The sequence below is a fragment of the Lissotriton vulgaris genome, chromosome 2_1 (assembly GCF_964263255.1).
Source record: "Lissotriton vulgaris chromosome 2_1, aLisVul1.2, whole genome shotgun sequence".
Classification (NCBI taxonomy): Eukaryota; Metazoa; Chordata; class Amphibia; order Caudata; family Salamandridae; genus Lissotriton; species Lissotriton vulgaris.
The window spans coordinates 165833368-165977546 of record NC_141687.1 but is presented as its reverse complement, the minus strand read 5'-3'; the positions used below and the strand labels follow the sequence as shown (position 1 = coordinate 165977546).

Here is a 144179-nt window from a genome sequence, read left to right as displayed (position 1 = left end):
CACCCCCGTTATCCTCCAAAGTTGAAAAGCTGCATTAGAAAGAAAAGGAAAAACATAAATCAGTGACTGATTGCACTTGCAGGTCCCTCCACCGAAAGAAGTCCAAAGAAACATTGTTCATTCCTGAAGGTCAGGACCACCTGACGCCCCTTCCGACTGATCCTCAGGGGCAGTCTGACGTTGAGGCAGGGTGTCCAGCCAGTCCCCAGCTGCCTCCGGCAAGTCAAAAAACACCGCTTGAGCGCCATGTTCTATACGAAGCTTCGCTGGGAAGAGCATAGAGTACTTCAACCCCATCTCCCTCAGCCTACGCTTGACACCCATAAAGCTTTGCCGGCGTTTCTGTACCGCTTGAGTGAAATCGGGGAAGAAGTTCACTTCTGCATTCTGGAATTTCAACGGACCACCTCTCCTCGATGCCTGCTTGATCGCATCCCGGTCCCTGTAGTTGAAAAGTCTGGCAATGATGGGGCGCGGAGACGCTCCCAGTTTCGGTTGGCCGCCGGGCAGTCTGTGCGCTCGCTCCACCGAAAAGAACTTGCTTAGTCCGCCGGGAGCCAGGTGCTTCACCACCAAGTCCTCAACAAAGAGATCGGCAGCGTCCTCCTCAGTGCCCTCCGGCACACCCATAATGCGGACGTTCTGGCGCCGTGCCCGTCCTTCAAAATCATCGAGCCTGCGGGCAAGCAGCGAGTTGGCGGCTTTCAGGTCCCGAACCTCCGATTGCACGTCGGACATGCCGGTGGTCAGGCTCGACGTCTTAATGTCGAGCGACTTGACTCCGTTGTTCGTCTTTCCGAGGTCGGCCCTGATAAGTTTGACTTCAATCGTCAACGTGTCGACCTTGTGCGACAACACTTCGTGCTGCTTGTGCATTACGGCCTTGATACCCGCAATGGCTCCCATGACATCCCGGAGGGTGGGTTCAACATCGTCCGGAGACACATCTCGCTGCAGATCTTTAGTGCGGCCTGAAGCACCAGGCGATCCCTTAGGAATGGAGAAACGTTCAGAGATGGTGGTCTGCGGGAGGGAAGGTTTCCTGCTGACTCTCGGGGGCTTCCCCTTGTCCGGGTTTCCTCTGCCCGCCATGATGGGCGACGGGGATAGCACGACCCAAAGCGAGGTCGAACCGGCACTACCACTCCCAGACAGCCGAAGTCAATAATCACCGCAACCGTCCAAGCAGAGCGTCAGGCCTCTGGACAATCCGATCTGGCCACCAGCACAGAGCGGGGCAGCTCCAACCCTCTCGGACTGCCACTGTGTGGAAACGCCACCGTCCCCCTCGTAGTGCCAGACTATTATGGCGTCATCGTCACCAATCTTCACGACGGTGTAACTCAGCTCAGGAAAGCCGGATCTTCGATCGGAGAACGGGCCCCGCCTCAGCAACAGCACCGCAACAGATTCCCACTATTGTGGGACAGGATGGGTAGCAGGATCAATACGGAGGATCGGAGGGTCTTCGGAGCTCCGAGCTCACGCGGCCATCTTGGTTGCCCGCGAAGCTCCTCCTTGCCACTGCCCCTTCTTAAAGCGCTACAGTTATGACAGGGTCTGGCACTCAGGCTTTACACGCGGATCCCATGGGGTTGCAATCCTGATCCAGCGCTCCCTTCCTTTCGTGACCACACAAGTCATTCAAGACGACCAGGGCATCTTCCTGGCCCTGTCTGGCACCCTGAATGGCTTACCCCTTAATTTGGTGTCATTATACTCCCCTCCATCGTGGCTGGCTGTGACCCTTGCCGCTTCCATTGGGCTCCTGGCCTCCTTGCCCCCGGGGTCCACCTTCCTGGGGGGGTGACTTCAATGTGGTCCCTTCCCAGGATCAGGACAGGACTGGGATCCCTTCCCATGGCAGACTGGCGCATGCAAAACACCTAACGAGCTGGGCCGCATCCATAGGTCTTTGTGATGCATGGCATACGTGGCACACCACACTCACGCGGGTATAGACATTGTCTACATTCCCTCGACCAACTGCCTTAGGCTTCAGGACGTTGTTATTCTCCCGCAGGGTATATCCGAACACTCTCCAGAGATGCTCACTGTAGGTGCGCCTCCTGCCTCACTGCGGCAGACTTGGAGATTGAATGCTTGGTTCCTCCCAGACAAAGAATTCCGGAAAGTGGTAAGGCGGGAACTCCAACATTATTTTCAGACCAATGAAGGGTTGGTGTCGTCGCTGGGTGTCCTGTGGGAGGCTGGCAAAGCCACAATCCGTGGAGTCGCCAAGGGGCAACTCAAAATTCAGCAGCAAATGCAGCTTGAGCAGCTCACCTCCCACGAGGCACAGGCCCTACGCATTGAGTGGTCCACCACCCTGAACCCTGACACCTCAGAAGTGAGACTCCTTGCTCACATACGCGAAGAGATCAGACAATTGTTGATGGGCGCAGCTAAACTCCTCTGGTGTTCCTCTATCGCTATGGTATACGATTGGGGAGACAAGAACGGTTCTCTCCTCCATCGACTAGCTACCTAACCCAGAGTGAACTGTATAATCCCCGAGATCATAGATTGGAATGCTTCGGTATGTAATTCCTCAGCCGACATGGCCCAGGCCTTTGCTTGGTATTATCTCCAGCAATATGCGGCCCAGGCTACCTCCCTGTCTCACACAGACATGTTGCGAGCGGGAGACAGTCAACTTCCTCATTTAGATTCGGCCGTTCAGGAGGACCTGGACCGCCCCATCACCCGTGAAGAGATTGGGGAAGCGATTGCTCTTGTTTCGTCCGGCAAGATGCCGGGTCCGGGTGGCCTCCCCCAGGAATGTTATGCCCTGTTCCACAAGACGTTGACCCCACACCTTGCCCAGCTATTCAACGAGGCAGTGGAGAAGGGTTTCTTTCCGTCAGAGACTGATGTGGCGACTATTGTGGCCCTCCCTAAATCCCAGCTGCCTTCGCCTCGGTGTGCTGACTTTCGTCCCATCTCACTTATGAACACAGAGCTACAACTGTATGCCACAATCCTCACTCAGCGCCTCAAACCCCATTTACACACGTTGGTCCATCCAGATCAATGCGGGTTCATGCCATCGCGTAGTACCCGACATTCCTTGCAGAGGCTTCACTCTGCCCTTGCCAATTGCAACGTAATTACCCCCTACCTCTCACTCCTTCTGGTAGATTTTGAGAAAGCCTTTGATTCGGTGTATTGGATGATGTCCTGGCGAAGTTGGGTTGTGGACCCCGCTTTAGGGGTTTCGTCTGCATGCTGTACGCTCGTCCAAACAGGAAAGGGTGTTGGGCAAGCTTCAGCGTGTGACAATCGGGCTAGTGTAAAGGATTCAGGCTGCCAGGAAACGGTTGACCGTACTGTGGTCCTCTGAAAACGAGAGTAATCCAGCGGAGGAGATCGAGGCTTACACGATACAGTTATTCTGTCGGGAAGCGGTCAAACAGTACAGTGATCTGCTGGAAACGGGAAATAAATCCACTGGAAAAGTCCAGGATGTTGGCTCACACGCTGAAGCTTGCCCAACACCCTTTCCCGTCCTGATGAAGACCCGTTTGTAAGGGACTACTCACCCTCCTCCGTTCTTGGTCGAAACATAGACTACTACCCCATACCAGCTTCTACCCCAGCACGAAAAATACTGCTGATTCCAGAAGTTTGATTGCTCACAAATTTCACGAACATTTAATGTACTAATGTCTGGCTCCCGTTTGAAGCCAGTTGAATAATTTTGTTTCCTTTTGCCTATAAATAAATATGTTTGACATACACCACGTTCCCTACCTTGTACTACTTCCTACCACTTCACTTTTTCCCTCCCGCCCCTTTCCTTGTCATTGGGCTCTATTATTTGTCAATTGATATACTCATGTATTGTACACAAAGATGTGTTTGAATACTCTGTGAATAAACAACACTGTACTCTAAATCTAACAAAATGTTCCAGATTTTTTGTGTTCTATCTGTCCTCCCGTTCTGGGACCCCTCTTTCTATATCTCTACACCCAGGTCCCAGCGACTTCTTTTTGGGTTGACCCTATTTATTGTAACATCTTTTCATTGGCGACAAGGTGGTCCAACGCCTCCAGCTTCCCTCCTGTGGTGCTCCTGCTGTACGCCTGGTTGTTTCCTGCTTCCCGAAGTCTGGTCATTGCTCACCATACTTCGCACTGTGTTCCTACCCTGATCTGGCGCCGCCTTCCTGGAGCACCGTCCCTCTGTTGTTTTGGCTACCTGGAGGTAGTCGTGAATTTCCGGCTGTGATTGAGGGAGACCAAAGAACCGAGGCGGAGCCTATGTCATCACAACTAAAAGTCAGTTGCTTGACGTACGCGCTCCCATCCGGCTCACACATTTTCCATGCGCGTTGGTATTGCCTAGTAACGGATTCCCTTAGCAACAGCTTGTGTTCCCCGCTGAATGACCACGCTAAGTGGAGTGGTGTGGCTCACTGGTTAGAGGCGGCAGTCCCGAGAGCAGAGAACGGCCTGGGACCAGGGTTCGATTCCCGACGCGGCAGGGTCTTGGACCAGCATCAGCGGACTTGATAATTCTCGCCTCGGTGCCTACTCTAATCAGGGATCACACTCGGCAACTCTGGGCATTAAGCTTGCCTCATCTCCACAATGACCCCTCACAAACGCCGGGGATGCCTGGTTTCACCTTGGAGACTCCCAGGAGGGACTATCTCACAGGGAAAGCCAGGACGGGTTCCCCAGCATCTATAGCGCTACGAGGCCTGCGGTGCGGGTAGCAGTGCGCTTTACAAGACACACACAATTACAATTACAATTACTCCGCAACATCAACGTAGCGGCCATCTTGAATCCTCATCACTCGCTTTCAGTTTCCATGGCAATGCGCATTTTCGACTCAGTGATGCGTGCACCTTTGATTTAATTGCAATTTCGTCAGTGCTTGCCAAACGGTGACACGCACACCCTTTGATGATTATTGCAATTTCATTTTTGCTTGTCAAAAGGTGACATGGACACCCTTCATTCTAACTACAAGGTGATGCACACATCTTTGTTTTGGTTGCAGCTTTGTCGTTCCTGTCAAACGGTGACACGCACGCCCTTTAAATAGTGTTGCTAATTCATCTCTGCTTGTCAAAAGGTGACACGCACACCATTTAATAGTATTGCAATTTCATACCTGCTTATCAAACGGTGACACTCACACCCTACATTATTTCATGTTACTTCTTTAGCGCATTTAGTGTATTTATTTTTCATTGTGTTCTTCTTAGGGCTTTGTTTTAAAGTATTATGTGACATAACACGTATCAGTGTGGGGTAGCAATCACCCATGTTGAGATATGGCTCGTGTTTCGCCACCTCTGCCCTTCTTATAGTCAGCAAGCACGCCACCTGTCCAATAGGAGCAGTGGAAAGACTCTTTTGATGCATATTTAGAAGCCATCGATGGGGAGATATATACTTCTGAAAAAAAGAAAGCCCTCTTCATTTATAATCTTGGTTTTGAAGGTAGGAATATTTTGAAAACTTTAACGCTTGAAGTAGTAAGTACTTTAGTCAGTGGTGGTGTGTGACGGGGCGGGCAGCACACCGGAGGGTTCCGAAGCACTTTAGGACTGTGGTCCGCCGTGCCCCTCTCACCCATTTGTGTCCGCTTACAGCAGCAGCCTGTACCTCATCAAAGCCCCGAATGGGAGCAGGACGATCAACACGCATGGAGCTGGGAAGAAGAAAAGGACACCGGCGCCTTTAACTGGGAACACCGACCGGACGAGACTCCTCCCCCTGTGAATGATGATCCGTCAAGAGAGGACGGAACCCGGGAAACGACGAACGGCATTTCCGAGGAGGCGAGGAGCGAGCGAGGAGAGAGGAGAGCATTGCGAGATACATCGAAGGACGAAGGAGACGAGGAGATGAGTGACCGGCTGTTCCGTGGCAGTTCCAGCAAGCCCGGAGGCCAACGACCCAACGAGTCGCCCCGCCACGTTCCCACGGGAGGAGCGTGGCTCCAACAGGTACGGGGCAAGTTAGCAGGCTGGGTGGGACAACGTACCACTTCCCCCCCTAGAACCAACACCACCAGTGTATGCTCGGCATACCGTGTATATTTTGTAAATATCCGACAGTCTCTGCACGTTCGCTCCCTTGCACGAGCACTCTCTGCACTGCCTCTGTACAGGAAGTATACTTGAACACCCGGTTTCCTTCACTGCCAGTCCCTTTGCGAGTCGAGCAAACAGGACGGCTGTCCCAACCCTTGTGTTCTGTTTCTTTTGTTTTGGGGTCTGCTCCGACACGAGATACCATACGGGAAGCGTGTTCCCCACCACTCTGCTGAGTTACGCTTGGGATTTAAAGGACCTGACAGGCTAGATGCTGGATACCCTAAAGAATCCCAGAACCGATCCAGCAGCCTTCGCCAGAGAGAGAATCACCAGCCGCCAGAGAAGAGTGTTCATAAAAATAAAGCCAACTTAAAAAGCACACATAAGGGCTCCTAGTCAGTTCCTCTTGTTCCACCTAGCATCCCACGCCCCTCGCAACATGGTGACAACGGTGATTCATTATTGGTAGACGAATATGCTTCTCTTGTAAAAAGTTTAGATAAAAGATTCAGTCCTAGGAGAAACGTCGTACTGGAACGTCATAAATTCCTTCAATGTGCTCAAACTCTGGGAGAGTCTATTGATGATTTTGTTGCTGATCTTAGGATCTGGCTGTCACCTGCAACTACAGGGAGTTTAGGGATGAGCTCATACGTTATCAATTAATCGAGAGAACTTGCAATAAATAAATTCAAGAAAAATTACTGTCCTCTGATGATCCTGATTAAGAGACTGCACTCACGTTAGCTAGAAGCATAGAGCATTCTTAATTTTGTGTGAAAGAAATGAGTGGTACTTCTTCTCCTGGTGAAGTACAACTGTTGAACTCTAAACCGGTTCTCAAACCAAAAGTACCTGATGCTATTGTTTCCCGTCCTTCTACATCTTTCTCCTCCAAAACTAGACCTGAACAAAATGATCTCATGTGTTTTCGCTGTGGGAGCAAGTCACATCTGGGCAATGCCAAATTCTGTTTCACTCTCAATCAAACTTGTTACAAGTGTTGAAAGAAGGGTCACTATATAGAATGTGCAAAGCTGAAATCCTACTCCGGCAGTCAAGGCCATTGCTGAGGATTCTGATGAGGAGAGTTATGAACTAGTAATGCTGTCTCCTTCATCGTCTCATGCTGATGGAGTAGTTGAATTATCTTCTTTGGGAGGACTCCACAAGAGAACGTCTCCTTCATGTTGCATATCTGTCAATGGTGTAAATCTCAAATTTCTTGCTGATTCAGGTTCACCTTTTACCCTTGTCAACGCTGTGGATTTTGATAAAATTTCAGCACATATTCAGAATAGTCTAACATCAACATTTTTGCTTATGGGGTAAAAGAGTGGAAGTGCTGGGTACCTTCACAGCAAATTTAGTTTTTAATACTGATCAGGCCTCAAGGATGCTGGTATAAAACATATCCTTATGTCCCTTTATCACCCCTGCAGCAACGGTTTGGTTGAGCGCTTCAGCCGTGTTATTAAGGAGCATTTACAGTTGGCATTAATAGATGGGTTGCATTGGCGGTAGGCTGTCAGTGACATATTGTGGGTAGTAAGGACCACTTTTCATGTCTCCACTGGAGTGGCTCCATTTACTTTGTTGAGGGGAAGGGTTGCCGGTTCTAAACTGAATAAGGAATGGTTGTCCAGGCGAGTTGTGGATGCCAAGAACTAGTCTGTTGTGACTGAAGTCAGGGCTGTGGTCCAAGCCAAGTATGACACTAGGCCCCCCTTTCATTGTTCGCTCAAGGTCAAGGTGGGAGATTGGGTGATGATCAAGAAACCTGGAATTCTTCGCAATAGCGAGTCTAGATTCTCATCTCCCAAGAGAGTGTCTGCCTTGAGAGATCATGCTGTAGTGTTGGAAGACGGGAGGGTTTGGAATAAGAGTACCGTTTCCATTGTGCCCAAGCCTATGCTTGATTGTGTCAACAATAACTTTGGTATTCAATCACCTCCAGTTGTTGTACCCGCCAATGCTCATGGGTTGGGGTTGTTCACAGTGACCGTGCTCCTCTGAGGCGGGCTTCTTCCAGATTGAAGTTTGTTCCTGTCAAATTTCATGATTATAAAATGTGGTAATCTCCCTGATTGAAGTTGTTCCTGTCAAGTTTCATGATTACATAATGTGGTAATTTGTTTTCCTTTATCTTGTTGCCTGGGTTGTTTTTTTTTGTTTTTCTCTTCTTGTTTTTGTCTATCTTTCTCTTTCCTTTTACCTCTGTTTCCTTGTTTTTTATTATGAAGGAAGGGGGGGTGTGTTGGTATCTGCCTTTGGCTCGTGCACATGCTCGTGCTGGTTGTGGGATTCTTCTGTGGATTCCTGTTTGGAATGTGGATTCTTGGGTGGCGGGACCTGGAAGACATTGGACACAATAAACACAACTCCTACCTTTCAGCGCTGTGTGATCTTTTCACTAACCCACGGAATCTTCCCAACTGTGAATGAGACAAAGTATCTGCAATGTCATTGTCCACATCTGGAAATGTGGCGCACTCTGAAAGTTATGTCATCGAGTAAGCAGCACAGCACGAATACCAGCAACAACTTCAGCACCTGCATGTCCCTGGTCGACTGTCGTTTCACCACCTGTTCCACCACCAAGTTGTCCACAAAAAATAATACCAGTATGTGTGCTAACTCTGCGCCCCGAATAGTCACTGCTACTACCAAAGATAGGAGTTCCAGGTAGGCGGTGCTTCTCCGTGAGCCCAAGCCTCCGGCCACTGGGTGCCAAAGAGGAAAGAGATGAGGTATGTGATATGCAGATTGAGTGTTTCGAAGGATATGAGGAGAAAAAGGGCATAAAGACCTAAGAGACTGTACAATTAGTGTGAAGAGGAGACCAGAGTGACGCTTCAAAGACCTGTCCTCTTACCAGTCCACAGTAATTTACAGCCTTCTTAAAGAGTTTAAATGAATGTGTATGTAATAAAAAAAAATAAAAGTTTGAGTTATATATAGTAATGAGATCTTACTTTTCATTTTCAAAAACTAAATTTGCTGGGGAAAAAACAAAGATTTAAGTGTATTATTTATTGGAATGGATATGTATTTGTGTGGAAGCAAAGAACTGTAGAATAATATTAGTGGATAAAAGGTCAAGTGACAGTTGCACTGTCAAGCCAGACCGAAACATCCATGTAGGTTAATGACTTCCCTCCTCCCATCTGTGCAGCCACCAGAGAAAAATACTATATATCTAAGACACTTTAATAGCACTACAATGTCATGTGTGTGCCCCGGAAGGTTCAAGCTCAGGCAACTCGATAAATAAACAAAATGATCACAGCTGTGTGGAAGGCAAGGACTTTTGTGGAAGCACACATTTTCTGCTCAATCAAAACATGTACTCCAGGCTCCCAACATGAGGGCAGATCAAACACCCCTATCTGTTGATGCTCACATAATTGTCTGGTGACAGCTGAGCTGTCAAGCCTGATCATAAAAAGCACGGTTTACGAGTAAAGTTCTAACTTTCTGCCAAATATGATGTATTTCTATTCCGCCACTTTTTTCCTGTACCGCTTCCTAAAATGTCCAATGGGGTAACATGGTAAAATTATGTTTTTAGGTTTCGACTTTTGGCGAGGGGCGAAGCCCCTCCCAGTCGAAATCTTTTGTTTTTAGTAGTGAGGTTAGGACAGCCTCTGTTTCCAATTGGCTAGCTCCATAAATGGAGGCTAGCCATTGGGAGACAGAGGCTGTCAATCGCGCTTTCTCTCGAAAACGTGATTCGGGGGCGTTTCTGGTGCTTTTTTTAAGCCCCGCCCCTTTGTCCCGGGCCGCGCTGCGATTGGCTGCCGGCCCGGGACACCCCCGTGACGTCATTCCCGGGCCGCGCTGTGATTGGCTGCCGGCCCGGGACACCCCCGTGACGTCAGCCAATCACAGCGAGGCCCGGGACCTGACTTGTTTACCTATTTGGCTTCAAGTAACATAGTAATACGGCCACCTGGTTGTTGGATATGGTCCTACTCAGATTACCGACTCTCTAGAACATAGAAGTTACCGTATATCGATGTTAGTATAATACGGTATTAGTCACTGCGATTGCATGATGATTACGAGAGTTACATTGGTACCTGTTCAGGACAGGCCAGGGGTGCTTCAGAGTTACGTAGTTACCCGGACGCTTGCTGCTAAGGATTTTTTTGTAGGTTAACAGCTATCTGCAATTAGATAATTATCTATGAGAAACTTTATCCCACCTCGCCCTTGCCACCTGTATACGAATACCGGTCCATCATGCTATACACCTTTAAGAAACCAAGTAACCCCTTTAACCAATGACCAAAGAGGTTAAATAAACCAACGAAATTGACCGTTTGTAATTCTTTCGCTGAGTTCCCAGACGCCAGAACGTGTTTATCCGGTACGCCGTTCCTCCGCCTGTTCTAGGTAAGATAACAAATAGAAACCGGCGCAAATTAGAACCAGTTAATATAGCGTAAGAGTAATACCAATACACGGCTATTTTTAACTCTAGATAAGCCACAAGTCCGTGACCGCAAATCGCCATCAGTTGACAAACACCGTAATTCCGTTACGGCGCTTGGTGGCCACTCCTAGGTAAGAAACGGATAACATATTCGCAGAGTTCAGCTAATGTGCAATTAATGTTTCCAATTTGAATCGCCTATACTACTATTCTTGATTTATAGACAAGCGTTATTTTATCGACTTCGTCTAGCTCGAACCATTATGTCACCGCACTTATCAACAACCGCTAATCGACTTAGACTTAATTCGGGTAAGAAGCAATAATTTCATGTCTTCTTCTCGACAGTAATGAGATAAAGTTTCTCATAGATAATTATCCGTGAGCCCGTCCCCCCTCCCGCTGTCCGTGTGCCCGTCCCCCCTGCCGCATACATCACTCTTTATTTTTATGAGGGTTGCCATAAGTGACATGGCGGTTCACACACGTGAGTCCAATTTATAAGGGGCTTCACACCCTGCTGTGGTGTGTTGAAGCACATTTTCGGATGGGTAGTGCACTACCCCATGGGGAATGTATGGATAGCAGAGTATTTGATATATTATGATCCTATATGGGAAGTTTTTGGGTATTGTGCGTGACCAAGATGTATTCCTATATTGTTTTGGGGCGCATCACCTAGCGGCGTGATTGGTGTAAACTATAAATGCAATAGGCTGGTATTTAAAATATTTTCTCTGAAGGTCCTCTGCGTCATTGGTTTTATTGCGCTACAGATAGGGTGCAATGGCTCAAGGAGCTATTCTGGAAGCAGAAAACATTTGTACAACTCTGATGTTGCAGGACTATAGTGTTCATAGCGCTTCTGAAGGCCCGAGTGGTGCGCCTGTATAGCGCCTGCAGACACTCTCCATGCACGCAGCGAGTGCACTGCTACTGAGGGGTGGTACCACCGCCACTGAGAAGTAATTACACACCCAATCCATGGCAGTGCTTTAGCGGATGTAAATTATCGGCTGCCTTGTTGACTGTGGATTGGTAAAGGATTATATATGAATGGTGCACGCGCCGCCTCCCTCTCGTTTCTCGATGCAGCAGAGATTATAAACAGAGCTGCCATCCTGTATTCGTCCATTTGCCAGGCGGGTGTCTCTGCCGTGACAAAGGTCACCTCGAAAACCAAAGAATCTAATAATGTGCACGTCTCACTTCCACTGACAGGCAGCGGCCATATGCTTTGGGCAATAAAGAGCTATAGATACACACACACACACATTGAATGCTGTTTAATCCCCACTCCGGATCGAAAAAGGGGGTTATTCGCGCTGTAAAGAGTTCCTTCTTTCTGTCAATAGCAAAATGCGCGTGCAATACTGAGAGCCTGCACCTATTGGGGAAACAACGCCCTGCTTCGCATCGCTCAAACTGTGCCTATAGTGAGGCTAGGCAAGCTGAACTGTAAACACAGTTCCAAAGGGTACATGTGCGATATTCACCTGCTGACCTTGCATAAGGCGAGGCGGGCCAGACAATGCACCAAAGAAAATGTGTGAATGAATGGACACATGAGGCCAGCGTACAATAACTGGGGTGAAATGAGTAGTTCTGTAAAGTGGGTAGTGTATAAAGAGAGAGCAAGAGCGTTGAAAAAGTGCTCCAGCAGAGATGGGTGAGGGCAGAGGAGGCAACTGTCCCCAGAGACAGACAGACACCCGGCAAGAGCCTAGCTCAGCTCCCCGACCCCCACCATCTCCCAGCCTGGTTCCCTCCATCCGCCAGAGTACATCAGCAAACTTCACCGGTGGCCCCCAGCATCACAGGTGCCGCCATTTGTGAGCACATGGGCAAGAATGAAACCCTGGCCCTGAGGAAGAAGCACATCGGGTCAGTAGCATATGGCCGCTATGGCACCACGGTCGTCCACTGAGAAAAAATGTGCAGTCAATTCAAATGCAGAGCTGGTTTGGGTTACGCGTTATGTGTCTTATTACCAGATCCATAACTCGACCCCATTATTTAAGTTCATATTTCTGACAAGACTGACACTTTGTTCCAAATTTATTACGTTTCACTGTGAAAGTTGAGGTAGCACACAATAATTACGAAAACAAACAGGACAAGATGCTTGGCAGTCAGGTTAATTTTGTTGTGGAAATTGTCACCAGGTGACTTGTGCAAGACAACAGACAATTTTAGGGCACAGTTTTTAAAAAAGTTTGGAAAATGGCATAGTACCCAGTGTGTTGTGGGCCCTAGTGCAAGGAAGGAATGGACCCTGCTGGCAGCAGTTTCAACGGTGAAAGATAGGGTTAATCAGGGTTGAATGCACCCTCTCACCCACCCCACCCCCCAGTCCAGGTGCCACTGCACCTGGTACACAATTGGAAGCTACGTCCTTGGCTTTGGATAAAAGCCACCTTTTTTCCCACCGTGTCTGGAGACAAACTTTCCGTGGCCGCAGGATCTGGCACCGTCCAATGCATCGCAAAATATTTGCACTTATAAGAACATTGGGTGCTGCTCGCTGTCAGCTGGAGAGTCACACAAACAAGACGCCAGGGGTTCATCTTTTATTTCGCTGCACACTAAACTCACTAAGCATCTGTGCTTGCTCTCCTGCCCCCTGGCTGTGCTTGCTTCCCTGCCCCCTGGCTGTGTTTGCTTCCCTGCCCCCATGCTGTGCTTGCTTCCCTGCCCCCTTGCTGTGCTTGCTCTCCTGAGTGTGTGTGTGGCTTTGGGTGGTTGGGTGTGACTCTGGGTGGGTGTGTGTGGCTCTGGGTGGATGTGTGTGGCTCTGGGTGTGTGTGTGTGGCTCTGGGTGTGTGTGTGTGGCTCTGTGTGTGTGTGTGTGGCTCAGGGTGTGGCTCTGTGTGTGGCTCTCTCTCTGTGTGTGGGTCTGTGTGTGTGGGTCTGTGTGTGTGGGTCTGTGTGTGTGGGTTTGTGTGTGTGTGGCTCTGTGTGTGTGGCTGTGTGTGTGTGGCTCTGTGATTAAACTATTGGCATTGTAAATCACAATGCCATTTATTTATCTGTTTTCAAAACCAACACATAAATACTAATTTTATCATTTACAATGCCAATAGCTCAAACTTTTCAAAAGGCGAAACCATTGCATTGTAAATGCTTGTTTTCTCAGCGCTCGCTTGTCGGATCACCTTGAAATTTACTTTTTTTGGGATGTTCCAGGAAGATGAGATAGATGTATCTTTTTTTGGAAGGTTTTGTGAAGATTTTCAAATAGTACCACGGTTGTTAGCAAAACAAAAAAATGCTATTCCTATGGAAACTCTGACCTAGCCACTGTGTAACTGGAGGCCCAGTCGGTTTTATAAGTGCCACCCTGTTTGCCCGCCCTCCCCTAAAATTCATGTCTAGAAATAATGGATGTAGTTCCCCTCCTTTCAGACACCAAAATTCGGCCCAGAGGAAGCCAGAGGTGTTGGTAAAGCTAATAATCTATGTTGACTGTGCAGTCTAATCTGTGCATTGTACCTGTTGAGCCTTTATTAATCTGCAAAAATAACACCAGGCACAAGGGGGTTTTATATGACGTGAGGCAATAAGGACACACAATCCAAGTTTCTCTCTCAAATACCGACTCCTTCGTTAACTTAGTTGCCGGTAGTAAAGCTGAACTCACCAATAAAATTGTTTAAGCAAAAGTGTGTTTTGTCCAATTGATATCGTGACAAGTGACTGGCACTCATCTGCAAATGTACCTCTAACTAAACTGTCCCAACCTATTCCTTCTGTGCAGACTGAGGAGCGAATCTTCTTAGCATATCAAGAACTTAAGTATCTTAACCCTACAAGTAGCATTAATGGCAAATAATCTATATATTTTTCACATTTGAATCGAGTTTTCCATTGTGAACGGGGTCGCAGCTACACAAAGGATTTCTCAGAACATTCCTCGATAGCACTAGCAAGAAGTGAGCTACAGATGTCCTCCAAGTTCAAAGTCCTACTGCCATGTTAGGGGCAAAAAAACGCCAGGTGTCCGAGATAACCAAAAAATACTGCACTAGATTTGATTGTGAATTATTTTTAGATGCGATTAGGAGACGTATATAAACTAAGTACAGAACAACGGGGCAGGAAAGAGCTATTCACTAGTGCCACTCGGATGTGTTGTGCAATAGTCGAAGGCCTGTATTCAAAATCGCACAGTCCAGCAATGCAGACTGACTTTAAAAACTAAGCAATGGTGCGAAGAAGAAAGACCTAAACAGAAACACTTGCCCGCCACGTCCTAATGCTAACAAAACAGGCTGCAGCAGAGAGCTTTTGTTTCCACTTCAGTTCTTCAGAAGAGAAGCCTTTAAATATTCAAAGATCTGCATGCAGAGTCCTTTAGAGAAGAGCAACGTAGCACCAATTAGATTGGTAAAATCTTAATCTTGGTTTTTGTTTCTGCATAACCTTGAAAAATGTGTCAAACAAAAAGTCAGCAAGGACAGCCGTGAGACAAAATACCACAACCCCAAAACGAATATCTGCCATGAACTGTGAGACCACGGGCAATGGCTGACAAGACTACCAAAGGTTTGCTTGGACAAACACGCTAGCTCATTAGCAATAGACCCCTTAGAAGCATTCCCCTTCATGTTATTGGAACAGATTGGATATTAAGATGACGTTTTAACACAATGCCAATACTTTAAAAGCACTAGCTTTAATGTCTGCATCCTTTGCTCTTCTACCCAAGTCCCAAAGAAATGCACATTTTAGGATTTCATTTATTGTCTAAATCCACAGTGAGCACCTTTTGAGCTCTGTTCCTTACAATTTTAACTCGATAGCTTGGAAAGCGGCCATGCCATTTTTGCCAGAGGCCGAGATTAATTCAATCATTTTACTAATCACTTTTGTTTTCTTCAGTGCACAGCTGGCATCATGCATCTATAATCTGTATTTTTAACCTCAATACTATATCTCTGTAGCCAATAATGTCTTAACATGTGTTTGTGTAAAAGTTTCATGGCTTTGTATTTATGTTCCCCGGGTTAATATACCAAAATGTGTTTGTGTAAAAGTTTCATGGCTTTGTATTTATGTTCCCCGGGTTAATTTACCAAAAGCGATGCAGTGCTTTGCAAATTACAGGTATTTACAGTTGAGACCGATCAGCAAAAGAAAATATTTTCAACCATAAAATTCTATTTTCGGGAAAACACATTAATTCAGAATAAATAGAAACTGTTAATTCTCCCCCTTCCGCCCCCCAAAACTGTGTATTTAGCGCACTGACAAGTACGGCAGTTTTTCACAACCAAAGGATGCAGGGGGACATAGATTAAAGCGAGTTTGATGAGAGATCTTCAAATGTGCACCAAAGAAAACAATTATCAGTAACAACTAAACTGGGAAATTTCCAAAGCAAAAGTTTCTTCGCGAAAAATGTATATTTTGCTTTCAGTGACTTCTGCTTAAGCTATTAAAGCACAACTATTTCATGCAACAGCGTTGTTCTGAAAATGTATACATTCATTTTAACTTTGCTACCACAATCTACATTAAACACAACTAAAATTCTGTTACCCGACTTTAAATGACTTTACCTATCGCGAAACGTAACCAGCACACACGAGTGCCTCGCGCGGCAGCAGGGGGAGGGGGGCCTGCGCGATTCCCTTGCGGTAGCGTGCAGCAAGACGCGATGATTGCGACTAAATGGCACCACCATATGGCGCCGCGCGCTCCCGCAAGGGATTCGCCAGACATGCACGTGTTGCCATTGCAAGCAATGCAACACGTGCACGTATTTGCCCCCAAAGCTGTGCCGTTGGCTAAAGGTCTCTCTCAATGCCGCACATATGCGCTGTGTAGACGAGACCTAAAAAGTAAAAATCTCATGGGGCAGACCAAGGGCATGACAACCCCCCAGCCTACTAGGGAAGTATGGGTTTGTTGGTTAGCTCGCTTAAAGCCTTTTGGCATGTACTTAAAGTGGGTGCTGTGTTTTTTCTGCCTCTCCCCTGCTTCTAGAGCACCATGGTGTGCCAAATGGGTTTCAAATATTTTTATAATTACGGGGATTTTTGATTGGCTCTAATTGCACTTGCGTTTTACTGACAATGTTACACTTAATGGAATGTCACACATAAGCAAACTCGACGCTTGGTAATGTCTTACATTAACAATCTGAAAATGTGGCAACCATGTAAAATATGATAAGGGTCGCATCTGCCTCTCATTTCACTTTAATGCCGAACGTTTCACTTCGGGGTTCTGAACTGTAATAATGACTCCGCTCCCACGACGGCGCTGCAGGGAACAGTGAGAGAATCTACGTACACAACACGCATTTGCAGTGCAATAGGTCTCGCATTAGGAAAGTTTGAGCTATTGGTATTGTAAATTACAAATTTTTTATTTATGTTTTGTTTTTGAAAATAGTGAAATTAATAGCTTTGTCATTTACAATGCCAATAGTTATGACTTTCGCAAATGTGACACCTGTAGCATTTGTAATGCAATATGTGTTGTATTTACGTGACTTACATGTATTGATATTACAAAAAACAATGGCTTTTAATTTTTTTAATAATTAAATAAAAGTTATTGTAATTTATAATGGCAATAGCTTAAACTTTTGTAAATAACTTTTGTGAAGATTATGTTCAGTGTATTTTATTGTGATGAAAATCCAAGAACAGAAGTGAAATATTAACATATTTTTGTTACATTTGTAATAAAGCTTGAAACATTGAGAGAACATATTTGAACCAGGTGCTGTTGAATGGTTGCACAGATTGATGCTGTGGTGGCGCAGAGTGATGTTGTGGTGCCCCTGAGTGATGCTGTGGTGGTGCTGAGTGATGCTGTATGCTATGCTTTGTTTTGTTATGCTATGCTATGCTATGTTTTGTTGTGTTTTATTATGCTATGGTTTGTTTTGCTATGCTTTGTTATGCTATGCTATGCTATGTTTTGTTGTGTTTGGTATGCTATGTTTTGCTATGCTATTATATGTTTTGTTTTGCTATGCTATGTTTTGTTGTGTTTTGTTAAGCTATGCTATGTTTTGTTGTGTTTTGCTATGTTTTGTTATGCTATGTGTTGTGTTTTGTTATGCTATGTTTTGTTATGCTTTGTTTTGTTATGCTATGATATGTTTAGTTTTGCTATCCTATGCTTTGTTTTGTTATGCTATGCTATGTTTTGTTATGCTATGTTTTGCTGTGTTTTGCTATGCTATGCTTTGTTATGCTATGCTATGTTTTGTTGCGTTTTATTATGCTATGCTTTGTTTTGCTATGCTATGCTATGCTAAGCTTTGTTTTGTTATGCTATGCTATTTTGTGTTGTGTTATGCTATGCTATGTTTTGTTGTGTTTTTTATGCTATGCTATGTTTTGCTATGCTTTGCTATGCTATGTTTTGTTATGTATGCTATGTTTTGTTGTGTTTTGTTATGCTATGCTATGTTTGTTGTGTTTTGTTATGCTATGCTATGTTTTGTTGTGTTTTGCTATGTTTTGTTATGCTATGTTTTGGTATGCTATGCTTTGTTTTGTTATGTTATGCTATGTTTTGCTATATTATGCTATGTTTTGTTCTGCTATGCTATGTTTTGTTGTGTTTTGTTTTGCTATCCTATGCTTTTTTTTGTTATGCTATGCTATGTTTTGCTATCCTATGCTTTTTTTGTTATGCTATGCTATGCTGTGTTTTGTTATACTACGCTATGTTTTGTTATGCTATTCTGGTGAGGGTGTGTGAGGGTGAGTGTGGGTGAAGGGCATGTGAGGGTGTGTGAGGGTGAGGGTGTAAGGGTGAGTGAGGTTGTGTGAGGGTGAAGGTGAAGGGGTGTGAGGGTGAGGGTGTGAGGGTGAGGGGGTGTGAGGGTGAGGGGGTGAGGGTGTGTGAGTGTGAGGGTGTGTGAGGGTGTGCGAGGGTGAGGGGGAGAGGGTGTGTGAGGGTGAGGTGTGAGGGTGAGAAGGTTTGAGGTGGAGTGAGGGTGTGTGAGGGTGAGAGGGTTGTGAGGGGGTGTGAGGGTGAGAGAGGGTGTGTGAGGATGTGTGAGGGTGAGGGTGTGTGAGGGTGTGTGAGGGTGAGGGGGTGTGAGGGGGTGTGAGGGTGAGGGTGTGTGATGGGGATGAGGGGTTGTGAGGGTAGGGTGTGTGAGGGTGTGTGAGGGTGAGGTGGTGTGAGGGTGAGGGGGTGTGAGGGTGAGGAGGTGTGAGTGCGAGGGTGAGGGGGTGTGAGGGTGTGGGTGTGTGAGTGTGAGGGGTTGTGTGAGGGTGAGGGTGTGTGAGGGTGTGGGGGGGTGAGGGTGAGGGGGTGTGAGGGTGAGGGTGTGTAATGGGAATGAGGGGTTGTGAGGGTAGGGTGTGTGAGGGTGTGTGAGGGTGAGAGGGTTGTTATGTATGCTATGTTTTGTTGTGTTTTGTTATGCTATGCTATGTTTGTTGTGTTTTGTTATGCTATGCTATGTTTTGTTGTGTTTTGCTATGTTTTGTTATGCTATGTTTTGGTATGCTATGCTTTGTTTTGTTATGTTATGCTATGTTTTGCTATATTATGCTATGTTTTGTTCTGCTATGCTATGTTTTGTTGTGTTTTGTTTTGCTATCCTATGCTTTTTTTTGTTATGCTATGCTATGTTTTGCTATCCTATGCTTTTTTTGTTATGCTATGCTATGCTGTGTTTTGTTATACTACGCTATGTTTTGTTATGCTATTCTGGTGAGGGTGTGTGAGGGTGAGTGTGGGTGAAGGGCATGTGAGGGTGTGTGAGGGTGAGGGTGTAAGGGTGAGTGAGGGTGTGTGAGGGTGAAGGTGAAGGGGTGTGAGGGTGAGTGTGTGAGGGTGAGGGGGTGTGAGGGTGAGGGGGTGTGAATGTGAGGGTGTGTGAGGGTGTGTAAGGGTGTGCGAGGGTGAGGGGGAGAGGGTGTGTGAGGGTGAGGTGTGAGGGTGAGAAGGTTTGAGGTGGAGTGAGGGTGTGTGAGGGTGAGAGGGTTGTGAGGGGGTGTGAGGGTGAGAGAGGGTGTGTGAGGATGTGTGAGGGTGAGGGTGTGTGAGGGTGTGTGAGGGTGAGGGGGTGTGAGGGGGTGTGAGGGTGAGGGTGTGTGATGGGGATGAGGGGTTGTGAGGGTAGGGTGTGTGAGGGTGTGTGAGGGTGAGGGGGTGTGAGGGTGTGTGAGGGTGAGGTGGTGTGAGGGTGAGGGGGTGTGAGGGTGAGGAGGTGTGAGTGCGAGGGTGAGGGGGTGTGAGGGTGTGGGTGTGTGAGTGTGAGGGGGTGTGTGAGGGTGAGGGTGTGTGAGGGTGTGGGGGTGTGAGGGTGAGGGGGTGTGAGGGTGAGGGTGTGTAATGGGAATGAGGGGTTGTGAGGGTAGGGTGTGTGAGGGTGTGTGAGGGTGAGAGGGTTGTGAGGGGGTGTGAGGGTGTGAGGGTGAGTGAGGGTGTGTGAGGGTGAGAGGGTTGTGAGGGGGTGTGAGGGTGTGAGGGTGAGTGAGGGTGTGTGAGTGTGTGTAAGGGTGAGGGGGTGTGAGGGTGAGGGTGTGTGATGGGGATGAGGGGTTGTGAGGGTAGGGTGTGTGAGGGTGAGGGTGTGTGAGGGTGAGGGGGTGTGAGGGTGAGGGGGTGTGAGGGTGAGGAGGTGTGAGTGCGAGGGTGAAGGGGTGTGAGGGTGTGGGTGTGTGAGTGTGAGGGGGTGTGTGAGGGTGTGTGAGGGTGTGGGGGTGTGAGGGTGAGGGGGTGTGAGGGGGTGTGAGGGTGAGGGTGTGTGATGGGGATGAGGGGTTGTGAGGGTAGGGTGTGTGAGGGTGAGGGGGTGTGAGGGTGTGTGATGGTGAGGGGGTGTGAGGGTGAGGAGGTGTGAGTGCGAGGGTGAGGGGGTGTGAGGGTGTGGGTGTGTGAGTGTGAGGGGGTGTGTGAGGGTGAGGAGGTGTGAGTGCGAGGGTGAGGGGGTGTGAGGGTGTGGGTGTGTGAGTGTGAGGGGGTGTGTGAGGGTGAGGGTGTGTGAGGGTGTGGGGTTGTGAGGGTGAGGGGGTGTGAGGGTGAGGGTGTGTGAGGGTGAGGGTGTGTGAGGGTGAGGGAGTGTGAGGGTGGGGGTGTGAGTGGTAGAGTGAGGGCTGTAGAGTGAGGGCAGTAGAGTGGTAGAGTGAGGGCGGTAGAGTGAGGGCAGTAGAGTGGTAGAGTGAGTGTGGTAGAGTGAGGGCGGGAGAGTGGTAGAGTGAGGGTGGTAGAGTGAGGGCGGTAGAGTGGTAGAGTGAGGGCGGTAGAGTGGTAGAGTTAGGGCAGTAGAGTGGTAGAGTGAGGGCGGTAGAGTGGTACAGTGAGGGCGGTAGAGTGAGGGCAGTAGAGTGGTAGAGTGAGGGCGGTAGAGAGAGTGGTAGAGTGAGGGCGGTAGAGTGGTAGAGTGAGGGCAGTAGAGTGGTAGAGTGAGGGCGGTAGAGTGAGGGCAATAGAGTGGTAGAGTGAGGTTTTTTAAATAGTAAAAAGTTATTTGGGCTAATAATACCTATAGACCCTTAACTCATGACAGTATCACCTCGGGTAAATAGTGCACTCTGAATTCTGAATATATTCGCCTATTGTGACTTGTCCTATCCGGGCATATCCCGTGCAGTTCTGGGTGGTAGGGAGGGTGCTGCGTGAGGCAGTACTGGGCATGTACAATCTCTACAGAAACACCATGTCCGAACTCAAACATCTGCCAGGGGTGATGTCATGAGATCAGGGGGTGAGGATAGATTGCATCCCTGCAGGCTGGGCTCGGTTACCTCCCAGGGTAGTGGGCGAGGGTGACATCAGTTTCCTGCCCCCCACTCGGCCATCCTGGAATCCCCGCCCCACTGCTGCCACAGTTTATTTGTAAAGAGTATGTTTGTTTAGCGAGGTGATGTTGTGTGTTTGTGTGTGTGTATGTGTATAACACGAGGGTGGCGCATTGCATGTGATGTAGAAGAGGGGCGTCGACAGATGGAAGAAGGTGGAGGGCGGAGAACAACAAAGATAAAAGAAAGAGGCTGTGGGGGCAGATACGATGTGAAAACGAAAGAAAGAGCGAAGGGGTCACAGAGCATGTATACTGAGGGAAAGAAAGAAAGAAAACTGTGAAAACTGAGTGAAAGGAAAGAATAGGTAAGCAGAACTAAGACAACCGAGAAAGGGAGCACGGGGACAAAACAACAGTGAGTTACAATGGAGAACTAAGGAGAGAGCGAGAGAGGGAACACCGGTGACGGAAACTGAGGGAAACAAAGAAACAGGTAGAGAGAATGGAGAAGTTAGGGACAAAAGGGAATATAATCCGATGATGGAGAAAGAAGATGCAATAGAGAATGGAGAGGCAAAGGAGGAGGGGTACATGAGCTAGGTGGGGCATAACTGGGGGAGAGAAAATGTATGAAAACAGAAATAAACAAAAGAGCGCAAGAAAAACAAGCTCTCGGCATTGCGTGGCGCGGGAGAGGCTTCCTTTGAAGTCTGATGGGGAGCGGGGGAGCGGCTTCCTTAGAAGTCTGATGCCGAGGCTCAGACAAATGGTGTGGGATGTAGCGGGCAACCCAAGTCAAAAAGGAAGATCATCCTGGAGTGATTCTGAAGTCATTCGATGACTTCAGCCAGGCTATTCCTGCAATTAACTGGGGATGTCATGCGAAGCCATCCTGAAATATGCCCACAGGGCAGAATGTTTAAATGGGATGACTTTACCTAGAGTCATCAGAGAAACTACTCCAGGATTAGGGCCTGATCACTTCAGTGGAAAAGATGTGATGAGCTTGAACTACTGCCGGATGATCCCATGCTGATTAGGGTGGATTACTGTAGAGCAATGCAGATTGCAGCGTGCAGTGACTTAGACTGCAGTCGTGCAGAGTAGCGTGGCATTGAGTTCAGTTTCAGAGAATGCAGTCTTGTAGAGCTGAGAAATATAAAGTGTGCAGGGGCGCAGAGTAAAATAGTGGTGCAGCTTAGAGTGCAGTGGCGTAGAGTTCAGTGGCAGAGAGTGCAGTGTGGCAGAGTAAACTGTTTTATAGTGAAGTGGTATATGGTATAGTGGTGTAAAATACATTGGCAAGAAGTCCAGGGGCCTAGAGGGGCGTTGAGAGTAGTGGTAGCAGAGTGGTGGTGTCAAGTGGTGACACAAAGTGGTGTTATCGAGTATAGTGGCAAAATGTAGAGTGTTGTGGAGGGGCAGAGAGTAGAGTGAGGTGGAGTGGCATACAGTTGTAGAGAACTTAGTTTACCATCCTTCTGAGACTGGTAAATGGAGAAATACGAAAGAGTGTATTAGCAACAACTGTAAGATATAGGGCTTAAAAGATGGAAGTATAGTATAAAAAATTAATCATAGTTTGGTGATAGCAGACCTTTAATGTAGGAAAAATCACCATATGGTACCCTAACTTCACTGTAGAATAATTTGCAATGAGAACAAAGCCCTCTACACTAATAGGACTCCTTGCCTCCAAATGTGACTTCAGTACAAGGCAAGAAGCCTACCTGACTCATAGCTTTATTTTAAGTCTGGTATGTGTATTAAATTCAATTAAAACTTTATTCGGATAGAGAAAACATATCCATAAAAGTACAGAAATAGCATGCATATTGTACATAATAAAAACCATTAAAAAATATTACATAATAAGTACATAAAAATGCCATTTATCAAGACCAGGTTTGTACAATTAAAAAGGGTATCTTAAAAAGCAGGTTACTGGGAGCATAATGTGGGAATACTAGTGTGAGAAATCCGTACACATTATCATCTCTGATATTATTAGGTTGCAGCACCGCAAAAGCTTATAAATGTGATTAATCATAGCTTTATTTTAAGTCTGGTATGTGTGTGTGTATATATATATATATATATATATATATATATATATATATATATATATATATATATATATATATATATATACACATATACACACAAACGCATGTATACACACGCATATATATTTTATATAGATATACATACACATGCATATATACACACATATATATACAAACACATCCACACACAATTACACAACCACACACACACACACACACTCACACACATTTAGAACTATATAACTTTGGCACAGTTTGACGAATCTGCGCAAACTTTTTCCAAAAAAAGGTGCTCCGGTAAATCTTGTAGCACATGGAAAGTTTCGGGGGGATTTGTATAGTGGGGGCTGGAAAAATAGGGTTGGAAAAAAGGGTGCGTTTGAAATGTTAATTCCGATCGGACCCTGTCAACACTACTACAGCCCAAACAACTGAATAGAATTACCCCAAACTTGGCAGAAAGGTAGACGTTATGTAGATTGTGGTTTTTGTTATTTTGTGCTAATAGCCATCCCCTTGAGGCTAATTGCAATAATATAGGGGGGCTATAAGGACCCCCCCCCAAGCCCCTCCCCGGCGCTTTTTATATTTGGCTTGGGGGGTCTCAAGAACCCACTGAGGTCCCAGGACCACAACCTCCCCAGAGGCCAAACTCTGAAATGGGAGGGAGCCTCATGGCCCCTCCTCCCGGGTCATTATCGGCCCGGGGACTGCCACTTCCCCACTCACGACAGAAGATACCCTAAAGACAATGAAGAGCATCTACTCTGGAGCACCTTCTGACCCCTGCTCGCTGCACAACTTTCACAGGGCTGCCAAAGCCATCGCACCCGAGCTTCATCGTACAATCAACGATGTCAAACAATCAACTGCTCCCTCGAGACCGCCACATTCCCGGGAGAATGGAAGCGCGCCGAAGTCAACCCCCTCCTAAAGAAGCCCTCTGCAGACCTGACGGACCTCAAGCACTTCAGGCCCATCTCACTGCTCCCTTTCGCAGCCAGGGTCATCGAAAAAGGCAGTCAACACCCAGCTAGCACACTTCATCGAAACCAACAACATCCTAGACACCTCCCAATCTGGATTCTGCAGCAACCACAGCACAGAGATCGCCCTCCTCGTCACCACAGATGACATCCGCGCCCTCCTCGACCAAGGCAAAATGGCAGCCTTCACCCTCCTGGACCTATTAGTTGGCTTCGACACCGTCTCCCACCGCACACTAGCCACCAGACTCCACGACGGCAGCATCCAAGGAAAGGCCCTGCCCTGGTTACGATCAGTTCTCACAAACAGAACACAGAGAATAAGACTCCCACCCTTCCTCTCAGAACTGACAGAGATCTGAGGTGCCGGGTTTTTAGGAACCCGGTGGTGCCAGGGGATAACACCCGAAGACCTCTGAGTTCTCCCTGTTCCGGACCTCAGAAACACGGAGTCTTCTAGGTGAAGTCAAATATCGAGTTTTATTGGCTGCAACCAAGTAACAAGCGTCCTAGAAGTACAACAGCACGGTTTGTAAGTTCTCAGGAGACTGTTCGTTTTTACAGAAACAGCCTTTTCCTTATATACAGAAATAACAGCTGCAGGCAAGAATTCTTGAGTTTACAATACGATCATATACATATTTCCACAATAAAGCAAAAAGCGAAGTCATGACGGCCAACCCACAATTTAGATGTCCAGTTCGTGATGGATTACCCAGCCAGGCCCAGAACTCCCATCAGATATCGATGAAACCCCAATAAAATCGGGCGCCTCCTCATCGTAAAACTGGCCATAAACAAGAAACATGGACAGGTGTATGTGTGTGGATAACATGGTTTGTATGTAGTGAATGGTTTATGGCATGTTGTGCCTTGATGCTATCTTACTCGGCCACTGGCGAGGGACTGCCTGAACAGGTTTGGCTGGAGGCAGTGGAGTCAGCTCGGCCAGGTCATGGGGAAGTCAGCTAAGGTGGATGTGTCCTTTCAGATCAAACTCGGCCTTAATCAATTGACTATATGAGGGCAAGCCACAAGATGGATGCCGTTCACAAAATGGAGTCTGAGGGTTCAGGACGGAAACCATGATTTAAAGGTGATAGCATCACTCAATCACGACGCAAATGCATAGGGATAGTGCCCTAATCATTACCGGTCTGTAGACACCAAAGTCGTCATGGTACGATGATGTTTTGTAACACGAATGTTGGACCTCGGTACCATATTACAGCAGGGTCCAGAATTTCAGAACCACAGACCCTCCTTTTGCCCTCATATTAGGCAATAACTCATGCTAATCTGAGTCCAAATCTGTATTCATGAAGTCACGGAGAGGCTGCTGTAGCATCATTCTGTTGCTCAATTCGTCCCTCGACACAGGCTTCCTTACACATGAGGTAGCACAGAGGCCACATATTGCAGGAGCGCACTGCACAAACAGGCAGAACATAAACAGAATGGCTAAGATCATCCCAATGAAGATCAGAGTTTTCCATCCCCAGGCAGAGATCAGTTCCCAGAACCACCCTAGCAGGGACCAATCCCCTTTATCCACGTGAAGGGAATCAGAGATTTTTTGCAGTTTGGAGATGGCCTGGTACACTGTCGGAGCATTATCAGGGATAAAAATGCAGCAACTGGATTGGATCACTCTACATACACCACCACGGTCTGCAAGTATGACATCTAGGGCAACCCTGTTCTGAAGAGTCATAAGTCGGTCCGACTGGAGCTCAGCTGTCAAGTTACTAAGGGCACCGGCCGTTTCGGTCACGGTGGATTCAACTACCCTCGTTAACTGGCGAATGTTCCTGCTGTTCACCATAGGCCCCCAAAACGGCAGAAAACCCTTTGCGAAGTCTCCAAACTCTTGACCCGCTGTGTCGTCTTGACTCACGACACCCCTAACTGTCCTTGTCCGATGGTAATCTGCCCCGGCCGTGTAGGTGGGTGGCAGCAGAAACGAGATAAAACATGTGCCCGAGAAGTCAGGGGGCAACCATGTGTATGCTTTGTCATGGCAGATGAAATAGGTACCCTTAGCCGCTGAGAATAAAGGGGAAGTTCGAGATGCGAATACATACGTCTCCGTGCATAAGCTCTTCCCCAACTGTGCTTTGTGATCCCTGCCAATACCTTGCAGACATAGGTGACCTCGGTGGGGTACTATCCAAACCGGGGATGATTTCTTTGTTTTCTGGCTCTCACTCAAGGAAATCCCATACTTAGTGATGTTCCATCTACCGTACGGGGTAAACTCATCTTTGGGAATCGTTCGATACGTGTCGATATCCCTGCTCATATTTCTTATTCCTGCCACTAGTGCCTTGTTGCTGGAATTGCTCCCTGTGGGACGCGGGGGATATGGTTCTATGGAAAACAGGAACATTGTCTGGAAAGCCCACAGAGAACCATAGTAACTGAATGGCAGGACGAAGTAAGGGATGCCCTTATCTGTTGTGTGCGGCATAAGTCCACATATCCAACAGTTCGAGGTGTTCATTATAGACTGGTGCTGGTGTAGGAGCTGGATGAATGAGTTATTTACAAATTCTAGTCTTCTGGCAGACTCGTGTTCTGGTAGGGGGTGAAAGGAGTGCGGGGAAACAGTAGGAGGAGGTGTGGGCTGAGTGTTATTTACGAAGGTAACTCGAAATGTGAATAAAGTATAGCCAATCAAGAAAATCATTATGCTACACAACATTAAAATACATATTATCAAAAATCTTTTTCTGGCCATCACAGTGCATATTTTCTTTTTAAAGTTCGTGGATCTAGCAGGTCTCTCTACCCTAGGAAACTCCATCCTCTAGTTGCTGCCCGCGGTGGAAGATTGATTCTGCCAAAGAGTGCTTTCTGTTCAGCCCAGGGTAATTCCCTCAGACCAACCAGAACCGTTGACCTAAATGTCTCCAGCTGCACTCCCCAGACTGTCAACCGCGACCCTAGCAGCAGAACCGGATGGCGGTTCGAAAATCAAAAATGAGCAAGTTCCCTGGGCGAGAGAGCTGTAAAATCAAAAATAGTTCTGGGGCGGGGAAATCGTATTAGTTTGCTTTTATTAGTTCGTTTTTCTTGACTTCAAATTATATTGTTGTTTCCCAGGTACGGTGTGGTCTTCAAACAATGTTTCAGGTTCTGTAGTGTCCAACTGCATTGACGGTGGCACAAATCCTTGCAGAATACGATCACTATCGTTATCGGTACCTGTTCCTTTCAATCGTGCATCGCTGAAGGGTGCAAAGCGTGGTACGGACTCGGTCTCAGAGTCAGCAATTCCCTCCTGGACCCACCGGTCATATGGAAGAGGCAGAGGGACCCGTTTACAATGGATCCCGTGGATCCAGTTCTTCTTTCCTTCCACCCGAACGGCTGATCTTGTGGAAAGAAGGACGAGGTGTGGGCCGGTCCACCTGGGCTGTTCGCTCTTTGTTCTCTGAAAGTTTTTCACCAATACCCATGTGCCAGGTTCAATTGCGTGACCTGGATCGTCAGATGCTGGCGGAGAGGAACTGTGAACCTGTTGGTGTAAAACATGCAATTTAGTTGTCAATTCGCACAAATAGTCAAGCAGTACAGGGTGTTCTATCTCGCTTAGTTTCTTGGGCCTCGGCACTCCCCATATGTTTGCTGGGTGCCCGAACACGATTTTGTGGGGGCTAAGTCCCAGTCTAGAATGGACAGTCATTCTGGTAGATAGGAGTGCTAAAGGCAAGGCGTCAGGCCATTTAAGACCTGTGCTGGCTTGGATCTTGGCCAATTTTAACTTTAACGTGCCGTTGTAGCACTCTACTAGTCCCGCTGATTGGGGGTGATTTGCAGCGTGGAACTTCTGGTGTATGCCTAGACATTCGCACACTCTCTTCATCACTCGTCCCACGAATTCACTTCCATTATCGCTCCAGACCATTCTAGGCATACCAAGTCTAGGGAAGAATTCCTTGACAAGGGCTTTGGCAGTTGACAAGGCAGTGTTGTCCTTAAGGGGATACGCTTCCACCCACCTGGAGAAGGCGCAAACAACAACAAGCACATATTTCAGATTGTTGGATCTTTCCTTGTTGATCAAATCGAGCTGCAAAATCTCGAACGGATACGTTGGAGGCGCAAAATGACCAGCTGGAGTTGGGGTTCCCCTACCGGGATTGTACTTCAAACACACCATAAAGTTCCTGACCAAATTCTCTGCGCATTTCGGGATACCACTATTCTGCCATACCGGGGCCAACAACTTACAGATTCCTTTTGCACTAATGTGAGCCATACCATGGGCCATTGTCACCACTGCAAGCACATATGCATCGAGTAACAGCCATCTTTGATGCTCTGACAATTCGACCCAACAACCATTCGCATCCAATCTACCCTTGCTTTCTCTCCATTCATTCACCTCTTTTTCAGTGGCATCAGATTGTATAGACTTCACACTTTCAATAGTGTCCTCACACATACCCACATCAGCAATCCATCTCGCAGGACCTACAACATACATTCGACTCATCGTGTTCCTTGCAGTCTCTTTCGCAACTTCATCTGCAAATGCATTCCCACGACCAACATCATCTTGAATCTTTCTGTGTGCACTGCATTTCACAATTGCAACTTGTAGTGGCAAGGTCAGTGACTCGAGAAGCTCGTTCACTAGCTGACCATGTTGGATTCTTGCACCATGTGACGTCAGGAACCCACGTTCACGCCACAATCTTCCAAAACCGTGAGCCACGCCGAAGGCGTATTGGCTATCTGTATACACATTCACTCGCTTTCCTTTCGCCAACACACACGCTCTTGTAAGTGAAACTAACTCTGCTGCTTGCGCAGAATTGTGCTGTATACGTGCAGTCTCTACAATTGTGTTTAATGCTGTTACAGCATATGCTGCAGTCATATCACCATTTGGCAACTTGAAGCATGAACCATCAACCCATAAAGTATCATTACATTCAGGAAGGGGAGTGTCCTGCAAGTCTACTCCCTTTTGTCTTTTCTTCTGTCCTAAAGCAGCAATCATGTTTTTCAACCTCATCTGTCTCTGCCGGAATGGGCAATAACGTAGCGGGGTTGAGTGTATCACACCTCTTTATGTGTATGTGACTCGCTAATAGTGTCAGCTCATAGCTAGACAGTCGAGCACTAGTTAAATGCTGTGTTTTTGTTCTGTTTAGTAAAATGTCTACTGCATGTGGGACCATAACGATCAGTGTGTTATTCATCACTAACCCAGCAGACTGTCGAATACAGACAGCTGCTGTAGCAGTGGCCCTCAAGCAACTTGGTAATGCCTTAGATACAGGATCTAGAGTCGTTGAGAAATACGCGCATGGGCGCTGTTTTTCCCCAAAGTATTGTGTCAGGACTGATAATGCGCAACCTTCCTTCTCCTGGACATATAATGTAAAAGGCTTACTGTAGTCGGGGTTGCCCAACACAGGAGCCGAACACAATGCATCACGCAATTCGTGAAAACTCTTCTGACAATCTTCAGACCAAGGCATGGGATTGGGTGTATCCTCACAGATTAGTGCCAGCAAAGGTTTAGCCAATATGGAAAAATTCGGTATCCATTGTCTACAGTACGATGTAATGCCCAAGAAAGCACGCACTTCTCTTTGTGTCCTTGGGACACTCAATCTTGCAATTGCCTGTATTCTCTCTGGGGTCAGTCTCCTTCCCTCCTTCGATAAGATGTGACCTAAGTAGGTCACTTCTTGTCGACAAAATTGCAGTTTTGAAAGAGAGACTTTGTGCTTCATGTCACATAAATGACGCAACAACGACAATGTGGCTTGCTTGCAAATTTCTTCAGTATCTGCAGCGATCAGCAGATCGTCTACATACTGAATCAGAGTCACACCATCATGTAGAACAATCGTGTCAAGTTGTGTTTTCAGAGCCTGACTGAATATCAATGGACTTTCACAATAGCCCTGAGGAGCGCGTTTGAAGCGGAAGCTTCGTCCTCCTAAATTGAAGCCAAAAATATCTCTGCTCTCCTCAGCAATCGGGATGCTGAAGAAGGCGTTCTTCAAATCAATCACCGAAAACCAAGTGGCTGAAGCTGGAACCATTGTCAATAGGGCAGTAATGTCGGGGACAACTGGAAACTGTGGCACAACAATCTTATTCACTTCTCTGAGATCGATCACAAATCTGTACACAGGTGGCTGCGAAGGATCAGTACGCTTTAAAACTGGCAGAATAGGACTGTTACAATTGTTGCCTGTTGTCTCTTCAATGACATCTTTCTCAATCAGATCATAAACGATCGTTAACAAAGCCTTTTCACATTCGTTGGAGATCTTGTATTGGGGAATACGTGGCAACCTAACATTGGCTCACAATGTAATGACATATGGCGCTATCTCCAAAAGACCCACATCGTTTGATCCACTAGCCCAAAGTATATCTGGAAGAGATGACAATTCAGTTGGAATATTCTCCTTTGCCAAATACATTGGAGAAATAACTTTTTTACCTAGGGTAAGTTGTACTCCCGAAGGAGAACAGTACAAAGTCGCATATAATCTCTTTAACAAATCCAAACCTAACAAGTTTCCACCACAACCTGTTGTAAGAATGAGGGGTGCTTCTAATTCACATGGGCCAACAGAAAGGGGCATAGGACTAGAAATCGGGTTCCTAACCGGGGCGCCAGAAAAACCTACCGAGACGTTCATTTCGCCAGACAAAGGTGCGCCAGGAAGTTTTAAGTGCATAATAGAACTTTTCGTAGCACCAGTATCCAGCAGAAATGGCTCTGACACTCCTGATGCAATCACCTCGACATAAGGTCCATTCTGATCTACTGGAACTGAAACAACTCCCTCTCTTTGTCCATGGCTGTCCTAGCAATTATTACCCTCATTCTCGTTTTCGGCGTAATAGTCATCAGCATAGTACTGAGCCGACCTAGAAGACGCATTATTCTGTTGATCAAAGCTATTCATAGAATTCTGAGGCGGAAAAGGAGTGGTATTCTGGGGGAAATTTCCACGGCCCCTACCCCTAGAAGCCTGTTGAACACCTCTACCTCTTGCACCAGAAACACCATTTAAACGTCACAATAAAGCTGGACAATTATTCTTGAAATGACCCTCTTCCTTGCAATACGCACACTGGTTCGGACCATACGGTAAACGCTAATGAGAACACTTGTTTCCTTGCGAGTTTCTCGAATACTGCTGTGGTTGCTGATAATTGGGCTGACTAGGAGTGCGAAGCGGATAGGCTTGCTGGAGAAGAACTTTAGTTTTTAAAACTTTAGTCTTTTTGTCTGCCTTATCTAGCTCGTCTTTGCGCCTATTTTCGTAGTACTGGGATGTGGCTAAAATCTGCGCTGACGTGGAAACAGCCCAAGCACTCTCTGAATCTTTCAATTTATTGCACAGTTCAGGAAGCAAATTATGTACAACTTTGTCTACAAACAATCTTTGGCCACCCTCGGTAGCCATATCCTGACCACTGTGGTCGACAAAAATTTCTTCAAATCTTGTGAAAAAGTCAGACACATTCTCATCTTTCTTCTGCTTGCACGCAGACAACTTGTTCCAATTTACACGCAATTCAGGCATTAAAGTCTTCATATAAGTAATAATTCTACCAGGAAGTTCAGCTACTAGAGGCTCAGGTTTGGAACCACCAACCTGTGTAGCATCTGCAGCAGTAATATTAGCCCATGTGTCACCCAATTCTTGATCATGATCTGTATGACGAATCTTACTCCATAAGGGCTGTGGAACAGCATTCCCAAACAACAGGTCTACATCTGCTAAATTCATTATACATGAGCTGGCAGTCTGTGATAACTCCTTATAATACCCTGCAGGATTTTTACAAGGATCAGGTAATGTCTGCTTGAGTGCTAAAACTTCGGATGTTTTCCAGGGGACATGTACCCATACACGCTGGAAAAGCGGTGGAGTGGGTGGGTTTGCATTCACATCACCTTCCCTCCAAACTGGGGGAACCTCCCTCATGGGGTACTGTCGCGCCTTTTTCCTACTTGACATGTCATCCTCATATAGTGATCTAGAGACGTTTCCCTTACTCCTATAGGACAACAACAAGTCTGTTGCTCGTTCAACATCGGCACCTACAATCATGCCTTCATAAAATTTGAATCGCATACGGAATAATTCCTGCATTTTGCGTTTGGGATCATTTGTCTCCAAATCTTCGCAAAGATATACACACATTTCTTCGAATACACATCTCTGAGTGGGTGCATCCCACTGTCGGAAGACTTTCATAACAGACTGAACATCGTATCTTACAGTATCAGTAACCCATTTGCGTGCTAACTCATTCAGCACTTCTCTTTCCTCATAATCAGGCAGTTGACTACGCAACTGTCTACGTCCTGTTTTAGGGGTCGTTTTAGGCGACCCAAAGAAAGGTGAGAACAGACCAGTGACAGTACTTGCCACTCTCTGTCGAACAGAAGGAGAAGCTTGTGGAGAGGCGGATGTGCCGGAAAAGACAGGCTGATGAAAAGAGGAAGTCGAGGCAATAGCAGAAGAAGTCGAGGCAGTGGCAGAAGTAGTATCAGGATAAACAGTTGGAGCAGTAGGCAAAGTTGTAGAAGAAGTAGATGGAGTATGTAGCAAAGGCGGCGGCCCTTGAGAGGGCTGGGCCGGAGAAGTAGGAACCAGCTGAAGAGGAGCTGGTGTTTGTGCGAGAGCTGCATTTCGCGCACCGGGGCGTGGTATAACAAAGCGCTTCGGGGGTGCAGTAATACTCGATGTATATGGGGGTGGTGAATTCAATAAATGGGACATTAAAGGATCTTTCTCGGATGTTCCCTTTGAATCTTTTCCTTCATGGGGCAACATCGGGTAGCATTTATCTACTGCTAATTTCTTACTTCTGAGCATTTGTTCACTCTCTTGCTCTTCTTCATTATCCCTGTATGCAACGGCGGCTTGCACCATTGACATACCTCTTTTATTTTTCTTTGCTAATTTCATTTCTTTCTGTTTGGCTTCTTTGCACCATAAGCGAAAAGAGTCAAACATCGCCGGCCGGGCTTTCTTCTTGAACAATTTGACCTCGAGATTATCTAAAATCTCCGTGTCAAAGCTACCATTTTGAGGCCATTTTAAAACTCCATCTTTCCTGGTGTATTTTATCCACACTTCATTATATGTGATAGGGCCTACTCCATGCTTTATATAGAGCTCATATGTTGGAGTTCCAATCGGAGGAACCGGACACGAATCCTCTAATCGGGAGTCCTTACTACAACCAAGACAAAACAAGTTTCCAAGTCTGCTAAGACCAGGCATCTTTGCTCACTAGTCTCGCTTCAAACTTCAAGGGATTATCGAATATGATATTTTCGTGAATACACGAATCCCTTGGTTTTGGCGCTTGCAAGTTCCAAACAAGTGTATCTCAGGGACACCAAAACTAAGAACCAAACTAAGGACTGCGAGACGCTCCACTTATACTTAACTGAAATATTGAAGATCGATGACGTCACTAGAAGACTCGTTTATCGTTTCGCTCTACCAAGGATCACTGGGTCCAAAACAGGGCGATAGTCAGGGCAGCAGTCCTTAGTAGCCGTCGGGACGCGGGGAACCTCGCAGCAAAGACCTTCGGAACCACGTCGACATACAGGGGTCCCTGAATGGCTGGCCGTCCTCTGGAATTTTCACACGAAGCTCCTCACGAACATCTGGCTTGGACCGTCACCGCTTGATACCGCCCCGAGTTGGGCGCCAACTGAGGTGCCGGGTTTTTAGGAACCCGGTGGTGCCAGGGGATAACACCCGAAGACCTCTGAGTTCTCCCTGTTCTGGACCACAGAAACACGGAGTCTTCTAGGTGAAGTCAAAGATCGAGTTTTATTGGCTGCAACCAAGTAACAAGCGTCCTAGAAGTACAACAGCACGGTTTGTAAGTTCTCAGGAGACTGTTCGTTTTTACAGAACCAGCCTTTTCCTTTTATACAGAAATAACAGCTGCAGGCAAGAATTCTTGAGTTTACAATACAATCATATACATATTTCCACAATAAAGCAAAAAGCGAAGTCATGACGGCCAACCCACAATTTAGATGTCCAGTTCGTGATGGATTACCCAGCCAGGCCCAGAACTCCCATCAGATATCGATGAAACCCCAATAAAATCGGGCACCTCCTCATCGTAAAACTGACTATAAACAAGAAACATGGACAGGTGTATGTGTGTGGATAACATGGTTTGTATGTAGTGAATGGTTTATGGCATGTTGTGCCTTGATGCTATCTTACTCGGCCACTGGGCGAGGGACTGCCTGAACAGGTTTGGCTGGAGGCAGTGGAGTCAGCTCGGCCAGGTCATGGGGAAGTCAGCTAAGATGGACGTGTCCTTTCAGATCAAACTCGGCCTTAATCAATTGACTATATGAGGGCAAGCCACAAGATGGATGCCGTTCACAAAATGGAGTCTGAGGGTTCAGGACGGAAACCATGATTTAAAGGTGATAGCATCACTCAATCACGACGCAAATGCATAGGGATAGTGCCCTAATCATTACCGGTCTGTAGACACCAAATTCGTCATGGTACGATGATATTTTGTAACACGAATGTTGGACCTCGGTACCATATTACAGCAGGGTCCAGAATTTCAGAACCACAGATCAGATGCGGAGTACCCCAAGGATCCTCCCTCAGCCCCACCCTCTTCAATATCTACATTGCCCTCCTTGCTACTATCGTCAGAAACCATGGGCTCAACATCGTCTTCTACGCTGATGACACCCAACTCATTCTCTCCCTCACCAAGGAACCCAACATCACCAGGCAAAACTTCCAAGAAGGGATGAAAGCCTTCACAACCTGGTTGAAGAGCAGCCGCCTGAAACTCAACTCGGAGAAAACAGATGTTCTCCTCCTCAGCTCCACCCCCTCCGCATTGAACGACCCCTGGTGGGCCCTGGCGGTTGTATGACAATCCATCGTAAACAAACTCCTCGCGGCCGTTCGCATCGCGGCCAATACATCGCAATGCCACTTACATCGCTGATTTTATCATCGCACGTCGTTACCACGCAAATGCGGCCGTGGCCTAGGATCGCGTATCACATCGGCGACATTACATCGCACGACATGACAACGCGATGTTTCACAGAGTTCCCGTGTTTGATTAATAACACCTATGTATTATTTAAGTCCCAATTGAGTTTGCGGAGTGTGCACCCTAAATGGTCATTTGTATGGGGTACTCTATAGAACAATTTACTGAAAGAAAATGTGTTTCCATTTGACGGGCTTTGAGGCTGAGCCCTCTAAAAAGGACACTGAGAAATAAATGCCTCTTACACTTGCGAGATTGACTGAAGGGCTGGCAACAGAGCTAAAATTCAGCTGTGAAGCAGTTTCACTTGACCTCAGCATGGACGGACAGACGTACATTTCAAGACTTCACACCTTTAGCAAAATTTATGGCGCGCCTCTCGAGTGACACCGGCAGAATGCGCATTACGTGTGGCAGCAGGCGCGCGAGCCAGCCACTTACTTTCATCGTGCAGTATACTTTAGGAACTGGGTCACACCTGCCGGTGCGATGACAAATGATGGCTCGAGTAAACTTTCAAGACTGCCCTATCATTTTCACGGGTTACATGCATCTCGCGCGTAACAGGGGCCTTTCCGCAGCCCATCAGGAAATTTGGCAGGGTGTCCATTGGAACGGAATTTCTGATTGCCTGCTTTGACACTTGGATTCTTAATAATCTTCTAAATGACGCGGACCGTGGTCGGCTCATCTAAGCGCACTTTTCATTTTCTGTTCCCCAGTGCAGCAGACTGCCAGGTGATTCTGCTTTTCACCCTAGATATTTTCTGCAGGGCAGCTAATCAGCTTGTCAAGTTTATAAACATGAAAATCAAAAAAGAATTTAAGAACATGATAACACCTTTTCCAAACTAACCACGCTTTTATTTTGTCTGTTGTGTTTACCCATATTGATCTGTTGTCTGGAGCTCAAATGAGGCTGTGAAAGCCTCAGGTCCTCAGCGTGTCTTGAAGACTGTGTCAAAAATTGGATTCCAAGTCAAATAAAATCAGGCTGCGAGCGGGTAAGGAGGCTTAAAAGAAATTTAACCTTTCGTAGCTTTTAATACCTTCATGGGCTACTGTGTTATTGTGTTTGACTATTAACTATGTACAAACGTTGATTTTGTGTTGACAAATAAAAATTTACAAACTTGATTCTTGTCTATTTTTGTATGTGACATTACAGATCACCTCCATTAATCCACCATCACCCAAACACCCATCCCACCCACCCACATCCATCCACCCATCCCACGCACCCACCCACTCATCCATTAATCCACCATCACCCATACACCCATCCCACCCACCCACATCCATCCACCCATCCCACCCACCCACATCCACCCACCCACCCACCCATCCATTAATCCACCATCACCCATCTCACCCCCCACATCCATCCACCCATCCACCCATTCATCCATTAATCCACCATACAGCCATCCCACCCACCCACATCCATCCATCCACCCATCAGATGTTTATTAAATATGATGTATCCACTCATCAGATGTTTATTAAATATGATGCCTGAATCAGATGTTTATTAAATATGATGCTTGATTCAGATGTTTATCAAATATGATGCATGAATAAATATGATGCATGAAATTGCGTTGCATTTCTTTGTTTTCCAAATCAATTTACTTTAATAAAGACAATTTCCATTTGATGAACACAATTGCGCATATGCGCACAATTCCGCTCGCATATGCGCTGCTGTAATAATGCAATGTATGTTCAATGTACTGAAGAAACTTAATTGCCATTTTCTGAACACAATTCGGGTCGTACCCACCCACTCATCCATTAATCCATTAATCCACCATCACCCATACACCCATCCCACCCACCTACATCCACCCATCCCACCCACCCACATCCATCCACCGCACCCACACACATCAATCCACCAGGACCCATCCAACCCACCCGCCCATCAACCCCCCAGCAGCCACCCATCCAACCATTAATCCACCACATCCACCCACCCACCCACTCATCCATTAATCCACCATCACCCATTTACCCATCCCACCCACCCACATCCACCCATCCCACCCACCCACATCCATCCACCGCACCCACACACATCAATCCACCAGGACCCATTCCAACCCACCCGCCCATCCATCCACCCGTATTAAATATGATGCCTGAATAAATATGATGCATTTCTTTGTTTCCAAATACATTTATTTTAATAAAAACAATTTCGATTTTATAAACACAATTGCGAATATGCGCACAATTCCCCAGGACGTATATCATTTTGGTATGAGTGGAGGCTCGAACCTTGTCTGCCAGCACCAAAGTCTGGCAACCGATCCGTCAGACCACATATTTTATTTATTATTTTTTTTATTTATTGACGTATTGTACGTGCCGGTTTGAAACAGATGTTAGTATCTTGAAAGAAATGACCTGATTTGCGTTGCAGTTCTTTGTTTTGCAAATCAATTGCTTTATTTAAGAAGAGCACCAAAGTCTCTTGTGGCGGTATAAAAGGCCGGATCTGTTCTTAAATAAACAAGCAGCGATTCTGCTCGCAAAAGTGTCTTCAACAAATGAATATAATGCCGGTAAAGAAATGTTCTTAAATAAACAATCCTTTAATAAAGACAGTGTTCATTTTATTTATTAAATATGATGCATCCACTCAGCATTAATACATTTACTTTAATAAATACAATTTCCATTTTATAAACACAATTCCGCTGGTCGTATATCATTTTGGTACGAGTGGAGGCTCGAACCTTGTCTGCCAGCACCAAAGTCTGGCAACCGATCCGTCAGACCACATATTGTATTTATTTATTTTTTTATTTATTGACGTATTGTACGTGCCGGCTAATAAACAAAAGTGTCTTCAACAATTATTCTGCTGTCTTCCGATGTAATGTTTCTTAAACAAACAAAAGTGTCTTCAACAAAGATATATTCTGCTCGCAAAAGTGTCTTCCGATGTAATGTACAATTATTCTGCTGTCTTCCATGTCATGTTTAAAGGCCGGATGTGTTCTTAAACAAACAAAAGTGTCTACAACAAAGAAATATTCTGCTCGCAAAAGTGTCTTCCGATGTAATGTTTAACGATGTAGAATGAAATGCGATGTACTTGCATGCGTTCTGACGGCATGCGATGTGATGTCGCGCACGATGTAACAGCAGCGATGCACTGTCAGCGCGATGCGACATATCCGATGTAAGCGGCGCTTCCCGCCCTGGCCCTCGAAAACCCACCCACCCCAACGGACCATGCACGTAACCTCTGCATCATACAAGACATTCATGTGGATCCCCCACCCCTCCCCCTATGACAACAGTTCAAGAGTCACTCACACCCTCACCAGCAGCAGACTGGACAATGGCAACGCCCTCTATGCAGGAATCAACAAAAAACTGAAAGGGCAAGCAATGACAGAAGGGGTCAGGAGCAAGCAAGAACTCAGGAGGATGCAAGGAACACAGAGTGGAATAGGGTGGCCGGCACACACATACACTCTTATCAAGTGCTGCAACTAAAAGAACAAGCATTTGCAATGCAATACTTCTCGCATTTGTGAGAGCTAGAGCTATTGGCATTTAAAAAATGACAATGTCTTTTTCCCATGTGCTTTGGTTTGGAGTGGATGTATTTGGTGTGCTATGATGTGGGTTGGATTAGAATTATTAGTTGTGGAATTGTGTGGCATGGTGCACAGTAGAATTATGTGGATAGCAATTATGTAATGAGTGTACTGGAATTATGTGGAGTGCGAGTGTGTGTTATGAAGTGCACTCATGTGGATGGTTATTATGTGTTGTGAAGTGGCATGCTGAGGAGTTTAATTATGTGGTGTGCTGTCGAATTTTGTGGCATGATGTGGAATTCTGTGGTGTGGATTGGAGGTATGTGTTGTGTAATTGTGTTGGTTTGGAACTGTGTATCATTAAGTGAAGTTATCCTCAACAGCCTAACATAGAAGCACCCACAGCTGCAGCACTCTGGTAACAGAGTGTAGGAGCATTACCCAGGGGCTGGCTAGATATGCAGCATCGTGAGAGTAACGGCCATTGGCAGTGCTGCAGGGGCAGCTTAAAGTAAGCGTAGTGCCATGGAACAATTTAAAATAACGCCGCAGCCCTTGTATGGCCAAAAATCTTAAAGGAGTATAGGAAAGGCCACCTGGGGACACGCAGTAAAGTGGCAGTCCAATGGCAAAAAAAAGTTGGCTGGAGAAGGAAGGGGCAAGAGGAGAGAACCAAAAGACAGGACCAAGACAAGGATTAACAAAAGGGGCTGAAGGTGAGTAAGCAGAGTGTATTAAGGTGGCTGGAAATAGAAAAGTGAGAAGTTAATGGACAGAGAGGGGCTAGAGGGACTGCCTGGACAGAAAGAGCAGAACTGGACTGGTACAAAGATGTGGCTGGGTAAAGAGGAATATGAATTGGCTTAGCAAGAGAGTTACAGGAAGCGGTTTGAGAAGAGTGACAGAAAATGGGTAGAAGTGACAGAAAGAGGTTTGAAGGGAACTGACAAAGAGGCTGGGCAAAGAAAGGACAGAGAGAGATTAGTGGTCATCAGAAATGGGAAAGCTGGTTAGAGAAGAACACAGGATGGCTGAAAAGAAAGAAACAGGAGTTGGCATGACAGGCATGAGGTGGCCTGTCAAAGCTAGGCTGCATCTGATTTGGGGAATCCGTAGCCTAGGAGTTAGAGCCGACCAGATTATTTTTGAAGGATAGACAGTGTGGGAGCATAGGCAAATGGGCAGTACCTAGGCTGAGCAATGAGGGACGGGCAGGCGACGGAGCAGAGTGGGATATGATGAGGTAGTGTGGTAGAACAAATCCAAATGCGTGTTGAAAGACACAAATGCAGAGAGCTGTGAATTGGCTTAGTATAGAAATGTGACATGACTAGGGGATATGTTGCTATGCCGCAATTACCAGAAGGGCTCGGAAGATTGGGCTGGTAGAAAGGGACGTGCCCCAGGGACAGAAAGGGCAGTGTCTTAGCATGTATTTTGTAATCAGAGAGGAACAGAAATTAGCGGAGTAGAGGGCAATATGATTTGAATGGGCAGATGTCATATAGGTAGATATATAAAAGTGCCAGTTTGACACTGGGGGGGGGGGGGGGGGGTGACACAAGGTTGAGGGACAATGTAACTGCAGGAGAGGTAGTAATAGATAGAGGGAGGGTGGGCAGACTAGGGCCGGGTGAAACTGGACATAGGGACACCAGAGTCAGCTGATGCAGATGTGTCTGGAAGTATGATGCCGGAGTGGTACAACAGCCAGCTAAGCAGAGTGGACAGGCAGCTGAAGCAAAATTTATTTCAAACAAGAAGAGTGGGCAGAGTGGCAGGAAGAGAGTGAACACGGGACCAGAGCCGCCAGGGTAGATTAGGGCTGTGCAGAGGGGAGCTGTGTACATGAGGAGGGTAAGCACTGGGCGCCTAGGCTAACTGCAAAGTGGCACCCTCTGGCAAAGCATTAGTGTTCACTGTAGAGAAACAGGATGTAGATGTAGCTATGAAGAGACAGGCATGGTGTAACATTATGGACACAAGGGTAGTAGCGTGTATGCCGCCCACCCACTCCTCCACCGCAGGTTCCCCAGCATATTATCGACTTCCCTGCAGAGACAGTCACAACAGCAGCGCAGGCCCAGACCTCATTCTTAAGTTCTTACCGCAGCCAGCAAACCAGATGTGGTCTGGGCAAATGACACTGGTGCTACTCCCAAGGTGTGCTCACCAGCAGTGCCCTCAGAGTGGGCGTGGAGGGCAGCCGATGCCTAGCTTAGTGGAGCAAGAGATGGCTCCAGCAACACAGCCTTAGCACTGCAGCAGCGACAGCGCCTGACACAGGAGCAGCCCTTGCCCCCTGCCCCAGCACCTGGCCTGCACCGCCACCAGCCGCAGCCTGCCCCAGGGTGCACAAGTGCTCACCAGTCAGGAACAGCGTCCACTCTGCGGACAAACATGTCTGGAAATTTAGTGCGTTGGATGCCACCCAATTTCAGTATTATGTGGGCGCTTGCAGAAAAAGAGAGAGGCTCATGGCCTGCCATGGTTAAAGATGAAAGGGGCGACTATGAAGCGGTTGCCGTGATGATGAAGGGAAACACACGAAAGTGTGCGAAGAGCTCTGAAGAATTCTTCTGACTTGTTACACTGGTCCCTGAGCAGAAAGAAAATATAAACAAGTGGAAGAGGACAGTCCTCGGGGGGGATCCTTGGGAGTCAACAATTAGGAAAAAGATAATACATCATACTCTGCCCACGTACTGTCTTGTTTTCTGCCCTACACACATTTCTCCATGCATCCCGTCAATAACATATAAATAAAACAAATTATTTGTTGAGGCGATAAAAATTATTCTGACTTTGATATTTAAAGTAGCATATGAACACACAGTGATGATGTTTGCTTTGTTCTGCTACACACATCTATTGATAAACTTTTTTTAACATTAGCCAGTGGGAAAACTTACCCACGCTGCAACGTGGGCAGTAGTGACGCTGCAATGCTGGTAAGAGTTTTAGACCCACCACAGGCAGCCTTTTCCCCACACAACACAGGGCCAGGGCTGAAGCAGGGGCGCGGGGCGCATGGAGCGTAGCTGCGCCTTTAGGGAGAAGCTTCCCCCTCGCATCTTACGGTGCACTGGTCAGAGGAGCACCCACGCAATCACAAGCACGGGCTACAAATGCAGACTGCTCATCATATCATTGCAACTTTCCCACATAATGCCCAGCTAATAAGTGTTTTGCCCAGAATCACAGGATGGGGATCCGACGCTAGGACTCGAGCCCCAGCCACCAGTTTCAAAGTCTGCACTCTGCAGGTGTGAGGACATGCCAAAGATTAGGTATGGCGATTCAAAATCCCACCTTTAACCTCTATGACACAAGCTTTTTATTAAAAGAGCATGTAATTGATCGGAGCCTGAAGAGACGATATTGCGAAGCGAGCTCAGACACACTGCCTCAATAGGAAGTTGCCTGTGGCATCCCAAAAGTCCACATATTATGGGATCTTATAATACCCTCTAAGAAAAGTTCCCACTCTTGGTAAAGTTAAATGAGAAGCGGAATCCTACCTCCAGCTCACTCACATAAAGCACTGCATAGCGCTGCATCTTAAAGAAAGGCGGGTTCCCGCCTTTCAAACAAAAGCGCGGCAGAGTACTCCAAAGTGGAGGAGAGGTGAGTAATCACACCCACCTCACTTCCATGTCTCACCCAAACCCCAGTCCCCTCGAAAAAAATACCAAAGAGCACTTTTCTTCATTCCGGGTGCAGTCCGATCCGTGTGCACACACTCGGGTGCAGCACCGTGTTTAGTCTCCTCACTCGGCCACAGACTAGAACAACTTGGCTTCCGCTTCCGTTCTAACCAGGAACGACTGCGGCATGGTAGCTACTGGATCCTACCAAAATTAGCCCAAAGGTAGCCTGTAGTGCTACTGCGAGGCAGGAGGGGCTGGGGCGGAAATTGATGCAAGCAAGAAATGAAAGAGGATTGAGACAGCTGCCGACTTTGAAGCTGGGGACTGTGTCTGAGTGGATTGTGGCGGTGACACAAGCCCAGAATGATGTGGCAAGTTGTATCTATCAATCATTTGAAAGGCAGTGAGCGCGCCATCTTCCAGCGTCAGGGGGCGCATTTATTTCGGCCAGGGCCCCCTCCTTGACACAGGTTTAGCCGTGTTCTTAGGGGAAAATGCGGCTTCCATAAATCTAAAGGCTGTACAGGTGATGGCTCATGAGCCGTGCACTAAGACAAGAGGCTTAGGTGATGATAATTCTAACTGTTCATCGCATACATGCATGAGAAGAACTTTGTCTCCTCCCACTGACAGAGCTCTGTGTGAAACATACTTAAGGTTGCTGCCTCTGAAACGAGCACACAGAGAGAAGTACTGCAGTTCGTGGTTGTCGTTCTACTGTGTGAACTGACACTGTGCTGTCTAAGCAATTCTGTTTGGACCAATGGGGAAATGCAGACGTTTCAGCAATCTGTGTGAAGCTTGGCTAGAGAGGAGAAATGTGGCCAAGTTTTTATGTGGCGCAGAAAGACCTATGTTCTAGTCTTAGCTTCCCAGTTTACTTCAACACTGTGATCTTGGGCAAGAAGATACATTTGCATGCAGCTCATGTACAATATGATCTGTCCAAATGTAATACTTTAGTAAAGCTGGGTTTGTCTGCATAGGTACCCCATTTACAACATCCCATAAGAGCGGAATTAGGCAGCAGGTGCATATAGACCACATGTGGATTATTTAAAAGACCTTTATTCAACGTAGCAATACATTTTTTTTATCATAGTAATTGGCCATTTTATAGTATAAAAGTATCCCCTTATTTATTTATTTATTTATTTTTTACATTTATAAGGCGCACAGATACCCACAAAGGGTTTCCCGGCGCCGGGGCTTATGGAGACAGAGCTGCAAAAGAATTTTTTTTTAAACAAACATAGTTTGCTGTTCCAAAGCAAGGATTGTTCTTTATAAATTATAAGCAACCCCAATGCTGCCCTGCACTTATTACTACCAATGATAAGATGTATGCTTAAAATGTAATCTGCAGAAAAACGGAAGACAGTGCGTGTCAGGGTATGCTGATGTCATAACCGGTTCAAGAAAGCAGCTACTCTGTCACTTAGCGTCACAATGTGAAATAAATTCATACTGGCTATTCATGGTCTTTCCCTTTGCTAACGGCAGCAAGGCATGGAGATAAGTGAGGGCGACATCAAAACGTCCATTAAAATAACATATTCCCTAAATAAGTGATGTATTTGGTTATCCATGAAATAATTAGTTCATTCATTCATTCATTTACAGGGTCTTCGCACAGCTTGTGAAGGTACAAAAGAAAGGGAGACATACTTCAAGCCCTCATCCTGTTTTGTTGCGTGAAGATTACCCCTGCAACAGGGCATCTGTGACAATTAATGCCGCGCACACAAGACCAAATGCAGGGCAATATCCGGAGTTGACGCTAAGAGTACTCCACTAGCCGTAGTTTTGGGGGTCTTGTTCTGCTTACGAGGGATTAAACCAGCTGCAGTACAAATAACTGGGTCCATATCACCAGAACCGCATGTTTTGAGGCTTGGGCTTTAATATGACAGCCTAGTGCATTCTGGGAGTCCGCGTTTCGGCGCTGTAGTATAGATGCATTGAATTAAAGCACCTGACGGCAATCATCCGAACACACGAGAAAGGAGAACAAAACTGTGCAAGACCAGTTAATTTTTTTCATTACGCTCATCATACATGATTACATTAATTTTCAACCTCTAGGTATCCTTTCATGACCGCTTAGAGTAAATCCATCTGTTTGTGGCCATTAATATCTCTTTACGCCAACTTTGTGAATCCGTTCCCGTGCTTTTAGCATGTGCTTTTCTGTGACCAGTCATTTTCTTCAAGTGCACAAATCCAATTGTTGTGTGTAATTGAAGTGAAATAGGACTGCAGCTCCCAGAAGGCACTCTTTTGCCAAATGTAAGCTGAGAAAGGAAACATGGCTTCCTGCATACATGCATTCAGGGCAGTGCCGCGATTCTTCATCTCATGTGACCTCATTGGTGGAAGGCTCTATGACATGTACAGCAATGGTAGCATTGTTTCCGTGTGCATCAAAGCTAACTTGACCCGGCGCAGTGAAAGTCTCGGCTGAGCCATGTGACGTGCTGTGTGATACTCCAGTTTCTCCGTTAATGACCGCAACTGTGCACTCAGAGCTGGTGGAATCTGTTTGTATTTGTATTAAAACAGTAAATACGGGTCAGTCAGGGGCAATTGTGATAGGATGTACATGGATTGGCACTGTGTAACTGGGTGCCCGAAATTTCATGCGTAATGAAATTTTACCTAGGTTCCGGTGACCATGAACACTGTGGCTGCTAAGTGAGTGCTTGCCTCTGTCCAGTTTCCACATAGAAACACCGAAATATCACCACGTCTGGTAATATATATCGCTGCTTTGTGGACGGAATCAGCAGAGCTGCCAGGACCTGACAGAGCATGGAACCATAACTCACCCCGCCCCTTCTCTGGTAGTGCTCACTGTACTGGCAGATTGCAAAGGAAGGTTACACCTCTTTTGATGAATTCACTTTCTACTGAATAGTAGGCGCTGTACAGAAGATTAATTCACCTGTTCATACGAATCGCTTAAAAATAAAAGCCATTTCTTTTTTAACGTCAGCTGGGCCTCTCTGAGCTGTCAGGCGGTATAAAGAAGCGCCTGTGCCAAGCTACCTGCCAGCACAGTACACCACATGAAAAGGAAAAGATTTCTAAAAATTGTGCCACCGCTGTGACTGGAAATGCGAGGTTGGTTTAACCAGGGGCAAGAGTCCCATGCTGAGGTGTATAAATTATTTCTATGGCGAGGAAGTGTACCTTCCCATGAACAGAGGACAGTAAAGTTGAACTATTATTGCTAAGTATTGGGCCATGCTTATTATGCAGGTAAAAATAGACACCTTGATTTAACACATTACTCGTACTACATCCCTATTGCAAGAATAACGGCAAGTGACTTATGTCTGAGATTGTCTTGTGATACGGGGAGAGAGAACCATTTCAAAACTAACTGCCTCGTTTTAGAAGCTCTGCAAAAACACATGGGTAACAGTCCAACCTGATGTTTAGTGCAGTGCAAGAAATAAATAAACTAAAATGTTGCACGTGTACCTGAAGCAATCAACAAATCATTCTAAAATTATTATGAACCAGTCTTTTCATTTAAAAGACCGTGATGCTAGTCAAATAATCCGACAGTCCTTTTCAAACAATCCTAAAACCACCAGTAGCCATGCATCTTGTGAAGTAATCAGGCAGTCAGTTTCACGTCATCTTCAAATCATCAGGAACAGTCACACCTTGTGAAGTCATCAGATAAAGTCATCTTAAAATCATCGGGCTCAAGTTTTTAAACTCTGCTGATGACTTTAAGAGCTTGATGACAGCTGACAACATGAAAATGACTTCTAGAGCAGTTAGATGATCATCTGATGAGACTGGGATGGCTTCTAAAGTAATCCTGTTTGATGGTGTGGGTGTGCGATGTGCACGCTCCTCGATCACATGAACTGTACGTGATCCGCAGCTAGGTAGACTTTTTGGACTGCTTACTATAATCTCGCCTATCCAACCCTACGAGTTAGAATAGGCGAGACCTAAAAAGCCTGATTACTGTTATTTTGCTTGAGACCTATTTGTTGGCGGACGCCATCTTGAGCAGTAATGCCCATAAATCCTGACGTAACCAAGGCATGAATTACCAAATGTAAATTAGTGTGAACATCACTTGACCCAACACAACTTGCGCAGTGGGTAGTTTATCCATGCATTAAAACACATACACAATACGATTTTGATCTGTGTATGAAGGTGTAGTTGACTCTCGCTATGGAGCCTCTAAAAACAAATACAAGAATAGGTTTCACTTCAAAATGGCGTTGTTCGTCGCTATCCACTGGAGAAGTCTGCAAAGATCAGCTTGTGGCATACCTCGAGTCCTATGTCTGTGACCATTGTCTGTGTTACTTAACAAAGATGGCGTATATTCGAACTTCCGGATAGATGTCGCTGTGCAACTTCCTGTTGGAAGATTCGCTTCACAATTGTGTGTTTTCGGGTGTTGGAGATGTCGCTAGAGACGGTTCCCAAGGATCTTCGGCACTTACGTGCCTGCCTGCTCTGCTCGTTGGTAAAGGTAAGTCCTTGGCCAAGCAAACACCACCGCTACTCCTTCTCCAGATCCAGCTGTGCCTGCATTCGAATCCCCCCCCCCCCATCGCGAATCCGTACATATCAACATTTGAGAAAACCAAAGAGGGAGATTTAGACAAAAAAAGGTTATCAATTTCCTTATAGCATTAACATCTGTTTAATTGGATGGAGACACGCAAATAAGAGAAAGGTAAAATAACAATATTTCGCTTTAACATCAATTAAGCAGACTTAAATCGGGAGTGCTGTCTTCTATGATTGTTGCTTCGCGCGGTACCCCACAGGCTGCACCGCATATAATATTGGAACCACACGGGAAATTCGTGGTTAGTTTCTTTACATATGTGACTCCTCTACTATTTATCGCATTGGCCGCGTCATGGACTAAATCATTAAGCACAAGAAGCACGAGTTATTCCTTGCTACGCCCGCTGCCAAACATCGTAAAGCAGTGTTGATCTCGGAATTGTTATTGTCACCCAACACAACCGCTGCCTGATCCACCTCGGTGCTACTCCAGTTAGGTTGCATATGACTCCATGGAATGGCAAACGACAATTTCTACTGCAGGGCTTTCGATTGAAAAATAATAGTATTGAGTGTTGTTAGCCCGATTGGCTTACTTGACATGAACGAATAATGCAGTAGGTTAAAGATTCAGGGCTGTAAAATGATTTCTCTTATAATATAATGTAATCCAGTAACCTTACACCCCAGAGGGGCGGGGGGTTGTGCGGTTCTAGACTGTAAACATTTAAAGTGCCTAGCCAATACCAGACTCGCCACATAGCCTTACCTCTCTAACCATTACACAGCTCACCTCAGTGCTGCTTGTAGTAGTGCACAGAGCCAGTCACACCAGAAAATCTCCCGACCTCACCATCTAGCCTCTGAAAAAATCAGCACCCACAACTGGGCCACCTCCTCTTTTCAGTTCAAGACCCAGGTTATTTACCTGTCCTCCGTGGTAACCACAGACAGTTCTTCTTGTGATGGTGGTTCGTGTATTGTTAAGGTGATATTTTCGATTAAGGAAGTGGTTGGCTTAATATTTGACCTGTTGGTGTATGATTTTGGTGAATTCGTTTTAAAACTGCAAGACTGGCAATCGTTCATGTCTCTTCTAAATTAGTTGACTGACATGCCCAGAAAATGTAGTGGTGTGTGTTTTTAGGTCTTGCGCCTAGCATTGCAGTGCCTCGTGCAGCGCGAAGCATTTAGTAATCAAACAAGCATTTGCAATGCAATAGGGCTCGCATTAGAAAAGTTAGAGGTATTAGTATTGTAGATGACAAATTTTTTATTTGTTTTTGTTTTGAAAATAGCGAAATCAATAACTTTGTCATTTACAATGCCAATAGTGTTAACTTTTGCAAACGTGACACCTATAGCATTTGTAATGCAATATGTGTTGTATTTACATGACTTGGATGTATTAATATTAAAAAACCCTGAGTGATGTGGTGGTGTCCCTGAGTGATGTGGTGGTGTTCCCGAGTGATGTGGTGGTGTCCCCGAGTGATGTGGTGGTGTCCCTGTACAAGTATGTAGTGTGAAATTATGTAGGTTGGGTTGGAATTGTTAGTTGTAGAATTGTGTGACGGGTAAATGTGTGGTGTGGAGTGTGTAGGAAGGTAGATACCTGACTATGGTTGCCCCCAAATTTTTTGCCTGGTGTTTTGCTGGTTTTCCGACTTAGTTGACCTGGGGCCCTGCCAATCAGGACCCCAGGCCTACTGCTCTCTCTCTAAAATGGATTCCATGTACCTTAAGTACATTTCCAATTGGTACTGGGCCACCTTATCAGACCCTGTAACTCAGGGCATAGGTGTACCCAGGGCCTACAGCATGTATTATGCCTCCCCTGGATGGCCATCTAAATCTGACACAACTGGCTGCACGACAGCTGGAGCAAGGTGGTGTAATCACCCCTTGCTGTAGATGTAGTATACCTATATCTAACCCTAAAAATGGACACACAGATTCCTATCAGTCACTCCTATGGCAGGCCTTGACAATCCTGAAGGCAGAGTGCTTGGAATCGTGTGAAATGGTGCTCTGGCATGAGCTGAGCCCGTTTGCAGCTTGCGGAACCAAGTCCTAATAGCTGTTCCATGATAACGCATACCATATATTCTTAAGTGCATTATAATCCTCGCGGTTAAATGCTATCTTTGGTATTGCTTTATCAAAACATGTCGAGTAACGTGTCATACGAATTGGAATACTAACCCCTCGCCAATTCTGGCGACGGGGTTAGCATTCCACCCTTCTAGAGGGACACGACATGTATGTAACTGTGAACCCCGGTTAAAGTTAACTGAAGCCTCAGCTCCACAAAATGGATGCTGCCACCACAGACACGAGTCTGACCTCCTGCTGCTGGGAGTCCTTCCAGCGAGGAGAGCTTGGACAAATGGTTTCATGTCAGGGGCGGTGCTAGCACCATCCCAGACAGGGTTTTGTGTATCCTGGGTAGGCAGGGCTTTACAGGAAGGTGACTGCTGAGTGGCACCCCGGTGCTCACTACGCATCTGCCGGCTAGAACCAGTTCCAGGGGCACACCAGCCCCATGCCTGGGGAAAGTCCGGCATGGGAGAGGGGTGTAACCACCCCCTTCCTGGTCCCACCCCTAGGGCAGGACCTAGTCGCGTACCCACCCCTTTCTTTAGGATAAAGGCAGGAGCGGGGACCCTTCCAAATTAGATCATCTTTGAATCCTGAAACTACTTTCTACGAAAGGAACTCAAGACTTCTTCTCAAGATTTCTCCCTTGTGACTAAGGAGTAGTCACCCTGCATCCGCAGGCACCATCTAAGAACTCTGCGGTTTGCTGCACGTCCTTCCTCAGGAATCCGACTGCCCAGCTCGACGAGAACCGGCTTCCCTGGCACCTCTGACCTCTACCCACATCGTCAGCTCAGCTGAGATCCGTGGGTGCCACGAGACCTCGAGGGACCGGCCATCATCAGAACCTGCACGACTTCTAAACCAGCACGACCGCCGAGGGTTCCTCTGGTGAGTGCTTTGGGGTCCGAGAAGCCCCGACCCTGAGCAGCTCCAGCGCCGAAGACCAGCCTCCCAGCATCTCCACGATCTGCGTGGGTCCCTTCTGCTTTTTGCTGCTCATCACGTTGAATGGTTACTAGCCCGCTGGCTTGTGGCCTTCTCGACGACGTCCGACAACAACGCTGCTGGTCTGGTTGTTCCAGACTGGCCTTTGCTCCCTTCTGAAAGAGGAGCACCCCGGACCCTCCTGGTCCACTCCAGATGCCATTTTAGGTCCACCACGTGGCCCTGAATTTGCCAAGGCTTGTTGCCCCAATCCTGGGCCCAGCGACGCCGACAGCATCAACCTTCGTGGGACAGCTCGCACCTCCATCCTGGTCGCCGACAACGCCTCCTGGTCCGTGAGACTGCAGAGCCTAGCGTCGCCCACTCACCTAGTCGAGGTGACGATCATCCGGTGCCCTCCTGGTACCCTCTGACTACTGGCTAGTAGTTACTAACTTGGTCCCCTCTGCTTTCAGGTGTCATCCATCTCTGATCCAGGCTTGGATCTCTACGAACTATCTTCACTGGTCGCCGGCCAGCAACTCCTTCCTTCCGGCTCCTGGTTCGTCAGCGAGGATTCCCGACGTCTGTAAAGACTTATGCAGCCGCAGCCCCTGGGCTAGGTAACTTCGGCATTTCGGTGCCCGCATAGCCTCGTTATCTAAGGGTCCAGAGTCACTGTCGCTTCCGACTTACCTTATCGGGTTCGCCTGAGAACACTAAACTTTCCGTGCCCTCGGGCATTTGTGTAGATTGTGCACTTGAAGTATTTTCCTAAGAGTTTTGTTGTGTGCTTAGTACCCTGTCCTCATAAAGAGTACAGGGCTGTTGTGATCTAAAATAAATACACTGTTTATTTTCATAACACTTCTGTGGTGTCCTTTCACTTAGTGTTCAAGGGGTATATGTGATGGTATAACAGCTGGCTTAACACACCCTCTAGAGTTTAGCCCGAAGACTGCTCGTATCCACGCTACTAGGATAGCTGGTCTAAGGTTGACTTACAACCAATCACCATAAGGGTCGTTTGGACTGATGCATAGTGATCACTAGAATAGTGAGCACTGCATATCAGGCCAACTTCTCACAGAGTGGATGTTTGTAGTGGAATTATGTGACATAGTGTGCAGTGGCATTATATGGATAGTAATTATGTGATTTTGAGTGTACTGGTATTATGTGTAGGGGGATTGTGAGTTGGAAAGTCTGGAAGGGCTGGGGCAGTATTAGCGGAATAGCAAAGCCTGCTTGACTTGCAACTCACTGCCACTGTAAAAGGTGTAAATTGTGGTGCTTTCTAGTAAAAGTAAAAAATTCCATGTTGTCATTTCAGATACACTGTAAGGGCTGGGGACAGTGTCAGTGGCATGGGATGCCCCTGCTTGAAGAGCAGCTCACTGCCAGTGTAAAATACGAAAAATATGGTGGCTTTTAAAACTGGATATGCTATAAATGTGTGTCTGCACACAGACCGCACACATGAAGGGCTGCATATTCTGTAATCAGTAGTTGCCCACAATATATCTCTTAATGTAAACAATATATCTCTTAACACAGCTGTTCGTTGCCATTCATGTCACAATGTGAAGTGACATTGAAAATGTGCTTGTTGATGGAAAACGATTTGACTTCAATATACAAACACTTTGAAATAGCATTAGCGCCTGACTAGATTTGTGCGTGTGTTACCTCCAAGCCACAAAACACGATGAACTTAAGCACTCATAAAAAAAGACATTCATATCATGAGCAAGTCGTGTTTCGGATCAAGTTTCTGAAAGCCCAGCTATTTGTCCTCAATGCCTCCCTGGTTGACACAGGCACTCTGTCAAATTAATTTGCAAATATGCTTTTATCCTTAATGAACGATTCAAATGTGAATTTATTTCATGTATAACACATCCATTTAGTTTGTGTGCACAAATGCAATATTATTGTATGCAAGCAGGAATTCACATTCAGGATTAAAGTGAATAGAACAGCATCGGGCAAATCAGTTTGAAAGGAAAACGTTTCTCTTCTGGGCAGAGCTGTGAGAATTCAAAGTGGAAAACATCTATTAGAGTGTCAGCGTCACTTTAACATATGGCAACTTTGTGCGATCGACAGTGTTTGGGACCCATTTGTGGTGGAAACCGTTCTAGCGCCGATAAGATCTCTGCAGACTCCAGAGCAGCCAGCCGCTTTGTTTCCGCATTGTCACTTTCATGTGCCCAACACGTGCTGTAGGCTTTCAACCTATGTGTCACTTCATTTTACATCCAGGGGCACGTGAAAGTAGCTTGTCTTTCCGTTCTTATCTATGTTTTTATTTTAATTTGCAAGCCTTAGACTTAAATTAAGGGGACGACTTGAAGAAAACAAGTCTGACTATGCTGCTGGGCATCTCTGCCTAATATATTATAATTTATATTATTTGTAAGAAAGGCTGTGTGACCACTGGCTGTAATGGGAAGCAGAGTAAACAAAACATGAACATTAATTAACACGGCACCCAACGTAAACAAGAGGAATTTCGAGTGATTCTGAAGAAATGGTTGGGACCATTTCCACCACCTTTTTTTTTCTCCCTGGAAGTAAACATGAAATAAATAACCTGATTATGAAGGTTTGTGGTGTGGGTGAAAATCCTAAATCAAAAAAAATCCTGCATTAAACCGTGAACAACCTTGGAGTCGCTGTTTGCGCTTAACTGCGCTTGCAATAAACAGGAAGAGGTGAGCAATACAGAGGTAATTGTCTTGCCTGTGATGCACCAAAAAGTTTATTCATTCCAATGACCACAACTTCCTTTTTGTGAAATCACACATTCATTTATTTATTTAGATCAATTCTCTTTCACAAGAGGCCGCTTAACTCACTTCTGAGCGCTGAATTTAAAGGGCAAGAAATAAACCATTGAAAGAAAACGAAAATGAAAACATGAGGCAGTCGAATACCACAGGGACAACACAGACCAAACGTTCTTCGGTCGCTCCAAACAAATTTAAGAAAACAAAGGTTCTTTTCTCCCAGCCACTTTATTATTCCATTATCATCCCAGCTGAATTAAGTCAATTGCGCTTAAACACTCACGTTCCCAGTGCAAGCATATCCGCAAAGTGTAACAGAATGAGCCCTGGGCCTCTTGAAACCCCCGAGCTGACTCTTAGCAAGAGCTGTAGTCACTGCCCTGCTGCTTGGCTCGCACTTTACCAGATGGACCTGTAGATTTCATCAACGTGATTGACATCAACAGTAGCCAGTCGCTCTCCTCAGCCGATGGGTTCGACAGTAATATGTTAGAGCGTTAGGTGGGAGCTGGCGGGCTCAGGCAGTGACAAAAAGACACAAAAATAGGGTCTGCACAGGAGAGAGAAAGACTGGCAAATCATATTTATTTACCTTACGGACAAAGCATGGCATGACCTGTCTAAGAGGAGGACGTGGCGTTACTATCATGGCTGCTGTCTTCAGAACTGGGGAACCAGGTTCCAGTCCCAGCATCGGCTCAACATCATGTGATCTTGGGCACATCACCTAATCTTCATGTGCTTAGTAAATGGATGTGATCTTGTGTAACGCAACTGGTGCTCACATTAGGTACACACAGATACAGCAGTGTGGAGCGGAGGTTGGGCAGAAGCACTCTGGGATTTAAAGCAACATGGGCTAGGGTGGGGAGGAGGGGTCCTAGAGAAGCATACACAGAAGACAAGTGCATAAAACCCGCACTCTCGTGGAGCGCTTGAAGAAAAAAAAAACGAATAAAGTGTCTGAAAAGCAAGCACTCAAAGAAGAGCAAATGGTGGGGGCCTGAAGCAGTGGAGTGGGAGAGGTGAGGGGGGAGTCACGGGGAGATTAAGGGACAGAAGGCAAGCGGCCGTGAAGTGCAGGCGGGGGGCGAGGAGCAGAGCCTTTGAAGAGCCAGAGTGAGTGAAGTGAATAATTAGGGTAGGAGAACTGGCAGGCTGATGGGCAGAAGGCTCAGGCAAGCTCTTGCATGAGGCTTGCACTTCCCAAAATCCTCTGGGGAGAGCCCTTCGCCTTAAGAAATGGTTTGGCTGCATTAGGGCTCTTTTCCTATTCCTGCAGAATAGGAAAGGACGAGCCCTAAAAACGGGGTTTCAGCAGTCACCCAGGAATCGCACACGCTCGTGCGTGTGCTTTTCCTTTTGTGGGCAGCTATTGGCCTTTACGTGCGTCTTTTAATGAGACTGCACGCAATGGGTCACAGGCGGGCGCTTTGCTCCGCCCATGGCCTATTGATGTCTATTACGCGCTTGGTGCGCGTAATAGACACCAATAGGCCGTCATGTGGCTTCAATTATAATTCCGACGGGGCGCGATAATTGAAAGCACAGGGCTGGCTGTTGGGCGCGCGCACTACTCGCGTGCATCTTCTGTTTGGATCCATTTCACGGGGAAGCAACAAAATATGCTTAGGCTTTGTTTTTACCTCTATGCATTTCTCTGCAGTGTCTATTTTGTGAGAACTTTGTGGCACAGCACAAACCAGGACTGCATTCTAGCTTTTGTGGGAGAGCCTAAGAGAGTATGCGTACCCATAAGGCTCCTTTGCCCCCGGCCCAGTTCAAGTTCATCTGTTTCTCTCCATTTCATTCTCCCTAGCCCAATTTCTCATTTTTTTTTTGTTGTTTTCTCTTACCTTTTCTCGCTTTTATTCGCACTGCTTCAGTGCACATTTCATCTGTGCTTTCTCTCGCCGAGGTCTCCCCGATGTCCCGCTCTCCTGTGATTTATCGGTTCCTGGAGCTCGCGGTATGGATTGAAAGGCCTCCGACATGTCTTGTGCGTCACTGGAAAAAGGACTGTGAGTAAGGGCTGCCAGCCAGTTGAGATACCACAGAACACGCTCTTTATAGTCTACGGCGCTCTCACTGCGTTCAGCCTCAGTGGTTCCTCCAAAATGGTGTCAAGTTGCAGCGCTAGAAAACAGCCCCCTCAGAGCTGTGCTGTCATATTTCAGTATGTTCTCCCCCAGCTCCACAACCGAAATTCGCTATGATGTTGAGCACGTTTGATTAGTCTGCAAGTCCAAGTGTTATATTTTCACTCGGACTAGTTATGTAGGAAGTGTGATTTTTTTTCTTGTTAACCCATTTCATGGAAAGTACTCAAGTTCCATTTTCCTGTTTCGAGCGAGCCTTTCCCTTCTGGGTTAGAGAAACCACTTCCTGCCCTGCATCAGTGGAACATTGTACCCTCCAGTTCTATTTCTGCAAGTATTGCATTTAAGTATTCCTGCACATGCTCGTAATGTTTATTTTCATCTAGCTCAATAATTATGAGCTGCATAAAGTAGATACCATTAGTTAAGTTTACACACGCAATCCTGGAGGCTAAATAGCTTGTCTGGCATTGTGTTTTTGTCCAAATGTACATGCATATGCATACAGTCTGCGTGGCGGGGGGGGGTCAGGTGGCCCAGTGAATTATCGCCTGTTTGACCTCACTGTGACAAACACGAATCCCGGCAGACCCACTCAGCTTTTCATCATTCTAAGGTCGATTTAAATGAATGCCATTGATCTGGGTGACAAATGTTGCCTATTCAGCGCCAAGATTCTCCAGGTGCTGAATGTGCGCTTTACAAATAGCCATCTAAACACTAATATAATGTTTATCTCCGTAAGGATGTGTTTGTGTTAAAACCGTTGAGTTCTGACTTCACAAGACTTTCTGTCAGCAGCCAGTGTGAAAGGCAGACCAAGTAGCAAGACTTGAAACGAAGCTTAAACCATTAAAGTGATAACTAGATGTATAGACCAGGCGTTAGCAAATACCTTTTCGTTTAGGTCTGAGGTTAGCAAACTCCTTTTATTCACATTTTTCTTCCACCAATACAGAATACATTATGAGCCGGGCCACTTCCATTATGCGATACTATGGCTTTTTTTCTTATAATTATCAATGTGCCGCATTTGCCACATAATCCATCACCTGCAAAATTTGAACCAGACAGTTGCTAGCTCAAACGTATTAAAAGTTACTTAAAAGGTGTTACGTGTTCCCGCGCAGTGGAAGGCCCTTTTTGGGTTATCTGGTCATCTTTTAGTTGCTAATCTCTGTATTTGGTTGTTAAACTGGTATTAATGAGTTGAAATCTGAGCGCACAATGTACTACCGTGTGTAAAACTTGCAAACTATGCTGCATTAAGCCACATAATTTGCCTCTTCTTGCTGCATACTTTAGTCAACCCTGGCGGATAATTTGGAGCTACTCTGCTACTTAATTCCATTGGCCCTGATTATGAGGCACTTGGTCAGCCCACTTCAGCCATTGGCTAATTTTGTTTTGAGTGACTGCATCTAAATCTTTCACAATGAGCACACCCTAACGGAATGTACTCAACCCATCAGAATATCAATCAAATGTATCCTCCTCAACCATCTCCAATAAAAGATAAAGTTGCCAAAACTCCCAGCATCACTGTGGCCGAGGTAACTCCCCTTATTAAAACAAGCATTTGCAATGCAATAGGTCTCGCATTATTAAAGTTTGAGCTATTGGTGTTGCATTATTTAGCGATGCCAATAACTCAACTTTAATAATGCGAGACCTATTGCATTGCAAATGCTTGTTTATTTTGTTTTGTTACAGTGATGGCAACATATTTATATGGCACTTCTGGACTATATTGTATGTATGTGAGACGTTCTGCCAAAATGGTACTTTTGACTGTTGCTATGTTGTGTTTGCATCATAGTAAAAGATGCTCTTGTGAGTATGTTTATAGCTACGTATATGGAATGCTTTTTTTTATTGGACCAGGTCGGTTTTCTTAGAAATAGGAAGGGTAGGTCCCACAAAAGATGAATGGCCCAACTGGTAGAGGTCAGTAAAAACAACCATCATGGTTTCCTATCACTATTTGTGGAGAAAGCATTAAATCTGAGAGTTTCTGGAAGCTGTCCTTGGCAATATTGGCTTTGAAGTGAAAATGAGGAAGTGGATCCTTGCAGGATACAAATGCCACATGACAAGAACCCAGATGAATGAACAGAGGTACCATAATTTCCCCTCGACGGGGAGGGGATGGAGGTTCTGGGTAGGTTAACCTGCTTTGTCTTGGCGGTGGAGCCGTTGCTGGTTATGAGGTATGTTACACTGGCCGAGATTCAAGTTATTCCCTTTTCTAGAGAAGAGCGCAAGTCTGCATTTTCAGTGACTGTATCTTTGGGGGCCCACATAGCTCCCTGTCACAGGTGGTAGAGAAACTTGACTAATTTGAAATCTTCTGTCTTAAAAGCTAATAAGAAAAAAAATCAGTGGTTTTGAACTTGAAAGTCCCACCGGAAACAACAACTAGACAGAAATCCCATTTTCTTTTTCTCTATCTCTGAAGCTAACCAACAGATTGGAAGACCGTAGAAAAGACAATTAACCTGTCCTCTGAAATCCGATTTATGAAGATGTGAGATGATTGCAGCCTGTCTAGATCTCCTTTCGAGGTGCATAAATATTCTGAAACTTTCTTTCGAGGGATCCTGTATTCCTTCCAGATACTCCTTATATGCACAAGCGTTTGATGAAATCAATTTCTGAGAAGGCGAGAACATACGTTCTTAGGATTCTGACCTGTTCCCTCGCCCCGGCTACCGTACCGTACTCCCAGATGGGTGGGGAGGATGGGGGTTGCTTGCCCCAATTTTCTGCTGTATTACAGGGCAGCAGACACCTGCATTATCTCTTAAGGGATGGTCGGAGAAAGTGGAAATAAATGACTCTTCATGGATTTGGTATTGGGTTAGTAGTCTCTGTGAGACCTGACTTGGCCGAGGAAGGCAGGGCAGAGAAATGCTTATTTGGCACTCTGGTGAGCTCCAGTCTGGGTCATACATCAGCAAGGGTATGGTCCCAAGAGCGACCTGTGCTCTCAAGCTGTAAAAGGCCCTGTCACAGGAAGTGTTCACTCCCAGCACCATATAGCTATCAGCAACGCCTCTACATTTCTAAATACTGCTTATTCCTTGACCTCTTGTGTTGGACACACCGTTTCACTTCAAGCTTTCTTAAACGAATCAACAGAAATGCTGCCCCAGGGAGCTGCAAGGCCTAACATTTTTGTTTGAGTTCCGCGGCTTCTTAGCCATGACACGATTATGAAACCTTTTCTCAGAGATGCAGAGCTTACCTTTGCCTCCCAGTACTAACTCTGTCCCGCACTGTTCAGCCAACTCTCTTATTAGGCCTTCAAAAGTCTCCTTGCTTCTGTACAATGAAAGAACGGTGTTGCCAACTCGGATGTATCCTTATCAGGCGCAGAGCAGCCCCTCTCCCATTCAGTGAATTCTGGGAGACACCTCTGAAGTAGCTGCAGGTATGCAAGAGCAGTTATCAAGTCTGAAGTGAGTATGGTTCCAAAAAGAAATGTGTATTCCTGTAGAAAAGGTGCCTGGCCTAGCTGTTCTGGGTGGACTATTACTATTGGAAAAACGGATTTGCATATGGCTGATCTGTCTAAAGTATCACATTGGGTGAAAACGTATAGTCTGGAACGTGAACCTGAGCGATTACCATTGGCTCCGTCCAACTGAAGCATTTCTTCCATCGCCTTTGCTGCTTTTAGTGAGTAGAAGCAACATATTTCTGCCATTTCATAACTGTGATAACCCTGCAGAATAGTTGGACCAGGAAACCCAGTGAAATTTGTTTTTTCTCAAACTTGCAAATGAAATGTCATTACATTTAACATACCAGTGGATGTTTCTGCTATTGGGGCTTCCAGGAAAACGTGCTGCCTAAAATCACACGTTATTGATTATACCATCTCCCATCTTTGTACTGCCTTCAGTTATGTAGGGATCATATGAGCGGGATGGTTACCGTCATTCAATTAACACATTTTCTATCTTTTAAGGAGCGCATATGTACCTGGCCTTTTCAGTAGAATTTAGCAGAGAAGAGGACTTAATAGCAGAGCAAATGACGCGCTGGCCGAAAGATGGCTTTTCTCACAAGTGGCTAGGGGACTACCCAAGGTATTGGCTGGGAATATCGAGCCCCGAATCTGAATGGGACAGAATATAGTTACAACAATATTAAGGGATAAAATATTGAAAGGTAAGTTTGTATACATTTGCTATATTGGACTCCACATCTACGTGCCATGGTGGTTAGTATATTTACAAGGTACATAGATGTGAAGTTAAGAAGATTAAATCGTTACCTCTCTCTGTGCAATTACCTTTTGATATTTTGTCTCTCGCTATTATTGGAACGATATTCTGACCCAATGATTTTTGAAATTCGATATTTCCTACTGCAATCCTACCAAAGACTCTTCATTGTATTTCTGGTATACGGTGTTGTCTGGGACACAGCCGCACATATCGATATTTGAAATAAATTGAGTTGTACACTAAAAAGTGACAGTTAGCTGACCGAACTGACGTATGGAAAAAACAAGTCGATATATTGAGGCTTGTGAACAAAATTCATTTAAAAGCTAAAAATAATTGCAATGGGGGATAATTGGTGTATTTTCATAAAGCAGCAGGCTGCTATTTAACCAACGGGCAACATATTTGCGTATACAAAATATGTCAAGCTTATAATTGAGTAGTGTTTATTATTACTGATTTGGTGACACTTTATGACCTATTTTCCTTAGTCACAGATGACACGCTGCTGTAGTTGGAACTATATGGAGATAATTCAAGCTCTGTTGAGTGGTATTTACAACTTTAATATCACTGTAATTGGGGTCTGAGTGCTAGGCCGATAAGATCTAGTGTTGCATATTTCTCCTCTCTGGGCTTGTAAAGTCTGCTTTACCTGAGGAATAGCTATGCTGTCTGAGGTGTGACATTGTGATCTTGTGATGTATTTCCCATTTTTTACCCAAGTGAATTCGTAAATAGTTTGACAAAGGGACAGGGAGGAAGGATGGACGAACAAGAAATTGAAGGAAGATGAATTCTACCTTCTGAACATGATGGCCCTGTCAAATGGCACATGCAGAATATGTAAAATTGTGCTTTTGGGCATTCTCTTTGGGGAAATGTGCCATTAACTAGGCTCGCTTGACATACTAAGGAGTGTTGCAATATTGAGTGCCTCTTTTGAACGAATTACCAAATCTGGCCCTTTATGCATATAAAATTCTCTGAAATGCACCATTTGGCCTACTTTTTATCACATTTTCTCAAGGGCAAGAATACCCCCTTCCTCCCTCAGTTCGCATTCAGGGAACGAGGAGCCGAATAACTGTCAGATTCAAAGTTTACAGTTCGCAAGTTCCTGCAGAACCACCATTTTATGCCCACCTACACAGTATCCTAGGCTAACCGTGTTCACTCTGCATTGTCAGTATTTCTCTTTTTTCAGTTTTAGTTTATTTCCATCATTCTCTCTCTGTTTCTCTCTCGGATCAAGAGAGATAGAAAACCACTACCCTTGACCGCCTATCTCTAGTATCCTAGGTACGAGGGAGTTGTGAGAAGCTGGCCTGGTATATGATGTCCACTAATGTAAGTGGGCACCATGCACCAGTCCAGACACCCTTAAGAGGTCTCAGACAACCTTGGAAAGCTATCCAAATGGTAGCTGTGGAGAGCAGCCTTCAGGCTTAGTCATGAAGGAGTGTAAATCAGCTTGTTTTACCAGAATGCAATATTATACTATAGGTTAAATGAAAAGAAACCATACATAGTATTTATACAAATATGTATTTAACACTATCTAGTACGTTACAGAATATCCCATAGGGAGATGGACACAAAGCACACAATATTTTAACAAATAAATCACTGGTAATAGCACTAATACACAGTGGGCACCGGGGGGGACCAAACCATATACTATGAAAGTGGTATAAGAACTAAGTCTCGAGTCAGGACAATGATGAGAGGACGTAGAATTGCTGGGGACCCAGGGAAGCCGGGTGCATAGGTGTGAAGTGGTGTCTTAAAGCGCTGTCGAACCCAATGGAGGACTTCAGGAAAGTACTGCTGCTGGAAGAAGAGAAAGTGTCAGTCTGATTCCAAAAGTGGATTCTTGAAGAGGAGTACCTGAAAGCTGAGGGGACAGAGTCTATGTGACTTGGGAGTGACAAGGAGACTTGGAAGACAAATGCCCTCTGATGTGAGGTGCTTCAGGATAGCTGATGGTGAACTTGACTCTGCAGCTGCGAGGACCAGGTGATGCTGAGGAACCCATACCTGGCTACGAGCTGTCCCACGAAGGATGTCGGGTGCTGAGGGGTCGGTGTCTGGCGGGAGCACCAACAAGCCTTTGCAAAGGCAACCCACGCAAAAAGTCAAGAAGATGCATGTTTGGGACCAGCAAGGTCCAGGGGACTCCAAAGCAGGGGAGTAAGCGCAGGCCCGAGCAATCAGGAGAGCCCAAGGAAAACAAAGATGACCCGGAGGCACAGGAGTCGCTGGAGGACCTCCAGCAGCTCACCAAAAGGAGCACGCCACGGTGCCCACAAGGCTATCTGGCTGACGATCTTGGTGGAAGAAGTTGCTGGAGGTTGGGGCTACTTGGAGCCCAATGCACTTGTCCCAAAGTTGCCAACAAGCACATGCCCTTGCAAAAGTACGTGGTGCACAGGGTTTCGGTTAATGCAGCCCCCACGAGGGATTCTGATCTCCAACTTGGTGAGAGAGCAGCGCGGCCCTCAGGAGAAGTAGCGAACCACCACCTGTGTTTTTGAACCCTTCGGAGTCCGCAGGAGCTTTGGATCAGCAGACCGGTCAGCAGTGTTGAGGTGCCTACGAATTTAGCGGAGAGACTCCTTCACGCCAAGGGAGATTACTTTGGTTGTCCTTGATGCTTCACAGGCCTTGGAAGGTTCCTGTACGATGCACAGGCGATGCAGCAGACTGGAAGGGAGACTAAGTCGGGCCCAAACGAAGTCCATAGTGCCCAGACGGTATAAGTGCAGTGGTTTCACTTTTGAGTCTTATCCCACGATGAATCTAGGGACCTACACCCAGGTAAGCCTTTAAGTATTCTAGGTAAAGGGTTGGGAAGATTCAGGGACCTCCCAGGGGAGGGTCTGCAAAGGGGGAAGGCTACTCCCATGTCCTTTGTCCAGTTTCACACTAGAGCGGGAGCCAATGGTTCCCTGGACTGGTTTGAACTGGACTATGCACAGGGACACATGCAGACTTTCAGACGCTGGCAAGCGCACCAACCCAAATACACTAATTCCTGTCTGTGAGGTGGTCACACCTCCCTGTGACAGGATGCCTATTCTGCCTTTCGCCTGCTCGAGCCTGGCTCAGCAGCAGGTGCGCAGAAATGTGTCTCTGGTCGGCAGCAACCATTTTGTGCTGTCCGGGACTAGAAGGTTGTTAACAGGGAACACTGAGAGCCGGATGGAAGGCTCTTCCAGTGCTTGGAATCATACCTCCCACAACGTTTACGGTGTGGGGGTATAATTGCTACATGTTTGATACCAAACATGATCGGATTTGTTGCATCTGCTTTCGAGATGGTCATCTTGTGTTCATGCGATACCACTCTATATAATATATGGCTGCCTCGTTGACAACCCAGGAGAATGGACTCTGTAGGCTGCAGGGGTGTCTTGCTCATGCAGGGGCACACTCTCACTTAGAACCAAGCACCCTGCCCTCAGGATTGTAAAGGCCTGCTATAGGGGTGACTTATAGGTATTAAGTGCAGTGACCCTTAGATATAGTAAACCTATATGTTTAGTAAGTGGTGCATGCACTAACTTACCCAGGCTGCAATTGCAGGTATGTAGTTCCATTTTGAATGGTATCTCATGGGTGGCCTAATACATGGGCCATGGGAGACCTCTGGGGTACCTATGCTCTGGGTACTCTATACTAGGGACTGACAAGGGTACCCCAGTATCTAATATGGGGTGTACCGAAGTACATAACAACAGTTTAGGGAGAAAGCAGATAGACTGGGGTCCTGATTTGCAGGATCCCAGTCAGACTAGTCAAAATAAAGCCTGGCACCAGGCAAAAAGTGGGGTTATCCAGGCAGAAGGATCCTACCTTCCTACAGGAGTGTTGCAATTCTTGACCAGAGTGGTGGCACCATTTTGACCGCACCCCTGTAAAGATGCTACGGGGCCCCGGATCTCCCTTTGAACAATGATTTGCTGTTGAAAATAAGAGAAGGCCTTCTCGCCAATATATCTCAGCACACCAGAGTTCATCCAAATCATCTGTGCATCAGGTGCAAGGCTATTGACAAACTCGCAGCATAACATCAATTAACCGTTCGGTGCCGTCCGACATCATAGTGGTCGTGTGCGGAGGATGGCCAGGGGCCGTCTCAAACACGCCCACTCCATAAATCACCCACACCGTTGCGCAATTCGCGTCGCAATCGACGGGTTAAAGAAAACATATGGCAACAAAACAGTGTTAATGTGATGAAGTACACTATCAGTCTTGAAATTCCCTAACCGCAATGACATGGGCTGTACTTTTCTAAACAAAAAACACAAAGCTCCATGCGTGGATTTGCAGCATGATGAGGGACATGAAGCAGGCCAAATAAACTAACCAACCATTGTGGCGTGGCTTTCTCCAGTCCTGCAAATGTCTTTGAAATGTTAAGGATGCTTTTAGTGTTTTTTTTGTTTTTTTTGTTTGTTTGTTCTTTTTTTTGTTTTGTTGGAGGGCTACATTCAGTAGCCTCATGCTTAATCTCTGGAATGTGTGCTCATGGGTGTGACCAAGATAGGATTTTGGAATTGGAGGAAACCATCATTGCCTCTTCATGCTCGTTGTGTATTGGGTGTCATTCAAATCGTGAGTGTACAGTGATTGGATTGTATGCATTTCTGTTTGGTGGGAAACAAAGGGAATATATACTCATTTCATTTATGAAACTTTCCTTTTCAGACCATTGACCAGTTTGAGTACGATGGATGTGATAACTGCAATGCCTACATCCAAATGAAAGGTAACCGTGAGCTGGTGTACGAATGCACTAGCTCCTCCTTCGATGGGTAAGTTCAGAACTGTATGGACTGGCCAAGTAGTACTGCCACTGACCAACACCAGGGATGACAATTTGATGTATTTTGCAGTTGTGACACTGCTGGCATTCCATATTCTTGTTGCACTATTATGGGAATCCTTGTTTGTAGTGGAGATGACAAGATGTCGTTGTGCTGGTAGGATGCTTGGACGTGCGACATAGCGGAGTATTGACAAAGAATCTTGTGCCAGCAACTTCGATGTGAGTGCAAATATCTGATGCTTTGATGTACCGGGCAGGTGGGAGAAACTGGGTAGATGGACAGGATGACATTGGGGAAAAATAAAGAATGGTCCGGTTTGAGAGTCCTGCTTCTGTAATAACAAGCATTGGCAAAGCCAGTCGGTCTCACTTATGCAAGAACTATTGGCTTTGCCAATATGTTTTAGCCATGTTTTTTAGCAGCATGGCTAATAGTGGGGTAAAGCAGAGTTGAGTTATGTAGTGGCGTAGAGCGAGTCGGGGAGTGACGTAGAATGGAGTGGAATAGAGTAAAGCAGCGGAGTAGTGTGTTGCAGAATAGAATAGAATGGAGTGGTTTGGAGGGAGTTGCATAGAGCATTGTAGAATGGAGTAGTTTCATGGAGTCTATTGGCGGAGGGTACAGTGGAGTGGCAAATAGTGCAGTGGGGCATAGTAAAGGGGGGATGGACTGCTCTGGCGTAGAGTGGTGTGAAGTAGAAAGGCATAGAGTGATGTATCAAAGTGCAGTGGTGCACAGTAGAGTAGATCTGGCATGAAGCAGAGGTCTTCAAACTTTTTGATGCCAAGACCCCCTTGTCAGACTCTTTTAGGTGAAAGAACCGCCTTCTGACATAAACTTCTAGAACTCTGTACTCTTTATCATTGACAACCATAAATGCCCCCAATTCCCACTGAAAATATTTTTTACGGTGGAGAAATATTAAACTGTGTTTAGCAAACCAAAGGTCAGTGAGCGTGGAGGCGTAGTCAAAAGTGTACCTAAAAGCAAAGGGCCTGATTTATGAGGAATTGGCATAGGTCAGCGCCGCAAGTCTTCTTGCTGCGCTGCCCTATGCCTATGTGAAAGGACAGGAATGCACTGCATTTATGAAATGCAGTTCAATTCCTGTCCTGTTACCTTGCGATGGTGCACAATTTGCTGCCTAGCACCAATATAGGCAGGATTGTTTTTGTACAGAAAGGGGCACTGTAGTGTAGTCTCAAAGTACCCTGTCATGCAGGACCTACGACATTTACTGTTAACATGTACTGTGGGTCTGGTGGCAGACTGACTCTGTACACCTCTGCTGCATATATGAGCCTATGGTTTGCATAAGCTAGCTTGCAGTGCTACTAGAATCTTCTGTTATCAGAGAGATTGGTTTTGCAACCTTAGTACAATACTCTGAGACTCGTGGAAACAATATATTACTTTTCACCCAATTACTCGTGCTTGCTTTTTTTTGCTCTCCGAGAGATACAGAGAAACAGTTGCAAGTATTTACAATAAGAATTTCTTGTATAGTACTTCTCATGTAGTATAAGTGCACGGATACAACTGTAACAGAGTAGTAGAGATGTAGAACCAGCAGTACAGTGAATAAGAATAGTATTGTTCTGACATTTTGCAACAGTCATGAACCTATACATAAATATAGACTGCATTTATAAAATAAAGTGCGTACTCCCAAGATGCCCGACTAGATGTACCTAGCATGTGATTAGGTGCTAAAGAGCCAGAGCCTAAGAGCCAAGAATCCCACTAGGCTTCAGTCAAACCCCCATACCTTAATAGTGAGAGTGTGGGACTTCGTCCTGGACACCCCTGCAAGTGATCGTTAGACCACTGTCAGCTGTTTCGATGTCATGTCGGAGCTGCAGCGTCTCTGGTCAGTGTGTCGGCCTTGAAATCTCTGTTCCCTCCTGCTTACTGTCTATGTGCGTATGTTCCCCATTGTTTAGTATAAGGATGACGTTGGGGATTAAACCTTGTGCGTCAATGGGAGAGGTGAAGTGGACCTCCTGTAGAGTGTACTCCTAAATTATTCATATGTGCTAAGGATGACGTTTTAGCAATATCGATCGGGCAGAACCCACCCACATCATGAACTAGGTGAAGGGTTTAGTCTATAAAAGGCTGCAGTCCTTATAAGGCGTGATGTCCTTGTAAGGCATTTTGTTCTTATTTGGAATTATGTCCTTACAATGCTCGTTCATATGAAATGATGGGGAGATGAAGTAGAGAAAGTGTACGAAGTTCCCTGGACCTATATCGGGGTACCGATATGAAATAGAACAGCACCTTCCTTCACAAAAACAATCCCCTATGTGAGCTGCAGAATGCAACCCTCGCGGAAAGAGGATAAAACGAGGAGAAATGAACATTTCTCATTGTTACGCCTCCTTTTGGAGCTACCCAAGGTTTACTTGATTTCCTCAATATGTGGCAGCATCCAAATCCATGGGTGTTGCGTGGGAACCCCATGGAACACCTCCATGACGCAAAGTAAAGCAACGCAGTGACTTGCGCTACTTAGTCTTACCCCATATTTATGAGGCCATGCATGGTGACTTTGCACCGCCTCATAGGTATGGTTGAGACGATTGCGCCACCGGAGCGTCAAAAAAGTGATGCTTTGGCGATGCAAGCCTCTCCTAAATAAGCCCCAAAATATTATGTGCGTTTTTTAGGTTTTTCACGATCAGGTAGCTACATATAAAAACAAGCCTTTGCAATGCAATACGTCACGCATTTACGCGAGTTTGAGCGATTGACATTGCAAGTAATGATGCCTTTTGTTTTTATTTTAAAAACCTAAATAAAAGGCATGGTTATTTACAGTGCCAATAGCTGAAACTCTCGTAACTGCGAGACCTATTGCATTGATTATTTGGATGTATGATAGTGGGTATGTTGCCCTATGAAGGATGGTGATTGTGTGATGGTTGTTGTTTGGAAGTTCATGCCAGTGATGTGTGTGTCAAAGCGTTACTGCCAGAGATCCTCACAGACCAATGTGGGTTATAACAAAAATGTCCACGTGCGCTGCACGCGGTCGGAGTGTCTGTGGAACTTGAGCGCGTGAGACCTGGAGGCTGCTCTGGGGCCCCTGTGTCTGACAGGCTCCATGTCGCTCCCGGCTCCGCACAGATTACCTCTGGCAGTCACTGAGAGGGGCTCTGTGCCGCCATCTCTAGCGTACTGCTGCTCCTCTCACCTCAGGCCTGAGGAGGCTAGTGGGGTCCACGCTCCGAAAAACCCCTTAAAGAGGAAATCCTCCCCCCCCCCCCCCCCGTTTCTGAGGGACGTCTTGGACACGCCCGTGGTCAATAGGGCGTATCGCAGCACAGAGGCGAAAAAACACCAGATTATTGAAAGTTAATCAAGCGAAATTGTGTTGTTTATAATAGTGTATTGTATTACCCCGGGCACCCCTGTGAGCAGTTCCATGAACAAGCCCGGTCAGAGGTGACGAAATATGGGGCAATCCTAAAGCAAATTGGTGGGGTTGGGGTGCAACTCTTGATTGAAATGGCCCTTACTTACAGAAGATTATTTATAAACTGTGTGACCGCATCCTTGCTTTTAGTCTAGGTTCAGGGCTAGTCCTGCTATGAAGCTGGATCGTGAGTGATTAAACGCTAAATAAATAGTGTAATATTCTAGGTCCAAGGTTTACTCAGACAGCATCTGTAATCCCGGTCTTCATGCGAAAGGCAATAGTGCCATCTCCCGGGGAATCTTGAAAATGACAACTTGGCAATCGTGTTGGTCCTGTGTAATAAAAACAAGGGTGCACGCTCCTCAAGTAAAAAAAAAAACTGTCGGCAAAAGTGAAAGCTTTTCCCTTGCAGGAGCGAGCGGCGCCAGGAACGATAATTGAGAACACATGGCGCAAAAGCTCGCTCCCGCAAGGGAATCGCCAGATGTGCTCACGTTGCCTTTGGAAGCAATGCAACGCGTGCACGTTTTTGCCCACAAAGCTGTGCCCATCCCTGAATGTCTTAACTATGCAGCGCAAGCACGCTGCGTAGGCGAGACTTAAAAAGGGTCTGAGTTTCACTAATTAACCCTGTGATCTCGCATGTTAGTCTGGTTTTTGGATTGAAAAGGAATAGTGGAGGGATAGAAGAGGGAAGGGTCATGACATTATATATTTTTAGTACTTAGCAGTAGTGAATATGGTCTGGCATGGACAGGCAGTTTGGCTTATGGGGAATGTACGATTTGTGTGTGGCCTCGTGAACTATTCTCTGTGATACGAAGAATGTTATAATTCCACAAAGAAACCAATACACAAGCTTAGACACAAAGCGGCCTCAAACTCGCAGAGAAGTGCCAGCAAGTTGATGACTTGATACCAACCCTAGGTGAATGGCACCTCATGAGCACTGTACCGACCTTTCACTGTGCTGAAAATAACTCTCTAGGTATACCTAGGGGGGAGATAGGCAGATACCCAAAAAATCTAAAGTTGGACTAGATCAACAAGAAATTCAGACCAAGACTCTAAAAACAGTTTTCTTCATTTTGGATGTGAAGTTAATTCTTCAGACTGGGCAAAGTTTTGCGTACACTTTTTCTAAATTTGGTCAAGACTTCGCTCTAAAAAGTCATTTGTGAACAATGTGAGATTGAGTTTGCTCATGACCACCTTTCATCTCTTAGGACGTGTATTCTGAAAGAATCCTCTAATTAGAATGTGTTTTACATAGTTGTATGACTGCCATAGGCTTGCGCTGAATCAGTCTGATGCATGCATTATAGGAGATGTTCTGTATTTACAATGTATTACACTGTCTGAAATTACAGCACCAAACAATGTAGTGGTCAAACATATCACACATAAATGGCGTTCATCTGACACTACAAAGGCATGGTGGTGAAAGACCCCTCCAAATCAACAAATCTTTCAAACATACGATAACACTGGACATAATCATCAATGGAGCAAAGGTAGCTCCAAGGCAAAAACATCCATTCTGCCTTATGAGCCAATTCTCCCTCATTCACACTCTCCTCGTACTGCAAGTTCTAAAAAGTTACCAAGTTTACTCGCTCCAACTCGTACACCGTGGCAGGGAAAGCCTGTTCCATTAAGGAAAACTTCTATCCAGACAGTTAAATAGAGGCAGTTGAACAGAAAAAAAATTCCTAAGTGGAAGCAGATAAGTCCTAGGGCTGATCTCCAGAGCCCACCTAGTATATACACATATAAGTATATAATAAGTATATACTAAAGTACATACACGAGGTCTCGAATGCTTGATCTAAAAATGGGCAACATGAATTAAAAATACATTTTAAAAGTGGTTAGGGGGAAATGCACTGTAGTACATTATGAAACTTCTATTAGTTAATGCACTGCAGAGGTCTGTGTAACCAGAGAGCCACAGAATGAAATCTTGATTGGTGCAGTGGAGAATAGTGATGTGTATTTTTAGTGCCACAAGGTCACAGCCTGTGACAAAAAGCACTGTGATTATGTCCAATATGTTATACTTGCATTGCACACAGGGTAAGATAGAATGCTGCAAAATGTGTTTTAGGATAAAATGGTGCTTCCAAAATGAGGTTTAAGTAATACCAGAGCATATGTAATGCAACTTTTAGGTCTCGCACCTGCGACGCAGAGCGAAGCGCTGTCTCATTGCGAGACCTATAGTCGTCGACTCCCCTTTCAAGGGCTTGCAAGGGCGACAGGAGTGGGCACGCGCAGGCTGCAGATTGGATCGGTGAATGCGCGTGTTCACCACGTACAGTTACGCGCTGTGCCCATCTCCTGTCTCCCTTGCAAGCCTTCAGCACAATTGCATTTTCCTTGCTCCACTAAGACCGCCAACCCGGCCCGACCAAGCCAGCCGCCTCACCCCCGCCCCTGCCAAGAGGAAACTTGCAAACTCACCCTGTGCTGCGGCGCGGTACTCTAACTCCAGCTCCTCCAAATTTCTGGCAGCACGACCCGGGGCTCTACCATTAGGCATGGGAGCCCCTGCTATCCGCTGGTCTTCACCCGGGCCCCCTCCTGGGACTCGGGACTTCAGCTCCCACACTTTGCTTTGACGCTGGGGCTCCTTCTTCATAACGAAAGTTAGCAATGGCGTGTAGGCGTCGGCAGCCCCCGCCCTCCCAGGTCTCCTCACAGCCCGGATACTAAGCTGCTTTCTGTTTCACTTATCTCCCTGCCTCAGCTTGTGGTAATAGTGGTTTTCCGTGCTCGCTGCGGTGACTGCTGTCTCTTTTTTTAAATTTATTTATTTATTTAATGCGTTTGTATATAGCGCAGACTTTACCCGAATGTGTCAGAAACAACAGCGACCAATAACGAACAGTAACTTGACACCCAGGCGTGTTGAGGGCAGACGGAAGCCAGCGCCAAGGGGAGATGCTTGTTATTTAAAGCACTTGCCAGGGCCTACTGCCACACAGGGGGTGGAGAGGCACTCCACTCACGGGCAAAGAGGTTGGCGAGAGGTGGAGTGCTGGTCATCTCGGACAGCACAGGCTGGTCATTCCTATAGCCTAGCGCTGCACACAGAGGGCCCGTGAGACCTAGGGCCTAGTGCGGCACAGAAGGTGGCGAGGGGTGGAGCGACAGTCCTAGCTAGACCTACGGCGCTACCATCACATAAAGAGGTTGGTTATGGGTGCAAAGGTGGTGATCTCTGGCAGCACAGGCGGTGAGGCTTACAGCCTACTGTGGCTCACAGAGGGCTAGTGAGACCTACGCCTACCATCACACGCAAAGGGCTGGTGAAATCCAGGGTCTACCGCCGCACACAGAGGGTGATGAGGTGGTCACCTCTCGTAGCACAGGCTGTTGAGACCTACAGCTTACTGACACATACAGAGTGCTGGTAAGACCGAGGTCCTTCCACTTCATAAAATGTGGTGAGGAGTGGAACAGCCGTCATCTCTGAGACACAGGCTGGTGAGGGCTAGGACCTACCGTCACACACACAGGGTGTAGAAAGAGGCGATGATCCCTCACAATACAGGCTAGAAGACAGAGAGCAGAGTTGCACTCCGTGTAGGATGAGGTTTGGATAAAGTGGAGGTATATCACTGTCGACTCAGGATGGGGGACAGAGAATGTGTTACCTGTCACTGAAGGCAGCAGAGGTGAGACTGTGGGCCTTACAGTATAAAATAGAGACAGAGGTTGAGGAGGCCGTCAGCAGAGAGAAGCAATCTCAGAGTTGAAAGGGGAGGAGATTCTGCTTGCAGCACAGACTGGCTACATAGTCCCTAGAACTCGCAGCTGCCAGTACATGATAGAATTCGCTGCTCCCCTATTGAGTGCACATCAGTGGTGGCCCTCAACATTGTGAACAGGTGCAGCACCAAGGCAGGGATTGTACAGCTCCTGATGCAGACACATCAAGAACTTTTTCCAAGAGTGTTGGCACCTATGTGCTGCTCTAGACCAGAGCCGAGTGACAGGCAGTGGGTAGGCTGCTCTAAAACAATGACCAATAAGGTAACACCAACTGCTCAGTGCATAGATAACCAAAGAATCCACGCAGACAGCAGGTCTCGGAGTGATAACAGCAGCACTTCCAGAATATTGTCGTGGAACATCACCCATGTGAAAGTTATGTCACAATGCACATATTCACCCACTCGTGCACATATATATTCTACTTAGGGACTTCAGCACCAGCTCTAGAGATCTATTTGTAACCTTCATGTCACTCATGCCTTAACTGTGCATGGTCTGTGACCGAAGAAACCTTGCACTAGTCTGCCTGCTTGATCTGCTCTGCAGGGAATGGAAGAGTGCACTTGCTGCCTTTTGTGAGAGAGGGAAGTTTGTTTTTCTACTGCCATGCTTGCTATCCCTGTTCTGCAAGGAAGCAAAGCTTACACACTGCTGCCTGATTTGTGCGTGTCCTATTTTTTTTTTCCCGCATTTTATATAGCGCAAACTTGACCCGAAGGTATCTGGTATCTGAGCGCTTTATACGAGCCCCAGTTGCTTTACATGAGGACACATTCATTTTTGTTAGGCACTGGGAGATTAAGTGATATGTCCATAGTCACAGGATGTTGCACGGCCTTGCAGAGACTCGAACCCAGTTCCCTAGATTTGAAGTTGACCGCCCTAGCCGTTAGGCCAACTCCTCTCCCTATTTGTACTTAACATGTGACGGAGAAACTTTGTGTTGCTGCTGCTTTATGAATAGCTGACCTCTGAAGGACTGAAGCTTACACTATTTCTGTCAAGAAGTGCCTGTTCTACGAAGAAGTAGGGTTTTCACTTCTGTTGCACCGTCTTATGAAAAAAAGGAGAAACTATTGAACGCACTTGCAAAACATGCCTTATGAACCAGGGACTGCTTTGTTTGGTGTGAGATACCGATGTTCCTGAGGAAGGTGCCAGACCCCAAATGGACAATAAAGGAATGCCAAAACATGGTAATGGAAAAATTAAGCATGGCGTGTGGCTTGGCACTCCTTTTATAAATCTTGTGGTAGGGAAACACCAGTAAAAACATATTTTTACTCGAATTCTAATATAGCCCTGACAGTTTTATAAAGGAAGAACGTGAACATTGGCATAAGGGAGATAATTTCCCCCAGACTAGAGTTCCCATAAGTGGTCGACTGTGTAGGTGAAGAAGAGGACTCTCTGATGCTTCCCGGTGCAAGATGTAGAACCTTCAGATGAACACTATCACCATCCTATATAAGCACATGAATGTATGATGCTTCCACAAGAGGTGTGTTTTTTTTTGTTCCAAAAGTTTTGTACTTATTGTATGTTTATGTCTGTTTACAAAGAGCTTACAGCAGTCCTTAACTTTTCCTACTCCCTCTTTAATGTGTTAGCCACCTGTCCTATATGTTTGAGAGAATCATGTGATGTTATTTCTTTTAATGGCATCTGTCCTTTACCTATTCTTGGTGTTAGTGAAGGTCGCAATACTGCTGTTCTTAATGCACCTTTTGTGCATTAATAAGCTTGGTATAAAGCTTTTGGCTACACAAAAGAAAAAACGATTTCCATTGTTTTAATGCATGACATTAATAAAAAAGTGAACATTCGCCAAATATGTGAGCAGTTTCCTTTTTGTTTTTACGCGTGATACCACCAGTTTTTTAAATGGACTAGACAACCTTGAATTTTTTTTAAACATAGCTGACAAGTGGCTCTATGTCACGTATGACACCATAAGCCAATTCTGGAAATTTAGCCAACAGCACTTTCCATGCTGGGAATTGAGACCCATAATGAAAGTGTTAAATAAAAACTACAAGCTTCACAATGAATCATGAAATGTTTCATGGCATCATAGACCCACTTGGCAGATTTGTGAAATGCAGATTGTAAGTCCCTCACTTTCTGCATATTTCTAGGTCGAGTCTAGAGCCAGCGCGCATGGCTGCACTACTAGACTTGTTGTAATGGAGAAGGGACTAGAAACCCTGCCCACTCTCCACCCATATTTGCCATTGGCTTGTGTCATTGTCCGCCCCTCCTTATTACCGCCTCCTCTTCATTTGTCACCTCCCATGGCGACTGCCCTTTAACTTCGGTTGTTGCAGGGAACCTGTTATTTAGTCTTTAAGCACTATTTTCTTTATCCAATTTCTCTCACTGCAGGCACGACGTGATTTGGTACCTTCTTTACAACCCCGCCATCCCTCCTGTTGTCCGTGCCTTCTTTACCCCCTCCCTCCCATTGTCCTTGCCTTCTCCCTCCCTCCCTCCCTCCCTTCCTCCCTCCCTCTGTCTTTGATTCCTACCATTTACAATGCAATAGGTCTCTCATTTAACCAAGTTTTAGCTATTGGCATTGTAAATGGCAATGCTTTTTATTTATGTTTTGGTTTTTAAGACCTAAATAAAACGCATTTGTCATTTACAATGCCAATAGCTTAAACTTGCGTAAATGCGAGACCTATTGCATTGCAAATGCTTTTTTATTTTTTTTTATTTTACCTAAATGTCCCTTCAACACATGTATAGGGGTACTAAGGGCTGTGTAAATGCAGTTAAAATTAAAAGCAAGCCCTTCCCAGCCCAGTTGTTAACTCTTTGCACCACCACTCAAAAAAACCAAAACTTTGTCATCATAGAGCTTGGAGTGATTTGATCAATGAAAGCCAGAACCACTCCCAAGCATACTTTACACTTGCAAATTAACTTACAGTGCACATTTGCATTGCATTCGGGCAAGCAGCTGACCACGATCTAAATCGGCCCTCCCACTGTCTTTTTCCAAAGGGAAAGCAAACGTTTTGGTTTGCTAGGGACACGTGAAGCTGGGAGTGCATGACACCCCTTCCCAGGATTCCACACTCCCCCCTGGGGGTCGTGTACCACAGATTGAAGACCTCTGGCATAGAGTGAAGTATTGTAAAATTCGAAGCACGCAGATTGCAGTGTTGTAGAGTGCAGTGGCACAGAATAAAGTTACATAGAGTGCAATGGTATAGAGCAGAGTGACAGTGTTGTAGAGTATAGAAGCGTACAGTGAAGTGGCGCAGAGTAAATTGTGTGCTGGTGTGGTAGCACACTGCCATTACAGACCACGCATCTTGAATTGAAATTACCATTACATTTGCACAGACATGCAGTTTTACTAATAAAAGTATATAGCGCAATATCTGAGCAGTTCATTTTCAGACATAAAAAAAAATTGTGCTAGCAATCAAAATATTACAGCATACCCCAAGTAGCCAGCTAGAAAAAAATGTGACAGCCTGTCTTCTCTCACATGGGTACCAAGCAAGATTGTCCATAAATCAACTCTTTTCAGCCAGAAAAAGAAAAGTAAACACCAAGCACCCCAGAAGATAGCGCCTGACATTTGATCTCTGCATCTGAATGAACATGCAAATGTTACACGATCAGAACAAGGTTTAAAGGCCTATTTACAGAAATTCAGTACTGATGGAAGAATACAGTAAATAGGGGTTGGGCAAGGGAAAGGATGAACTCTAGCTGGACAGCCTAAAACAAATAAAGCCAGCAAATAGAAAGCAAACAAATGTGAGTTATATATAAACTACAAAGCCAATGGTAAGCAGTAGGTGGAATGTATTCCCAGGGAAGCTTTCTGAATGTCCTCAAGATGTTAGCTTCGACCTAAAAGCAAGTTGGAATTATTTTATTGAGTCAATATTGTGGTGAGTAGACTTCGCTATTGCAAATTATTGCCATCAAGTACACATTTATTTGATCTCCAACTCGTTTGTTTTATAAAGTGTGTACACACATGAGAACCCGTCTCTGGGCACTAAAGATAGATAACAATGGGAATCAGAACATTTGTTATGTATTTATAAAATGAAGCAAATTCGTTTCAGCTTTTTAGTCTGTGGGAAAGTGTTCCATAACTATGCTTCTAAAGTATCTGAAGCAATGCAAAAGCATGGTAGAACAGCATAAAGTTCTTCTAGGTGCATATTTGACAAAGTTGTTAGAAAATGGGAACACTGATGAATAGCTTTATGGACTAAGCAGGCAGATTTTAAATCTTTTCTGCATTTGTAGCTAATAGACTTCCTTTGGTTTGCCTGAGATGTGACCCAATTTCCTAAGACCAAAAATAACATGGGCTTCTCCGCAATCTACTAAGTATTTTTGAAGGCTGGGCTGAGTTGCAAAATCTTTACTTAAATGTTCTAAAGCATTTACTAACAAAATCTAATGGAGAGTGAATGAAATTGAATGTGTCATGAAATAAGCAAGTAGTACAGGTATGCTGTAATCGCAACTGTTCTGGAAATAAGAGTCTAATGGATGGAGACCAGATTTCATGCCCTAGGGCGGGTTCCTGTCATCAACGTTTCAGATTTTACCGCTTAAAGGGTATAACTTGAATATATTAGTCCATTACCTTACAATGTCTAGGGCCAAGGGAAGTTCCCAATTTGCCACACCTTCTCTGGTTCGGTTTGTATATTTAGCCTGATTGTAGTGTTTAGTAGCATTTGACACTGTGTGTCTTTCGTTACAGTGTAGTGGCGATGATGACCTTTGAAGACAGCTGGGTCGCCAAATGGCAGAGGATTGGTGAGTTTGCCAGATATTGAGCTACTACATTGAGAATATCTCTCCCCTGTATAAAACCGATAATTAGTGGCTTCTAAGACACTTGCAAAAACAGCCATTTCTATTCATGAATCGGGGGGGTTATGGTGCTTTGGGGAAAGTAGGGATTAGCAGTTACCTTTGTGAAATATGGAGGACCTCTGACGTTTAGTGGAGGACTTATTCAGAGAGCCTATCAATAAAGGTGCAAATGAGAGGCTTTCTGGGAGCTGGGGCAGGATTTGCTTTTCACCAATGATTCAATGAATTAATATCTTTTAACCGTTGCTCCTGATCTCGCCCATGGTGTATAGAATGAATTGCTTCTAAAAGAATGATGGCAGACGAACATTTGTTACTTACCTGTAATCTGTGGTTCTCCAGTATTGGTGTCTTTCATAGATTCACATGCCTGAATCCTTCATCGTCGTCGGAGTGGGAGTCCCGCGGTATATAAAAAAGAAATAATATGCCTGTAATAACCAAAAAACCTTGGTAATAACCAACCAGGAAGTAAAGTAGCCCTCAGCTACAGGAGAAAAAGCTCCCACACTCATGACTATCCTAGTCATTTTGTATAGACCAAACTGCAGCCAATCGGGCGACAGCACCCACCAGAATGTTCTCCCAGAGGCTCAGGCTCTCAGATTTTCTCGCACAGGAGTGAAACCAACATAATTGCCTGAGGGAGCCTCTGAGGGGAGGTGGGCGGGTTGCATGTGAATCTATGAAAGACGCCAATACTGGAGAACCACAGATTACAGGTAAGTAACTATTGTTCTTCTCCAGTATTTGGGTTGTCTTTCATAGATACACATGCCTGAATCAGAATAGATAGCAGTACTCCTAACATAATGCTCATAGACGCTAATTGTAACACAGTATACATGCATAATGATAAAATGCAAAAGGCATGGTAAAGCGTCTAAAAAAGAGCATAGAGGAGGAGAGAGAACAGAGGCTCACCTTATTGGAAAAGATTGCGAAGAACTGCTCTTCCCACCGAAGCATCTGCATCACTTGCTGAGTCCAGACAGTAGTGCCTCGTAAAAGTGTGCCTGCTGGACCACGTTGCAGCTCTGCAGATATGTAGAAGAGGCAACTAGCGAACAGAGCAGTGGAAGAGGAAACTGCCCTAGTAGAATGCGCTCTTGGTAAGGCCTGTAAGGGTCTTCCTGCCTGTTGATGACAGAGTCCAATTGTTGACGAGACCCATTTAGCGATAGTCTGTTTGGATACTGCACAGCCTTGGCGCAGTCTGCCATAGGCCACAAACAACTGATCGGTCTTGCACACAGCTGCTGTTCTTGAAAGACAAAAAACCTGAGGCATCTCCTGATATCAAGAGTGTAAAGCTCGCTTAGCCGGGAATTGTGGATTTGGAAAAAATGTCTTGAGGATTACCGGCTCATTTAAATGAAAGTCCGATGGGACCTTGGGCATGTACCTTGGATTGGTACGCAGTACCACCGAATCAGAGGTAAATTGTAAAAAAGGCGGTTTAGTTGTGAATGCTTGAATGTCACTGACCCTTCTGGTAGATGTTAAAGCCAGTAACAAGGAGACTTTCCAAGTAATAAACTTAAGGTCAACCTTATGTATCGGCTCAAAGGGGTGACGCATGAGCTGGGCTAGCACCCCACTGAAATGCCAAGCAGGAGGTGGTCGTCGAATCGGTGGAAACATACAAAATAGACCCTTGAAAAATTGCTGGATTATTCTGCAAGAAAACAGAGTTCGATCCGTCCTGACGGAATCGGAAAATTGCTGCCAGAAATACCTTCAGGGTTGAATGCGCCAAACCCAATCTAGCCAGTTGCAGGAAGAAAGGCAATATTTGTTCTGGTCTAGCATGAATGGGATGCAGATCAACAGTCTGGCACCAGGCACAGAAACGCTTCCACTTGAGTTTGTAGGTCTTAATCGTTGACTGTGCTCTGGCGTTAGCTAGAACCTCTTGACAATCATGAGGAATGTCTAAGTGGGCGAATTCATTGTGCTGAGGAGCCAAGCTGATCAGTTCAGAGAAACTGGGTCCGGATGGTACACTTTGCCCCTCTGAACTGTCAGGAGATTCGGTATTCGAGGCAGTTGTATTGGCCTGCACTCCGAGAGGAAGAGAAGCTTGGTGAACCAATATTGCCGGGGCCACTTTGGAGCAATCCGGATTAGACGACATGGTTGACTCCTCATCTTCCAGATGATCTTGGGAATTAACGGAATTGGCGGGAAAGCGTATGCAAATATTCGACACCAATTCATCGAAAGGGCATCCCCGCACGAGTCTTTGTGGGGAATCCAGCTTGCAAAGCGTTGGCATTTCCGGTTCTGATCTGTTGCAAACAAATCCAGGTCGGGATGATCCCACTGCTGGAATATCTGATCCAGGGATGGTTGATGTAGCTCCCATTCGTGATTGCTTCCGGCGGACCTGCGGAGTGAGTCCGCTAGGACATCGGCAACCCCTGGGACATGGACCGCCGACAGATTGATGTTGTGATCCAGGGTCCAATTTCAAATCTCCTGCGCCTGATGGGACAACCGGGCCGATCTTGTGCCTCCCTGCTTGTTCAGGTAATGCATGCTGGTAGTGTTGTCCGTTCGTATTAACACAGTAGAGCCCTCCAAGATCGCCTGAAAGGATTTCATGGCGAGAAAAATGGCTCTTAATTCCAGCAGATTTATGTGCCATTTTTTCTGTTGCATGTTCCACTTGCCACTGACTGTCATCCCTTGGAGATGGGCGCCCCAGCCCTCCAGAGAAGCATCCGTGGTCACGATGAATCTGGGTCCTTCTGTCTGGAATGTACATCCCACCTGCAGGTTGCCATCTTGCCCCCACCACTGGATGGAGTTTCTCATCCGAGGAGTTATGTTGATGACATCCTCGAATGAGCCTGTTATTTGCACCCACTGACGACTGAGTTCCTCCTGCAAGGGTCTCATTCGCAGGCGACAGTTGGGGGGTGAGAGGAATACAGGACGCGATCATCCCGAGGAAAGACTTGAACTTGCGAACAGAAACGCACTTTCTTGTTAGTAGTGTTGAGGCCATCCTGTGAATCTTCACCTGCCTTTCTTTTGATATGAACACTTGGGCGAGTCTTGTGTCCAGCGTGGCTCCCAAGAAAGACTTCCTCTGTGATGGAGTCAGGTAAGACTTTTTGAATTTTTTTTTTTAATTCAAATCTTTTTTATTGAGGAATTGAGATGAAAAGAAAGACAATACAATAAATCTTCCAAGGTACAAATGGATAAAATATTGGCACAATGACACTTACAACAATCAAAGTCAAGTCAGAGAGAGAAAAGAGAAGAAAAGGGGGAGAGAGAAAGAGAGGAAACAAGAGAGAGAAGAGAAAGAGAAGAGAAGAGAAAGGACAGGCGTATCCATAGAGCAATATTAGTTGGTTTACCCAGACCTGGTTCTTTGTACACGCAACAGGAAATACACAGTGACCATACACAGTCAAATACACCGAATTCTACATAGAGACTACGTAAGCAAGCTGGCCATTGAGATGTGCATCATGGGGGTTCAAAATGGGAGGATGACGCATCCAGGGAGAACCAGAGTTTGTTGTTCGAAGGCTTCCACGTGGCTGACTGTAGCGCAGGATTGTCCGCCCCTCTTAAGAAGGAAAGCCATTCAAGCCACATTTTAAAGTTGACTTCAGCAAAGTTTTTCCATTTATAAAGTATGACCTTGCACGCCAATGTCAACATGATATCAAGCAATTGTCTGTCAGGAATGTCCGGCAATTGTGTTTCTAGAGGACCCAAAATGACATATATAAATTCCTGGGCAGGCATGATACCAAATACTTGTTGAATATATGTGAATATTTTATTCCAAAATGGTTTTAAAAGGGGACAGTTAAAAAGCATGTGTGCCAAGTCACCAGGCGCCTTTTGGCAGTTCCAACAGTTGGGCGTATCCCTCAGTTTACATTTAAACAATTTCTGGGGGGTCCAAAACACTCTGTTTAACAACATATACTTCGTTTGACATAGAATCGGGGAAACCTTGTTTGTTAATGCGGTGTTGTGTATCGCCTCCCAATCTATCGTTATACCTGTGGAGTTAGGCTCTGATTCCCACTTATTTTCGGTCAACCTGTGCGGCTTCTTAGGCAGAGGAAGGAGCAATTTATATATTCTGGATACAAAATGGTCAGCATGGTATAGTAGTTGGAGACGGTTCACCAGCCAAGGCAATTCTGTAGTGAGGGGACATTTGGAGATAGCGGCTTTCAGTTTCAGGAATTGGTAGAATTCTATGGGTGGTAAATTAAATTTCTCTTGTAGTGTCGAAGGGTAGGGGCCTACCATTTTCATAAAGGTCATTCACTATATGTATACCCTTTGCAGCCCACACTTCCCAGTAAAGGGTCTTTCCCTCTATCCGGAGCATAGGGTTATGCCATAATGAGAGTAGGGTAGATCTCTTAATCACCGAAGCAGTTTTATGGGACTGGTCAAGTCGGAGGAGTGCTCTTCTGGTATTTAGTAGAATGTATTTAGAGTGAGGTACATGGGCCAAGTCCATGGTGAGGAGAGCCGAGAGGGGTGCCTGTGCCATTAACGACCTTTCGATAGTTAGCCACACTGGAGTATAGGATGTAGCATCGACCAGCCAAAGGGCCCCTTGCTTACAGAGGAAAGCTGTTTGGTAGTTCCTGAACGAGGGCAGGCCCAGGCCGCCCTTTTCTTTTGCTAGTTGCAGCTTTTTTAGTGATATCCTGGCTTTTTTCCCTCGCCATAGGAACTCTCCAAACAACCTGTCTACCTTCTTGATGAATTCGTCCGATAAAGTCATGGGGAGCATGCAGGCTAGGTAGTTAACTAGAGGCGTGCACATCATTTTAAGGGTCTCAACCCTACCCCACCAGGACAAAAATGTTGGTGACCAGCTATCTAGCAGCGTGGATATCTTTTTTAACGTTAGGTCTTCATTCAATTTCAGGGTCGTAATCAAGTCCTTCTCAAAATCTAAGCCCAAATATTTAAAAGCTTTTGGTTGCCAAGTGAGGCCAGATGAGCCCAGAATTTCTTTACCCCCGATGTTGTTTAGCAACTTAACTTCTGTTTTGTCATTATTCAGTTTACATCCTGAAACTCTGGAAAACCCCTCAATTGTGTCCATTAAGGCCGGGATAGCCTCGTCGGCTTTTTCCGTCAAAATCAGCACATCATCGGCATATGCAGTTAATTTTACTGTGCAGTCATCAAATGGAATACCAGCAATGGCTTCATTATGTCTAATATGCCACAAAAAGGGTTCTATTGCTAGTAAGAACAGAGATGGTGATAATGGGCATCCTTGTCTCGTCCCCTGTTTCAAGCAAAAAGAAGAGGAAAAGGAGCCACCCGCTCTGACCTTAGCAGTAGGGCCGGCATACAAAGCCATTACAAGTTTAGTAAACGTTTCACCTAGGTTGAAGTTGTGCAGAACTGCCTCAAGGAAGGACCAATCTACCTTGTCGCAGGCTTTTTCCGCATCCAGTGTGACAGCTACCGTGGGAGTATTCAGAAGTTTTGCTTTTTCTAGGGCATGGGCTAGTACTCTGGTGTTATCACTAGACTGTCTATGTTTTAAGAAACCCGCTTGAGATGGGTGTACGAGGGTAGGAAGGACTTTCTGTAAACGGGCTGATAAAATCATGGCTAGTATCTTACAATCTAGATTAATCAGGGAAATCGGCCTATAATTTTTTGGTAACGATGGGTCTTTGCCGTCCTTAGGCAGCACTGCAATGGTCGCTTCTGCCAATGTGCCCCTCACCTCCCCTGACTCCGTGAATTCGTGAAATAGGTTCAGAAGAGGTTTATCCAAATCTGATGTAAAGCTTTTATAGAATTTGGCTGTAAAGCCATCCGGGCCCGGAGCTTTCCCACATTTCAATCTCCTGATCGCTTTTTCCACCTCATTGGCCGAGATCGGCTCATTAAGACTGAGTTGTTCTTCAGGCTTTAGCTTTGGCAGAACACACTCCTGTAGATATTCCTGAATTTTGTCTTCAGCCACCGATTCATTTTTAGCGTATAAGCCTTCGTAGAAGTCTTTAAAGACCTCAGTTATTTTTTGGGGGTCCGAATGAAGAACTCCCGCAGAGTCCTTGATAACATTAATAGCATTCTTTTGCACCTTGAATTTTAAGTATGCCGCCAGGCTCTTACCAGCTTTGTTTGATTCGCAGAGCTTAAACCTTCGCTTTCTGTCCAGCCACACCCCCGCCCTTTCGCTCACTAGCTTATTATATTCGTATTTTCTGTTGGTCATGATATTGAGTGTCTCCCGGTCCCTTGTCATTTGGTGCTTGCTCTCCAGGATAGCTATCTCAGCCTCTAACCTTTCCAGCTTTGCATTGCAGTCTCTGTTCATTGCTGAGCGAATTTTGATGCACACCCCCCTTATTGTGCTTTTCAAAGCCTCCCATCACGCTAGGTCTGAGGTGTCCCCCCTCGCATTAATCTCCAAATAGGATCTAATAGCTGTTAGAATTTCAGTTCTATATTTTTCTTTGTGTAAGATTTCCTCATTTAGTCTCCAGGTCGTTTGTTTAGGGGACGGTTTAATGTTACTGATGGACAGGGATATGCATGAATGGTCTGACAGTACCCTTGGTTCAATTGATGTATCATCTATTCTCGCAATGCCATTTTGTGTAATGAAGATGTAATCAATGCGCGAGAACGAATCTTGTGGGGGAGAGTAGAATGTGTAGTCCCTATCAGTAGGGTGCTGTATTCTCCATGCATCAATTAAATGGAATTGTTGACATAATTTGAGAAAGGCATTATGTGATTGGTTTGAATACACACTTCGAATCTCTATCTAAGGCCGGGTCAAAAGGGAGGTTAAAATCACCCCCAATTATATGAACCGCTGTATCAGGTATCGTTGCAATCTGCTTGACTAAGCCCTGCCAAAATTCTAAGTCACTAGCGTTAGGTGCGTATACATTAGTGACAAAGAATTCCGTGTTGTCTCTAGAGAGTTTCATCGTGACCCAGCGCCCCTTTTCATCTGATTCGGAAGACAGCAATTCTACCTTGGACTTTTTTGACAATAAAACCAGAACTCCATTCTTTTTACCAAGTGCACTAGAACCCACAACCTCCGAATAAAACTTGCTGCGCAGAGTGTAGAATTGTTTAGCATCTAGTTTAGTCTCTTGCAACAGGACAATGTCCCCCTTCTGTCTGCGCACATTGTCTAATATCTTTTTGTTTTTTAACGGGCTGATTCAGACCTTTAACATTCAAAGACAGAATCTTTAGTCGGTCAAGTGAGGTTGTCCCAAGTGGAGTGGAAAGCGCTGCATGTGACATTTATAATAGTGTATGCATCATGGTTGCTCCATGAGGTCCAATGAAAAACATGTTACATATGATGTAAAACGGGCGGAAACTATGAGCAGACATGTGGGCACCCAGGGACAGAGCACGACTGGTCTGAATGTAGGTATACAAATACAACATATGCATGGTAAAACTTGCCCAATCAAGAGCAAGGAGATAGATCAGAAGAAAAAGGAATAGCAATGAAAAGAGAAGAGGAAGAAGAAAGAAGAAAGAAGGAAAAAGAAAAAATACAAACCACAATACACAACACCCATCCCCCCCAAACCCCCACATCCCCCCACTCCACCCTCCCCAACTGTAGTACAGAAGCATGGCGACGTTGAGGAAAACCGCAGTAACCCTCCCGTCCAAACTAGTCGTGTATAGACATTGGAACAGCTATGCACAATGCAAAAAGCATATAAACACAACGCAAGCAGTGGAACATTGGAATGGTGTATCAGAATCAGCATTAAATCAATAACGCGCTCCCACTGTATAATCTAGATAGACCAACAAATATTCCTGAGTGTCCACTAAATTCTAACTATCGAACGATGGGTAGAGAATACAACAAGGACCATTGGAAGGTATTATAGCATCATATCCTTCATTTAAGGCCTGTAATGGCTAGTAGGTTATAGGTCTATACATCAATGGTAGGTAACCCAAGTAGAAACTGCCAGTAACAGTTCCCTAACCAGAGAATCTCAGCATGATCAGTGTAAAATCCGATCAACTCTGAACCACCCCACCAGTGACCCGGGTGTTGGATTTAGTCAGCTCAATTCAGGAGTTTAAATCGATAGCCAGAGATCAACACCAGATCGAAACTAGAGAAGTAATGTAAAGAAACTTCCAGGACTTTAGTTCAAACCCTTACGCCAATTTTCGAAGTACCATAAAACTTCCAGTGCTGGATGACGCCCATGAACTGGAGACCTTACCCTATAGGCACCTTGCAATAGACAAGCCCATAGGCTTGTAGAATTAACAGAGCATAGATGACTTAATGAAAACACTAAAACTCGGACGTGGTCATTTGTATCCTGAGGCTGAGGCCGAAGCTGCTAGACTGTCTGGGTTATTAATCTCCATGTCGCGCTCCATATCTCGTTCTTCCAGGTCTTCAAGCATGCGTTTGAGCTTCATAGGATCCGTGAAGTAGTGAGACGATCCACGTATTGTCACCCTGTACTTTGCTGGGCACACAAACCAAATTGATATCCCTTCACAGACAGTTGTGGTCGTATGGCTAGGAAGGCCTTCCTTATTTCCACGGTTTCCTTACTGTAGTCTTGAGAAATGTAGACCTTGGCGTCCTTCCACAGGATATGATTGTGCTTCCGCACGAAGGCAAGGATTTGCTCCACATGTTGGTAGCGTAGCGGTTTACACACGATGGGCCTTGGTCCTCTCTGCGTCTTAGTGATTCTCCCTTGTACTCTATGAGCTCTGTCAAATTCAAGAGGGTTTGTAAAAGTCAGGTTCGTGGCTTTAGCAAACCATGTTTCCAAGAATCGAATACACGATCCTTCTGAATCTTCGGACCCCTCCGGAACCCCAAAAATGCTTAGGCTCCCTCTTCTATTTCTGTCTTCCAACTCAGCCAATCGTCTAGTAGTTTGGTCGGAAGAGATGTGAAGGTGTTTCAGAGCTGTCGAGGTTTTAACCTCTATGTTTTCCAAGCGACTAATCCTGGATTCCGTTTCTGTTAAACGCGCATTAGTGTCTCTAATATCTTGACTAATTGCCACCACTTCCTCTTTAGTGACCTTAGCTAGGTCCTTCACTTCATCTAGCCTGTTCAATATCATATCAAGTGCATCCGGAGTGACTTTCTTTGGTTTATTTGGCGAACCCGGGTTCGAGTGGTCCGATTTTAAGTCTTTTAAGGGTACTCTGGTCTTTGGTATCCATCGTGAATGCTTAGTTCCTTGAACGGTGCTCTGGCAGCCCCTCTTCGGTAAGCACGTGGGGTAGATTAGACAACACTGATCTATAGGAGAGAATGGTCACCCAGATCTCTGTTCACCATTGTATATATAGCAGTCCGTCAAGTGGAACCTGAGGTATAGAGCGTCACATACATTCATTCAGGTGTACACGTGGTTCATGTAATGTCATTGGAGAGATCACTGTGTAGAGATCACTATAACATGGAGAGATCACTGTGGTCTGCTGTCGGGCAATCCAGGCACTCACTGTTGCCAGGGAAATCACTGAAGAGATAGTGCTTTGAGAAAGCACTGTGTCATTGAATTTACCACTGTGGTCTGGTAACAGGCAGTCCAGGCACTCAGCATAATCCCATTATGCCCTCATGATCAAATTGGAAATATGTGCTTACTTTCCTTCCCAGGTGTTAGTAAAAGCTGCTAAACTTACTCGCCTGGCGTTGTATTTATGCTGGATTAAGCGGGATGTAAAGTGGAAAGCCACTTCGTTTCGATTTTAGGGCATTTCAGATCATTATTGAGCATTCTCGAGTGGCGGCTGCCATCTTGGTTAGGTTTAATGAAGCCCGGACATGGCCGATCATACTTTACTCACGCTTTCTTTGCCTTTACTTTGTCTTTGCCCTGCATCTCAAAGCATTGCTGGGCATCGCCGTTACCACAGTCCTCTTTACGCTGGCAGATTCACTGCATCCTCTGAGTTACTCTGCGCCTCGTTTCCTTTCTTTTGCCGGCGCTCCCGCCATGAGCGTCCGGAGCCTCGCTCGACACCTCGCTCAGTGTAACTCTCGCACCGCTTCAGCTACGGCCACACAGGACGGCTCACCGCATACTGGAAATGATCCGGTGCCCGAACCCTAGCTCACATCCGTGCTGCAGGCTTAACAAAGCGTCCCAATTCCCGATGGCAGAGTTCGTGACGGGAGGAGAGACGCTCTACACCGCCATCTTCCTCGGCGTCCAAGCCATGCCCTCCCCAAGACTTTTTGAAATTTACCGGAAAACCCAGGCTCTGGAATAGTGATAGACATCTCTGAACGTGAGTTTTTGCCAAATCGATGGAACTGGCCTTGATAAGGCAGTTGTCCAAATATGGATACATTTGAACTCCCTCCAATCTCAGGTGTGCAGCCACCGGGGCTAACATTTTTGTGAAAACTCTGGGGGCTGAACGTAGTCCAAAGGAGAGTACTTTGAACTGTAAGTCCCTGCCAGCCACTCTGAACCGTAAGAACTTCCGGTGTCTGGGAAAAATGGGCATGTGGAAGTATGCGTCCTGAAGGTCAAGTGTTGCCATGTGATCCCCTAATGAGAGAAACTGGAGGATTTCTTGAAGCGTCAACATTCTGAAAGATAATTTCTATAGGTACTTGTTGAGGGCACGCAGGTAGAGGATGGGGCGCCATTCCCCTGACTTTTTGCGGATCAGGAAAAATCTTGAATAAAATCCTGTTCCCCTCTGATGTTGAGGTACCTTTTTCTATTGCTCCTTTCCGAATCATTGAGTGTATTTTGGGAAAACAGCTCTTTAAGATGAGCTGGAGGTGGTCCTTTTGGGGGAGAATTCGGAAGGGCTTTGACGAATTCGAGAATGTGACCTCTGGAAACCACGTCCAGGACCCATCTGTCCGTGGTAATCTTGGACCAATTTGAGTAATATCGGGATATTCTTCCTCCACTTTGCTTCAGGCTGGGACAAAGTGGGGGCAGGATGTGTTTCTCACTTGCTTTTTGTTGTTGTCTTCCTCGATAAGAGGTTTTTCCTCTTGATTGAGAGTAATTAATTATTTCTCCTTTGGCCATATGTTTGTTTACGGTATGGCTGGTATATTTGATTTCTCTGGGTGTTATTGTGGGAGCGTTGCTGTGAATAACCTCCTCTGTTAGAGAAATTGCCTCTTCTTCTTGCACCACAAAAGGAAGACTTTCGAAATTGGAGAGAGCCCAGCGACTGTGCCGTCTGTGTCTTTCTTTATGGCTTGTAATGCCTCGTCAACATGTTGTCCAAAAAGGAACTCCCCATCATAGGCCATGTCCATGATCTTTGTCTGGACCTCTAGCCGAAAGGATGTAGCTTTTAACCAGCCTTGCCTCCGGAGAACAGCTGCTCCCGCCAGCTGCCTGAAACCTGTGGCTGCCACGTCTACTGCAGCATCAATTATTTCAGATGAAACGCTCTCTCCTTCTAGCAGGATCTTTTTTGCTTCAGATCTATCTGGTTCTGCAAGCTTCTCGATGAAAGGTGATATGTCAGACCACGTCTGCCTGTCATACCTCTCAAGTATTGCAAGTGAATTTGCAGCTCGGACCGTGGTTGCCGCAATAGTTGACACCTTCTTCCCTATTGAGTCAAGACGTCTACCGTCTTTATCCCGACTAGAGTGTTCCAGGAAATGCTCCTCCTCCTCCTGATCCAAATCTTGAATCTTTATAGGCAAGTCAGAAGAGCTCCTGGCCGCACGAAAATTGTCGACCTCATAGGATTCCTCTTCCTCAGAATCCAACAATTTATGTGGCAGCTTTAGTGGAGACAAAGTTGTGGAGGATGAACCACGCTTCTGTAGGAGCGAAGCAGTGGTAGCCGGTGATGGCAAACGTATTGTGGATGTTTTAGCTGACCACACTTGCATTGCCATACAGGTTGACCGTGGAGGCGTCGACTGAGCCACCGGCGCTGATGACAAGCCTGATTCCCTCTGTGTCGTCAGATCCATCGTCGACGGAACGCCCGTCGACGGTAGCGGCTTCGACAAACTCATCGACGGTGTTGATGAAGACTGAATTGTCTGCTTCGTCGATGAGGAGGTCGTCGACGGGTTTCATTTTCTTGGTCGACGGTAACTTCGTCGACGAGGGTGTTGCCGACGGTAACGTTGTCGACGGTAACTTCCTCGACTGGGATGTCGACGGTAAGGCCTTCGTCGACGGCAAGAGACTAAGAACTCTTCGACGGTACAGTCAGGATTCCCGTCGACGGTGGAGCGTCGACGATCGATGGAACGATCTTCGTCGACGGATGGGTCTAATTTGTACCTGAACCAACGCCGACGGTGAGGAGGCTGAAGACCTCACCATAGCTGATCTTGGTGAAAAGAAAGTCACTGTAGAAGTGGAAGAAGTGGCCACATGAAGAGATGGCGACGATGAGGCTGTATTTGACTCTGCCATGGCCAGAGGTGTAAACTGAGGTGAAATTTTTTGAGTAGGTGCTTTGGAAACTGCAGATTTTCCAGTTTTCCCTGAGGGCGCAGATTTCACAGTTGGAGACACCTTCTTGGAAGTAGTAGACAAGCCAGAATCCTGAGAGGATTGGGCCTTCTTCAACACTTTCGCCCTAGGAGAAGCCACCTCCACCTCAGTTTTCCTCTTCCTTGAGGAGACAGAAGACCCCGAGGCAATGCTCCCTACCTCTGAAACAGGGTTATCCTTGTCCTTAATCCTCTGAAGCCACAGGAGAAGACTACCCTCTCTGTCCCTGAGGGTCTTTTGAGGGAAGGTTCTACAGATCTTACATTCCTTCGCCTCATGATACGGATACAGACAGTATATGCATTTTTTGTGAGGATCATGCTTGAACAGCCTTAGCTTTCCACAGGAATCACAAGCCCTAAAAAGGGATTTAGAAGTAGACATCCTTTGAAGGTTAAAAAACCAACCAAAGTAAGAAGAAACTGAGCAGAGCTCAGGGAGACTCCCTTCACACGACGTGCGGTAGAAAATCTGAGAGCCTGAGCCTCTGGGGAGAACATTCTGGTGGGTGCTGTCGCCTGATTGGCTGCAGGTTGGTCTATACAACATGACTAGGCTAGTCATGAGTGTGGGAGCTTTTGCTCCTGTAGCTCAGGGCTACTTTACTTCCTGGTTGGTTATTACCAAGGATTTTTAGTTATTACAGGCATATTGTTGCTATTTTTATATACCGTGGGACTCCCACTCCGACGACGGGGAATGATTCAGGCATGTGAATCTATGAAAGACACCCCAAATACTGGAGAATTTTGCAGCTCTCAACTGTGGATGGGGAGTTTCACAGATCGCCCTTTTGATAGTGAAGGAAAAGCTACTTGCACATAGCAGCAGTTCTTTTTCATAAGTTTCTTCCTCATGCAGAGGGTGTAGGATACTGTACACCCCTATTTAGGATTTTGTTTTTTGCTTTTTTCATTCACGCAAAATAAGCTCTTAGGTGAAAAAGCTCTATGTCTTTAAATTTGTGAGCCCCAGTTTTGATAAGCATCCTAGTTTAAAATTTTTATTTTGTGACTTTGCCCAGGTCCCAAATGTCTTGCCACTGATGGATTGGTGAGTTACAAGCCTGAAGGCGCTTATTATGACTGTAGCTAGAGGTAACTGAGGGATTCAGCAGGGAGTCACTCCTTTGTTCCTCACTTTTAGTACCGGCAGCAAGAATTACAGGAGAAAGGTTCTTTTACCAATTTCAACACCAGTTTGTAAGTGATTCTAGCATCACTTGTAATCCCAAATCAGTTGCATAATCCAAGCAGTTAAGATGACGGAATATGTCCATGGGCCTGTGTGTGAGCGCCTTACTTGCAGATGTCTACCTATGTCCTATTTACCCAAAAGCACTATTTCTGGAGGTTTACTTCTTGCATGGTGCAACCTCTGGCATCCTGACCGAGACCAATTTGTTTCTATTTAACAAAAGTTCATTCTAGCTACAATGTACAACAACACTTGGCCCAGAGTACACATCTCACATTATTTAAAGAGTGGCATGACATATCCTATGTTTTATCTCATCTAAGTAATAAAGCTGATTCAGCTTGGCATTCAAGATATGCAGTAGATATAGGAGTTTAAAAAAAGAAAAATGGTTAATGTGTGGATGCTAACATGAAAATCTGGAGTATTCTGTTTGAGCACCTGTGCAAAATATTAACTTATTAATGGGGATCCTAGAAAAGGAACCTCATGAGTGACTTTAACTCTGTGTAGGGTCATGAAATTATGCGTTTCTGTGGCTGCAGAATTTTACACATAATTAAGCAAGTACTGCATTTGCTACACACAGGGGTTTTTAGGTCTCGCCTGTCGATGCGCATGCGCATCGAGCAAGCGAGACTATTGCGAGTTATCCACTCTTTATCCACACTGCAAGGAATCGTGGCGATTCCTTGCAGTGCACGATAAATTTAAGCTCAATGCGCATGCGCATTGAGCTTAAATGCGCGTGCACATGCCCCCAGCCGCCTACTCTCTCTCTCAGCCTTCCCACAACTCCGCCCCCTCACTACTTGATTGCACGGCCGCTAGGCCGTGCCTCCCCTACCCTCCTCCCCCCTCCTCCTCTCCTCCCCTGCCTGCCTGCCTGCCGCTAGGCCGTGCCTCCCCTACTCTCCTCCCCCCTCCTCCTCCTACTCTCCTCCCCTGCCTGCCTGCCGTGTCGCACCTCTCCCCTCTCCGCCCCCTCCCCTGCCCGCCGTGTTACGGTGAAAGGCTTGTTGAGCAATCTGGTTGTTTACAAGTGAGCAGTTTTGACTTGGTTAAAATGTTTTTTTTGGGTTAAAATGTTTTTTTAGCTTCTAAAGTTGTATTATTTAAAAAAAGATGTCTCTCCCGCTCTCCACAGTGCGGTGTTTGCACACACAGTATCCAAGCGCTTGCTCGTGCTCGGCATGTGAGTTGTGTTGTAATAACGGCCGCAGCTCGCGCTCTGCAGAGGAAAGGAGCCTCGCGCCGAGTTGTATTATTTAAAAAAAGATGTCTCTCCCGCTCTCCACAGTGCGGTGTTTGCACACACAGTATCCAAGCGCTTGCTCGTGCTCGGCATGTGAGTTGTGTTGTAATAACGGCCGCAGCTCGCGCTCTGCAGAGGAAAGGAGCCTCGCGCCGAGTTGTATTATTTAAAAAAAGATGTCTCTCCCGCTCTCCACAGTGCGGTGTTTGCACACACAGTATCCAAGCGCTTGCTCGTGCTCGGCATGTGAGTTGTGTTGTAATAACGGCCGCAGCTCGCGCTCTGCAGAGGAAAGGAGCCTCGCGCCGCATGCATGAAAAGCGGCCAGACTTCCCTTGAAGGGCCTGCTTTCTGTTTCAGGATTAGTCCTCTGCATCCGTGACTTCCCATTTGGACAGCATCAAATATTTATCCCGCCCTTCTCAGGGGTGTACTGGTTTGCATTTGTCTGCCGAATTTGCATTCCTGTCTCGTCTCTCCGGCGACACAAGTTGGCCCGTGACGAGGCTCGTTTTCAAAGTCTCGGGTCATCGGTCTACGGTTGAAGTTCGTCCTGGCCGCGCCTTCTGCAGTTTAAACTCTTCCCTCCCCGCAGGACTGCATAGCTCAGCCTTCCTTCTCAATCTTTGCTCCAATCGATTATCCTACACTGTGGCTCCTACAGTGTTTTCAGTTGTTTCTCCCACAAACATTGTCTGACCAGTGGCCTGACACGAACTGGTGTTGCCCCCCTCGCTCCAAAATGTGATTAGGAGCCTCAGAGGCTCCGTGTCTCACAGATATTCATTAGCCTTGAGCTGAAACGGGGCTTCTGAAATATTGGAGATGGGGAGGGGAGGGGGGGGGGGGGTGGCAGGGCTGAACTGTATGTCTTTAACGCATGTAAGCGTTTCACCTTAGGTACACTAGTTTATTTGAAAATTATTTATTAAAAGTGAGTTTTTAACTATGGACTGAGAAGCCTTCCTGTGCCCCGTCAGGTGACGTTGCGTACAAGTAACGAAGAGGCAAACCAGTTGTCACGTATACCTTAAATGTTGCCTAGATTCGTATTATAGGTGGAGCAAAGTTATAAGCTATTAAACACAAAAGAGGTTTTTGAACAGCTCACTTATTTAAAGGTACTCTCATATGAAGGGCCCTCAGTGAAATAAGGTATTTGCCTAAGATCACACAGTTTACTCCAGCAATAAAGGCTATATTAATTCCACATTCTTTTTTCTCACTGTGTAATTTAGCTGCTACCTGGTTTAATTCTTTCTTGTATCAAATGTTATTGCTTTGTCCTCAAATTTTGGAGGTTGAGACAAGAGGTGGGTGACTGGTAGAATCCACATTTAATGTTGGGCAGTTTTAAATAGTGCAAACCTTTCCCATGGACATAAGAGCGCTTCACAACAAAGACTAAGGCTAATTTTGTTATTTTTTCTATATAGGGTAATGGCACTCACTCACCCTCACCCACACTCACCCTCACCCACACTCACCCTCACCCTCACTCACCCTCACCCTCACTCACCCTCAACCCCTCACTCACCCTCAACCCCTCACCTACCCTCACCCTCACTCACCCTCAACCCCTCACCCTCACCCACCCTCAACACCTCACCCTCACTCACCCTCAACACCTCACCCTCACTCACCCTCAACCCCTCACCCTCACTCACCCCCACTCACCCTCAACCCCTCACCCTCAACCCCTCACCCTCACTCACCCTCAACCCCTCACCCACCCTCAACCCCTCACCCTCAATCCCTCACCCTCACTCACCCTCACTCACCCACACTCACCCACACTCACCCACACTCACCCACACTCACCCACACTCACCCACACTCACCCACACTCACCCACACTCACCCTCACTCACCCTCACCCTCACTCACCCTCACCCTCACTCACCTTCACCCTCACTCACCTTCACCCTCACTCACCCTCAACCCCTCACCCTCACTCACCCCCCCTCACCCTCAACCCCTCACCCTCAACCCCTCACCCTCCCTCACCCTCAACCCCTCACCCTCAACCCCTCACCCTCCCTCACCCTCAACCCCTCACCCTCCCTCACCCTCAACCCCTCACCCTCAACCCCTCACCCTCAACCCCTCACCCTCAACCCCTCACCCTCAACCCCTCACCCTCAACCCCTCACCCTCAACCCCTCACCCTCAACCCCTCACCCTCAACCCCTCACCCCCTCACCCTCAACCCCCCCTCAACCCCTCACCCTCAACCCCTCACCCTCAATCCCTCACCCTCACCCACACTCACCCACACTCACCCACACTCACCCACACTCACCCACACTCACCCACACTCACCCACACTCACCCTCACTCACCCTCACTCACCCTCACCCACCTTCACCCTCACTCACCTTCACCCTCACTCACCTTCACCCTCACTCACCCTCAACCCCTCACCCTCACTCACCCCCACTCACCCTCAACCCCTCACCCTCAACCCCTCACCCTCAACCCCTCACCCTCAACCCCTCACCCTCAACCCCTCACCCTCAACCCCTCACCCTCAACCCCTCACCCTCAACCCCTCACCCTCAACCCCTCACCCTCAACCCCTCACCCTCAACCCCTCACCCTCAACCCCTCACCCTCAACCCCTCACCCTCAACCCCTCACCCTCAACCCCTCACCCTCAACCCCTCACCCTCAACCCCTCACCCTCAACCCCTCACCCTCAACCCCTCACCCTCAACCCCTCACCCTCAACCCCTCACCCTCAACCCCTCACCCTCAACCCCTCACCCTCAACCCCTCACCCTCAACCCCTCACCCTCAACCCCTCACCCTCAACCCCTCACCCTCAACCCCTCACCCTCACCCACCCTCACCCACCCTCACCCACCCTCACCCACCCTCACCCACCCTCACCCACCCTCACTCACCCTCACCCACCCTCACTCACCCTCACTCACCCTCACTCACCCTCACTCACCCTCACTCACCCTCACTCACCCTCACTCACCCTCACTCACCCTCACTCACCCTCACTCACCCTCACTCACTCACCCTCACTCACCCTCAACCTCATGCTAAAGATTTACAAAAAAAAACATTAACAATTCTAAAAGCACTAACTCTAATGCTGCGAGACCTATTGCATTTCTAATGCTTGTTAAGAGTGGGATAGGGTAGACTCGGTCTGTGTCCGAGCTCCCTTTATCTCATCTACCCCTCCTACAGTTGATGAGTGTAGCCTGTGTTGTGTATAGAGTACCCTCCACACCAGCGACACTCTAAATTTGCTCACCTCAAATGTCTGCTTTTCTATCCCATTTTACCAATCCAAAGCTGTAATTCTGTGCCTGGCGTGGTAAAAGGATTTGACCATTTTACAGCTCGGCATGAATAGTACTTGCTAATTCTATGCTCAAAGACTTTGCTGTAGAAATGGCAAAAGACTTTGTTCCTTTCTGTCTCAGTCTGGCTAACACTGTTCTAATCCTATGCTTAAAGACTTTGATAGAAAAGCAGACATTTGAGATGAACAAGTGTCACTGGTGTTTAGAGTGCTCTATACAGGAGCTACTTTCTACCTAAACCTGAGAACTACCCAGAGTTCTAAGCTTCTTTTTTGCATAATGTATGCGTCACTCTGTGCTTGAAAGGGTTTTGTTTTAAGATATATATTTACTTAAAAAGGGAGATACAGGAATTACGTGAAGGGAAACTGTGTGTTTAAGGTCAAATATTGATGTTGAGGCTTTCAAGTGGCATAACCTATGAGGCAATGGAGTGGTTTATAAAAGTCACCAGAATCTAAGACCATGGTACACATGCTACTCCTTATCTGTTTCTTAATATTAGATATTTTGGGGTAGGTAGCTTTAATATGGTGCTTTTTTTCAAACGTAGAAAAGTGTATTAAGATTATTGAAATGCACGTTTTGTCTGTTGAATGTAAAAAATGTCAGCTATTCTACTGAAAGTGCAGATAAACATTAGCTGTTATTAGAATGTTTAGGTTTTGTTTACCCTTAGTGAATAGATAGTTGCTAAAGCAATGACCAAAGTTCAGGGTCGCTGAAATATGGGATTCTGTGGCCGCAGCATATATTAAGTTGTTCTAAAACAAATTCTGTCCTAAATGGATCGAAATTGTGCTGCTGGTGCCACATTGTTTGCCTTTTCTTGCCACATAAGTTAGATAACCCTGACACATAATTTGGTCTTTTTAATTTTCGGGTCTCTGACAATGGTAATGCTCTTCTGTATAGTCTGGGGCTGACGTGGCGAAATACATATTTCATAGTGTAGGAAAGTGCCCCCTTTTTGCCTCGTATTCAATGCAATTTTGACTGAATTGCACTGGGTCCCTGCTAACCAGGACCTCAATGCCAGTGCTCTTTCTCTAATACTAAGTAACTGTGCAATTGTTCCTGATTCGGGAAGACCTTCAGCACCCCTGTGAGTCCCGGGTAAATGGTACCTTGGGCATGGGTACTAAGGTAGGTCCTTAAGTGCTGTAGCATGTATTGTACCACCCTATTGGTCCCACCAACAAACTCATACAGACTGCCATTGCAGGCCGCGTGAAATGGTGCAGACAGAAGTGAAACCACAACATGGCACATGTGTGCGCCATGTCCATAGACACTGAAAGCAATATATCTAAGTCACCCCTACAGCAGGCCTTGTAGCCCTACGGCTAGTACAAATGAACAAGGAAGCCGTTTTTAGTATGCGTACGAGGCACTGGTCATTACGAGTTCCCCAGCTACATGATGGCTTCACTTAAACCTATAGTTTTTAGTATCAAACACCCTGCTTTAATAAATCCATACTGATGCGAGTAGTGTATTTATTTGGATATGCATCCAGAGGGAAACTTAGAAGTGCCCCCTGAAAACCTCCCAGCTTCTTAGTGTGCTAGCTGACTGGTATTGTCCAGCCTACCATCACATACATGTTTGTGAACCCTAGAGGTGAGACCCATGCTCTGAGGGCAGAAACAGTGCCTGCTCCGGAGGAAGGTATTTGTACCTCCTCCAGTGGGATGGCTAGTGAATCTGCATAACGATTTTGGGAACTTAAAGCCCCTGCCACCTTTTTGATATGCGATCCTGACTTCCCCCAAACCTGAAAGATGCCACCCCCTACCTTGGGGGCCCATTTGGACCATTGCAGGTGGGAACTTAGCTATGCTAGGAGGCATAGTGCACTTCACGCCAGTCACACCTCTAAGGTGGGCTGCCTTGCCCCACAAAAGGATTCCACCAATTTGATTTTGGTGGAAATATGATTTCTGGGACGGATAATGACCACGGCCTACAGTAAGTGGTCCTTTAGTGGGTGTAGTGACTCCAAGGGTAAGTAGCCCATTGGCTACTACCCTTCACTCTCCTTAATGCCCCTAAATTGAGTATTGGAGTCTTGGCACCAGGAACTTGGATTCAATTGACTGAAGAAAAGAAGAGGACAAAGAAGAGGCGAAGAAGCAAGAACTGGAGACAGCTGGTGAATTTTGTTGCCAAACCCTGCTGGCCTACCTACTCCTTTCCCTACTATTGGAACCTCCGACTCTTCCTGCAGCTGTGCATCCTCCAAATTCCTCGGAGGACCTTCAGCACTTTGCCATTCCGTCAGCCTCTGCCTTGAAGTGGAGGAGCCACTTGCCTACAAGCACAACTTCAATGTCCGGTTTACTGATCTTCTGTTTACCGGGTCCACCAATGAAGCAACCACCCAGGAAGAAGTCACTTAGACCCTAGAGCTCAAATCCAGCTCCCCATCAAGTGAGAAGATACCAGGACAAACCGGAGATGCCCTGCAACAATACCCGGGGGTACCGGACCCCTTGCAGTGAACCACAGCTTGTTTGAGTCCAATCCGGATTCCAACGCTGCAAAGACCAATCAGCTGGCTAGGGAGGTCAGCATGTAGAACCCAGTACAGAGTGGCCCAGTTTTGTCTCCCTTTGTAGATCTAACCAAGATGCGTGGGTGCCTTTGAACCATGAGCATCAGCCAATCAAAAACACTCAGTACCCTAGTTCCCCCGACCCAGGTCCACAACAACCAATGGTGCTCCCATGGTCCCAGGACCACCACCGAGCGAGGGCCCCCTTTTGTGAGCTGACGGACTTGTCCCCCTCTGCAGCCTTTCTAGGTGGCCACTCTCCTTGCCTACGGTGTAGCACGCAAGTCTACCAACATGCCCTGCAACTCTGTACCCAGACACTCCAAGGCAGGTAAACCCAAACTGCTGGTGGTGATCTGGACCGTGGCCCCTAACCCCTTAATCCTCAAGGGACCCCTGTGAATTGTTTGCAAATGACCGTATGCAGTATATGCCTTTGTCTCAATAGGAGATCATTACGTTGTAAAAATGCATTTGAATGGACATTGTACGTACCTGCTAAAATTGAAAAGTACTCGCCCATTTACGAAGTTCTTGGTGTTTAAAAAAAAAAAAATAACAAAAATTGGTCTTGAGTTTCTTCGAGTGTCTCCTATTTTGACTGTGTGTTTGTTCGACAAATACATTAATACTACCTTCTTATAAGCCTAAACTTCTCCCCCCACACCACCACAAAAGAAAGCATTTGGAAATCATTGATTTAAGCCCCGGTACCCAATAAGGGTCGTCTAGACTTTATACATAGTATACCTCGTTTTGGTATACTTCATAAAAGGCAAACACCAGGAGATGATGTACAGAGCGCTGTAACTTTTTAGACACTCCCCACCAGTCACAGATCTGGGTTGAATCCATCATCGTTCTTTAGCTCACTTCGCCACCCCAGTTCAGACCCAGCCATATGCAAATCAGTCTTGACCCTTTTCCAAATCGGAAAAATCCAGCCCGAACTGCTGAGCAAGGTTTTCCCTGGACTGGAAACAAGCATCCTGGGACCGATTTCAGGGTAACCGCCCTCATCAGCCAGGCTAGCTTGAGACCAGACGTAGGTCTCTTGTTCACTTTGCCACTAGATTCAAGCTTGATTTACCCAGGGACTGAAACTGACCAGATAACACTTCGGCTACGAAAAACTTTGGATTTTTATTATCTTGAAGCAATCTGGAATATATATCAATTTTGGAAAAGGTGATGGACAGAGTTTCTGAATGATGCAGAATACTCCTACCCAGTCAAGAGATCAGGGCTTGATCCATCACCGTTTTTTAGCTCACTGCACCATCCCAGCTTCAGAACCTGGCTATATGCAAATTAGTCTGTTCCTGTCCCAGTGCATGATGGGAACAAGCTACCGGGGACCGGTTTCTGGCATTTCAGCCTCGTCGGCCCGGCTTGCTTGAATCCTGATGGTGCAATGAGCTAGGGACTCACGTCTGAGTATACCCTCCCACACATAGTGTGAATAAAATACTCCTACCCAGTCAAGAGATCAGGGCTTGATCCATCACCGTTTTTTGAGCTAAAAAACGGTGATGGATCTAGCCCTGATCTCTTGACTGGGTAGGAGTATTCTGCATCATTCAGAAACTCTGTCCATCACCTTTTCCAAAATTGATTTTTATCCACACTATGTGTGGGAGGGTATACTCAGACGTGAGTCCCTAGCTCATTGCACCATCAGGATTCAAGCAAGCCGGGCCGACGAGGCTGAAATGCCAGAAACCGGTCCCCGGTAGCTTGTCCCCTTCCCAGTATAAGAATTGGCTTGGTAGTTTGGTTTGCCCTGTTCCCATCATGCACTGGGACAGGAACAGACTAATTTGCATATAGCCGGGTTCTGAAGCTGGGATGGTGCAGTGAGCTAAAAAACGGTGATGGAGAAGTGTGGCTCACTGGTTAGAGCAGGCAGACCCTGAAGCAGAGGTCAGACCCGGGACCAGGGTTCAATTCCCGACGCGGCAGGGTCTTGAGCTCAAATGTCCATGGACTCGATAATTCTTGCTTCGGTGCCTGACCTAATCATGGGTTCACACTCTGCAACTCTGGGCATTAAGCTTGCTTAATCTCCACAACGGCCCCCCGCGGCGGGATGCCTGGCTTTCACCTTGGGGATGCCCTGTAGGGGGCTATCTCACAGGGAAAAGCCAGGACGGGTTCCCAAGGCAAGCGCGGAGATACCCCTTCAGGGGTCGATTCAGGCGCTATAAAAGAAACATAATAATAATAATAATAATAATCTAGCCCTGATCTCTTGACTGGGTAGGAGTATTCTGCATCATTCAGAAACTCTGTCCATCACCTTTTCCAAAATTGATTTTTATCCACACTATGTGTGGGAGGGTATACTCAGACGTGAGTCCCTAGCTCATTGCACCATCAGGATTCAAGCAAGCCGGGCCGACGAGGCTGAAATGCCAGAAACCGGTCCCCGGTAGCTTGTCTCCTTCCCAGTATAAGAATTGGATTGGTAGTTTGGTTTGCCCTGTTCCCATCATGCACTGGGACAGGAACAGACTAATTTGCATATAGCCGGGTTCTGAAGCTGGGATGGTGCAGTGAGCTAAAAAACGGTGATGGATCTAGCCCTGATCTCTTGACTGGGTAGGAGTATTCTGCATCATTCAGAAACTCTGTCCATCACCTTTTCCAAAATTGATTTTTATCCACACTATGTGTGGGAGGGTATACTCAGACGTGAGTCCCTAGCTCATTGCACCATCAGGATTCAAGCAAGCCGGGCCGACGAGGCTGAAATGCCAGAAACCGGTCCCCGGTAGCTTGTCTCCTTCCCAGTATAAGAATTGGCTTGGTAGTTTGGTTTGCCCTGTTCCCATCATGCACTGGGACAGGAACAGACTAATTTGCATATAGCCGGGTTCTGAAGCTGGGATGGTGCAGTGAGCTAAAAAACGGTGATGGATCTAGCCCTGATCTCTTGACTGGGTAGGAGTATTCTGCATCATTCAGAAACTCTGTCCATCACCTTTTCCAAAATTGATTTTTATCCACACTATGTGTGGGAGGGTATACTCAGACGTGAGTCCCTAGCTCATTGCACCATCAGGATTCAAGCAAGCCGGGCCGACGAGGCTGAAATGCCAGAAACCGGTCCCCGGTAGCTTGTCTCCTTCCCAGTATAAGAATTGGCTTGGTAGTTTGGTTTGCCCTGTTCCCATCATGCACTGGGACAGGAACAGACTAATTTGCATATAGCCGGGTTCTGAAGCTGGGATGGTGCAGTGAGCTAAAAAACGGTGATGGATCTAGCCCTGATCTCTTGACTGGGTAGGAGTATTCTGCATCATTCAGAAACTGTCCATCACCTTTTCCAAAATTGATTTTTATCCACACTATGTGTGGGAGGGTATACTCAGACGTGAGTCCCTAGCTCATTGCACCATCAGGATTCAAGCAAGCCGGGCCGACGAGGCTGAAATGCCAGAAACCGGTCCCCGGTAGCTTGTCTCCTTCCCAGTATAAGAATTGGCTTGGTAGTTTGGTTTGCCCTGTTCCCATCATGCACTGGGACAGGAACAGACTAATTTGCATATAGCCGGGTTCTGAAGCTGGGATGGTGCAGTGAGCTAAAAAACGGTGATGGATCTAGCCCTGATCTCTTGACTGGGTAGGAGTATTCTGCATCATTCAGAAACTCTGTCCATCACCTTTTCCAAAATTGATTTTTATCCACACTATGTGTGGGAGGGTATACTCAGACGTGAGTCCCTAGCTCATTGCACCATCAGGATTCAAGCAAGCCGGGCCGACGAGGCTGAAATGCCAGAAACCGGTCCCCGGTAGCTTGTCTCCTTCCCAGTATAAGAATTGGCTTGGTAGTTTGGTTTGCCCTGTTCCCATCATGCACTGGGACAGGAACAGACTAATTTGCATATAGCCAGGTTCTGAAGCTGGGATGGTGCAGTGAGCTAAAAAACGGTGATGGATCTAGCCCTGATCTCTTGACTGGGTAGGAGTATTCTGCATCATTCAGAAACTCTGTCCATCACCTTTTCCAAAATTGCAATCTGGAATATAATCAACCTCTGTCAAAAAAAGTCTGATTTGGACATGATGACTAGCCTTGAGAAAGCCCTGGCTTTACTTGCCACATAGGACCAAACACATGTTCTGTTCTATAAAATCTGTCAACACGAAAAGTCAAAAAGAGTGAAATGGATATATAAATCAATATATGGAAATAAAAGAACCAATTTCTCTCAAACCATTATGGATCATTGTGTTGTGTTAAAGGATTTATCCCTCTGCTAATTACAGATCGTTCTGGAGGGGAGGAACACATGCTTACACCTTCACTTCTACTGGCTCTATATACATGTGAGGTCATATCTGCAACCATGGATATGTTCCGGAAATATCCAAGTTCGTCCTTTAGATATTACCAGGGACCGAGAATCATGGTGCCAGTATTTTGTATGGCTAGCTAACTCAGTGGCCCTGGGTGCAGAAGTACCTTCTTCCTGGAAGGGTGCGGAAATAATCCCAGTATTTAAAAAAGGCGATAAATCACTCCCAAATAACTATAGACCCATCAGCCTCATAGATTCAGCTCAAAAACTGATGGGTCGATTAGTGCAGAACAAGCTGCAAACTTGGATAGCGGAAAACAACATCTTGTCGCCATACCAAGCGGGCTTTCGCCCCCTTAACTAGCTCCATCGACCAGGTTTTCTTCTTTATTGCCCTCTACTGGAGGAATGTGACCGTGATAAACGGCCCTCTTTACGCTGTCTTTGTTGACTTAAAGTCAGCTTTTGATTTAGTTCCAAGACCAAAGCTATGGAGGGTTCTTGCTGAAGCTGGTATAAGTCCAGAACTCCTTACACTCCTTGTTTGCCTGCATGAAAATAACTATGCTAAAATCAGGTGGGGTGCTCAGGGCGAAGTAACTGAGCCCTTCCCTGTGGAGCGTGGGGTCAGGCAAGGGTGCGTCCTGGCCCCAACATTGTTTTCAATATACAATAATGGCATAGTGGACTATTTAAAAAGAACTCCGACTGATGCTCCAATATTAGCTGGCGCCCACGTGCCTGTCATGTTTGCGGACGACACACTAATACTTTCACGCACCCCGAGTGGTCTACAAAAGGCAGTTAATGCATTTGGCGAGTTTTGTGAGATTCGTGGACTAGAATCAAACGCTTCCAAGACAAAGTTTATATGCATGAACCAAAGGTCTACATTCAAAGGTGTAATTACTTATAATGGTACCCCCTTAGAACAGGTAGCGGCTTTTACCTACTTAGGTATAACCCTGCAGGGCAACATGAGATGGAATACCCATATCGATACGGCAGTTCTAAAGTTTAACCAGCTAGCAGGCGTAGTAGCACTTAAACACCGAGCCTCAATGACTAAACCAGTAAATTGTGCCCTTGAGATTTACAACATGAAGGTAATCAGCGCATCCCTTTATGGTTCAGAATTATGGGGATTTTCAAATATAAAGGACCTGTCACTAGCGGGAAATAGGTTTCTACTGCGGCTAGTAATGGCACCCCAAAGTACTCCTATTGTCCCTTTATTGCTTGACCTGGGAAGGAAAAGTGTAGAGGACCTAGCTCGTCTGCGCCCTCTGTTATACTGGAGACGTTTAATGGTGACTCCGGAACTGGCCCATTACACTGAAGCATTGGCTGATGTCATCACTACGGACCGATTTCACACAATCTTGTGGTTAAAAGAACTACGGGGTTTCTGGTCAAGCTGAAGCTAGATCATCTTTGGGGAAACTTGGACATGTCATTCTTTCCTACAAAGGCAAATTTGAAGGAAATATATTGGGAGATGGTCTACTCCACAGCTTTCAGCTCTGGACGCAGTTCCAACCTAACTGGCCGCTTTTTAGATATCTCCGTGAAACCTATTGGGACGTTATTGAAAAGCCACATGACAGAAAACTGTAACTCCAATTTAGATTTGGAACCCTTCCAGTTAATGCATTCACAAAACACTGGTCATCAACAAGGGATGAATATTGCTATCATTGTAAAGATCAAACCGAGAATGTTTCTCATTTGTTGTTTGTTTGCCCTATATATGCAGGTCCACGCTGTAAATGGCTAAAACCAGTGTGTCTGAATCTTGGGACTCGTAGGCAAATAGTTGCACTTAGAATATTAGAAACAGATTGCACACCTTATTGTGCAATTGCAGTTGCAAAATTCCTTGGTTGGGCATGGTCAATTCGCACACGTACGCTATTGGGTAAAGCAACTTAATGATCTATGGTAACCATGTTTCTCTTTTTTATCAAAAACTTTATGGATTGTAAAGGAATATTTTTATATTCATATATCAACTTCGTCCGCACCAATTGTTTAATACTTGTTTTTTATGTAAGTATTTTAGATCTAGTATTTATTGTTTAGTGTTAGGGTGAAAACGCTTTTATGACTGCTGTCGAATAAAGCTTTGAAATTGAATTGAATTGGATATTACCAGTGCGCAGTGAAGCCATAACAAGTTCATGGTCTGATTTGATTTAATAAATTTATGTAGCGCACGAATGCCCGAAGGGCGTCTTGGTGCTGGAGTTGGCAGGACCGAGTAATGCTGATATGGGATTCAGGCTGAATCATTTGGAGAAGAGACAGGTTTTCAGCGCTCTTCTAAAGGACATCAGCAAAGTGCTGCTCTTTATCGAGATTGGAAGGAGATTCCAAGTTTTGGCTGTCCCTAGTAGGAAATGTCTCTTCCTCCCCCCCCCCACACCCCCCCCCCCCCCCCCGCCCCCAGCGTTCCTGCTTAAACTTGGGTATTTGTTACAGTTTTGAGTGGGTAGATCTTACATTTCTGTCTGGTACATACCATTTCAGGTGTGTCCTCCGATATTGTGGCTCTTTACCATGTAGAGCTTTAAAGGCAAGGCATTGTGATTTGAATGTAAACCTTTTGTCCACTGGGAGCCAGTAGAGGGATGTTAATCTGTGGGCGACTGGCTCATATTTGGGGATATCCAGTATTCGTCTAGCTGCAGCATTCTGCAATCTTAGTAAATACTGGGATTGGATCCCCAAATATAGAGCATTGCCATAATCCAGTCTAGTGTAACATGTGTTTTAATGCATTGGGGGGGATGAATGGACGGATTTTCCTGATCTTCTTTAAAATACCCCAAAAGTTGGAGGAAAGCTTACTGATCCATCAAATGTCAATTTGTCATCCAAGACAACTCCTAGGTTCTTAACCTTAGGGACTGGAATAGGGCATTCACCCAGATTGGCAGGCCACCATATAGGAGACCAAAAGGAAGAATTTGATCCTAGCAACATGACTCTGTTTATTTCTTGCCGTTCAATTTCAGGCAGTTAGACTGCATCCATGTATTAACCTGAGTCATGCAGTAGTTGAAACGATCGGCTATCTCCTCCACGTTATTTGAGACTGATACCACCACCTGGGTGTCATCAGCGTAGGAAACCACACTGCCTAATGATTGAGGCCAAAGTAGCCACATAAATATTAAAAAGTGTGGGGCTCAATGAGGAGCCTTGTGGCACACCACACGGCAGTTTGAAGGACTTGGAAGCTCAGTCTCCCAGTTCTACTGAAAAAGTTCTATTTTTTTTTTTAGATGGGATGACAGTAGAGTGAGGGCCGTGTCTTGAATCCCCAGCTCCACTAGTCTGCCAGTTAGTATTTCATGGTACACCGTGTTGAAGGCCGCCAATAGATCTAACAATATCAAGGCGGCCTCCCTAATTCTCCCCCCCCCCCCCCCCCACCCCCCACCCCCCACCCCACTCCTGCATCCAGTATTATCCTCCGTTCCTCTGCCGCCATGGGCTGGACACTAGTGATTACGAGTTCCCCAGCTACAGGATGGCTTCACTGTACCCCAAGGAATTTTGTACCTGACACCTCATCTTAATAAACCCACACTGGATTTAATAGTAAATGCACACAGAGGGCACCTTGGAGGTGCCCCTTGAAAACCTACTCAATACTGGTGTTTTTGTCTGACAGGTCTCAACCAGCCTGCCAACACTAGACCGGTTTCTGGCCTCCTGGGTTGAGAAATTTTGCTCTCTCAGCCCGCAAAAATGCCTGCTCTTGGCGAGGGTGTTCACACCTCGTCTGAGTAGGAACGGCCTTCCAGGGCGGTAAGCTTCAAAGGCCATGCTGCCTGTGAAATGCAACCCAGGCATCTCCAACTAGTGGAAGATGCTGTCGTGTCCCCCACCTTTTGTCGCACTTTTTAGAATGCTCAATCTTGTGTTGGAGATAATTAGCCTATTGGGTTCAGGGTCATGCCCACTTCCCACAGGAAGTCATACAGAGGGTATAGTCACCCTAAAGGTAAGTAGCCCATTGGCTACTACCTGGTTCAGGGTCATGCCCACTGCCCACAGGAAGTCATCCAGAGGGTATAGTCACCCTAAAGGTAAGTAGCCCATTGGCTACTACCTTGTACTCCCCTTAACGCCCCTAAATTAAGTATTTAGGTGGTACCCCTCGACCCTGGACGTCTGATTCGATGGACCTCAAGACGAGAACAAAGAAGAGCTACTGAACCGGAGAACTGATTGCCTGCTGCAGAGTTTTGCCGCAAACCCCTGCCTGCCGCTTCAAGACTCTGCAATCGAGGTGACCTGTCTTGTCCTGCTGCTGTGTGGCCTCTGAAAACCCCAGAGGCCTACCAGCCTTCGCAAACTGCCCAAGAACTCTCTTGACGTAGAGCAACTACTCCCCTTCAGAACTCAGGCACCGAAATCAGAGTCCGGTCCACTGACCTGCAGCTCCCCGGCCCAACCGGTTCAGCAACTGACCAGGAAGAAGTACTCTTACTATGGTAATTCAGATCTGTGCTCACCCCCTCCCGCCCCCCGTGTGGAAACACCAGGACCAATTGCAGCCATGCTGTACTAACTCCCGGATTACTGAACACCCTGCACCCAAGACCGATATTGAGGAGTCCAATTGGGACTACAACTGTTAGAGTCCGGCAGCTACCGAGGGACAATGAGACTCACTTCGAGTCTTCCGGAAGCTCTGAATTTGCCCTGGACAGCTGTTGGCGCCTGCCCGCGAGGCGCACCTATACGCACCAGGGCTGTCCAACCTACCTTCACTGCATCCAGCTCGCTCTGCCTGGGTCACGACGAACCAACTGTGCTTCCTATTTCTCTGCAGCCATAGCGACCCCCAGCCCCGTGTTTGGGAGCTCTCCGAAGTTGCCCACAATTCCCCTTGTGCAGCCTAGCTTTAGAGGGACCCCTTCTCCGTTGCACCAGTTACCAACTCCCTGCTTCCGATGGAATTCGAGATACACCAGACAAAATGTTGGCAGAACATTAGACCTTGGTTTTCTGCTACCTGGAAGGTGAACCTGCTTTTACCGCTCATGGGACTGTATGATGTGTAATTGCGCACAACTTTGAACTATTTGCTTATCTTTGAAAATTCATAAATGCAGTACTTGCCTTTACAAGTAGTTCTTGGTTCGAAAATGCATATGAAAAGACTTGTTGTTTTTTTTCTAAATAGATCTCGGATTTATTCTTTGTCTCATTTGTGCCTCAGTGAGTATAACAAATGCACTTCTCTGATAAGCCTAACTGCTCGCCCACATCACCACGAAAGAGCGTTAGTATTCTCTACTTTAGCCTATGTAGACCAATTGGGAACCCACTGGACTCTTCTCTATGTACTTAGTTTTAGTACACTATATAGAGAGCCAGCTTCCTACACAGACCATTTGGGGACCCCATTAAAAAAAAAATTAGCCAATTGGATATGACTTTTTTTATTTTTTGAGGGAGTTTTTTTCTTCCTCTCTTCCATTTCGGGCCTGCCAACCCAACGGTGGGCTCGCAGACCAGCAATAATCTGATTGGCTGGCTGAAACATCATTAGAAAAATTGTGCAAGTCTTTGCAGCGTGAGGACAAGAGTCTGTCTCCACGTCTGAGGGGAAAAAACATGAAGACTCCATGAAGGTGCGGAAGACCAACCCTGGTTTCAAAAATGTAAAGGGAAAAAGAAGTATTTGCTATTCGGTTTAGGGCTCCTGGAGCTAGGTTTTCACTGATCAATGTTCCTGAATCCAGAAACGGGGTCGACAACCCCATTTTGAGGGAGGGGAGTGGGTTAGACCCTTGTTGGGCAGCCCGTGAAGTATGCGGACACATCCTGCCAACCGTGCCGAAGGCCATAGCTAGCAACTAACCACGTGGCTGGTAGGACACCGGACCTTTGTGTTTGGTAAGTAACTTATAGTTTCATGTCCGAGTTATGGATTACAGCCCTGACCGTTGTCCTTAATTTGCCAATTTTAGATTTTTCGGTTTTAATTTGTAACCATAACTGCACTTTCACTATTTTTCTTTTTAGATGCATTTCTAAAGAATGTTTAACACCAGTTAAGAATTTATAACCGAAGTTAACCTTAACTTCCCATTGACCTTTTTGTTATTTCCGTAAACATATAGATATTTATGTTTTGCGCAGCTCTTCAAGATTGACTCTTTTATGACTAGCCCATTGTGTGGCCCTAAAATTACATAAAGGGATGTCATTGTTGCTGCACAATGTCTTTACTGCACCTGTTTTAGAGACGCCACTGTTGCTGCATAGTTGACCGTCTGCTACATAATTTGCAAGTGTCGACAAAAAAGGTTTCTAGCTCAAATTGACCAAAAGTTACTTTGAAAACAATGGCACTCGTTGCTGAGGCTAACTGATCACCTTCAAATTGCTATTTCGGTAGAAGGGTGTCTATGCCAGTGATGTGAAACCTTTCCCCAGACCGCATTAACAAATATTGTAAACCCTACTTAGCCAAGAGGAGACGGTATTGGCGTTGAGATCTGTTGTCTATTATAGGTGGAACATGAGGGTCAACGTCTCTCCCTGAACACCACATTCATGTTCCTCTGTAAAGAGTGTAAAGGGCCTTACTAAAAATGTCCATGCATTCCGGTGGTCACGTGCTTCTAACTTCTCTATTGTGCACCAGTGACAGAGAGCAATGCCCATTGAAGAGGCTGTGCCTAGTCCCTGCTCATCATGCTCTGCTGTTGGAAATATTAAGGTAGATTGCAGTATTAATGTGCAGTACAACCATTGCCTCCGTAGCTAAGCATGAATTCTCGTTTACACGCGTACTCCTAGTCCTAACCACACAGCCACCAACATTCAGATACAACCATTCGCCCGGATATAGGAAGCACCTGCAGCTGTACTCCACTTGGGGGTGCTGCCTCCTAATCTCTAAAAGCTAGAAGTGACCATTAACGAATGCAATAGCTCGAGCTAGTGATACGAGTGAAAGTGGTTTGTATGTTGACGCTGGCGATGCCACTACGTCATTGATGGAAGCTCTGTGAGGAATTGGAGGAACTGCACTTGTCCGTACTGTACTTTGCGTATTGGTAAGTATACACCCATGCTGTGTTCGGTGCACGAGGAGGTTACTTTGCTGCTGCCAATGTCGCACTGTTTGTGTTTTGAGGATGGTACCGAATTGTTGTGGCCTGCGCTGCATTTTCATTGTGCGGAGCCCTTGTCGTTTTGTTTGATGGAATCTTTTACTACTACTGCTTATGACGCACTTGTTTTAGTGTCTGAATTGCACGGACACTTGGTCTTTCACTCTTTGCTATTCATAATACTTCATTTCTGGGACGCGGGGCATTTCCCGCATAATTGATAGGCTGTGAGGTCAATTAGGTTGCGAACCTACTGACATAATAAAAATTAATTGGAAACCCCCAGTTACTGGACTCCACGAAGCTCTTCATGGAGGATATTTCACTCTAAAGGACACTATATTCATTGTGGTTGGTGTAAATGAAAAAATGCCCGTCAGTACAGCGATTGTTGAAAACTCCCAGTATTCTATGTCCTATTTCTACGAAACTGAAAGTACAAAAAGGCTGGAATCTGCCGTCTCGCACTGCTCGGTTTATAGAAGCAGCTGCAGGCTAGGACCGACCAGGAGGGACACATTTTAAATGTCGTAAATGGCAAGTGGGGTGCACAAATTAAACCCTCTCAATAGGTCTGATGTTTCTGCGGCATGTTATTTGCTTTGCCAATGCTTGTTTGTGTACTGTGGAGGGAGTGCATATGAAAAATAGATGCTATAAAAAATGGGGCTGCTCCCTTTTTTGTAGCTGCCGTGCTGCTCACCTGCTGATTTCTAAAACTTGGTTGCCCACCTGGGAACAGTTATTGAGTAGGTCGAATGCCATTACATTCTGAAATCCAGAACACGATCTTCTAACGCTGTATCTTGCCACAAGTTAACCAGCAGGAGTACTTAATTTCTTCTGTGAGTCATTGGAATGGGGTTGGCTGGAGAATTGTGCAGAAGAGAGCCACACATAAAGAATGCCAGCCGTGAAACCGGGTACAACGGGGCAGATTGGCTAATTTTACCTCTTACGGAATGAACAGTTAGTTCGGGGTGGGGAGGGGGGGGTCTCCCTAGAAACTAGGATTAAAAAAAAGTTAACCTTAACTAACGAGCTCTATAGCCAAGTTAAAGTTTACGAAAATGGAAGAATAGAAGACCTCTATAATAGTTTTGAAAATACATTTTTAAGGAGCTGCTAAACAATGGAAGGTGCAGAGTTTTACTGTTTTAAGAATATCGTCAATACTGACTCAATTAATCCGAGTTTATCTCTCTCTTTGCCACTGCAGGTACTTATAAACCAGGCGTGTATGCTGTGTCTATTACTGGCCGTCTGCCACAGGGTAAGTTCCTGTTCAGTGGCACCTGCTCACATGTTTTTATTTACAATCTGCTTTCAGGCTGTCATACCTATTCACTAATTCTGCGACTGGTATTTCCAGCTCACTTCCAGGCTTTCAGTTCACAGTTAGAAAACACTACCAGTCTGTTCGCTGCTGGGATCTCTTAGTAGGCACATTCGCCTTGGTATCTGCCCGTAGGTGATTACAAGCATTGGCAGTCAACTGGTCTCACCTTTTGGCATGACAATGCAATGCAGCCCTATATGCTTTGATAGTGTTTTTTGCAGTTGCTCTGTATCATCGGGAAAAAGAGGGGAATAAATTATTATTACGGATGCTGAACCTTGTTGGCAAAATAGACCCCATGATGTATGTGTGGCAAAGCATTGAGATATGTGTGAGTATGCATCATGACACTACAGCGGTACTCGCATGATAACATGCATGCATGTATCATCACGCTTGCGCAGAAAGATGTCATGTTGCAGTGGCCATGGAAAAGACCCCAACACATTTGATGACCAGTGAGGTTTAGCTCAGTCGCTCTGAGATTCCTTCTGCGCAGTTTGCTGCCTGGGTTGCTCACCATGATTCTAGAGCCTGGTGCTGTGGTAGTAAACTCACCTGTGCCTCTTAACAGCCTAAGTGAGAGCCATAGAAGACCGCTATGCGCAATCAGCGCAGCAGGCCACTTGACCCAACCAGATGCCATCTTTGCTGTCGGGCCTGCGGCTCGGAAGAGCTATGAGCGTCCACACTACTTGGAAAGAGTGAGGACCGGTAGAATATGGGCAGCGGGATTTCCACGGTGTGCTAGTTGCCATTTATGCAGCGCTGGTGCTTTATATGTTAGCGGAGGAGAGTCACGCCAAACAGGCTGGAGAGCAGGAAACAAGAAAAATAAAATGGTGATAAAACAGATTTATTGGTATTTTATGGTTTATGCTGTCAGCAGCCGGGGCAGAGAACTGGGCATCAGCAGGGAGGAATAGTGCGCACTTAAGTTTAAAGTGCGCATGTTACTTTGGCCAGCTGTCTTGTGATGGCCAGTCGGACAAGGGCACTTTAAACACTCCAACCCAAGCTGTCTTATACAGCTGGGTGGAGAGAATGCACAGGCCCCCGTGCTCACGGAGCGTCAAACTAGCATGCTTGAGCCAATCCTGGTGCTTCTCTCCTGCTGCCTTAGCAGCATGAGAGCAACGCCAGGGTTGGTAGAGGTGAGTTGGATGAGGCTCTGAGATCTGAGAGTTCGCTACATGTGCTGGGGGAGCCTCTTACTGACTGCCAAGATGAAGTGTAGCAGTGGGTAAGTACATCTTTATTTCTTAATTTTTATTTAGATTAACTTGCTGTCAGGCACGGTGAAAACCTTTAGTCTCGACTCCATAGTTCGCAAACATGGCCTGTTCTATACACTGTTTAAAACGGACCATGATTGAAAGTTTGGCTTTGAGGCTAAGGGTACTGCTGGTTTTAATTGGTGCATGTCAGTGGGTTACATATTCGCCCATTGTCTCACAGGTTTTGTTTGCTGCTACATGTATGCCCCCGTGCTCTCCTGTGGAGGACTGGATTGGATGCTCTGCAGGTGTATGTGAAGCCAGGGCTGGTAAAGCAAGAATTAAGGGACTCCCTCTGTTTAATAGTCTAGGCCAGGGAAAAAAGGGGTTAGGAAAAACACAATACTGAATATATCTCACAGCCGGTTATACTTTCTCATTGAAAACAAAATTGGGCGCATGCTGCTCCACCTCTCAGCTGGATTGCCCCTGTGCATTCTGGGTCATGCAGTTGGTGTGTCTTTGCAAATGAAAAAAGAAAGGGTTTGTAAGTGTTTCACCAAGTTTGGTGCAAGTAGGTACTTGGTATCTCCAGGCATCTCTAGACACGAGACTCGATTCGTGTTTCTGGATCAATATCCTTCATCAGTAGAGATAAGTAATGAGGCCGCTGAGTAGGCTGCCCAACAACAGTCACAGGCTTCAATGCCTCCCGGGCGCTAAGGTGCAGCTCCACTAGCTCGTCCGCTAGGGAGGCTCGCGGGAGCCCTTAAACAGTAAACAGAATTGGGTGCACGCTGCTCCACCCCTCAGCTGGATTGCCCCTGTGCATTCTGGGTCATGCAGTTCGTGTGTCTTCACAAATGAAAAAAGAAAAGGTTTGTAAGTGTTTCACTTTCTCATTGAACATTGTTCATATGTATTCAAATAATCATCAAAATACAACAGTGACAACTATAATTTTGCAGTGTGAATCTTTCTGGATTCACTATGCTGTGCATTATTCCGCGGTCTAGTGGTTGGGTCCGGCAACCAGGGGAAGGGGTCCTGGGGAATGCCCTATGGATAAGCTGGTCGAAGACATTTGCTTACGCTTTTCCGCCAATCCCTCTGATACAGAAAGTACTCAACAAGTGCAGAACCAGCAACATGACTCTAATGCTGGTCGCACCGCAGTGGGCCAGGCCGACCTGGTACTCACAGATAATGTAGATTACACAGAGTGCACCCCACAGATTCGGGAGACGGAAAGACCTACCCTCCATGCAAGACTGGGAGGTGCTGCACCCCTAGCTAAAGAGCCTCAGCCTAGTAGCATGGCTCCTGAGGACATAGAGTTCGCTCATCTGAAATTACCGGAGAGCACCCTGAGGGTACTACGTCAAGCAAGAAGACCCAGCACACGGAAGTGCTATGTGGCAAAGTGGAAGAGGTTCACACTATGGTGCAGAAAGGAAAAGCTGCACAAGAAGATGCAGAAGGACTCAACAGTGCCGTAGTACCTCAAGCACCTGCTCGAGGAAAACTTGAGCTCATTCCCACTAAGGGTACACCTGGCGGCGATAGTCGCTTACACAAGAGGAAAAACAGGCAAGAGCTTCTTCACATCACGGATAGTAAAGAGATTCCTAGAAGGAGCAAAGAAGATCGCACCACCAAATAGGGTACCACCACCGGTATGGAACCTTAATTTAGTCCTGACAGAACTCATGAAGGAGCCTTTTGAACCAATTCATAAGGCCTCATTACAAATGCTAATAATGAAAACCGCATTCTTAGTGGCAGTCTCCTCGCTGCGCAGGGTGAGTAAACTACAGGCGCTAACGCTGCAAGAACCCTACATCCAGATACATAATCATAGGGTGATGATGAGATTGGACCCACACTTTATGCCGAAGGTGGTGTCAAGGTTCCACATCAATCGGGCAATACAAATACCAAGTTTCTTCCAGAAACCAGCCACAAGCGCAGAAAGAGCACTGCACACTCTGGACGCCAGAAGGGCAGTCATGCATTACATAGAGAGAACTAAGGGACACAGGAAAACAAAGCAGTTTTTTGTGTCCTTTGCAAACAGTTTCATGGGGAAACCAGTAACGAAAGGAACCATTGCACGGTGGATCGCACAAACAAAACAGTTGTGCCACAAGCAAGCAGGACAGGACCTGGCAGAGGGGACACAAGCCCACTCTACCAGGAAGAAAAGAGCCACAATAGCATTCCTGGCTAACACACCCATTCAGGACATATGCCTGGCGGCAACATGGGCTTCAGTTCACACGTTCACGAAGCACTACTGTGTGGACATACAAATGAACAAGGAAGCACAAGTGGGACAGAAAGTGCTTCAGCACATATTCAACACCCAACGCTCATCTTCCACCCAGCCGCCACAAATATAACAAACAGCTACAAAGTCTATGCACAAAATAGTGAATCCAGAAAGATTCACACTGCAAAACGAATAGTTTCTTACCTGTCTGTGTAGTTTTGCAGCCGGAAGATCTTTCTGTATTCACTAGCGAACCCACCCACCTCCGCCAGAAATATGAGACTGGAGAGAAAGGTGGTAAAAACAAAGACAAGACTGAAACGGACACCTTGGAGGTCAAAGCGGTGAATCACTTACTTGAACGTTGCCATAGATTCGGAAACAGAACACAAAACGAGAAAAAAGAATCCGAAGATGGCGCCCAAGGGTGGGAGCTTCCGCAGGAAGCGTGCCGACGTCGCAGGAAGGACACCTTAAGGTGGGACGTCGACGCCCAACTGGGCTACAACAAAAAAACTACGATTCCGGACCCAACCACTAGACCGCGGAATAATGCACAGCATTGTGAATCCAGAAAGTTCTTCAAGCTGCAAAACTACTCCGACAGGTAAACTATTCGTTATCTTATTCTTTTATTTTGTCAAAACGTTTCTTTTCATTTATTTTGTCAAAAAGGTTTTTCTTTTTAAATTCTTATTTTCATTGTATCTATTTTTTTATATAAAAACACATTATACATTATTCATCATGGTTTGTAGAATCACAAGTACATTTCTTTTAGTCCGTGATTGTTCAAATCCAAAAAAATACATAGAAACATACCTAGAATCAAGTTATAGAGCAAAACCAACACAGAACCCCTGGATTCAATTTAATAAATACAATCCTACTTCAATCACACCAACTCATCCACTTTGACACCAACTGCAAACATCCAGTATCCGTACACAGTTGAGTACAATCTGTTACAAGAGAAAGCCCCTGCCACGAACTGAATCACAGTGCAGGGCACGAGGCTCAACACAAGGGCGACGCGCGTTTCGGTGGAGTCAAGATGTTGGAACTACCTTCCTCAGGACCTTTCCAGATACCGATCTTTCAGATACCAGGGGACCTATAAATACATAAAAAATATCAGCTCTGTTGCATTTCTACTAGAGAAAACAAATTCATCATTTCAGACAAAGTAAATCTCTACAGTTGAACCGAACATGGACACCCAGGCGGTACTACAGGACCTCAATTGGTGCATCACTCAACATATTTACAATCATGACCACATGAACATTCACATGTATATTTGATATAAAGATCATGTTCAAAACTGTGGGTACGACCAAGGGAAACCTTTATGCTAACATCTATGTTTAACTTACATGAAACAAGTAAGATGATGATTTTTAAAAGGAATCAACTTAGGTTCCCAAACTGGAATCCATCTGAATCACCAGTTCAAAGTATCTCTGTATTCCTATGTCCAGAGGATATATCATTTGAAGACACATTTGTCGCTAAGAGTTACGCATGGTATTACCAAAGGATTAAATAACTCTGACCTCTTGCCCCAGATTATATGAAGTTATTTTTATTGGGTAGAGAAAGACATCTCAAATAACTAATGATGAGCAGACAGGGCTGGGGCATTGCAGACATCAGACACAGATTGAGAGTGCGTAGCTGTAGCTATGTTCTCATGACATCTGGTTAGCGATCACCATCTGCCTAGGAATATTTCTCCAGTGAACAAGAAGAGCCATGGCGCTGCATGTAAGGATATCACACAGAATTCAGGAAGCTTGGGGATACTCACCTTGGGTGAGGCAGACCAGAGATTGCAAAGGGCCCAGTTTTGATATAAGCTTCACGGGGCCGAAGCAGGAGTGGGAGGGCAGAGTTCACATGTGTGGGAATGCTGCAACCTTTGGAGCAATTGTTTTAACTCCTTTATGGAACGTGATGGTGTTATTCCCACGACGTATAATTCTGTTGATGCCAAAGGGAGAAAAAATCCCAAGGTGTGCCTCTTATTTCCCCATTGCACATTTAAACTCTGTAAGAGTTTTACCAATAGACTGGACTAGGTGGTCACATCATTGGTAGGGGCCAACCAAGTGGGTTTTACACTGGTTAGGTTGGGCTTTGATAACATTGAAGAGTGGGACATCTGATAGAGAAGGGGAGGAGGGGAATCCTGTCATGACTGGTGACCCTGAAAGTGTTTGATGGAGTGAGTTGGGGCTTTCTGAAAGGCATCATATCAAGGACCAAGATGGGGCCTAGAATGAGAGGGTGAGTTCTGGCAAACAATTGCGCACCCACCCCCAGGGTGAGGGTCCGTTTTGGCTCTGAAGAAATTCAGACTGAGAGGCACCGGCAGGGTAGTCCCTTGTCCTGCATCATGTTTGCACTAGATGTAGAGCCTCTGTGATTAGACGGGACCCCAGAATGAGGGGTGTGAAAATTGGCAGGGTTGAACATAAGATTTATCGTTTAGCCAATGTGCTACTCACCCTTACAGAACCCGAGGCTAGTCTGCCAGCCCTGATATCAATACTCGCTGAATTTAACAAGCCTCCAGCTTCCGGATCCGTTTGGGTAAATCCAAAATTCTTAACGATACACCTTCAAACCGCCTATAGGCATTGAGAGCACTTACACCATTAGTCTGGGTCAAGTTGTCGATTAGATACCATGGTCTAACTATTCCTAGCTTTATTTTAGACTGGATGAGACTTAACAGTCACAGATCCTCTCTGGTCTTAAGCAACTGTTCGTGCCATGGCAGACAGTGGACACTATATCCAGATAACAAGGATGCGGCTGCTGGGCAACTTGCATCTTGTGAAGTAGTGTGGCTCACTGGTTAGAGGCGGCATACCCGAGAGCAGAGGACGGCCCGGGACCAGGGTTCGATTCCCGGCGCGGCAGGTTTCTGGACCAGGGTCAGCAGACTCGATAATTCTCCCGCCTCAGTGCCCACTCTGATCAGCGATCACACTCGGCAACTCTGGGCATTAGCTTGCCTCATCTTCACTAACAGCCCCACCAGACCGCCGGGGATGCCTGGTCTCACCCTGGAGATACCCATTAAGGGACCATCTCTCAGGGAAGCCAGGAAGAGTTTCGCAGCGGTCGAAGCGCTTTGGGACCCTCCGGGTAAGTAGTGCGCTATATAAATGCCTATACATACATACATGCATCTTTAGAAAAAAATCTGCTTTTGACTCCATGAGTGGTTTGATTTCGACTTTGTATGCTATTTTCACCACTGTTGTGAACACAGCACAGAAATGGAAACTCTAGACACAATGGGAGAAAGAAGTAAGGTTGGAGTAAGAAAGTGTGCTAGGAGGTATGTATCTGCGGTGAGGGGCATATGTTGCCTGTCTCTCAAAGAAGATAAATACAAAATTCACATGAGGTGGTAGTTAATCCCTGATGGGCTGAGGCAGTGGTTCCCAAACTTTTTTGATTTGTGGCTCCCTTGACTAAATTGGCAGTTAACAGTGTCTCCCCACCATTTTTATTTTTTTTACCGGTTGCCAGTACGCCGGGTGATGCAGTGACAGTCACATGCCATGTCACTGTGCACGGGCAGAGTCAGTCGCCTAGTAAAGTTAGTACAGTAGGGATGGCGCAGTCAGTTGGGTGGCAGACTGGAAGGACTAGTGAACAGCAAGTAATGTAATGTCGGTGGGGCCCGGTCCGTGAGCATTGGCACAGCTAGTAGGCACACCCCAGGTCAGAGGGGCTGATGCAGGGCAGGACAGTAAGGTTGAGTGTAGAACGAGATAAATGGCAGAGGACAGGGCTGTGTAAGATCCAGCCAGCTCAGTGGGGCTTGGGTAGAGCCAGTCTCATGGCACGAAGAAGAATGGACTGGCAAGAGGCAGTTTTGTAGCATTCTGGTATGGATAAGGTAGTCAGTTGCACAAGGTGGAGGTGGTAGACCCAGTTACATCCCAGATCAGGGTGGGGCACAGGACATGAATGACTTTGAATATAGGTCTGCTGCCTCCACGCCTAACCACCCACTCTGGCTTCAATGCTTCTGAAGTTCATCTGTCAAAATTGATGTGACCCTAGCAGTGCTTCTTTCCGGATACATACTTTGGAGAGGTCTCTGAGAAATATTGATTTTGGTGCAAATTGTCTTTTCATTTTTGAGCCAGCTGTGAATTGATTCTAAAACTTGCATTAGTTTTTTTATTCAGAAACGTTTTTGAGGAAATAGACGGTGAGTGATAACCATGTCCCTTAAGTTGTGTTCAGTGGTTACAAACTTGTTTTGCCACTTAATAAATCCGTTTGTCAACCTTATCTTTATTGAAGGATTGGCTAAAAACTTGTGCCTTGCAGACTGCACGTACCTTTTTTAGAAAGTGCCTAGTTTACTGGACTGTAAATTGTGACCTGCAGTTCACAGAATGATCTCTGCGGCAAAGCATATTTTATAGTTATCTTACACTGAGCTCCCTTACACAGACTAGAAATGCTTGACACTTAGACGTAAACACGGTTCTTTGCTGCAGCCATGCTCAACCTCTGAGCTATTTTGTGATCGTTGGAACCTGTTAAAGATTTCATAAAAGTATTTTCAAGAAGTGAGTTAGCCTTGTTTTTTCAAAATATTATATCCTGAAACTGGATGTAAAAACAGACGTTTGCTGCAGGTATCTAACCCTCAGAAGTGTAAGAAATAGGGAATGTACCAGTTCCTGAAAAAGCTTTATACGTGGAGAAATATACGGAGGGTCAGGAAATGAATTCTGGCTGCAATGTGGCCTATTTCCACAGCCTCTAGTTTGCCCACTGGAATTTCTGATTTTTTAAATCGGGCATGTTGTTTCTTCAAGTTCACACAAAGTGCGGGAACAGCAGCCAGGATATAATTATACATGGGCTGTATTTTATATTTACAAGTTGTAGTTATATTTGAATTCTTTATCTTGTTCGGTGAGGAGCATACTATGTGTTCATGAAGTCAGATGCTGTCCTATTTCCCTATGAGACTGTGGGGTCCACTGCACATTTATAACCTGTCCCTTTCAAACTCGACTTCTCAAAAGAAAAGATTTAATGAGCAAGCAGATCGCTCCTTCAAACCTCCCCAGCCCTCTCTTCTAACGCCAACGAAGCCGCCTCCAACCTCACCCTTTGGTTATCCAACACCGCCGACACCTTAGCACCACTGAAAAAACGTCAACACAAACTTGGCATCAAGAAGGCCTCATGGTTCAACGATGACCTCATGAAATCCAAGAAACTGTGTCGCTCCCTTGAAAAGGCCTGGAAAAAAGACCCATCCACCAGCAACAAGGACGCCTTCAAAAGCACCATCCGTACTCACCACCAACTGATCCGAAAAGCCAAGAAAACAGCATTCAAGGATCGACTTGACAACAACGCCCACAACAGCAAGGAACTTTTCAACATCGTCAAGGAATTTTCCAACCCCTCGGCCAATTCCAACGACATCACCCCCTCTCAAACCCTCTGCGATTCCCTAGCCTCATTTTTCCACAACAAGATTGCTGACATCCACAACAGCTTTGACAACCAACCCGGAAGCCAACCCACCCTACCATCAGCTGACCATCTTCCCCCCGTTAACACCCTTAACGCCTGGAACCCAATCTCCACTGAGGACACCATCCGCCTGATGAATTCCATCCACTCTGGATCCCCCACAGACCCATGCCCTCACCACATCTTCAACAAAGCAGACTCCGTCATAGCTCCGCACCTCCGAGACGTCATCAACTGCTCCTTCAACTCCGCTACCTTCCCAGAAGATTGGAAACACGCTGAACTCACCGCCCTTCTGAAAAAACCAACAGCAGACCCCACCGAACTCAAAAACTACCGCCCCATCTCGCTTCTTCCATTCCCGGCCAAAGTCATCGAGAACGCTGTCAACAACCAGCTCGCCGCCTTCCTCGAAGCCAACAAATCACTCGACCCCTCACAATCTGGCTTCCGAGCCAAACACAGCACTGAGACCGCCCTCATCGCAGCAACAGACGACATTCGAACTCTACTGGACAATGGAGACACAGTCGCCCTCATCCTCCTTGACCTCTCTGCAGCCTTCGACACAGTCTGCCACAGCACCCTTTTACAACGTCTCAGCAACATCGGAATACAAGGAAAAGCACTCTAATGGATCACCTCGTTCCTCACCGGAAGAACCCAGAGAGTCCGCCTCCCACCTTTCAAGTCCGAGGCCTCTGAAATCATCTGCGGCGTACCACAAGGATCCTCACTCAGTCCCACCCTCTTCAACGTATACATGAGCCCCCTCGCGGCCATCGCGCGCCAACACAACCTCAACATCATCTCTTACGCGGATGACACTCAACTGATCCTATCTCTCACCAAGGACCCCAGCACCGCCAAAACTAACCTACACGAAGGAATGAAAGAAGTCGCCGAATGGATGAAACAAAGCCGTCTGAAACTGAACTCAGACAAAACAGAAGTCCTCATCTTAGGTAAATCCCCCTCTGCATGGGACGACTCCTGGTGGCCGGAAGCCCTCGGAAATGCACCCATCCCGACAGACCACGCACGGAACCTTGGCGTCATCCTGGATTCCTCACTCTCAATGAACAGACAAGTCAGCGCCGTATCCTCTTCCTGCTTTAACATCCTTCGCATGCTCAGAAAAACATTTCGTTGGATCCCCTCCGAAACAAGGAAAACAGTCACCCACGCTCTAGTCACGAGCCGACTGGACTACGGAAACACCCTCTACGCAGGTACCACCGCTAAACTCCAGAAAAAACTACAACGAATCCAAAACGCCTCAGCCAGGCTCATATTAGACATCCCACGCAACGAACACATCTCTGGTCACCTTAAAGACCTCCACTGGCTACCCGTCAATAAGAGGATTACTTTCCGACTGCTTACCCACGCACACAAATCACTCTACGACATCGGACCAGACTGCCTCAACTCTCGACTATCCTTCTACACCCCCTCCCGCCAACTTCGCTCTTCCAGCCAAGCCTTCGCCACTGTACCTCGCATCAACAAGACCACCATGGGAGGCAGATCCTTCTCATACCTAGCTGCCAAAACATGGAACTCACTCCCCGCCCACCTTCGCCTCACCCAGAATCACCTAGCGTTCAGAAAGCAGCTTAAAACATGGATATTTGACAAATAATCCTCCTCCCCTTCCTCAGCGCCTTGAAACCCTCTGGGTATGTAGTGCGCTATATAAATTTTATGACTTGACTTGACTTGACTAGTCCTACGTATTTTTAACTTGTGAAGAGGGCCCCACGAGGCACGACAGAACAGGGTGGGAAGCAATAACTCTTCAAAGACACATAGTATTTTACTGCCTTCACTCGCTTAATGGCACACCCTACAGCTGTGGTTCCCACATTGTGCGCGGCGCCCTTGGCAACTCATACCGGTGCACAGGGAAGCCACAACACACAGTTTGGGAACCACAGGGCTGTGGGGTTCATTCTGTAGTTCCACCGATAGTTCTTGGTAATGTGGGGAGCGTATTAGCAGAAGGTTCCACATAAGGTAGAGCTGTTTGAAAATTAAAATTTTCTGGAAGGAGGTGCTACCCCACAATTACAGTATACTGGGGATACCTTTGACACGTACTCCAGAGGTTATTCTGGGCCAGTTAGTAGCATCTGGCACGACGGGAGTGTGAAATGTGGTGGTCAGGCATATGTTGGGATCAGCGAAGTGATTAATAAAAAAATTCTGGAAAAGAAGAACCTCTGTGGGGCATTGTGGGTGGTGGAGATTTGTCATACCATGTCTCGAGGAAAAACTATCCCATGACTTGCGACAGACACATTAAACCTTTCAGACAACTTTGGGCCTGGCTTTTAGCCTACTTTGTCATTACCCTCGTTGTGTGATATTCCGCCAAACTTGAGAGCACTTACCTTATTTTAAACGTGAGCGCCTTTGCCTGCCAGATGTGGCAAGTTGCCCCATGAAAACAGTACTTTGACAAACATGATCGACCAGGTAGAAGTCTAGTTGCGGAAGATGATGGGAGGATCATATTGAATCCAGGGCTCACTTCTTAAGGGAAGTGAATCTGGATCTTAGCCGAACCATATGGAAAGGGGCGACCACTCGGTCCCCCCGAACGTATGGCAGAGTGCCTCGATCCCCCGGGAAGCCATTTTGGGCGGGAGGCGCGTCTCGGCTGGTATGCCCGAAGCGGCGTAGCCGGGGCGCGCTTTTTCCCGCCCTGGAGTGGGCTGGCCTAGACACTGACGCGGCCGGCCACGCCCTCGGGGCAGGCAGGGGCGGGTTTACGCCCGCCCTGAAGATGGATAAAAAGGGACGCAAGACCAGAAGACATCCTCTTGTTCCTGTGCTCTGAAGCTGCACCTCCTCGCTGCACGTGAGCTCGAGACGGAACGAAGAGCCAATTTTGAGCGTTTTAATCGTTCTTGTTTGTTTTACAGTTACTTTGTTGGAGAATGCCGAAGAAGGTGGGAAAGCGTATGACGACTGACCAGATGCTTCGTGTTCTCATGAAGGAGATGTCCGAGCTAAAGAAGCGGGTGGACAAGAATGAGGAAAGGGGTCCAAAACGTCCTTTGGCGGGAGCAGCCCCGGGAGGGAAAAACAAGAGGCCCAGGAGGGGGGCAGCGGGTGAAGACATCCCGGGTCCCAGTGCCCCGCTCGAGGCTCCAACTCCCGTGCCGGAGGAGGGGAATCCAATTCCCGTTGTGGTCACCCCCTTGTCCGAGGATGATATGCCGCCCGAGTTGGCAGCACAATTGGCAGCGTGGTTGGGTAAAGGTAACGAGGGCGCCACGGCTGTCGAGGCGCAGGCGCTGATGAAGCAATTGCGTGAGAAAAGGGAAGCAGCCAAGGTGCCCGTGCCGGCTGCAGTGGGGGACAAGACACCAGGGACGATTGCGACCACAGAGGCAGCGTCAGGTGCAGGTAAGCGGCCATTGCCGATCGCGAGGGAAGAGTCAACCCCCTCGCGAAGAGAAAGGTTGGGGCAACATGTTCCTTTGGCAATTAAGGAAAAGATTTGGGCGGGGGAGTATGTGAACATTTTCTCACTGCGTGTTGATCATTATGAGGTAGAGCATGTAAAGAGTCAGAAGGATCTCATGCATCCGAGTGTTTGGCGCGCAAAAATGGCCGCCTTTAAAGTGAATGAGAATATCGGCAATTGGGGCAATGCTTGGGGAATCTTTACATCAATCTTGGGGGAACGTAGACCTGAGTTGCTTTCCGAGTTCCCAATCTATCAATCACGAATCATGGGGTACTCGACATCGCACCAGGGTAATCATTGGTTCTGTTACGATAATCTGTTCAGAAAAGAAAAGGAGCATAATAAAAGTTTAACCTGGGATTGTTATGATTCCTTGACTTGGGATAAAATGAAGGAGTCAGGGATGTTAAAAATGCCGTTGGTGGGAAGTAATGTTGGCGAATCCTCCCGGCAATATGCGGGGACGCCCTTTCGATCAGGTACGGGTACCGACGAGTACTCGAAACCTGCCGGCAGTACCGGGAAAAAGGGTTTCTGCTTTAATTTCAACAGGGGTAAATGTACTAGACCCCAGGGATCGTGTAAATTCAAACATGAATGTAGCGGTTGTGGGTCGTCCCATCCTGAGTCCTCGTGCAGAGCCAGAACGGGTGATAATGGGGGGAGAGGAGGTGCCAAACAGGTCTAATATAGTCCGAGGGGCGCCTTTACCTACCCCGATTGATACCCTGGCGATGATTCCCTGGCTCAGTGAATACCCGGATCGTACTTCTGCTGGGGTGCTGCGGAACGGTTTTTCGTATGGTTTCCGCATCCCGGTAGGGGACTTTCAGGGTGTGGAAAAGTGTAAAAATCAACTTTCCGTCCTGCAGCATACGACCGTGGTACAGGATAAGATCCGAAAAGAGGTGACTCGAGGTCGGGTCGCCGGCCCGTTTAGTGTACCCCCGGTCCAGAATTTTGTTTGTTCTCCCTTAGGGGTAGTCCCCAAGAAAGACCCCGGTGAGTTCCGACTGATTCACAATTTATCAGCCCCGCGAGGTCTTTCCGTAAATGATGCAATCAATCCAGAAGTGTGTTCGGTGCGGTATGCATCCTTCGATGAGGCCGTAGCCATTTTGAATCGCCTGGGGCCCGGGGCGCTGATGGCGAAGTCAGATATCGAGTCAGCGTTCCGATTGCTCCCGGTACACCCAGACGACCAGCGTCTCCTAGGATTCATGTTTCAGGGTTGTTATTACATGGATAGATGTATGCCAATGGGGTGCTCTATATCCTGTGCTTATTTCGAGAAATTCAGTAGTTTTCTACAATGGGTCTTCACAAAGAAAACAGGTTTCCAAGATGTAATGCACTACCTTGATGATTTTCTGTTTCTTGGGGCAGCCGGGGATCTTGAATGTGGCCGGGCCTTGGCCGGATTTTGTGTGTTAATGAAACAGTTTGGTGTACCATTGGCACCGGGTAAAACAGTGGGTCCTACGACTTGCCTCGAGTTTCTGGGGATCGAGTTGGACTCCATTGAGGGGTGTTTCCGTTTGCCAGCTGAGAAAGTGTTGAAGTTCAGGGCTGCGCTGCAAGTGTGCATAAATGCATCTAAAGTTACGCTGCAACAATTACAGCAGTTGGTGGGACAGTTGAATTTTGCCCTGAGGGTAATACCAATGGCCCGCCCCTTTTCCCGTTCAATTGCCCAAGCGATGGTCGGCCTTAAAGAGTGCCATCATCGCACGAGACTATCGGCCGAGATCCGCCAGGACATGCGTATTTGGTTAGCATTTCTGGCGGACTTCAATGGTAGAATCGTCTGGAATGAACCAGCCGTGTCTTCTGAAGAGCTGGGGCTGTGGACAGATTCAGCAGGAAGCATAGGTTTTGGCGCCATCTTCGGCACCAAATGGTCGGCACAAAGATGGCCGACATGGTGGCATGAGAATGGTCTGACGAGTAATATTGCTTTCCTGGAACTGTTTCCCATCTTGGTGGCCTTGAGAACATGGCCCGATGGGTTCAAAGATCACTCTGTCATATTTTGGTCTGACAATATGACCATGGTCGAGTGCATCAATAGTCAGGCAGCACGTTGTAAACTGATTTTAAGACTGCTTAAGGAAATTGTTTTACTATGTATGCAATTGAACGTGCTGTTCAGAGCAAAACATGTTCCAGGGGTGATGAATCAGGCGGCTGACGCACTGTCTCGTTTTCAAATGCAGGCTTTTTTGGGTTTCCTCCCCTCAGCGGACCCAGAGCCGGCACCCTTTCCCGAAGCTCTCTGGTCTCTCGGTGCCCCGAACTTCGTCACCTCGTGGGAGAGAGTCTAGCACCAAGGACGAGGAAGGCATACGAAGGGGCGTTTCGGGCCTATTTAGCCTTTTTGGGGAGTGATAGAGAGCGACTATGGGGTCACGAGGAAGGGGTAGTGAATTTCCTGATGTCCTTACGTAGGGCTGGGAAATCGGTGGCTACGGCCCAGAGGCATCGTGCTGCCATTTCCTTTGTTGCCAGAGCACACGCTATCCAGGACCCAACAGCGTCTTTCGTTGTACAGAAGGCGCTGCGTGGGTGGCAACGCCTTGAGGGTCGCAGAGTAGATGAAAGGCGCCCAATAGGTTTGGATAGATTGTCCCAGTTGTTGGCCACACTCCCGGCCACATGTTCATCTCAGTTTGAGGCGGTGCTGTTCCGAGCCGCTTTTACGCTAGCATTCCACGGAGCAATGCGGGTAAGCGAACTAGTTGCAAGGAACAAACTGGATGTGGCAGGGGGTTTGTGCCAGGAACACGTTCAGATCAGGGGAGAAATAATGACTGTCTCCTTTGTAAAGTCCAAGACTGATCAAGATGGGATGGGTGACTGCGTCATCATACGCAGGATTCCTGGGTCCTCCATATGTCCGGTAAAGTGTGTAGAGGATTACCTAGCACGAAGGGTGGCATCATGGGGGGGGACTTTGTTAAGACACGCTGACGCCACCCCACTGACGAAATTTCAGTTTCAGCGGGTGCTTGCGATGTCAATTGCCGCTGCGGGCTTGAACCCGGGCGAATTTGGGACCCATTCCTTTCGGATAGGGGCTGCTACGGAAGCTACAGCCAGGGGTCTTAATGTTGAGCAAGTGAAACGAGTGGGGCGTTGGTCCTCCAATTGTTATAAAAGATACGTGCGGTTGCACATGTTGTGAAGCTGTAATATTGTACTCACACTTCTTGTTTTGTTTGGTTTTCAGTTACGCAAGCCTACGAGGCGGGGCGGACTATGCAGTCGACCCTACACCGGGCCAGCGGTCAGACATCACCGGCTGTGAAAAAGGAGGTGTGGGTCGTGGGCCACTCATACGTGAGGCGTGCCGCAGACGTATTCAAAGCAGGTGACATGATTCACGTAGCTGGGGAATACGGGTACAGGATGTCCTTCTACGGAAGGGGCGGTCTCTGTATTGACCAGTTTCAAACATTTTTCGAGGGTTTGTTAGGGCGGACAAGGTCACCGCCGTCTATAGTTATAGTGCATGTTGGGGGCAATGATTTGGTCACCATCGGTAGACGACTACCCCTGGAGGCAATGCTTTCCACTGTAAGTTGGTTGGCGAGGAGAGTTCCGGGGTGCACGATTGCATGGTCCCATTTGATTCCACGAAAGGTGTGGCGGGGGGCTATCTCTATTCCTGCTTTGAACCATTCTATTAGAAAGCTTAACAATAAAGTGAGTAGGTTGTTCCGTTCCAGGACATTGCATTCTATTTCTCATAGCTGTATTAATGATGACAGTATGTATTTGGGGGATGGTGTGCATTTGTCTTGGGTGGGGAATGAGTTACTCTTAGGAGACTTCCTAGCATGGTTAAAATCGTTGAAACATGACCTTTAGGTAGGAGTTGTGTGGGGGGTCCGGATAGCCGGTCAACTATCCGGCCTGTGGCGGTAAGGTCATGATCGGTGAGCACTAATTGGAAGATCCCTATGAGTGGGCGTCACCCAACACGGATGGGAGCGCTCGGGGGAGGTGGCCTTTGGCCCCTCAACGGGGAGGCGGTCCCTTCTAAGGATGGGTCGCCGAAAGAAGAGGAAAGGCGGTCAAGGCCCCTTCCTGTGTAGGAGGGGTTACAGCCCCCTCCTGGGGAATTTCCCGGGGCCAGTGACATCTGCGACGGCAGATGCGGTAAGTTGTGTGGGGTTGGGGGGAGGTCTGCGATACCTTCTAGATACCTCACACGAGTCTTCGAACGACCTTTAACTGGCGTCGAGTTGATAAGTGCCCCCGTCAAGTCAAGGGAAATTGGTAGTAGTTGCACTTGAGTACGCCTCAGTGCTGTCGCCCCTCCCAAGTGGGGGGGGGGTATGTCTGGTTAGGGATCTTGACACCGGTTACGACCTTGCCGTTGGCCCTTAAACGTTAGGATGTACAATTTCAATATTTCAAGTAAATGTTTTGTAGGATGTTAGTTCGGCTAGGAGAACCTCTGTATTAGAGAATCTGTTAAGGTTAGCCAAACATCGCAATGTGGTATGAAATTGTACATTAATGTTTAAATGTTTTTAATTTTTTGTTTTAATAAATACGGCCGGGAGGGTCACTCCCTCCCACTTCCAAAAACTTCAAGAACTGTTTCCGGTTTCCCTCCTTTGGGGATTGTGTTGAGAGGGGGTGGCGGGTATCAGCCATATGGAAAGGGGCGACCACTCGGTCCCCCCGAACGTATGGCAGAGTGCCTCGATCCCCCCGGGAAGCCATTTTGGGCGGGAGGCGCGTCTCGGCTGGTATGCCCGAAGCGGCGTAGCCGGGGCGCGCTTTTTCCCGCCCTGGAGTGGGCTGGCCTAGACACTGACGCGGCTGGCCACGCCCTCGGGGCAGGCAGGGGCGGGTTTACGCCCGCCCTGAAGATGGATAAAAAGGGACGCAAGACCAGAAGACATCCTCTTGTTCCTGTGCTCTGAAGCTGCACCTCCTCGCTGCACGTGAGCTCGAGACGGAACGAAGAGCCAATTTTGACCCACCCACCAGCCCCTGAGGACAGCCAGTTGTTTTAATAAAATTGATCAATTATTCTAATTCGTTTACAGGTTATTGTAGTGTTGTGTTGATGTTGAATGTGTAATAAAGATTGGTCTAATTTTACAAGTTTGTGATTAAAGAACTTCGGATGTAAGGTCCATTGATAAATAGGCTTTTTCGGTCATAGTGGCCAATGTAGTTTCGTTTGGTTAGCATTTGTCGTATTTATTTTGGTCGGGCGGTAAGGTCATGATCGGTGAGCACTAATTGGAAGATCCCTATGAGTGGGCGTCACCCAACACGGATGGGAGCGCTCGGGGGAGGTGGCCTTTGGCCCCTCAACGGGGAGGCGGTCCCTTCTAAGGATGGGTCGCCGAAAGAAGAGGAAAGGCGGTCAAGGCCCCTTCCTGTGTAGGAGGGGTTACAGCCCCCTCCTGGGGAATTTCCCGGGGCCAGTGACATCTGCGACGGCAGATGCGGTAAGTTGTGTGGGGTTGGGGGGAGGTCTGCGATACCTTCTAGATACCTCACACGAGTCTTCGAACGACCTTTAACTGGCGTCGAGTTGATAAGTGCCCCCGTCAAGTCAAGGGAAATTGGTAGTAGTTGCACTTGAGTACGCCTCAGTGCTGTCGCCCCTCCCAAGTGGGGGGGGGGATGTCTGGTTAGGGATCTTGACACCGGTTACGACCTTGCCGTTGGCCCTTAAACGTTAGGATGTACAATTTCAATATTTCAAGTAAATGTTTTGTAGGATGTTAGTTCGGCTAGGAGAACCTCTGTATTAGAGAATCTGTTAAGGTTAGCCAAACATCGCAATGTGGTATGAAATTGTACATTAATGTTTAAATGTTTTTAATTTTTTGTTTTAATAAATACGGCCGGGAGGGTCACTCCCTCCCACTTCCAAAAACTTCAAGAACTGTTTCCGGTTTCCCTCCTTTGGGGATTGTGTTGAGAGGGGGTGGCGGGTATCTCAGCCATATGAATTTTAGTCAATTCAAGTTTGATGTTCTAAGAAGACTTTTTTAATGAAGCAGCCTGGCTAACGATGTAGTACATTTGCCCACAATCATGCCTGTACTTCTTAAATTTCAATGAAATGTATATAAAAAATTTATTTTTTTATTTTTACAGTTTATCTCCCTTTATTGACCCTTCTGCCATATTTTAAAGGCCTTGACTCTGGCTTTCTGTTTTTCTCTCCTATTCAGGGATTGTACGAGAGCTGAAGAGCCGCGGTGTTGTGTACAAATCTAGAGATACTGCAATAAAGACTTTGTAGAAGCCCTTGTGAAGAAGCAGATATTCTTCTTCCCAGCCTTCCTCTTCCACAGCCTGAATTATACCATGGCAGACAACCTGTAGTGTGTGTGTGTGTGTGTTTTTTTTTTCTTTCTTTCATTTTTGAGGAAAGGAAGAGGATGATCACCTGGCACTGTAGAAGATGTACGTGAATTAGTGTATATATGTATTAAAGTGGTTTTCCATGCATTCGTTTTTCTCTGTAAACTTTTCGGTTCCTTAGACTTGAAGTATCGCTTAGCACGTTTCTCAAATTCTCACTATGATAAATGGTCAGTGGGGATTTTGTGAACAAACAAAATCAAATGGTGCTCATTTTTATGTCTGGCCTCATATATGCATAATTATTATTCACATTTTGCTTCCTCCTACCTTAACATATAGCATGCAGCAAATGGACAGTCCACTTCAGCCAATTGTTCTGTTGCACTGAAAGCGACGGCATTTTGTTGGATCACATCTGCATCCTTTTTTTGTTTAGTAAGCTTTATTAGCAGCAAGATTGTAAAGAATAATCTACAATTATTACATGTGAAATACCAATTGGTGAGGCTAATAATATAGCAGAAAGAAAAGCTGTTTACAGTTTTTAACAAGAGCTATGGGAAGGAAAAGGAATAAAATAAATTGTACATCATACAACTGAAGGTCAGTAACGAGCAATGATATGGAATAACTTAAACGATTGAGATATCTTACGGGTGAGTATACTGGCAAAAATTACTGACTGAGAAACAAATAGCAGAGAAACCATTCATGGAGGCTTTTCAGAACAATTGCGAAGTACCTGCCGCTTTGCAACCTTATTCGAATAATAAGTTAATGGTAACCAAAATAAGTGTCTGTGTGGTATACATGAAGTAAATGCAACATCTAACCTATGAGAATGACAAATCTTATTCCACCAAGCAGTAATTACATTTTTTTAGGAGTATTCCCAATTTATTGGAAAGCTAAGGCTAACGAGATCAAATAAACCACGTGTACAGGAAGTTAACCCCAAAGTGTTAGACTTCAGTGAAAAAGTAATACATTGGACAAGGGAGATTGTAAATTGAAAATAAGCAAAATACAGGACCAAACATTTTTCCAGATTGAGGCAATATGCGGGCAAATTAAAAGAAGATGTAAATCTGTCAAAGGGTGGGCTAAACCAGCCACAAAGGCAGACGAGCTTTCCTGAAGCGCCGCACACCGGCCTGACAATCGCCATCCATCTGCCACATAGGGGCCCAAAACCAACCGAAGGGCTCATGCAAGATCCCACAACTAAACCAGCAACAAGAAACGCCACCAGAGAGCGCAGGAAGGGGAAAGGGAATGACAGCATCCAGACAGCCACACGATTGGTGCGCCTGACCCCAAAATGGTGGCCGCCCGTGGACCGCTGTGAGCAGCCTAAGAGGGCAGACCACATCGCCATCGATCCACGGCGGTGCCAAACAACAACGGGAGAGCCCTACCAGTGATCGCGACAGCAGCAGAAGAGACATACATCCCTCCATGCTAACAACACATTTGTGCGGGCAGTGATGCAACCTCGAGACTGCCTGCTGCAGCGTCGCTACAAAAGGGACCCCGGAGGCCAAGCGTGTGACTGAATCTGAAGCATCACCACAGCAGGCGTAGGACTTGCCAGTCCGCTGGTTAGACCTGTTGGGTGGACAAAGAACGCAGAGGGAGCACACCCAACAACTAGAGACCCGGTGGTCCCTAATTTGCAGTTCAGCAAGTGAGGGAGCGGCACGGCTGAAACGATCCGGCTGGTGTGTCCCAGCCCTCCTCTTCTCTTCTCCCACTTCCCCGTCTCAAGCATCAGCGAGACCCAAGGCCAAATACGAGACTGGTGCTGGGGGACCAAGGGTGGGGTCACTGTAAACTCTGGTGCAGCAAAAGTGGAGGGAGAGGCAGCATTCCCCCCCCCCCCCCCTCACCTCCCTCCCAACAGCCCATGCCACGATCAAGGCACAATAGATCTCCGATAAGACCCCCAAGTGAGTCAAAAACAGCTGCCACCGGGCGAGAACCAACAGCCAAAATGGGCCCAGAGAAACCAGACCATAACCTGGACACCACTGCCGAGCCGAACCAACTGAGGCACTAAACCCAGACGGGGGACTCCCAACACAAACACAGGGGAGCCAGGGAGCAGAGCCACCTTACCACCCTCAACGGCACCAATGCCCAGTTAGACTCCCCTCCGGTGCGCCAAAGAGTGAAGAGAGTTAATCCAGGGCCATCTACGGATTAGGGAATGCCCAGCTAAGAAACCACAGGGTGGAGGGTCTCCCCACACCCATTACTTCTAAGACTAACGATCCGTCAAGTCCACTAAAGAGGCCCACCAACTGTTACCGGTGGACAGGAATTACCCAAACTAGGTCTTAGCCACAAAAAGAACACCACAGAAGCATTGAGGCCCCACAAGAGCAGCAAGCCATCACCTGTATACGGCCATGGTAAGACCACAGGCGACTGGAGGACCCCAGCCTCCTAACACGACAAAACAAGTCTCCAACCCCTGGAAATCACCATCAGACCATGGATCCAGACCTCAAGCTTGATAGAGTCCTGGCAGCCATAGAGCACTCGTGTGTCACTATGGAAGACGCTTCAGCACGCTCACCTCCAACTTAACACTGTTGCGAGATGACCATAGCAAATTAGTGGACAAAGTGGCAGATGGAGAAAAATCCCTCTCCACGTTACAACCCCAGGCAAAAGCACAAGAGACTCTATGAAAGACCTACAGGCCAGGGTAATGCTACTCGAGGAGAAAACAGATGACCTAGAAGGACGATCCAGGCGCAGCAACCTCCGTGTACTGAACCTGCCAGAGGGGGTGGAGGGAAAAGATCCCCTCAGATGCATGGAAACCTGGCTCAGATCATTCACACCGCAAGAGGAGCTGACTGCCTTCTCGATAGAGAGCACCGCGTACCAGCGCGACGCCCACACCTGGGCTCTTCCCCGTGATCTCTACTAGTCAAACTCCTCCACTTTCGCGACAGAAACACCATGCTGCCAGCTGCCAGATAGAACGGCCCTATCACTGTAGAAGACAAACAGGTCATGCTCTTCTCGGACTACTCCAGAGCAGTACAGCGACTAAGATCATCGTTTCTAGAAGTGAAGACTCCTCCACGAAAAGAATGTTCAATACTCTGTTGTTTCTGGCAAGACTCAAAATAATACATGACAAGGCTACGGTCTTCTTCACTGACCTGAAGGATGCCCTAGTCAAGTCAAGAATTTTATTGTGTATGATTTCTTAAAATCGTTACAATATACATGTTTTTTGATAAAAGAAAGGTGTTATACTCAAAGTTCCATTAAATACTCCATTCCATGTTTACCAAAATTTTTAAACCTGCATAACATTATAGTACACATGAAATGTGATCTAAAAAAGCCAACTTTCATCTCAATCCTGTTTTTTTTTTTTTTTTGCAAGACCTTTATTGGTAATATGCTCACGTACACAGCAATTTGCCTACAACCCATATAGGGCCGGCTGCTATCATTTTAACAGGATAGATCCGCAAGCATATATGGAGGAGAACAGGCAGGGACAAGCCAAGTCTGCAGAGAGCAACAAAAGTCCATAGTCCAGATAGATATGAGCCTCCACAAGTGTTCCCTACTTAATCCCTGTAGGTCTTATTTTGCATCGTTTTTCCAGAAACATTAACAAACCCCCCACCCCTAACCCAACAGTCCCGGTCTCAGATCATGTAAAGTGCTCAGCAATAGTGCAGAAGATAAACATAGTGCAAAAGGTACGCATGTGTCTGCTAACAGGTAGAAACGAGGCTCCACCACCAAGGCACGAGGAAACCAATCCACTAGTCACTGCTCCTGAACAGGAAACAGACCAAACCCAAACCACCCCCCAGGAGCTACATTCACAGCAAATCAAGACATCCTACTCCGACAGTCACCAATCAAACAGACATACAGGCTAACCCTCAGGCGCCCTGTCCACAGGTAAGTTTCCCCCATCCCCATCGTCAGAGCTGTCAGTATCGTCCAACCCAAGCATGTAGGCAGTATACAAGGCCCAAATATCCCGGGGCCGGGACTTCTCCGGTAGAGCTTCGGCATAACATGTTAACTGGTCCCTGCAATAGGCCATGTCCTTCAACCACAACTGCACATCAGGCGCCCTCCTACTTCCCCATCCCACAGCCACTCTCCGCTTAGCAAGCTGTAATGCCAGTACTATCAATTTCCGCACTTTACACGGCACTCCTGATGCAATCCCCAGTAAACACAGGCGCACATCCATCGGAACCTCCGTGGCCGCCATCTTAGTGAGAGCGTCCGTCACAGCCCGCCAAAAAGCATACACCTTAGGACAGCCCCACGCTAAGTGCACAAAGTCTGCATCGTCTGCTCCGCACCGAACACAAGTCGCAGTATCTCTAAGGCCGCACCGAACCAGTTGACTGGGAGTGTAATACCACTGATGGATAAATTTAAAATGAAGTAGGCGAAAATTGCCGTTAGCCACATAACCCCCCGTCATGGAGCATGATTCGGTCCACTCCTCGTCCGTCAGAGGTTCAGGTAGGTCCCTGTCCCACCTGGCTCTGGCCAGCAACGCCCCTCCCCCTTCATCTTCCTGAGCAGCGCGGTACAAACTGGAGAGCAATTTAACCCTGTCCGTGGTGTTATAGAGTAGTTGCAATGCGCTCAACACCGGAGGTTCCTCCGGGAAGGTAGGATACAAGGAGCGCACGGCAGCTCGGAGCCGAACATAAAGGAATGTAGCCATGGCCTCGTTGGTGGACTGGTCCACCATTGTTCGTAGTGGCAGGAACTTTGCCCCCGGGAAGAGAGTCCCCATTGTGTGGAGTCCGGCCCCCTGGAGAACCTGTAGACCTCCAATTTCACTCGACACCGAAATATCGGAATGGTACAGCAACGGCATTGCGGGGGCATAGAGCGGCAGTCTGCCGGCTCTCCTGCCAAGTTCATGCCATGCCATCGCCGTGGATCGGACAGTGTCCACCTCTCCTTTCTCAAACACCGAGTGGTTATTACCCATCATGGCTCTCAATGGATACGGCAGAACGGCACTGGCTTCAAGCGCTACATGAGGGGTGTATGGGGGGGCAGATATCCAATAGGCGGCAAAATGCGCCTGTGCACAGAGGTAGTACAGTTTCATATCTGGTACAGCATAACCGCCAAGAGCATATGGCTTAGTCAGCACCTCCCACGACACCCTAGGCTTCTTACCCGCCCAGACCAGGGAGATTAGCAAAGAGCGCAATTGTGCAAAAAAGTGTGAAGTCAGATGAATCGGGATGTTAACAAAAAGATACAGAAATTTCGGTAAGACAACCATTTTGATTAGAGCCACACGATCCGCCAGTGTGAGAGGAAGCTTGACCCAGCGGGCTACTTGGTCCTCCAGATTGGAGACAGCCACCCCATAGTTGGCTCTGACAACATCCTGACTGTCCCGGTGGACCTGGATCCCAAGATACCGTACCGAGTCTTCGGCCCATCCCAGAGGGAATTCCAGGGGGAACGGCACGGTGATATCCGTAAGCGGTAACAGGACAGATTTATCCCAGTTAATAGATAATCCGGAATATCGCCCAAACCGAATGAATTCCCGAAGTACAGGCTCCAGATGGAGGGCAGGTTCACGCACGTAAAGCACCATATCGTCAGCATACATAGAGACAGCCAACGAGCGAAGGGGAAACTTCAAGGCCGCCGCAGCATACCTCTGCCTCAGGACACAAGCCAATGGCTCCATAACCAGCGCAAAAAGTAGAGGGGAGAGAGGGCAGCCCTGCCGGGTACCCCTCCTCACTGGGAACGAGTTGGAGACATGGCCGTTAACACGCACCCGTGCCATAGGGTCGGTGTATAGAAGAGTCACCAGCGACGTGAAGAAAAAGGGAACACCCATACGATGTAAGATAGCTATCATGTACCGCCACGCCACTGAGTCAAACGCTTTTGCAGCATCTAACAGCACCGCCACGGCGGCCAGGTCCGGTTTAAGGAGATGTAACACAGCAAAGAGGGCCCTGAGGTTATGGGTGGTCGAGCGAAGCGGAATAAACCCCGACTGGTCCGGCAAAACCATCACCGGGAGCAGTAGCCGTAGCCGGGTGGCCAACACCTTAGCTATAATTTTAACGTCAGTATTCATGAGTGAGAGGGGGCGATAGGACTCACAGCGGTCCGGGGGTTTCCCAGGTTTCGGTAACGCAACCAACAAGGCCTCCCTCATTGTGGACGGGAAACGACCCCTCTCCACAGATTCTTCCAGCACCATCGCCAAATGCGGGAGTAAAACATCAACGTATTCCTTATAGAATTCAGCCGGTAAGCCGTCCGTGCCAGCAGCCTTCCCATTAGGTAGTGCTGCAATTGCTTCCCGCATCTCCGCCTCAGTAATGTGATGCATCAGGAATTCCTGCTGCCCCCTCGAGAGCCATACCAAAGTTATATCAGCAAAGTAGTCAGCGATCTCGGCCTCCGACGCCGTCTCAGCGTATCCATACATACCTTCATAATATCTAGTAAAGCAGTTTAAGATACCAGGAGTGTCAGTGACAACCACACCGCCCTCCGCAATCTCCTGAACAGAGCAATGCTTGGCCCACGGCTGCCGTATGCGGTCCGCCAACCCCCTACCCGGTCTGCCTCCTTCACCATAGTAGCGCGCCCTGGTGTGTTTAGATAAGAATTTAACCTCTTGATCGGCCAATTCATTGTATGCAGTCACTTTCGACCTAATATCGGCCAGAAGGGCATCCCCAGGACATTCCTCCAAACACCTTTCCAATCCCGCCAATTCCCTCTCCAACCGGGACATGGAGTCACGTAGAGACGTGAGTACCCCAGAGCGCAGGCCTATACATGCCCCTCGAATAGTCACCTTGAAGGCCTCCCACACCGTACATGCATCGTCAACCGAGCCAACATTGTTCTCAAAAAATTCCGCGATAATCGTCCTGAGCCTCTCACGGAGCACTTGATCAGTTAGAGTACCTGGTGACAATCGCCAAGTGAACGGAGCAGGCGTGCACATAGGCATTTGCAACAGCATGCGGACCGGTGCGTGATCAGACAGCGTACGTGGCAGATGAGCAACATCCAACACCCAGCCACTCACATCTCGGGTCACCAGCCAATAATCCAGTCGCGACCAAGTATCATGGGCAGAAGTATAGCAAGTACCCTCCTTCTTCCCAGGGTGCCTCATACGCCACACATCCACCAATCCCAACTCATGCATTCCCCCTAGAATCTCAGCAGTCGCCCTCTTTCGCACCCACGGTCTGTCCTGCTTCCTGTCCAGTTCCCCATCCAGTATCACATTGAAATCACCCCCGCAAATCACAGCCGACTGAGGCAAAATATGTAACCTATTCCAGAGCGCCACATAGAAATCGGGGTCATCGATATTAGGTCCATACACATTCACGAGCGTTACCAATGAGCCGCACAGTGTACCCTGGACAATTATATAGCGTCCATCTGCATCTACTTCTTCACGTTGAACAAGAAAAGGCACAGATTTCTTAACCAGGATCATTACCCCGCGGGCATATGAGGAGTAACTTGATGCTAAGCGTACCCCCGCCCATTTCTTACCCACAGTTTCTGCCGCTGCACCCCACAAATGCGTTTCCTGCAAAAAAGCAACATGTGCGCCATGTCTGTTAAGAAACGCCAACATCTGTCTAGATTTTTGAGGGCGATTCAACCCCCTGACATTCCATGTAACACAAACAAGTTTACCTCCCCCCGCCATGCAGCCACCCCACGAACATATTCTGAAGATGAACAGTCCACCCCACATAAGCAGAGCAGGAACCTCGTACAGACCTCAACAGTGCAGCAAGAACAGCATACCCCTTCAAAATATACCAGGCCCTCTCCCCCCCCCACCAAGGCCCAGTACACACACATCCCCCAGCGCCTAGAGTGTAACACCGCGACCGAGCCCAGGACAAAAACAACCCCCCCATTCTCCCACCTCCCACTTCAGCATCCCCAACCCGCCAAAGCCGTCTCCCTCCCCCGTTCCCCAACAACCCCAACTGTAAGCTCAAAACTGTGCGGGGATCTCCCATACTCGGGGACGTAGCGGCGCACTTCTCCCGCCAGAAGTCTGACAAGAGAGCGGACCGTACCAGCAATAGTCTACCTCCCCGCCCCTCCCCCCCCAACAGCAAAGCAACTATCACTCCCGCCAAATTTGACCCCCCAGTGGCTCCGGTCAAGCAACCGTCCCCCCCAGCAACAGCATATAAAAGAACAATCAGATTCGTGTCCCACAGCCACCAGCAATGTCACGAAGGTCCCATGATAGGACTGCAGTGCCCCACGCTAAACCTCAGCACAATGAGCCCAACATGGTAGTAGCGATGTGTAGCAGTATAACTTATGGGGCCCCTGGCCCAGCTAGAATAGGCAGAAAGGCAGAAACAGTCAAGATCTCAAGAATCGATGCACCATAACGCATCCTAGCGGCCTAGCAAACCTCCCTGGAATTCACACAGCTATTCGACATCATCCATTACGTCCTCCTCTCCGTCCTGCTGCACATTAGCGTCCCTCTTGCGTTTTTTTTGTTTCTTGGCGTAGTCCATGGCCGCCTTGGGGGTAGCAAAAATTCTGTTTTCCGAGTGTGGCCCTATCCGCAGGCGCGCTGGGTACAGCATGGCGTATGGAATGTTCTCTTCCCTCAACAGTTGTTTCACCGGAGCAAACTCCTTGCGCGCGGTCTGAACCGCCATAGTAAAGTCTGGGAAGAACTCCAGTCGGCTGCCCTGGTAGTCAATGATGCCCTTCTCCCTGGCTAGACGTAACACAAGGTCCCTGTCCCTGTAGTTAAGGAGCCGGGCGATAATTGGGCGTGGGTTGGCACCAGGCGCAGGCCGCTTAGCCAGAGATCTGTGTGCACGCTCCACTATGAAGACTTTCGAGAACTTCTCAGCGCCAAAAATATCAACCAGCATTTTCTCCATGAAGTCTTCCATACGGCCCACATTTGTGGACTCCGGAAGGCCCGTGACGCGGATGTTATTGCGCCTGGACCTCCCTTCCAAGTCCTCGTTCTTGGCCTGGATGACCGCCAACACCCTCTCCATGTTGAACACCTTAGTGGTCACAGTGGCCAGCCCGTCCTCCGTCGCCGACACCCTTTGCTCCACCTCACCCATCCGTTCGTTCTGTCGATCGAATTCCGTGGCCAAATGGTCGAGCCTATGGTTGACCGCCTCCATAGTGCATTCGATGGATTGCAATGTTTTCTGCATTGCAACCAAAGTGTTTTCCAGGCTCGGGGCCCCGCCAACGGCCCCCGAGGTCCCCGTGTCCGGCGGCGATTGCGATGAGGAGGTCGCTGTTTTCTTTGCCTCGAAGTTAATCTTGGGCTGGTTGCGGTCCGGCCTGCCCATGCTGCAGTTATAATGGCCCTCCGGGTGCAGGAACTGCCTCCCTCGTGGTCGTGGGCCCCCTCGAACTGTACACTGGCAGCCGCCGATGGGCCGGTAGGATACCTAGCACGGTAGGACTGTCGTGGGAACAGCCCACGAAAGGCGCCAATGTTGTGTGCACAGTCAGCCAGCAGCCGCCGCGGCGCGCCTCCCTCTCGCCCCCAGCCGAGCGCAGCGTGCAGGAAAAACCCCGCGAGGCCTAGCGCCACCTCCGCAGCCCCGACCTCGCGTCGGCTAGTTCCCCACTCACCGCCGCCCGCTGGGCAAGGTCTCCACCGCTCCGGTCCCCAGCACCCGGTCGTCGGCAGGCAGCAGTCGATCAGCACCCAGGCTCCGGGTCGCACAGAAGCAGACGATCAGGCAGGGAGAGAGATGCAGAGCACAAGGACCCAGCCGGTGTGCAGGCAGCGCCACCAGCCCGCGCAGCTCCGGACGTCCAACCGCTAGCCGACGGTGAGACCAATATCTCAGCCGCACGATCTTGCAGCCGAGGGAGAGTTCGCCAACCGTGCCCCTGGAGTCGTAGGAGCGCTCCGCTGTCGAGTTGGAGGAAGAAGGCAGCGGAAAATGCAGGATTTTACAGCAGATTATAGACGGTCCCGGCAGAGCCTCACATACGTGCGGCCATCTTGCTCGGCGCCCTCTAGCGCCCCCCATCTCAATCCTGTTAATGAAAAAGATGTCCGTTGCCTGTAGGTCGGCTTGCCTTAAAAGGTTCCTTACTTTTACTATGAATTTGACACCCCGGCAGGCCAAAATAATTGAGGATCCTTCAGCCATCGTATTACTGCTTGCCTGCAGGTGCGTATATTCAATTCATTAAAAATGGGTTTTAAAAGGCCCCTCCTTATATCTTTAACTGCTGGGCAAGCACACAGCAGGTGTGTTAATGTTTCGTTGCGGAAACCACATAGACGACAATATGTATCTCGGTTACTTTGCCATGATGGTTGCAGGTCTTTCGAATCCTGCATGCCCACGCAGTATTTTGTGAAGCTCATTTTTAGCTTGATGCTGAAGTGTTAATAAATATGCTTGGGGCTTTAATGATGTGTACGAGTTGATCACGGTCCACCCATGTCTGTGTTTTGAGGTTGTGATTTTGTCTTCTAAAAAAGACTTCTTCTTTAATATTTTGTTTACCCGTCTACCAAAAGCTACCTTGTCCCACTGACTGTCCCATATTGTTTGTATATCAAGTTCTGATGAGGCGGGGTTGCAGCTGGTGAAGATGGCCGCAGCCTAACAAGGCTCCCGACCCCTACCTGATAATCCGTCCAGTTATCCTGCCACAGCACTGGGATCCGCGCCGAAACCGGGGGGGAGCCCAGAAAATACCCTGGTGCCGCTCCGGGCGAGCCGGCGCACTACAATCGATGCGGGAAGGGGTCAGACCAGCGACGGAGCCTCGGACTACCGAATTGCGAAATGTCGGCGATCCTGAAGACGGCACTACAATGATCGCTGCCCCGCTAGCCTGTCCGCCCCTGAGCCCTGCCTACGAGCGCTGAACCGGCACTGTACAAAGACCGGAGGTGCAAGCGACTGCCCCTGGAGCCCCGACCCGGAGCTGAACACATCGCCGCCTTGCGGCCCCAGTGAGGCTCCTCCCCACCCGGAGGAAGACAAATCGACATCCCGGCTTTGTAGGGCCTGCAACGGCCTGAGGTACCGGGGACCGGGCGGGGCTGCTCTACCTGTGTCCGCTGGCTGCCTGAGGGGCACTGGGCTGTGGGGGCTGCGGGGGGCGCCGACTACAAGTGACGGCCCCCGCCTGCGACGACGCTCCAGATCTGAGGCAGGGCGCCGCGCCCCCTGGACGTGCCAACACTGCTCCTCACTGCCCGGGCATCTAATGGCTTGACGCCCCGGCTTCCAGCGGCCGGGGGTGGAAGGGGCCGAGTGGGGGCTTCAAATCGGGCCCAGTGGAGTGTGACACCAGCACTGACCTCTGGTGCATAGACCCACGAGGATGGGCAACCTCAAATCTGCTTGGCCATTACTGTGGCCTGGGGCTGGAAATGATGTGGACCCCGGCCTAACGGTCCCACCGAGCGGGTGCGCACTCCGCTGCAAAGGACAAATACGGAGCGAAGGGCCCCCCGCGTCTCCGCGTGGATGAGAGGACGCCTGTCTGACAAGCTGGCACCGGTGAGAGTATTGCCCTGAGTGACGGCCCGGATTGGGAACTGCGAACTGTAAGGCGCCGGGGCCCCCGCAGATGCCACTGTTTCCTTTGGCCGCTACTGAAGGAGCCCAAACCTGACTGGCAGAACTGGCAGGGAGGCGCAACCGGTGAGTGACTGGCTGGTGACCCCCTCCGGGCCTAGACCCCGGTACTTGCACGCGGCGGCCACCGGGAAGAGAGCGTTTTGTGCACACACCTGGAACGCAGCCTTGCCCCTGCGACTACCGCCCTGGACACACATCACTGGTGGGGGAACAGAGGAGACACCACCTGGCGACCCCAAAGACCGAGATAATAGGGGAGTGCTGGGCGTTGCCCGGAGGAGAGTGCCAAGACGCCGAGGCATGGTTATCTGGGAACTGCGATAGGGCCGAGGCCCTGGGTGGGAAATTGTGCCACTCCTAAGAGCACTGACCTATCGCCCCCTGCTAGCTGCGAATTGCTTCCCTTGTTGGAGCGCAGGCCGATTGCCGCCGTTGGTGTGGAACAGACCCGGGACTGCGAGTCACAGTGCAAAATGGGGAAACCCAAAGGTCCGAAGGGGGCACTAGCTCAGAAGCTCCTGATGATACCCTGCCGACCCCACCGGACCTACAACAAATACAGGACCGAATCCTAGAAGCTATCGCCACCACAAAAGACGCCCTACACCAGGACATAGCTCAAGTGGCCACGAGCCTGGGTCTACCGCGAGCCGACCATGGTAAATTGTCGGAAAGGGTCAAGACTACGGAAGCAACTTTGAAAGAGCTGGTTCCTGCGCAAAAATCCGTGGAAGGCCAGTTGACGGACGCACTAGATCGAATACAGGCCCTCGAGCGGCGGGCGGAGGATGCGGAAAACCGCAGCAGACGCAACAATGTACGCCTCGTGGGCCTTCCGGAAAAAAAAGAGGGTCTTGACATTGTGGACTATCTCACCACCTGGCTGCAGACGGAGGTGGCGCCCGAGGGGCTCTCTCCTTTCTTCACCATCGAGAGGGCGCACCGGGTACCAGCTAAGCCGCCCTGTCCGGGACAGTCACCTCGACCAGTAGTAATCAAACTGCTACACTACAAGGACAGGGACTGGTTACTACAGAGAGCGAGAATGGCGGGCCCCTTCCAGGTGGACAATTGTAGAGTGACGTTATTCCCGGATTATACCTTCGAGACCCAGAAATTGCGAGCCTCTTTCTTGTCCATTAAGAAGGAACTGAGGGCCTGCAGTACTCGTTACTGTTTCCGGCCAGGCTGAGGGTGGTTGTGGACGAGAAATCCCTGTTCTTTACTACCTCGGCGGACGCCTGGGCCTGGTGGGACCCATACAAGGCTGGAACGGATGGGGCACGGATGAGGGAGGAGGAAGAGCGGCTGCAGCAACCGTTGATAAGATCTCGGAGAGTGGAGGACGGAAACGAAAGACTGGGAAACCTACGGTCTCGCAGACGGAGAGTGAACGGAAGGCCGCACTACAAGCAGTTATTGACTTATCGGGCACTGTCCTGACTCAATCGGGGCGGGCCTCGGGCTCAGAGGCCCGGGCAACGGACTCAGAAACAGAACTGTCGGAATTTGGCAGCACGAAAGGCCCGGAGATCACGCCGGAAACTTCATGGGAAATTGTCGAAGGCTGAGAGTGCTCTGCCGATCCAGTACTACCCCTTGCAGTTAGGACTTGGCAGACATAGCGGCCGGAGCAGACAGATCTTGGACGATAATGTTGTGAGTAACACTGTTTTGGGGGCGGGGGAACGGGACTGAGGTATAAGTACCCGTAGCCAGCTCTCGCCTCTTAGGGCCCATAAGGCCTCCGCAGTGCAGACTGCGGATTAAATGGGGAAAGGGGCACAGTTGCCACATATGGCGTGGATGGGAGCGACTCTGGCACAGTTAGGTCCTGTTCTGGGGGAAGGAGGGGGGCCTGAGGCAGTTGGGGCAGCCCGAGGCACAGTTGAGGGTGGGGTTGTTTCTGCGGGATTGAGGGAATGTGTCACCGTGAGCGACCGGGGACTCAATTATGTTGTACAATACCACACTACATGGGATAATGGCTAGCACAGGAATGATAAAATGTGTGACCGGGAATGTGAGAGGCTGCACACTATGACCAGACGTCACAAGATACATGCTTACCTAGTTCGTAGGGGGATTCACATAGCGCTGCTGCAGGAGACGCACCTGACAAAGCGGGAGGGATTGGCATTGCAGCGCAGGTGGAGGGGACACTTGTTTAATACTACATACTCGGCCTTCGCTAGGGGGGGCCTTAATCTGGGTACGAGCGGGCACCCCATTCCAAATCACGTGGCATGTGGCGGACCCGGAAGGGAGGTTTGTGGCAGTAGAAGGAACCCTCAGAGGGCGCCACATAGTGCTTTGCAGCGCATATGCACCCAATGTAGACCAGGCTGCATACTTTGCGCGACTTTCTGGGGAACTAGCTAGCTACTTTGCAGGCCCCGTTCTGTTGGGGGGGTGACTTTAATTCGGTGGCAGATGTTGACCTAGACAGGTCACACCCTCCCTTACGCTCGTCCCCAATACGCAGACTAGCGAAGTGCAGGTTAGAATGGCAGGAACAATGGGGATTAACTGATGCCTGGCGCACACAACACCCTTTGGGGCGAGATTACTCATTCCACTCCAGCCTCCATGACCTCCACGTTCGTATAGACGCCTTCTTGTGCTCATCGCTTGTGCTCCCCGCAGTAGCGCACACCGAATACCTGGCCCGCACGATTTCGGATCATAACCCCCTACTATTATCGCTTGACTGGATGACTGAACTCTCCAAAGTCCCGACATGGCAGCTCCGACCAGACACATTAGACGACCCACCATTCCGTGAGGCTCTAGGGGACAGAATTGAGCAATACTTTAAGGAGAATGAAGGGTCCACTGACTCCAGAGCCACGGAATGGGACGCCCTTAAGGTGGTAATACGAGGGCACTGCATCAGATAATTCGCGGGAGCCCGCAAAACGCTGTTAGAGGACTTAGATAGAGCGGAACGCAAGCTGCGGAAGGCTGAACTAGCGTGCCCAGACCGGCATGACCTTCATGAGGATCTCTGCGTGGCGAGAGAGGCTATGGCTGTGGAGCTGGAACGCCTTCCCAGTTATGATTATAAGTCTTACCTGGTGAAAACGCATGCCGAGGGGGACAAGGCGGGGACCCTATTGGCTTGGCTTGCCAACCCCACCAGACGCAGTCATCCGATTCTGGCCATCTCGGAGGGGGAAGGCCGCATGCACACCACACAGTCGGCGATTCTAGACCGCTTCAGGTCCTATTATGAACAACTATATAAGAGCGAACTCGGTGACAGAGAGGGGGATATAGCCGCCTTCCTAGAGGACCTACAGCTGCCGCGATTGGACCAGACCCAGGCGAAAGCCTTGGGTGGCCCGATAGAGCTAACGGAAATTAGAGGTGCAGTGAAGCAAATGGCCCGTAATAAGACCCCAGGTCTGGACGGACTACCGATTGAGTTCTATGGGCGATACATTGATCAACTAGCCCCGCGGCTTCAAACAATTTATGCTGAAGCTAAGATTAAGGGACGGCTACCAAGCTCCATGCGCGAAGCCATAATGATTCCCCTACTGAAACCGCAGAGGGAGAGTACCGACACCGCGTCCTTCCGTTGTCGATGTTGACCACGGACTATAAGATTCTGAGCACGGTATTGGCAAACAGGCTATTGCAACACATGCAATCACTGGTCCATAAGGACCAATCCGGGTTCATTCCCAAGCGCAATACCAGCCATAATATCAGGAGATTGACCCGCCTAATGGGCAGCCCGCCGCCGGAGGCAAAAGCACCCCTGGTATTGGCATTGGGAATAGAGAAGGCTGTTGACAGCCTGGAATGGGAATACCTCTATAGAGTGCTGCGGTGCTTTGAGCTCGGAGAAGGCTACATACGATGGACGAAAGTGCTA

General features: G+C 47.2%; 1 protein-coding gene across 1 annotated transcript; it reads left to right on the top strand.

Annotated features, from left to right (window-relative positions):
• Positions 1–46890: 46890 nt before the first annotated feature.
• Positions 46891–128777, top strand: SUPT4H1 (SPT4 homolog, DSIF elongation factor subunit). The gene is made up of 5 exons (XM_086958489.1): positions 46891–47055; positions 63969–64075; positions 76042–76097; positions 109670–109723; positions 128498–128777. Exons 1-5 carry the CDS (start codon positions 46987–46989, stop codon positions 128566–128568), a joined length of 357 nt encoding a protein of 118 aa, XP_086814615.1. The 5' UTR covers positions 46891–46986; the 3' UTR covers positions 128569–128777.
• The last annotated feature ends 15402 nt before the right edge of the window (positions 128778–144179 follow it).

Excerpts from the sequence above, each read along its gene's own strand:
- SUPT4H1 (XM_086958489.1), top strand. The coding sequence starts at position 46,987 with ATGTCGCTAGAGACGGTTCCCAAGGATCTTCGGCACTTACGTGCCTGC. Across the intron at positions 76,098-109,669 it reads CGCCAAATGGCAGAGGATTG|GTACTTATAAACCAGGCGTG; the intron begins GTGAGTTTGCCA and ends TTGCCACTGCAG. Across the intron at positions 109,724-128,497 it reads TACTGGCCGTCTGCCACAGG|GGATTGTACGAGAGCTGAAG; the intron begins GTAAGTTCCTGT and ends TCTCCTATTCAG.